At 35.6% G+C, this 144,179-nt stretch overlaps 1 protein-coding gene, 3 long non-coding RNA genes and 1 pseudogene across 5 annotated transcripts; 3 read left to right on the top strand and 2 right to left on the bottom strand.

The window, feature by feature from the left end:
* Nucleotides 1-38,934: 38,934 nt before the first annotated feature.
* On the top strand, nt 38,935-40,752 carry LOC128246364 (piggyBac transposable element-derived protein 4-like). The gene is made up of 2 exons (XM_052964550.1): nt 38,935-39,103; nt 39,396-40,752. The coding sequence occupies exons 1-2, from the start codon at nt 39,030-39,032 to the stop codon at nt 40,750-40,752; spliced, it is 1,431 nt and encodes a 476-aa protein (XP_052820510.1). The 5' UTR covers nt 38,935-39,029.
* An 8,732-nt stretch (nt 40,753-49,484) lies between these two features.
* LOC128246966 (uncharacterized) lies at nt 49,485-50,405 on the bottom strand. The gene is made up of 2 exons (XR_008263413.1): nt 50,320-50,405; nt 49,485-50,076 (listed from the first exon to the last, which is right to left on the bottom strand). It is a non-coding gene; the product is annotated as an uncharacterized LOC128246966 (long non-coding RNA).
* A 1,127-nt stretch (nt 50,406-51,532) lies between these two features.
* On the top strand, nt 51,533-91,304 carry LOC128246963 (uncharacterized). Its single transcript, XR_008263410.1, has 6 exons — nt 51,533-51,645; nt 59,199-59,288; nt 70,200-70,324; nt 80,759-80,869; nt 86,726-86,807; nt 91,179-91,304. It is a non-coding gene; the product is annotated as an uncharacterized LOC128246963 (long non-coding RNA).
* Nucleotides 91,305-98,921: 7,617 nt separating this feature from the next.
* Nucleotides 98,922-104,767, bottom strand: LOC128246958 (uncharacterized). Of its 2 annotated transcripts, XR_008263401.1 has the most exons (4): nt 104,601-104,767; nt 101,043-101,245; nt 99,675-99,881; nt 98,922-99,197 (listed from the first exon to the last, which is right to left on the bottom strand). It is a non-coding gene; the product is annotated as an uncharacterized LOC128246958 (long non-coding RNA). The 2 variants fall into 2 exon arrangements; XR_008263400.1 differs by lacking the exon at nt 104,601-104,767 and having other exon boundaries at nt 101,043-101,738.
* A 9,117-nt stretch (nt 104,768-113,884) lies between these two features.
* LOC128246955 (zinc finger MYM-type protein 1-like) lies at nt 113,885-138,616 on the top strand (annotated as a pseudogene).
* Nucleotides 138,617-144,179: the final 5,563 nt, after the last annotated feature.

Raw genomic sequence — 144,179 nt, 5'->3', positions numbered from 1 at the left:
TTTATAATTATTATGTACAATGTAGACTTAAAAGGTTGTAAAACCGACCACAAGCCAGTTGAACTAGTAAAGTATGTAGGAAAAGAAACAAGAAACACTGCGTTGATTGTGTGGGCATTTATTCAAAATGCCATAAAATAAAATCAAAGTCAACAAGACTAGGATGTTAAGTGTTACGTTATGATTCCCGTAACACAATATTTGCGTGGGTAAACTGCCCCCATTATGATGCACAGAAAAATACGAAGTTGTAAATAACGTAATATTATGGTATAACATGTATAAACAGGGAAATAAAACATTTTGATGAAACACAAGTTATAATGAATCAAATGATACAAAGTAAAATGTGCGGCACCCTAGACAGTCAAATTCCTTTTTTCAAGAAAAAAAGAGGTGGGGGTGGTGGTTAGTTGAAAAAATATAAACCGAATTGTTGAACGCTTCTATTATGCCGAAGTAAACAAAGGAGATGGTTGAAGAGTCTGATTGGTTTACAGAGATCCCATGAGAGGTCAAGTGACCTGATAAGCCCGTGTTCCTTAACAAATCTGATTGATAGTAAACCGTCGCCGTGGCCTTGTGGTTAAGGCATCAGCCTACGGAGCGGGAGGTCGTGGGTTCGATCCAGTGCTGCGTCATACCGAAAGACGTTAAAAGTTGGTGCAAGTAGCTCACTTGCCTGGCGCTCGGAATTTAAAGGGTAGTGCTTGGAAAAGTGGTGTACACAGTACTGGTTCAACCCAGGAAAGTTGTACCCCGTGTATCGGTCTTTACACCGAGCACGTTAAAGAACCAAGAGGTTTCTTCGCAAAGAGCTAGGGTATCACACCCGGATCTGTTGTATCTCACTCTGTTTCTTTAAGTCTTCCAATGTCTGGATTTGACTGCGAATTGCTGTCACTTCTATCTCATGTCACCTATGGCATTTAAACACAATTTAAGTCCTGATGGCGTCACGGCGGGGTCAAGCCACAATGCAGCCAATGGGCGCGGGCAGACCGTGATACACTCAAATAAACAAGAAAACAAATCTGATTGGCTGATCGCGGTCAGCTGACTGATAAAGGCACTGATAATGAAATATTCGTTGCATAACGACAAAGAATTTTATGTGTGCATAAAATACTATCTATATATTGTACACTTATTTATATAAGGTTGTAGAGGCGACCGCAAGCCGGTTCAACTAGTAATGTATGTAGGAAAAAATACAAGAAACACTGCGTTGCTTGATAATGGGCTTTATTTTATAAATTAAAATCAAAGTCAATAATAATAGGTTGACGTAGTACAATGTCAGTGTGGGTAAACCGCCAAAAGGCAAAGCCGCCGCCACCCTACATCTAACTGGATTCCGGGTCAATTTATGTTCACAAAGGGCTGAATACAACGTACACACGAATAACTCGTTAAATTGTTTTGGTATTTGATAACTATTATTCTTTACATTTATATTGAAATCATGAAGAATTAAAAACTTGTTTACAAAGGCGTGAAACAAACATCACCAACGGGCACTACCAAAGACGGAATAAAATCCTGGATGAGGCTGCTAACTAGAAATGTATGGTCAAAGGGAAACAATTCAATTACCCATCACTCAGGAGTGCTTACGCTGTAACTGCCCTTTTCACTTGCTAACATTTCCCAATAACACGTAACATATTACATTGACCATTTACCAAAAGTTTGGGATATTACGGATTCAAAATGGGTATTTTCAGTGATTAACTTGCCGTTCCAACACGAACTGCAGGACAAGCTACATACAGATAAAATGGAGATACATAATACTGTGTTCTGTTAGGGCCATTATGTTCGACAAGAAAGTCGAATAAGCGGAGGGACGAAGGCAAAGACATGAATACATAGACACGAAAATACAAAGTAGGAAGGCAAATGAACGATTGTAGCTTCGCTTAGCTATTCACCTTTGCCCATTCGCATTCCGTTTGCAAAAGCGCTTTACAATTATTCCGCATAGCTGATCATCACTGAGTCATTTTCCTCTGCTTTGCTATGTATGTCTGTTTGTGTCTGTTTGAGCAAAGTACAAAATTATGAACCCTTGCGTATGTATTATTTTTAAAAAATCTCCATGGAAATAATCAGTGGGTGTCTTTGAAAACTCTTATTTCCTAATAAGAAACGTAACTTGTTTTCTAACATGTTTTAAACAATAGTAGTTGCTTCAACCTTTCTGGCTTCTGGTGTTTGGGTCGTGAAACACAAATTCAAATGGGAAGATTTGTTACGCGAACTTAAAAATGTTAGAAAAAAATAAGTGTAAGGGGATAAATTTAGTAGTCTGTATCTGCGTCCGTATGGCGGAGACGGCTGAGGTATTCCGATTGTTGCTAAAGCAGCGCGCACTTAAAATCACAGGGGCAGGCTGGAGGGTGCTTTGTTATACCACATCCCTATGATCACGCCCCCTTCTCTCAAAAATAAATTAATAAAGATAAATACATATTCCCAGACTCTATTAATAATGATTAATTGTCTTTGTTACGTCAGTATATGATGACTTTAAAAGTCATTGTTTGCTTGTTCGAAGTAGGCAAACTAAAACGGGAGCGAGACAAATCGGCCCCTTACCAAATCGGCCTACAACCAAATCGGCCCCTAAGACGTTTCGGCCCTGCTTTTTCGTCCACTTAATTAAATTGACTCGAGACGTTTCGGCCCCTTACTGATTTTCAACAGAGACATTTCGGCCCCTTAATTTTATTGTATTTTTTATTTTGAATAAAAAGAAAAAACATAATTTATTAAATTTTATTTCAAAAAAGTTGTAAATGAGATCTGAAAACTCACAAATAGACAAATATTCAAGAAATACATTGCTAACATTGATAAAAAACCCATTCAAATCTAAATTTAAATTTCAACCCTTATTTTTAATATTAAATGTTAAAAAATGTAAGAACGTATTTAATTATATCACTGTTAAATATCGGCGGACGATAGGTGCTTGAAACAGTTTTAGATAGTCGACTTGATATAAAACACATATCATTATACCTCTTGTAAATATTAGCAACATGCTTATGTAAATTATTTCAAGATTTGTTTCAAGATTTTTTGAAGTCTAAAAATTTATGTTCTAATTCAATTTATTTTTATAAAAAAGCAATCTCATAAAAAATGTCTATGTTCACATGTATATTTGTGTTCAAGTATAAATATATTTTCGTTGATTTTTTTTTCAATATATTAATTTTGTATGCATATATAGCTTTATGTGAATAAACATATCTCATTTAATATAACCTCTTTTCAAATAAAAATTGAAATTTTATGTTTTAACTTATATTTAGAAATAAATAACAAAATAAAAATAAGGGCCGAAACGTCTCCGTAATCAGGGGCCGAAACGTCTACAGGATGGGGCCGATTTGGTAAGGGCCGAAAAGGTAACCGTTTCAACTAGGGGCCGATTTGGTAAGGGGCCGATTTGTCTGGTAGCCACTAAAACGTGCCATTAACTCACCTCCTCCATTTAACATTTTAACATGTTCACTCAAATAAAAATGCATATTTTTAAGGAAATTGCGAAATCCACATTACTGCAAAATTAAGTATTAGATAGGGAAAAAACTTTAAGTTGTCGAACACTACATCTCTTGCACAGTAATCTGTCAGACTACCAGCTTACAAGTTGACATTATCAGGCAGTCCGCCCATTGGTTAAAAATACAAAAAGGAAAAAAATGCAAGCATTGAAGATATAACTTAGGATTGTAACCGGGTAGGGTTTGACCGTTTCTGTCATGTACGTTTTGACTGTTTGATCACATGATGACACATCCGGGAATCTTAAAAATGTGCGCCATTTCTATTGATCATTTTCTTACATTTCGCCTTTAAATTACTATGCATGTAAGTGGTACGAATTGGTTTGTTTTCTCTCGTTGTACGTTCTTCAATATGCTTCTATTGCGCCGCGGTGGACTTGCAGTAATTAAACCTGTTGATGGTTGCAACACCCCGGTTATCACGTGCCGGTTCCACACTAGTCTAGCTAAAGAACTTCAGCGAACACGTTATATATTACCTTTTTGGGTGTGTTCGCTGAAGAGAACGCCGTATCCAAACCCTACCAGAATTCGTGACATTTTTATGTCACGCTGTTATTTCACTTGTATGCATTGTACATACAAAATAGCCCCTCTGCTTTCTGATCTGCCCCTCTGCTTTCTGATCTATATAAATACACTTCCCCTTACAGTACAATCCCAAATACGACTTTTTGCCGATGATACGGCAGTTTATCTTACAATAAATTCACTGTCTGACTCTCAAATGCTTCAGGAAGATCTGGCATGTATGGAACAATGGGAGAGATTGGGACATGGAGTTCAACCCCTCTAAATGTCAAGTACTCCACATCACCAAAAACAAAAAAGTCATTAACACAATTACATACTCCATGGTCAAACACTCCAATCTGTCCCTGTGCAAAATATCTCGGCGTAGACCTTTCATCAGATATTTCATACCACTCCCACATTACAAGAATAACAGCAACAGCCATAAGACCTTGGCTTTCTTAAGCGTAACATCACCACAAGAAATGAATCTGTGAAAGCTATGGCTTACAAAACCCTAGTTCGCCCGCAAGTTGAATATGCATCAACAGTCTGGAGCCCCTACACACAGTCAAATAAAAATAAAATCGAAATGGTCCAGCGAAGAGCCATCCGCTGGGTTAAATACAACTATTCCCAAGTGGTCCTTTTACCCCCATAGCATAGTTCTTTGGAATAGCCTGCCCGTCAATGTAGCAACTCTGCCAGCAACACGAACTTGATAGGTTCAAACAGGCAGTGTCAAGCTTACAATATTAGTTTTACGTACTATCATATTTTACTTTTTAAAATGTTCTCACGACTAACATGTTTAACCATGACTGGATTTTGTTTTTCTATTCCATGTCTCACAATGTTATCTTTTATTTCTTTCTTTCACTTTACTAACAGTCCGACGCGCACCTGCCAGTAATACTCGAAAGAGGGGTTCGGCAGTATTCAAAGATAGATAGATAGATAGATAGATAGATAGATAAATAACTGTATCCTCAGGTAAATGAAGTAAAATGTAGTTCACAAACACATTTCAACACCAAAAAACTCTTTAAGGATAGTTGAATTAGCATTTTAATTAATCCTTTTACAAGCATTCCTTAACTAGGTCATAGTTGTGTTCAAATGTAATCACGTGACACCAAGATTTTCAGAAAATACCCATTTGACCTACATTTGAACTCACAAATGTAGTGTTTATTTGCTGTTATTTTTTCTATTTCGAATAATTAGTAAATAACTAATAACAAATTTGGAATAAATCAATTGTTTTTACTTATCAAAGGTATTTTCAGCCTTACTTCAATTGGATTCAACTAAATGAACAATGTGAATCCGATACTATAAATAGAATCCATCGACGTCATCATGGTCATGTGATTGCATTGCATCATCACACTCATTGATTCTGGTTGACTTTACTATGGGGTTACGCCATAACTTTAATGTGTTGTAAACATCAAAAAATAAATATCAACATTAAAGTTATGGAAGCCAGAACTAACACTAGTCTAGTCAACCTAAATGGCCGTCAACGAGTCATTTGACGATTTTTAGACTGGCAGACTCGAGACGTCCACCATCTCGGCAAAAAGTAGCAATCGGTGCTTGCGCAGAGAATCCTGGCGGCCACAATTTTTTAAATTATTATCTTCGTTATAAATTCAATCTTTAACGAAATATCATTGCTACTATAAAACATATTTACTTGTGTCATTATGCCAAAAAAACATGTTCAGATACCATTATGCACTTAATTACATGCATCGATTGTATAATCCATTAATATGTAAATCTAGGACAAATCTGACATGGAGTAAAGGATTTCGAATATTTTGGTCGTTGATAGGTTCGGTTAAATAACACTATTTTAAATTCAACCATTTCAATGCGCTGAACGATTTGGGACCATAGCTTATTCCCTTATGCATTACTTTTTTGATGAAATATATATTTGAATGTGTAATAATAAAGGTGTTTAAAGGGAGAAGTAGTAGGAATGTAGGACTAAGTGAACCACTTCCCAAGTGAACCAGGACTAAGTGAACCACTTGGTGAGACGAAGTGAACCATCTATATGTTATATAGGGAATATTGTCTTAATGTTATATTATGCTTTAGAGTTTATTTTCCCGGTTATAAATGATTTAATAGGTAATGAGAATAAATTGTTTATCATATCAAAGTGTTTAATTATTAGAAGTTTGTATTTTGATATAATAATGTTTTGAAAAAAGAAAAGAAAAATGAACAACAAAATTCGTTTTTATTTAATCCTTATAATGAATATATTATCAATACATCCTACTTTGTTGAATTTTATTCCATATATGTTAAAAAAATCTCTATGTTTATTATTTACACCTCAATCATCTCCCAAAAACAAAAGTCTTAAGTGTACTTAATGGATAATAGGCCTTATTAATTGGTAATTACTAATTAAACAGCTCACTTACAGAAGCTGTGAACAAACATAGTGACATATACTTTCATTATATCAATTATTTTTTTCTATTCGGAATTGCCAGTTCATGATCAACAACACGTTTATTTTTTTTTTTTTTTTTTTAAAAACAAGCAATACATACACTATAGAAATAGAAGTGGAACAATATAATTTATGAAAGGAGGTGAATAGTGAACATTTTGAAAATGCTTTAACATTATATTGTGATTTCATTAACAAAAGTGTTCATAAAACGTTTAGAAATGATGCAATGGGCAATTTGACTTAAAACAATGTTTACAATATTATACTCTTTTTGGTCAATTTTGTCACCTATTACTATATCTTAAATTCTTTCTGTGTTCCACATCTTTCAAAAAATCTCATGTATAGCATTCCAGAAAGTTGTCAAAAATGGACATTCAATAAAAAAACTGTTCGTAATCTTCATTGCAATAAATACATGAAGGGCAGTCCTTCAACTTCCGTGTAAATAAATTTAAATTCGTTGCTACATGATTATGCAATAACTTTTTTATTTTAACTATTGTTTGACTTTATTATCCACAATGAACAATATAGTGCCAAGAGTTCCAGCGAATATGCTATATAATTTATGTTACTATCATACAGTGAAAATAGCTTCTATTTTAATTGTCATGAAGCTTAAAAGCCTAAGGTTTCATGCCTTTTCAATTTCTAACAGCTAAATAAACATCTTTAACTGTGTAACAAATGTGTGAAGTATTGCATTCAAATGGCGATAATTACTAGTTATTATCACCTTTCAGGCAGTGTGCCATCACACAATAGCCACTATATAATGCATATGTGGTTCACTTGGTCCTGAAATGGTACACTTAGGAACTGGTTCACTTGTGAAATGGTTCACTTCGTCCTGCACCCAGTAGTAGCAACCCCAGATAAGCCAATAATCCCACTATCTAGATGTTGCGTACGTTGTTGGCGTACATCGGAAATTTGTTAATTTTTTGCAACTCAATGCTTCATGAAATTTGTTATAGAAATACGATTGTTGATATTCTTATATAACAAGAAAGGCAAAACTGTCGCCCAAATAGTAAATGGGATTGCATGTAGGTTTATTAATTAGTATAAATTTAATTCGACATATAACAATAGAAAACATCACAAAAACGTCAAGTAAGATGTAACATAATTTACCAATGCGCATTGTTTAGCGGCTTGGTAAATTAATAAAAATTTTTTTTTCGGCCAAAAAAGAAGACTCGGTGACGTGATGTCAACTATATATGGCGTAGTTTTAATCATATGCAGTTCAAGATTTCCGGTAAAAAACGGCAAGCGAAAGACATATCAAGTTGAAAAAGTAAGATTTTATGTTTTCCCGCGACCAGATTTGTTAAAACTTCTGTATTTTGTTTATCTATTGTATGTTTTCTATAATATTTATGTCGACAAAAAGTACATTAATTCTACCTTTTAATTAGTAAGTGTTTGTCCTATTTTGACTCTGATTTTAGCGTTTATTATATGTATACTTTAATCTAGCCGCGAAGTCACACGTGTCAAAAAATGCCAAAAAATAAATTAACGAAGTTGTAACTTGCCGAAATATTTAAAGAAATATGCATTTGTTTATAAAGCTGCAACTGCAGTCTAAAAGTACATAAAATTGACTACAAATTGGTGTGCATTTGTCTTAAGTTGAATATAAACTGAATTTAACACTTGAAAATTGCAAAATCTAGCCACGATGTCACAGCCTTTGATATTAATGTGATGTCGACGTTACGTTTGAAAACTCAATAATGTTTACGTATACGATTTATATATATGAACATTGCAATATAATTCACTCATAACTTATTTGTTTCGAATTAAATTAAAATGAATAATGTATAAATACTTTCATCTCCACTATTAAGATGAAGTTCGAAACTGGAGCAGAAAAAATAGCATACTATCGAAAAACACCTCAAGTAATCTATGCAACGTTAAAACGGTTAAAAATGACGATTACGTCGGTTACGCTAATGTACGCCAACATCGTACGCAACGTCACTAGAATTAGTGCATTTTATTAGGGTACTGGTATTTGTTTTTATCTTTCGAAAGTGTAAATGTCTTTGTACTTTAATGAAACTAACATCTATCGAAAGATTATAAAATTCTGCTTTAATTGATAATTATGAATCATTAATATGCATTCATAAATTATTTGTAAATCGTAATTAGAAAATCGATTGACAGGGATTATCTCACCTCGCTGTAAATTGTAACAATTTGGGATGCGGTATTCAAAATATGGGTCATTTTAAAAATAGATGCGATCATGTGATCTATATGCAAATGAATATGATTACATGAACCAATCAGGGCAGAAAAAAACTTCCGGTTGGTTTTTGAAACATTTTTGTGTCGCCATTTTTTACGAACTTTATTTTCCATCCAATCAGGGAGCAATTTTGTAACTAATTAAGAGTTCTTCACATTGTGTTAAAATCATGTGTTATTGTAAACAAAAGGATTAATAATTTTAAGTTGACAGTAGATTATTTGGGGCAGTAGGGGATTAAAATTACTAATATACAATGCTGTTCTTTGTCATGCCTCACATACATGACCTTGACCTTCATTGCCAATATATCGGAAAATAACAGAACTCAGAGAAGTGAAACTGAAAGTAGACAACTCGGTGAACTGAACAAGTCTTTATTTATTTATAATGATGGTGTATTTAATTTTTCATGAATGACAAAAGGAAACAAGTTGATGAAATTTTACAAAAAATATTCATTTGCTTTTTATCAATTGCATAAAAAGTCTGACTATTTTTAATAGATAGCAGATTTTGTATCCAATTTAAGCCCATCAAATTGTCTTCTATTAAAAATAATTTTCTATGAAGTACTTTTATTATATGACAGTGTCTCATAGAAATATTAATAAAGGAGGTAAACAGTTTGACTAATTTCAAAGAGTTAAAACAAGTGCTTAAACAATGTAAGGTGATAACATCTAGTAAGTGAGTATTATGTTGAAAATACCAAAGATTTTCATTTTAATATTCTATAAATTTTATCCTTTGTTAGTATTTAGAATATGTTATAGTTGGAAATCACTAAGCCTATTTGAAGTTAACTTGCTCACGGTTTGTATAATGCTCTTTCTTTTTTGATTTGGCAAATCATGAGGAGTGTTAAAACAAAAAAACCCAAAACTGGATTACTCTATATTTGCTCAAATATCGTCTTTGAAGACTACAATTTCATAAGCATTAGTAACACGATTGAAAATCAATTACGGCTGTAATGATTGGTTGGTTGACAATATGGTGATGTTATTATAAAAAAATAAGAAAATTTCTGACAGATTTTTTTACAGGTTTTGAAACTGAAACTGGCTTGGTCAAAATCGGTCCAGACCGGCAAATTACCGGTTTTTAGAAGTGCTGATGTTATCAATCTGTCTTAACAGGTGAACATATCCACCACTTTCAGTAAATGTCTGGAGGCTGTGTTGATTGTCTTGACTCTACCGGCCAGTAGGTTCATTCCCCACTAAAATCAATTATCTTTTTATGCTATAACTGTATTTCTTTCTGCAATTTTAATATTATAAGGTAGAATAAATCAATAATGATAAAATGATGCATTACCAGGAAAACTAATTTTTGGTCCAAAGCAGGAGCAAGTTACTTCAAATAAGAAATTAGTTTCAGGCTACTGAATATTGTTTGAAACATGATTACAGGTTAAAATTGGTTGTGTCTGCTAAAATTTTATTGTTTACCTGTCACAATGTTCTGTTAAAAAAAATCCTGTTGTCTGCTAAATTTACCCTCATTAATTATGCAAATGTTTATCATATATAACTGTTTTCAATTACTTTTTCATGAGCTATTCATTCTCATGTTCCAAAATTTAATTTTTTTTATATAATTTAGGTGATTTAAGGTCACAGTCAAACCCTGTTATCAATGACATACCTTTTAACAGACTAGGGAAAAACTGAAAAATGCAATTGTTTCATTTTGGATGTCTGATGATGTCATTAATAATGACATGTTTATTGTTAACAGGTCAAAGACATCAATGGCAGATGCAGTGGCGAAGACGTTGTTACAGCAAAATTTGAAGGTGAGTGTCTCATTGCAGAGAAGAATGTGTCTCTCTGAGGAGAGGTAGTCACTATTAAAAAAGAATGGTATCTCTTTTTAAAGCCAGAATTACCTGTGTAGCAAAATTGTCTGTTATAAAGGACTGTTTCTTTGCAGCGCAAAAGTCATTCTAAAAGGGTTACATCTCTTTAGGGAGCGAGCATTACCTGTGAAGCAATGGTGGTTGTAATGAGGGACTGTTTCTTCGCAGAGCAAGTCACTCTAAAAGGGTTAATCTCTTTAGGGAGCGAGCATTACCTGTAAAGCAATGCTGGTTGTAATAAGGGACTGTTTCTTTAATAAAAAGAGAGCAAATATTACTTGGGGAGGATGGTGTCTTTTATAAGGGATTGTTTCGTTCTGGTTAAAGGGTGTCTTTGAAAAGTATAGCTCATTTTGGAAGGGTTTCCTTTAACAATATGGTGACTTGTATTAGGAAATGTGCCTTTCTTGTGTGAGGGTTTCTCTTTAGTAGGTATCTCTTTTGAGAGTGTGATTTGGAGAGGTTGTCTCCTTACATAGAGTCAGTCTCTTTGCAGAGAGATTCTCATTGAGGAGATAGGGTCTCCTCATTGCTTCATGTTTTTCAGGTGTGCCTAGAACTATTGCTGGGTATGTGTCAAGAGAGATAGCTGGATGTCTTCTTGGCAGCAAATGGTAGATACTGCTCGGAACAGGTCAGTTGAAAAGCTAAACAACTACCATCATATGTTGATAAAGAAGTCATTGATTGCTATGGAATTGTCATTGGTTTGGTAAGAATGTCATTGGTTGCTAAGGAAACCCTCAAATGCTAAAGAAGTCGTTGGTTGCTATGGCTGAAGGCAGTTTGCAAGGAAGTCATTGTTTGCTTAAGAAGTCTTTGGTTGTCGAAAGGGTTGCTGAATAAGACATTAGTTGCTAAGTAAACCAATGTTGATAAGGAAGTCATTAATTGCTATGGATAAATGTTATTGGTTAATAGAAAGTCATTTGATTGCATTTGGTAGTCATTGGTTATTGAGGAAGTAAGTGTTTGTAAGGGAATTTTCTGGTTGATAAGGTCTAAAAATAATTGTTTGGTTAGTGTTACATCCTTTTCAAAAATAGGTAGGGTAGGTAAGCTTTTTTTTTAGCTCACCTGTCACATAGTGACAAGGTGAGCTTTTGTGATCACATTTTGTCCGGCGTCCGTCCGTCGTCCGTCTGTAAACTTTTACTTTAAACGACACCTCCTCATAAACTGCTTAGCCAATTTCATTCAAACTTCACAGGAATGTTCCTTGGGTGAAAATTGTTCAAAGAATTGAATTCCATGCAGAACTCTGGTTGCCATGGCAATGGAAAGGCAATGGAAAGGAAAAACTTTAAAAATCTTCTTCTCCCAAACCACAAGGCTTAGGCCGTTGATATATGGTAGGTAGGATCACCAAATGGTCCTCTACAAAGATTGTTCAAATTATGGCCCTTGGGTCAAAATTGGCCCCGCCCCGGGGGGTCATGGGTTTTCTCTATGTGTTTATAGTGAAAACTTAGAGCTTAGATACTGGCTTGATTCATCGTCTAGTGGACCTCTACAAAGATTGTTCAAATTATGGCCTTGGGGTCAAAATTGGCCCCGCCCAGGGGGTTAGGGTATTCTCTATATGTTTATAGTTAAAACTTCAAAAATCTTCTCCTCTGAACTTACTTGGCCTAGAGCTTAGATATTTGTCATGATTCATCGTCTAGTGGACCTCTACTAAGTTTGTTCAAATTATGGCCCTGGGGTCAAAATTGGCCCCGCCCAGGGGGGTCATGGGTATGCTCTATATGTTTATAGTTAAAACTTCAAAAATCTTCTCCTCTGAACTTACTTGGACTAGAGCTTAGATATTTGGCATGATTCATCGTCTAGTGGACCACTACAAAGATTGTTCAAATTATGGCCTTGGGGTCAAAATTGGCTCCGCCCGGGGGGTCATGGGTTTTCTCAATATGTTTGTAGTGAAAACTTCAAAAATCTTCTCCTTTGAACTTACTTGGACTAGAGCTTAGATATTTGACATGATTCATCGTCTAGTGGACCTCTACAAAGATTGTTCAAATTATGGCCTTGGGGTCAAACTTGGCCCCGCCCCGGGGGGTCATGGGTATACTTGATATGTTTATAGTTAAAACTTCAAAAATCTTCTCCTCTTAACTTACTTGGACTAGAGCTTAGATATTTGGCATGATTCATCGTCTAGTGGACCTCTACAAAGATTGTTCAAATAATGGCCTTGGGGTCAAAATTGGCCCCGCCCCGGGGGGTTAGGGTATTCTCTATATGTTTATAGTGAAAGCTTCAAAAATCTTCTCCTTTGAACTTACTTGGACTAGAGCTTAGATATTTGGCATGATTCATCGTCAAGTGGACCTCTACAAAGATTGTTCAAATTATGGCCTTGGGGTCAAAATTGGCCCTGCCCCAGGGGGTCATGGGTATACTTGATATGTTTATAGTTAAAACTTCAAATATCTTCTTCTCTTAACTTACTTGGACTAGAGCTTAGATATTTGGCATGATTCATCGTCTAGTGGACCTCTACAAAGATTGTTCAAATTATGGCCCTGTGGTCAAAATTGGCCCCGCCCTGGGTGGTCATGGGTTTTCTCTACATGTTTATATTAAAAAAAATCAAAAATCTCCACTGAACTTACGTTGCTTAGAGCTTAGATATTTGGCTTGATTCATCGTCTAGTGGACCTCTACAAAGATTGTTCAAATTATGGCCTTGGGGTCAAAATTGGCCCCGCCCAGGGGGGTTAGGGTATTCTCTATATGTTTATAGTTAAAACTTCAAAAATCTTCTCCTCTGAATTTACTTGGACTAGAGCTTAGATATTTGGCATGATTCATCGTCTAGTGGACCTCTACAAAGATTGTTCAAATTATGGCCTTGGGGTCAAAATTGGCCCCACCCCCTTGGGGGTCATGGGTTTTCTCTATATGTTTATAGTGAAAACTTCAAAAATCATCTCCTCTGAACTTACGTGGCTTAGAGCTTAGATATTTAGCATGATTCATCATCTAGTGGACCTCTACAAAGTTTGTTCAAATTATGGCCCTGGGGTCAAAATTGGCCACACCCCGGGGCTGATGGGTTTTCTCTATATGTGTTATAGTGAAAACTTAAAAAATCTTCTCCGAACTCACAAAGACAAGTAACGTCTTAATTTAAACTGGATAACATATTTAGTACACATACCAATTTTCAATATGGGCCACATACAACAATTAATAACAAATATACATATATAGATACACACGTAAAATCAAGTAGTGACAAGAGCTTAGATATTTGGCATGATATATCATCTAGTTGACTTGTACCAATATTGTTCAATCTTTGGCCCTGGGGTCAAAAAATGGCCCCACCCGGGCGGTCATGGGTTTCCTTATATATGTATATGATGAAAACTTATAAAATCTTCTTCTCCGAAACCAAAAGGCGAAGGCCTTAGATATTTGGTATGAAGCATTGTTTATCGGACCACTATTAATATTGTTCAAACTTTAGCCCTGGGGTCAAAATTGGCCACGCCCCGTGTTCATAGTCTTAGGGTTTCAATATTTTTATATAGTCTTATATAATAAAACTTTAAAAATCCTCTTCTCCAAAATATAAGACAGGTAGAGCTTTCATAATTGGTATATAGTGTTACCTAGTGGACCTACACCAAAGGTATTCAAATTATTGTCCCGGGGTCAAATTGGCCTTGCTCAGGGGTCATTTGTTTTTACATTGTCTTGTCACTTAAACATCTTTTTCTCTGAAAGTAAAGGTCAGAATGACTCCATACTTGATATGTAGCATCCTTACATGGTCCTCTCTCAACTTTGTTCAAATGGTTTTGTTTGGCCCCTTTTAGGGGTCACCAGAGCAAAAAATAGAAAAACCTTTAAACAACTTGATCTTATTAACTGCTTGATGGATCTTCAAGTCTGAAGCATCCTAGCATGGGCCTCTGTCAGGTCTTTTCAAATAATTTTGTTTGGCCCCTTTTAAGGGCCACCAGAGCTAAATTAGTAAAAAAAAACTTAACATTTTCTTCGCATGAACCCCTTGATAGATCTTCAGCAAATTTGGTTTGAAGTGTCCTTGCATGGACCTCTCTTAAATTTATTCACATAATTTTGTTTGGCCTGGTTGCCATGGCAACCTAAAGGAAAATGTCAACAATTGGTTATACATCTTCTTCTCCTAAACCGCTTTGACAATTTTGATGAAACTTCATAGGAATGATCCTTGGTTGGTGCTTTTTCAAAATTGTTCAAAGAAATTAATTCCATGTAGAACTCTGGTTGACATGGCAACCTAAAGGAAAAGTGTCAACAATTGGTTACAATCATCTTCTTCTCCTAAACCGCTTGGACAAGTTTGATGAAACTTCATAGGCATGATCCTTGGTTGGTGCTTTTTCAAAATTGTTCAAAAAAATTAATTCGATGCAGAACTCTGGTTGCCATGGCAACCTGAAGGAAAATATAGGCTGTCGTGTCCGTGCTGTGACTTACTCTTATATGGACAGATTTTAAAATGACTTGCCATATATTTTCGACATACCAAGACAATGTGTCGTGTGCAAGACCCATGTCCCTACCTCTAAGGTGAAAGATACACTAAGTGTTTATTCACAATGGAATGCTGAATATGAGGACATAAAGAGTGTTGGCTGTCATTTAGTATGATTGTTTTTTTTCTATGCTCAGAGGCAATTTAATATAACTTGCAATATGTATTTGACACATAAAGGCAAGATCAACTTTTTACGTACTTGTTCATAGATCAATGTCACATTGGGGGGCATTTGTCACATACTTTGACAGCTCTTGTTCAATATTCTTTGAGAAACAAGCTATATTAATAACAAAGGTTAAACTCTTTTACTCAGGTGAGCGATTTAGGGCCATCATGGCCCTCTTGTTTATTTATTAGGCTTTATATAAGAATGTCATTTCCATCAATGGATAATGGTGTTAAAGTTACCTCTGTATAAGAATTTAAGGTTTTCAACTATAAAGTGAAAAGCAATTTAAGTTTTTCATTTTTTTCAAACTGACTATAAAAATGGTAGGGAACCAAATGTATTTTTTTTTAGGCCTAAGGTAGTCATTGGTTGTTAAAATAGTAAGGCATTGGATGCTAAGAAAGTCAAAGGTTGCTAGGAAGTCATTGGTAGTTAAAGAAGTAAGAGAAAAGTTGTTAAATAGTCGATGGTAGCTAAGGAGGTCATTGGTTGAAAGGAGGTCATTGGATGCAATTACCATGAAGTTGTATAAGATGATATCCTGTAAGAATAACAACGAAACTACTACATTTTTAACAAAATTTGCTTTTTTTGAATTGTGAAAATATGACGTCATATGTTTATAGTAAAACATATATTTATTCATTAATTTTTTAGTTCTAAACAAGTTTGAAAATGTGTTTATAAAAATCAAAATGGAATACATGATGGTTTTCTCTTGGATGTAAGATGTACTTCTGTATTCAATAAATCTATTTCATAGATACAAAATTAGAAATAAACAAATGACTTGCAAGATTCTTGCTAATTTAGCAGGTATTTTTGCCAATTAAAATGTTTACAAACATGCGGATTGACATATCTTTTCTGACTTATAGAAACAGAGCAATGTTTTATGACATGTATATCAATAGTAATAAAAGAGCATTATAATGGAAATGCTATTTTAAACTAATAAAACAAGATATAACATGTGGACCACACTGTGCACTTTTGGACTTTCCGACAAAATTTTAACAGTGTAAAAAAGTACAGGAAAGCACTCACACTTGTTAAGATATTCCATCAACTTGAATTGGTTTTTATGCCCCCAAAGGTGGGCATATTAAAATCACACCGTCCGTCCGTGCATCCAGCTAAATAACTCGTTTCCCTTGTATGGACAGATTTCAAAATAACTTGCCACATGTATTCTACATACCAAGACAATGTGTAGGTGCAAAAGCTGTATCCCTGAGGTCAAGGTCACACTTAGTGTTTATTCACAATGGAGTGCTGCATATAAGCACATAGAGTATAGGTTGTTGTGTCTGGGCTGTATCTTTCCCTTGGACAGATTTTGAAATAACTTGCCTCAATGTGATCCACATACCAAGAAGACGTGTTGCGTGCAAGACCCGTGTCCCTACTTTAAAGTCAAGGTCAAACTAGGTGTTTATTTAAATTGTGTCCTGTTCATTGACTAGGAGTTGACCCCTTATGATTTTTGGGGTCATCGGGTCAAACGACAAGGTCACAGTGACCTTGAACAATTAAAGCTTGTCTATGTGATAACTTGACAATGCCTGCACCCATGGCCCTCAAACTTGATATTTAGGTTTTTGGTGACCAGCTGATGACTCCTATGGATTTTGAGGTCATAGAGGCAAAGGTCATGGTTATAACACACTCTATCCTCACACTTTGAATGGTCATAATCTTAAAACTACCTCAACAGTATCCAATGTCTGTGACAAATCAGCTGTCATTTCGGTCGATGCATATTTCATTCTATTGTCCATATAATGCTAACAACATGGCGCTCAGGGGGGCATTATGTTTGACAAACATCTCTTGTTTTGTAAACCTTTTGACTGTTCATGAGCTTTTACTATCATTAATCATGACACATTCATTATGAACAGGTCAAGGGCATCAAACTCAATGGCGAACAGATGCAAAGACGTTGTTGGGGCAAAAAAGGTTTCCCAAGTGCAGAACGATACAAAGGCAGCAAGAAAAAGATGATTTAATACTGGCATATAGGTGATGAAGATGGAGACAACCTAGACATGAAAGATAAGTGTTTGAGAGGAGTCCTGTAGAGAGGGTAACTTGTACAGTGGTTACATTTTGACCTAACCAGGATTGCCCAAGCCATCCCCAATTGGTTATGGCTGTTTGAATTTGCTATAAATGAGGTTGTGAATAGAATAGAGCCTTCCATTAGGCCTCAGTTCCCTTAGCAATAACCACCAATGAATAAATAGATTATGGCCCTTGAAATTGTCAACAGTTTAGTATGCATTAGAGCCTTCATAATTACATTGCATGTTATATGTAACAAGACTGTAATGGCAGTGCCAATTAACTAATAGAAAGTGTTTCAAGTGAACTATCAGTAGAAAATAACCTAAAAAGACAAGTCAGTGGAGCATCTTGTTTGAGAGAGTTGTTCTTTGAGGAGAATGTCATTTTACAAAAGGATTTTGAAAATATTATGTTTCTTGTGGAATACACAGCAAAGCTCATAAGTATGGCTTCTATAAATGTGATGTATGCCCCTTATTTGATTGGCAAAACAACCACAGACAAGTGTTTGCATCTGCCTGGTCTTTGGCATAAAATACCACAGAAAATGTGTTGACTATCAATGAACCAATACTAAGCTTAATTTGTTCACATAAAAATCTATTTTCACCTTTTACATGCTTCAGAATGTTCTTAAAGTGAGCTTTTGAACCAATTTAGTGTAGTCGAAATGCTATTAGGACCTGTTGACTATCTTACTTATTTTTGAAGCTACTGACCTGAAACTTGGACCATGTGTAAAGGTTTGCAAACAATTATCAATAGGTACTCTGACAGGTGACATTTAGACCTACTTTCTTATTTTTAAAGCTACAGCAATGAAATTTGGACCATGTGTACAGTTTTGTAAACAAATTTCAATATTACTTTTATATGTAACAAGACTGTAATGGCAGTGCCAATTGACTAACAGAAAGTGTTTCAAGTGAACTATAAGTAGAAAATAAGCTAAAAAGACAGGTCAGTAGAGCATCTTGTTTGAGAGAGTTGTTCTTTGAGGAGAATGTGATTTTAGCTCACCTGAGCACTATTGTGATTGTTTAATGTCTGGCGTCCGTTGTCAATATGTCTCGAAACCACATGGCCAAGAAACACTTTTGGTATGCAGTTTGGTATGCAGCCTCATGTACAAGTCCTTAACCAAGATTGTTCAAATAATAACCCAATGGTTCAAAATTGGCCAGCCATTGAGGTCTGAAGTTATCGATATACTTATTTTTAAAAGCTTTTAAAATCTTCTCTGACACCACAAATTGTGTGGGCTCAATATCTCATGTTTTGGTCTGTTTTCAAAGAGTGTTTTCTCTTTGAGGAGAGTTTCTCAATTTGAACCAAGTAGTCCTATGAGGAGAGATTCTTTTTTCGGTTAGCAAACGTCTAATTGGAGAGTATTGCTTGTGAAAAAGAAATCTCTTTTTAGAGAACAGGTTGTTTCGGGGAGAGAGTCTCTCTTTGGAGAGAATGTCTCTTTGTTCTCAGGCCAATACTATTAACATAATTAGTATTTTCTGTTTACACCAAAATTCATCCAGGTATTGTCATATTGTCATGGACTTTCAGCAAATGTGTACTAAAAAATAATTTTCACCATTGGTACAAAGCTATAAAAGATATCCAAACCAAAACATAGGTGCACATGCTGCCAGCGACAATTTGCACTTGCACAGCAAAGCTCATAACTATGGCTTCTATAAATGTGATGTATGCCCCTTTTTTGATTGGAAAAACAACCACAGACGAGTGTTTGCATCTGCCTGGTCTTTGGCATAAAATACCACAGAAAATGTGTTGACTATCAATTAACCAATACTAAGCTTAATGTGTTCACATAAAAATCTATTTTCACCTTTTACATGCTTCAGAATGTTCTTAAAGTGAGCTTTTGAACCAATTTAGTGTAGTCGAAATGCTATTAGGACCTGTTGACTATCTTACTTATTTTTGAAGCTACTGATCTGAAACTTGGACCATGTGTAAAGGTTTGCAAACAATTATCAATAGGTACTCTGACAGGTGACATTTAGACCTACTTTCTTATTTTTAAAGCTACAGCAATGAAATTTGGACCATGTGTACAGTTTTGTAAACAAATATTCAATATTACTTTTTGACCTACTTTCTTATTTTTGAAGCTACTGACCTGAAACTTGGACCATGTGTAAAGTTTTGCAAACAATTATCAAATAGGTACTCTGACAGGTGACATTAGACCTACTTTCTTATTTTCAAAGCTACAGCAATGAAATTTGGACCATGTGTACAGTTTTGTAAACAAATATTCAATATTACTTTTTGACCTACTTCCTTATTTTTGAAGCTACTGACCTGAAACTTGGACCATGTGTAAAGGTTTGCAAACAATTATCAAAAGGTAATCTGACAGGTGACATTTAGACCTTACTTTCTTATTTTTAAAGCTACAGCAATGAAATTTGGACCATGTGCACAGTTTTGTAAACAAATTTCAATATTACTTTCAAATGTAACAAGACTGTAATGGCAGTGCCAATTAACTAACAGAAAGTGTTTTAAGTGAACTATAAGTAGAAAATAAGCTAAAAAGACAAGCCAGTAGAGCATCTTGTTTGAGAGAATTGTTCTTTGAGGAGAATGTGATTTTAGCTCACCTGAGCACTATTGTGATTGTTTAATGTCTGGCGTCCGTTGTCAATATGTCTCGAAACCACATGGCCAAGAAACATTTTTGGTATGCAGTTTGGTATGCAGCCTCATGTACAAGTCCTTAACCAAGATTGTTCAAATAATAAACCAATGGTTCAAAATTGGCCAGCCCTTGAGGTCTGAAGTTTTCGATATACTTATTTTTAAAAGCTTTTAAAATCTTCTCTGACACCACAAATTGTGTGGGCTCAATATCTCATTAACCTCTGGAAGGATTTTGAAATAATGTTTCTTGTGGAATGATTGTGTTGTTTTGGTCTGTTTTCAAAGAGTGTTTCTCTTTGAGGAGAGTTTCTCAATTTGAACCAAGTAGTCCTATGAGGAGAGGATTCTTTTTTGGTTAGCAAACGTCTAATTGGAGAGTATTGCTTGTGAAAAAGAAATCTCTTTTTAGAGAACAGGTTGTTTCGGGGAGAGAGTCTCTCTTTGGAGAGAATGTCTCTTTGTTCTCAGGCCAATACTATTAACATAATTAGCATTTTCTGTTTACGCCAAAATTCATCCAGGTATTGTCATATTGTCATGGACTTTCAGCAAATGTGTACTAAAAAATAATTTTCACCATTGGTACAAAGCTATAAAAGATATCCAAACCAAAACATGGTGCACATGCTGCCAGCGACAATTTGCACTTGCACAGCAAAGCTCATAACTATGGCTTCTATAAATGTGATGTATGCCCCTTTTTTGATTGGAAAAACAACCACAGACGAGTGTTTGCATCTGCCTGGTCTTTGGCATAAAATACCACAGAAAATGTGTTGACTATCAATGAACCAATACTAAGCTTAATGTGTTCACATAAAAATCTATTTTCACCTTTTACATGCTTCAGAATGTTCTTAAAGTGAGCTTTTGAACCAATTTAGTGTAGTCGAAATGCTATTAGGACCTGTTGACTATCTTACTTATTTTTGAAGCTACTGACCTGAAACTTGGACCATGTGTAAAGGTTTGCAAACAATTATCAATAGGTACTCTGACAGGTGACATTTAGACCTACTTTCTTATTTTTAAAGCTACAGCAATGAAATTTGGACCATGTGTACAGTTTTGTAAACAATTTTCAATATTACTTTTCGACCTAATTTCTTATTTTTGAAGCTACTGACCTGAAACTTGGACCATGTGTAAAGTTTTGCAAACAATTATCAAAAGGTACTCTGACAGGTGACATTAAGACCTACTTTCTTATTTTCAAAGCTACAGCAATGAAATTTGGACCATGTGTACAGTTTTGTAAACAAATTTTAATATTACTTTTTGACCTACTTCCTTATTTTTGAAGCTACTGACCTGAAACTTGGACCATGTGTAAAGGTTTGCAAACAATTATCAAAAGGTACTCTGACAGGTGACATTTAGACCTTCTTTCTTATTTTTAAAGCTACAGCAATGAAATTTGGACCATGTGCACAGTTTTGTAAACAAATTTCAATATTACTTTCAAATGTAACAAGACTGTAATGGCAGTGCCAATTAACTAACAGAAAGTGTTTTAAGTGAACTATAAGTAGAAAATAAGCTAAAAAGACAAGCAGTAGAGCATCTTGTTTGAGAGAAGTTGTTCTTTGAGGAGAATGTGATTTTAGCTCACCTGAGCACTATTGTGATTGTTTAATGTCTGGCGTCCGTTGTCAATATGTCTCGAAACCACATGGCCAAGAAACATTTTTGGTATGCAGTTTGGTATGCAGCCTCATGTACAAGTCCTTAACCAAGATTGTTCAAATAATAAACCAATGGTTCAAAATTGGCCAGCCCTTGAGGTCTGAAGTTTTCGATATACTTATTTTTAAAAGCTTTTAAAATCTTCTCTGACACCACAAATTGTGTGGGCTCAATATCTCATTAACCTCTGGAAGGATTTTGAAATAATGTTTCTTGTGGAATGATTGTGTTGTTTTGGTCTGTTTTCAAAGAGTGTTTCTCTTTGAGGAGAGTTTCTCAATTTGAACCAAGTAGTCCTATGAGGAGAGATTCTTTTTATGGTTAGCAAACGTCTAATTGGAGAGTATTGCTTGTGAAAAAGAAATCTCTTTTTAGAGAACAGGTTGTTTCGGGGAGAGAGTCTCTCTTTGGAGAGAATGTCTCTTTGTTCTCAGGCCAATACTATTAACATAATTAGCATTTTCTGTTTACGCCAAAATTCATCCAGGTATTGTCATATTGTCATGGACTTTCAGCAAATGTGTACTAAAAAATAATGTTCACCATTGGTACAAAGCTATAAAAGATATCCAAACCAAAACATGGTGCACATGCTGCCAGCGACAATTTGCACTTACACAGCAAAGCTCATAACTATGGCTTCTATAAATGTGATGTATGCCCCTTTTTTGATTGGAAAAACAACCACAGACGAGTGTTTGCATCTGCCTGGTCTTTGGCATAAAATACCACAGAAAATGTGTTGACTATCAATTAACCAATACTAAGCTTAATGTGTTCACATAAAAATCTATTTTCACCTTTTACATGCTTCAGAATGTTCTTAAAGTGAGCTTTTGAACCAATTTAGTGTAGTCGAAATGCTATTAGGACCTGTTGACTATCTTACTTATTTTTGAAGCTACTGACCTGAAACTTGGACCATGTGTAAAGGTTTGCAAACAATTATCAAAAGGTACTCTGACAGGTGACATTTAGACCTTTCTTATTTTTAAAGCTACAGCAATGAAATTTGGACCATGTGTACAGTTTTGTAAACAAATATCAATATTACTTTTTGACCTACTTCCTGATTTTTGAAGCTACTGACCTGAAACTTGGACCATGTGTAAAGGTTTACAATAATTATCAACAGGTACTCTGACAGGTGACATTTAGACCTTCTTTCTTATTTTTAAAGCTACAGCAATGAAATTTGGACCATGTGTACAGTTTTGTAAACAAATTTCAATATTACTTTTATATGTAACAAGACTGTAATGGCAGTGCCAATTAACTAACAGAAAGTGTTTTCAAGTGAACTATAAGTAGAAAATAAGCTAAAAAGACAGGTCAGTAGAGCATCTTGTTTGAGAGAGTTGTTCTTTGAGGAGAATGTGAATTTAGCTCACCTGAGCACTATTGTGATTGTTTAATGTCTGGCGTCCGTTGTCAATATGTCTCGAAACCACATGGCCAAGAAACATTTTTGGTATGCAGTTTGGTATGCAGCCTCATGTAGGAGTCCTTAAACCAAGATTGTTTCAAATGATATCCCAATGGTTCAAAATTGGCCAGCCCTAGAGGTCTGAAGTTTTTCGATATACTTATTTGTAAAAGCTTTTAAAATCTTCTCTGACACCACAAATTGTGATGGGCTCAATATCTCATTAACCTCTGGAAGGATTTTGAAATAATGTTTCTTGTGGAATGATTGTGTTGTTTTGGTCTGTTTTCAAAGAGTGTTTCTCTTTGAGGAGAGTTTCTCAATTTGAACCAAGTAGTCCTATGAGGAGAGATTCTTTTTTTGGTTAGCAAACGTCTAATTGGAGAGTATTGCTTGTGAAAAAGAGATCTCTTTTTAGAGAACAGGTTGTTTCGGGGAGAGAGTCTCTCTTTGGAGAGAATGTCTCTTTGTTCTCAGGCCAATACTATTAGCATAATTAGTATTTTCTGTTTACACCAAAATTCATCCAGGTATTGTCATATTGTCATGGACTTTCAGCAAATGTGTACTAAAAAATATTTTTCACCGTTGGAACAAAGCTATAAAAGATATCCAAACCAAAACATAGTGCACATGCTGCCAGCGACAATTTGCACTTGCACAGCAAAGCTCATAACTATGGCTTCTATAAATGTGATGTATGCCCCTTTTTTGATTGGAAAAACAACCACAGACGAGTGTTTGCATCTGCCTGGTCTTTGGCATAAAATACCACAGAAAATGTGTTGACTATCAATTAACCAATACTAAGCTTAATGTGTTCACATAAAAATCTATTTTCACCTTTTACATGCTTCAGAATGTTCTTAAAGTGAGCTTTTGAACCAATTTAGTGTAGTCGAAATGCTATTAGGACCTGTTGACTATCTTACTTATTTTTGAAGCTACTGATCTGAAACTTGGACCATGTGTAAAGGTTTGCAAACAATTATCAATAGGTACTCTGACAGGTGACATTTAGACCTACTTTCTTATTTTTAAAGCTACAGCAATGAAATTTGGACCATGTGTACAGTTTTGTAAACAAATATCAATATTACTTTTTGACCTACTTTCTTATTTTTGAAGCTACTGACCTGAAACTTGGACCATGTGTAAAGTTTTGTAAACAATTATCAATAGGTACTCTGACAGGTGACATTTAGACCTACTTTCTTATTTTTAAAGCTACAGCAATGAAATTTGGACCATGTGTACAGTTTTGTAAACAAATTTTAATATTACTTTTTGACCTACTTCCTTATTTTTGAAGCTACTGACCTGAAACTTGGACCATGTGTAAAGGTTTGCAAACAATTATCAATAGGTACTCTGACAGGTGACATTTAGACCTTCTTTCTTATTTTTAAAGCTACAGCAATGAAATTTGGACCATGTGTACAGTTTTGTAAACAAATTTCAATATTACTTTTTGACCTACTTCCTGATTTTTGAAGCTACTGACCTGAAACTTGGACCATGTGTAAAGGTTTGCAAACAATTATCAAAAGGTACTCTGACAGGTGACATTTAGACCTTTCTTATTTTTAAAGCTACAGCAATGAAATTTGGACCATGTGTACAGTTTTGTAAACAAATTTCAATATTACTTTTTGACCTACTTCCTGATTTTTGAAGCTACTGACCTGAAACTTGGACCATGTGTCAAGGTTTGCAAACAATTATCAACAGGTACTCTGACAGGTGACATTTAGACCTTCTTTCTTATTTTTAAAGCTACAGCAATGAAATTTGGACCATGTGTACAGTTTTGTAAACAAATTTCAATATTACTTTTATATGTAACAAGACTGTAATGGCAGTGCCAATTAACTAACAGAAAGTGTTTCAAGTGAACTATAAGTAGAAAATAAGCTAAAAAGACAAGCCAGTAGAGCATCTTGTTTGAGAGAGTTGTTCTTTGAGGAGAATGTGATTTTAGCTCACCTGAGCACTATTGTGATTGTTTAATGTCTGGCGTCCGTTGTCAATATGTCTCGAAACCACATGGCCAAGAAACATTTTTGGTATGCAGTTTGGTATGCAGCCTAATGTAGGAGTCCTTAACCAAGATTGTTCAAATAATAAACCAATGGTTCAAAATTGGCCAGCCCTTGAGGTCTGAAGTTTTCGATATACTTATTTTTAAAAGCTTTTAAAATCTTCTCTGACACCACAAATTGTGTGGGCTCAATATCTCATTAACCTCTGGAAGGATTTTGAAATCATGTTTCTTGTGGAATGATTGTGTTGTTTTGGTCTGTTTTCAAAGAGTGTTTCTCTTTAAGAAGAGTTTCTCAATTTGAACCAAGTAGTCCTATAAGGAGAGGTTCTTTTTTTGGTTAGCAAACGTCTAATTGGAGAGTATTGCTTGTGAAAAAGAAATCTCTTTTTAGAGAACAAGTTGTTTCGGGGAGAGAGTCTCTCTTTGGAGAGAATGTCTCTTTGTTCTCAGGCCAATACTATTAACATAATTAGCATTTTCTGTTTACGCCAAAATTCATCCAGGTATTGTCATGGACTTTCAGCAAATGTGTACTAAAAAATAATGTTCACCATTGGTACAAAGCTATAAAAGATATCCAAACCAAAACATGGTGCACATGCTGCCAGCGACAATTTGCACTTGCACAGCAAAGCTCATAACTATGGCTTCTATAAATGTGATGTATGCCCCTTTTTGATTGCAAAAACAACCACAGACGAGTGTTTGCATCTGCCTGGTCTTTGGCATAAAATACCACAGAAAATGTGTTGACTATCAATGAACCAATACTAAGCTTAATGTGTTCACATAAAAATCTATTTTCACCTTTTACATGCTTCAGAATGTTCTTAAAGTGAGCTTTTGAACCAATTTAGTGTAGTCGAAATGCTATTAGGACCTGTTGACTATCTTACTTATTTTTGAAGCTACTGACCTGAAACTTGGACCATGTGTAAAGGTTTGCAAACAATTATCAATAGGTACTCTGACAGGTGACATTTAGACCTACTTTCTTATTTTCAAAGCTACAGCAATGAAATTTGGACCATGTGTACAGTTTTGTAAACTATTTTCAATATTACTTTTTGACCTACTTTCTTATTTTTGAAGCTACTGACCTGAAACTTGGACCATGTGTAAAGTTTTGCAAACAATTATCAAAAGGTACTCTGACAGGGGAAATTAAGACCTACTTTCTTATTTTCAAAGCTACAGCAATGAAATTTTGACCATGTGTACAGTTTTGTAAACAAATTTCAATATTACTTTTATATGTAACAAGACTGTAATGGCAGTGCCAATTAACTAACAGAAAGTGTTTCAAGTGAACTATAAGTAGAAAATAAGCTAAAAAGACAAGCCAGTAGAGCATCTTGTTTGAGAGAGTTGTTCTTTGAGGAGAATGTGATATTAGCTCACCTGAGCACTATTGTGATTGTTTAATGTCTGGCGTCCGTTGTCAATATGTCTCGAAACCACATGGCCAAGAAACATTTTTGGTATGCAGTTTGGTATGCAGCCTCATGTACAAGTCCTTAACCAAGATTGTTCAAATAATAAACCAATGGTTCAAAATTGGCCAGCCCTTTAGGTCTGAAGTTTTCGATATACTTATTTTTAAAAGCTTTTAAAATCTTCTCTGACACCACAAATTGTGTGGGCTCAATATCTCATTAACCTCTGGAAGGATTTTGAAATCATGTTTCTTGTGGAATGATTGTGTTGTTTTGGTCTGTTTTCAAAGAGTGTTTCTCTTTGAGAAGAGTTTCTCAATTTGAACCAAGTAGTCCTATGAGGAGAGGTTCTTTTTTTGGTTAGCAAACGTCTAATTGGAGAGTATTGCTTGTGAAAAAGAAATCTCTTTTTAGAGAACAAGTTGTTTCGGGGAGAGAGTCTCTCTTTGGAGAGAATGTCTCTTTGTTCTCAGGCCAATACTATTAACATAATTAGCATTTTCTGTTTACGCCAAAATTCATCCAGGTATTGTCATGGACTTTCAGCAAATGTGTACTAAAAAATAATGTTCACCATTGGTACAAAGCTATAAAAGATATCCAAACCAAAACATGGTGCACATGCTGCCAGCGACAATTTGCACTTGCACAGCAAAGCTCATAACTATGGCTTCTATAAATGTGATGTATGCCCCTTTTTTGATTGGAAAAACAACCACAGACGAGTGTTTGCATCTGCCTGGTCTTTGGCATAAAATACCACAGAAAATGTGTTGACTATCAATGAACCAATACTAAGCTTAATGTGTTCACATAAAAATCTATTTTCACCTTTTACATGCTTCAGAATGTTCTTAAAGTGAGCTTTTGAACCAATTTAGTGTAGTCGAAATGCTATTAGGACCTGTTGACTATCTTACTTATTTTTGAAGCTACTGACCTGAAACTTGGACCATGTGTAAAGGTTTGCAAACAATTATCAATAGGTACTCTGACAGGTGACATTTAGACCTACTTTCTTATTTTCAAAGCTACAGCAATGAAATTTGGACCATGTGTACAGTTTTGTAAACTATTTTCAATATTACTTTTTGACCTACTTCCTGATTTTTGAAGCTACTGACCTGAAACTTGGACCATGTGTAAAGGTTTGCAAACAATTATCAATAGGTACTCTGACAGGTGACATTTAGACCTTCTTTCTTATTTTTAAAGCTACAGCAATGAAATTTGGACCATGTGTACAGTTTTGTAAACAAATTTCAATATTACTTTTATATGTAACAAGACTGTAATGGCAGTGCCAATTAATTAACAGAAAGTGTTTCAAGTGAACTATAAGTAGAAAATAAGCTAAAAAGACAAGCCAGTAGAGCATCTTGTTTGAGAGAGTTGTTCTTTGAGGAGAATGTGATATTAGCTCACCTGAGCACTATTGTGATTGTTTAATGTCTGGCGTCCGTTGTCAATATGTCTCGAAACCACATGGCCAAGAAACATTTTTGGTATGCAGTTTGGTATGCAGCCTCATGTAGGAGTCCTTAACCAAGATTGTTCAAATAATAAACCAATGGTTCAAAATTGGCCAGCCCTTGAGGTCTGAAGTTTTCGATATACTTATTTTTAAAAGCTTTTAAAATCTTCTCTGACACCACAAATTGTGTGGGCTCAAGATCTCATTAACCTCTGGAAGGATTTTGAAATCATGTTTCTTGTGGAATGATTGTGTTGTTTTGGTCTGTTTTCAAAGAGTGTTTCTCTTTGAGGAGAGTTTCTCAATTTGAACCAAGTAGTCCTATGAGGAGAGGTTCTTTTTTTGGTTAGCAAACGTCTAATTGGAGAGTATTGCTTGTGAAAAAGAAATCTCTTTTTAGAGAACAAGTTGTTTCGGGGAGAGAGTCTCTCTTTGGAGAGAATGTCTCTTTGTTCTCAGGCCAATACTATTAACATAATTAGCATTTTCTGTTTACGCCAAAATTCATCCAGGTATTGTCATATTGTCATGGACTTTCAGCAAATGTGTACTAAAAAATAATGTTCACCATTGGTACAAAGCTATAAAAGATATCCAAACCAAAACATGGTGCACATGCTGCCAGCGACAATTTGCACTTGCACAGCAAAGCTCATAACTATGGCTTCTATAAATGTGATGTATGCCCCTTTTTTGATTGGAAAAACAACCACAGACGAGTGTTTGCATCTGCCTGGTCTTTGGCATTAAATACCACAGAAAATGTGTTGACTATCAATTAACCAATACTAAGCTTAATGTGTTCACATAAAAATCTATTTTCACCTTTTACATGCTTCAGAATGTTCTTAAAGTGAGCTTTTGAACCAATTTAGTGTAGTCGAAATGCTATTAGGACCTGTTGACTATCTTACTTATTTTTGAAGCTACTGACCTGAAACTTGGACCATGTGTAAAGGTTTGCAAACAATTATCAATAGGTACTCTGACAGGTGACATTTAGACCTACTTTCTTATTTTTAAAGCTACAGCAATGAAATTTGGACCATGTGTACAGTTTTGTAAACAATTTTCAATATTACTTTTTGACCTACTTTCTTATTTTTGAAGCTACTGACCTGAAACTTGGACCATGTGTAAAGTTTTGCAAACAATTATCAAAAGGTACTCTGACAGGTGCCATTAAGACCTACTTTCTTATTTTCAAAGCTACAGCAATGAAATTTGGACCATGTGTACAGTTTTGTAAACAAATTTTAATATTACTTTTTGACCTACTTCCTTATTTTTGAAGCTACTGACCTGAAACTTGGACCATGTGTAAAGGTTTGCAAACAATTATCAAAAGGTACTCTGACAGGTGACATTTAGACCTTCTTTCTTATTTTTAAAGCTACAGCAATGAAATTTGGACCATGTGTCTTGGACCATGTGTAAAGGTTTGCAAACAATTATCAACAGGTACTCTGACAGGTGACATTTAGACCTTCTTTCTTATTTTTAAAGCTACAGCAATGAAATTTGGACCATGTGTACAGTTTTGTAAACAAATTTCAATATTACTTTTATATGTAACAAGACTGTAATGGCAGTGCCAATTAACTAACAGAAAGTGTTTCAAGTGAACTATAAGTAGAAAATAAGCTAAAAAGACAAGCCAGTAGAGCATCTTGTTTGAGAGAGTTGTTCTTTGAGGAGAATGTGATTTTAGCTCACCTGAGCACTATTGTGATTGTTCTAATGTCTGGCGTCCGTTGTCAATATGTCTCGAAACCACATGGCCAAGAAACATTTTTGGTATGCAGTTTGGTATGCAGCCTCATGTACAAGTCCTTAACCAAGATTGTTCAAATAATAAACCAATGGTTCAAAATTGGCCAGCCCTTGAGGTCTAAAGTTTTCGATATACTTATTTTTAAAAGCTTTTAAAATCTTCTCTGACACCACAAATTGTGTGGGCTCAATATCTCATTAACCTCTGGAAGGATTTTGAAATAATGTTTCTTGTGGAATGATTGTGTTGTTTTGGTCTGTTTTCAAAGAGTGTTTCTCTTTGAGGAGAGTTTCTCAATTTGAACCAAGTAGTCCTATGAGGAGAGATTCTTTTTTTGGTTAGCAAACGTCTAATTGGAGAGTATTGCTTGTGAAAAAGAAATCTCTTTTTAGAGAACAGGTTGTTTCGGGGAGAGAGTCTCTCTTTGGAGAGAATGTCTCTTTGTTCTCAGGCCAACACTATTAACATAATTAGCATTTTCTGTTTACGCCAAAATTCATCCAGGTATTGTCATATTGTCATGGACTTTCAGCAAATGTGTACTAAAAAATAATGTTCACCATTGGTACAAAGCTATAAAAGATATCCAAACCAAAACATAGTGCACATGCTGCCAGCGACAATTTGCACTTGCACAGCAAAGCTCATAACTATGGCTTCTATAAATGTGATGTATGCCCCTTTTTTGATTGGAAAAACAACCACAGACGAGTGTTTGCATCTGCCTGGTCTTTGGCATAAAATACCACAGAAAATGTGTTGACTATCAATGAACCAATACTAAGCTTAATGTGTTCACATAAAAATCTATTTTCACCTTTTACATGCTTCAGAATGTTCTTAAAGTGAGCTTTTGAACCAATTTAGTGTAGTCGAAATGCTATTAGGACCTGTTGACTATCTTACTTATTTTTGAAGCTACTGACCTGAAACTTGGACCATGTGTAAAGGTTTGCAAACAATTATCAATAGGTACTCTGACAGGTGACATTTAGACCTACTTTCTTATTTTTAAAGCTACAGCAATGAAATTTGGACCATGTGTACAGTTTTGTAAACAATTTTCAATATTACTTTTTGACCTACTTTCTTATTTTTGAAGCTACTGACCTGAAACTTGGACCATGTGTAAAGTTTTGCAAACAATTATCAATAGGTACTCTGACAGGTGACATTAAGACCTTCTTTCTTATTTTCAAAGCTACAGCAATGAAATTTGGACCATGTGTACAGTTTTGTAAACAAATTTCAATATTACTTTTTGACCTACTTCCTTATTTTTGAAGCTACTGACCTGAAACTTGGACCATGTGTAAAGGTTTGCAAACAATTATCAATAGGTACTCTGACAGGTGACATTTAGACCTTCTTTCTTATTTTTAAAGCTACAGCAATGAAATTTGGACCATGTGTACAGTTTTGTAAACAAATTTCAATATTACTTTTATATGTAACAAGACTGTAATGGCAGTGCCAATTGACTAACAGAAAGTGTTTCAAGTGAACTATAAGTAGAAAATAAGCTAAAAAGACAGGTCAGTAGAGCATCTTGTTTGAGAGAGTTGTTCTTTGAGGAGAATGTCATTTTAGCTCACCTGAGCACTATTGTGATTGTTTAATGTCTGGCGTCCGGTGTCAATATGTCTCGAATCCACATGGCCAAGAAACATTTTTGGTATGCAGTTTGGTATGCAGCCTCATGTACAAGTCCTTAACCAAGATTGTTCAAATAATAACCCAATGGTTCAAAATTGGCCAGCCCTTGAGGTCTGAAGTTTTCGATATACTTATTTTTAAAAGCTTTTAAAATCTTCTCTGACACCACAGATTGTGTGGGCTCAATATCTCATTAACCTCTGGAAGGATTTTGAAATCATGTTTCTTGTGGAATGATTGTGTTGTTTTGGTCTGTTTTCAAAGAGTGTTTCTCTTTGAGGAGTGTTTCTCTTTGAGGAGAGTTTCTCAATTTGAACCAAGTAGTCCTATGAGGAGAGATTATTTTTTTGGTTAGCAAACGTCTAATTGGAGAGTATTGCTTGTGAAAAAGAAATCTCTTTTTAGAGAACAGGTTGTTTCGGGGAGAGAGTCTCTCTTTGGAGAGAATGTCTCTTTGTTCTCAGGCCAATACTATTAACATAATTAGCATTTTCTGTTTACGCCAAAATTCATCCAGGTATTGTCATATTGTCATGGACTTTCAGCAAATGTGTACTAAAAAATAATGTTCACCATTGGTACAAAGCTATAAAAGATATCCAAACCAAAACATGATGCACATGCTGCCAGCAACAATTTGCACTTGCACAGCAAAGCTCATAACTTAATGGCTTCTATAAATGTGATGTATGCCCCTTTTTTGATTGGAAAAACAACCACAGACGAGTGTTTGCATCTGCCTGGTCTTTGGCATAAAATACCACAGAAAATGTGTTGACTATCAATGAACCAATACTAAGCTTAATGTGTTCACATAAAAATCTATTTTCACCTTTTCATGCTTCAGAATGTTCTTAAAGTGAGCTTTTGAACCAATTTAGTGTAGTCGAAATGCTATTAGGACCTGTTGACTATCTTACTTATTTTTGAAGCTACTGACCTGAAACTTGGACCATGTGTAAAGGTTTGCAAACAATTATCAATAGGTACTCTGACAGGTGACATTGAGACCTACTTTCTTATTTTTAAAGCTACAGCAATGAAATTTGGACCATGTGTACAGTTTTGTAAACAAATATCAATATTATTTTTTGACCTACTTTCTTATTTTTGAAGCTACTGACTTGAAACTTGGACCATGTGTAAAGTTTTGCAAACAATTATCAATAGGTACTCTGACAGGTGACATTTAGACCTACTTTCTTATTTTTAAAGCTACAGCAATGAAATTTGGACCATGTGTACAGTTTTGTAAACAAATATCAATATTAGTTTTTGACCTACTTTCTTATTTTTGAAGCTACTGACCTGAAACTTGGACCATGTGTAAAGGTTTGCAAACAATTATCAAAATGTACTCTGACAGGTGACATTTAGACCTACTTTCTTATTTTTAAAGCTACAGCAATGAAATTTGGACCATGTGCACAGTTTTGTTAACAAATTTCAATATTACTTTCAAATGTAACAAGACTGTAATGGCAGTGCCAATTAACTAACAGAAAGTGTTTTAAGTGAACTATAAGTAGAAAATAACCTAAAAAGACAGGTCAGTAGAGCATCTTGTTTGAGAGAGTTGTTCTTTGAGATGAATGTGAATTTAGCTCACCTGAGCACTGTTGTGATTGTTTAATGTCTGGCGTCCGTTGTCAATATGTCTCGAAACCACATGGCCAAGAAACATTTTTGGTATGCAGTTTGGTATGCAGCCTCATGTAGAAGTCCTTAACCAAGATTGTTCAAATAATATCCCAATGGTTCAAAATTGGTCAGCCCTACAGGTCCTAAGTTGGGAGACTTCATCATCTACTTAGAGTCTGCTTACCAGATACATACAAAACTCAATCTGAACCCAGAAATGATCATTGGGTTACCCTTTTTAGCTCACCCTCAGCAAACAGTCTGTGCCATGGAGCAATATAGGGCCATCATGGCCCCTTGTTCAAATTCCTTCACTCAAAATTGATGTGTCACCGGGCGGGGTTCTCGTCCCCAAACTATTACGTGTTGATACTTAACTCCACATACATTTTCCATATTTTATTCATATTATAATACACTCGCTTAGTTGTGAGAGGTCTCTTAACCTTCTCTATCTACTCCCTGACAAGAACTGAATAAAACTTACAAATACAACATACAATTTCTCATTAGGCCACGCCCATATAATTATAAACCAACCATACAAAAATACTTAAACTGCATTCCTACCAGCCCCTAATGTAACCTTCCACTGTCTTTACCTTCAGACCAGAACTCATAAGAATCTAATTGGCATACCTTCATGTTATATGCTTTGATTTAAGTAGGACAACTGCACACCCAGTTGCATTGAATTAATTATGGAAGATACAGTATGTCCATTAATTAAGAACAAGACTAGCAGATGTCTGTTACTAATATATCAAAGACTATGAATTACTTCTAGACCATAACAATATATATTAATTTGCAACTATGATTTCCACATGTGGACTCGCAGAGAAATCAGTCATTCAATTGATTTGAGAAAAATATAAATAATAAATTTTGATGTTTAAAATAATGAACTGTTTTATAACTCTGTGACAGATGCATAGAAAAAAGAAATTCACAAAATTTCATACTAATTTGAAAAAAAAAAATGGTTTTAGGCCTTTGATGTGGTGTCGGCTGCAAATCTGGTTCTACAGGCTGTACAGAAGCTTCGACCTCCCTACAAGAGCTATGGTAGAGGTCTTAACTCCATATCAGAGGTACTATTAGAATATTTTCTGAGAGCTGTCACAAAAGTATGGCAAATTCCCCTAGGGTTCCTTGTCAGTCATATGTTTTATTAATGTAAGTAGTAGATTGAAATTATGATTAATTATCATATTATTTTTATGCTACACATTAAAAAAAATATACTCAATGAATTTCCATTCAAGAATGAAATTTCTTCCCCCGGTCATATTTTTGATGACCTCTTTAATATAGATAATTATGATTAATGAATCCACCATTCAATATTGATCATGGCAAAAAAACCGCCTATTAACAAATCAATGTTCATAATTTGTGCATCGACTTGTCGAAAATACATAAGGCTTGCTATTTCATTGATGTTATAAATCAAAGACTCATTTTCCTTCTTATTTATTTTAGCCCAAATGTTACCTTGAAATTGATCTCACCTACACTACACATAATCCTATTCACTTTAACAAATATCGTTTAATAACATGTTCATTCAAGGGCCATTCAAAAAATAGACACTGTCAAATTTAAGTTTTCTCAATGTCCGATCTTAGCCAAATTTTGCAGAAACACTTTCTAAAATATATTGAAATTGCAGTATATTATTTTGTAAAAATATGCTCAATATTTTTAACCAGGTTTTCAACGAAAACCGGGTTATTAGAATGATGTTGTCGTTAGGCGGGTGGGCGGGCGTCAAACATTGGTTTCTGTTCAATAACTTTAGTTAGCATTGATAGATATTGATGAAACTTGGTGTGTAGGTAGCTTATGGGAAGAGCTAACTTGGGATTGCTTTTGAGGGGGGTGGGGCTAAGGTCAAGGTCACTGTTACTAAAAATAGAAAAATGGTTTCTGCCCAATAACTTAAGTTAGCATTGATAGATATTGACGAAACTTGGTGTGTAAGTTGCTTATGTGAAGAGCTAGTTTGGGATTGCTTTTGAGTGGGGAGGGGCTAAGGTCAAGGTCACTATTACTTAAAATAGAAAAATGGTCAAGGTCACTGTAACTTAAAATAGAAAAATGGTTTCTGCCCAATAACTTTAGTTAGCATTGACAGATATTGATGAAACTTGGTGTGTAGGTAGCTTATGTGAAGAACTAGCTTGGGATTGTTTTTGAGGGGGGTGGGGCTAAGGTCAAGGTCACTGTAACTTAAAATAGAAAAATGGTTTCTGCCCAATAACTTAAGTCAGCAATGACCGATATTGATGAAACTTGGTGTGTAAGTTGCTTATGTGAAGAGCTAGATTGGGATTGCTTTTGAGTGGGGAGGTGCTTAGGTCAAGGTCACTATTACTTAAAATAGAAAAATGGTCAAGGTCACTGTCACTTAAAATAGAAAAATGGTTTCTGCCCAATAATTTAGTTAGCATTGACCGATATTGATGAAACTTGGTGTGTAGGCAGCTTATGTACAGAGCTAGCTTGGGATTGCTTTTGAGGGGGGTGGGGCTAAGGTCAAGGTTGCCTGTTACTAAAAATAGAAAAATTGTTTCTGCCCAATAACATAAGTTAGCATTGATAGGTATTGATGAAACTTAGTGTGTAGGTAGCTTATGTGAAGAGCTAGCTTGGAATTGCTTTTGATTGGGGAGGGGCTAAGGTCAAGGTCACTATTACTAAAAATAGAAAAATGTTTTCCGCCAACAGTAATTTTCAGTTACGTCTCTTTTTGATAAAAGTAAAGATAAAGTCATACAACAATTTAATTGACTATAATTTCTGATTGCCCATAACAAAAACCTGGTTTCGTCGCATTGCGGCGCTTCTAGTTGTATATTAGGCCACAACAAATTGATCATTTGTTCTATGGATTTTGCCAAAAAAGTAGGAGCAAGCAGGTTCTCAGTTATAAATGAAAAGGTTTTGATTGTATGACATGAAAATCTGTCTGAATACTTATCAAAATTGGCAATAAGATCCAGTGCTTTACTACTGTATTATACTATGTGAAGGATGCTAGCATAGATAGGAAGCAGGAAAAAAATGGTGAGAAAATGGGTAAAAACCTTTAATACAAAAGATGGGACACAGTCGAAAAATGTCAAAATTGGAGCTGAAAAATTTAGGCTGGTGAGACATTTATAACATGTATTAAATCAAAATCAATTAATTTGTTTCAATATTAGGCAAATTTCGATATCTTTCTTGTGACACTGGTTATTATCTTAGTATTTCGGTGTTTTAACGTAGTTCGGTAAGTCCAGTATCCGACATATTTGTTTTGATGATTTATTTTTTGGGATCATGAAAATGGCAAAGGTCAATATAAACCATGCGATATTAAATTTAATAGCAAACTAATATGTGTTTCTTTGTTTATTTCATTTAAATTTATACATTAACAAAGTAGCACAAATGCATGTGTTAACTGGTGTGATTTACCAGTGTCAGTCAATGTTCTCTTCGGTGTACACTGTACGGTACGTGTACACTGTACGGTACTTACCATTACCGCTTTCGTCTCCGGCATTTTCAGCCTGAAATCGACTTGAGAAAAACTGATAAAATCCTAATAGCATAGAAAGGACGCAGGCAATTTTTAAGACGGGGTAAAAGGTGTGTCCTCATGCATAATATAATATGCTATTAACTTTCATTGCATCAGCAATATAAACGTGGATATATTGTAAAGACAGCATTTCTCACAGTAACACATGCAGTTATTCAAAGACCAAAAAGAAAACTATTTTATTCATTCCGTACTTATCTCAAAAACATTTTAGACTAGTAAGAGTAATTCATCATTAACTTTTGAGCATTTCAAATTTTGGGTCAGGTCTAAAATTGAACCTCTTGAAGTACCTGATAAAATTGTAGTGACTTTGACATGGCAGAAGATTGAAAATGTAAAGAAAACAGAGAACATTTCTAAAAAAAGATACTGGATTGAACTGCGGGATAATATAATTGAAGCAGCATCAAACAAATCTGCAAAATTAGGCATTGGTTATTATATTAACCCTTACCGTGCGGGGTCCGAATATAATCGGACTTAGTAGTGTGTAACCCGATCCGTGCTAAGTCCGGATATTTTCGGACCGTAATAATTACCATACGAAGCTCACCAAATCCATTTCCACTTCCAATTTTAGAGCAAGTTACCATATCAGTGCATAAAATTCACATAGCAAAGTAAAATATCTTGCATGTGACTAAGTTTTAAGTACCGATAATGGTAAAGTGAGAGAGAAATCCATAATTATGTATCAGCTTTTTTTCATTTTCTCCTTACTCCGCCATTTTGAGTATGCGTTCAACGGGCCCCTATATATTTAGCTGATTATTTATCGTAAAAACGGATATTCCCTGGTTATATTTGGAATTCTTATTTCAAGATATTTATAAGATACATAGCGAATGTGCATGGACTCTCTCAAATGTTTTTCCATATTGTATTTTCATATTTTCCTCAACTGCAACTTCCGCCATCAATGAAATTCCTTCACCCATGTGTTCGTAGTTTTAATTATTGTTTAAACACTATTATGAACGCAAATTTGTATTAATTTTCGTAATGACAATCACATGAGTCGAACTAAAAACAATGACGAGCATTTCCAAACCAGTGTATGGTTGTTAATCCAGAAATATCTCCGGTCGAAAAGAAGTCCGTCTGCAGGGTAAAAAATGTGAAACTAGGTCAGCGGTGTCAACATAAAATATTGTGGGAATATTAACTTTCGGTTTATCGCTCACACTAAGTTGACTGTAAGTTGAAATTTAGTGAAATTTTATTATAAAAAAATAAGCTTGCACTCTTTTTATATATATATTTGTCTGCGAAATCGATCGAAGCTGCTGACACTGTTATATTTCATTAATAACTAACATTGTTTTCATGACCTATATTGGCGGGGGGAAAAACAACAATCACGTGACAGTTAATGTTTATGTCGGCTGTTACATCTGTCAACGTGTATTTCTATTGATATCTTTATAACTAATTTATATTTTAAAGAAGTATTTCACACAAAGAAAGATATGACCTTCAATATTAAGCCATGGCCAAAAACTCACCTATGTTCATTCAAAAAAAATAAAAAAATGTACATTAATCGTTGCGTGTTTTACATATGCGCAAGTCATATGTCAATATTTTGGCATGATGGCAGGAGATCAACATGATTTTTTCGCCGAGTTAGAGGCTGATTCTGACTCGGGCAGCGATTTCGAAGGTTTTGAGCCAGAAGATATTGTTGCCCAGGAAATCCAGGTAAATTGAATTTAAAAATTATTACATACATGATTCAATAATACATTTATCTGGAAGAAACAGTTACAATTTTTGTTTACAAATCTCCTGTCTATATTAACTTTGTAGTGTTTTATACATGTATATATACATATAGTTCTATGCAATTTAGTTTCCATTGCTTGTCGAAATTCGTTTGTATCCCCCCCCCCCCCCCCCCCCCCCCCCCCCCCGATTTCCGCCATTAAAACAGTGCATGTGATTTTGTTTATTCACCAGGGTAATGAACCCAATGATGACCCTTTCGAGAACTGGTCCGAGGGGGATCGGGATGCCCAGCCAGAATTACCATTTGCTGGGACTCCGGGCCTGACTGATGGACTTGGGGAGGGCCAAATCCCTCTACATTACTTCCAGACACTGCTCCCGGGGGAAACAGTTGACACTATGGTGGAGGAAACCAACCGGTATGGGAATCAGCAGCTAGACCTCAGACAGGGACAACTAGGGACATTTTCCAGGTATCAATGTGGAGCAAAGTTACATATGAAAACAATTATCATGAATACTGTAGACAATGGAATGATTACTTTCTATGATAATAAACAATTATCAGGTTTCAAACAGTATAAAACACCACATAAATGTAAAGGTGAATTTACTCTGGTGTAAGGCAGAAATGGATGCAATTTCTGTAACTGAAAAATACATTGCATTGTATTTATTTCTTAAATCTAATCAGAATTTGTTATTCAGTTCATGTATATTTCTAAAAGCTACGAAACCTACTATCAAATGTATTAAATATTGCAGATTTCGAAAGTGGCATCCCACAAACAGAGGGGAGATGCTGAAGTTTCTGGCCATTGTGATAGCCATGGGCCTTGTACGACAATCGAATGTTACTGACTACTGGTCTACCAGACCTGTCACCGCAACCCCGTTCTTTTCATCTACCATGTCACGCGATCGTTTTTTGTTGTTGATGTCTTTTTTCCATCTCAACAATAATGCTAGGTATATTGCCAGAGAAAGTCCTGGCCATGATCCATTATTTAAGCTTGGCACTGTCTATTCTTCTATTCTTTATAAGTTTGCAACTACATACAAGCCCCACCAGTTTATTTCAGTAGACGAGGGTATGGTGCCATGGAGGGGTAACCTTGCTTTCAGTGTATATAGTCCAAACAAACCCATAAAGTACGGCTTAAAAGCTTACATGCTCTGTGACTCTGTGTCTGGCTATTGTTTGCGTTTCAACTTATACACTGGAAGGAGGGTTTCCCTACCATCTGAGCACGGAACAATATATGATCTTGTGATGGATCTGCTCCGTGGCAGGTTCGGGCAAGGTCATGTATTGTTCTGTGACAATTACTATTCCAGCCCTCGTCTATTTATGGACTTGTGGGAGCTTGGTGTGACTGCAGTTGGGACTTGTCGCAAAAACAGGAAAGGCCTCCCCCAGCAACTAAAACTCAAGCAGTTAGCAAACAAAGGTGACACATACATTATGAGTACTGGTCCACTATCTGGAATGAAATACAATGATTCCAATATTGTGTACATCTTAACCACTTCATACACATGTGAAAATGTCACCCACAAGCAGAAAATTAGACCAAAGTGTGTTGTTATGTATGACAAATTCATGGGAGGTGTTGATCGTTCAGATCAGATGGTTGCCAATTTTAGGCTTGACCTGAAGGTTCTGAAGTGGTGGAAGAAGGTGTTCTTCCACATTCTTGGGTTGACTGTGCTGAACTCATACATTAAATATAAAGGCAATGTCAGGAATCCAATGACGCACAAGCAGTTTAGGGAACGCCTTGTTGAGGAGCTTGTCGAGTTGGGGAATATTTGTAATACCATTCCTGCTCCGTTGCCTGGTAGACCAAAATCTCAACCGTTAGACAGGTTAACTGCTAGGAACCACTTCCCAAGGAAACTTGCAGGAATCAACCCTTCAGCAAGGAGATGCATTGTCTGCAATCCTGCTGTTAGGGAGATTCTTGCAAGTAGAGGGGAGAAAAGGAAACGTCCCAGCCATGAGACAGTGTATTTTTGCCCTCACTGTGACGTTTTTCTTTGTGTTGTTCCTTGTTTTGAAATATATCACACAAACCAAGATTATATTCTTGCATACAAACGCCAGTATTCTGAGGAATGACATGTTATACTATCCAATAATTACTGTGTCATCATTGTTATTATTGATGGTCTGTTTTATTCTGAAATTGATTTTTACCATACTTTGCATTGTAGTTCATAAATTTGTATTAACAGTCAGTATGGTTTTGACACATGGGTATACATACATCCATGTCATGATGCTCTGAAGTTTTTCAATAAATGGCTATTGTCCATACTATAATTTCTGATAAATAATTAATCCTTCAATAGAATTCAGCACAGTCACCCAAGAAATCATTGCTTTTTTGGGCAGAACTGTTATTGAATTGCAGTTTTGGGTATTGGCTTCATCCTGACAAACCAAGGCAACTGCTTGTCATTGATAACATAGGTCATGTACATAACTCTCTGTATTCAATTTTTTATATGACTATTTTCAAAGTTCATTCTGTTATAATATATATATTATAAACAATGTAGATGTTTTACTGATATATATATATATATATATATATATATATATATATATATATATATATATATATATATATATATATATATATATATATTCCTGAGTATTGCTGGGGGAGTCACCTGTTGCATCATATAAATACATACATTTCTTCTTCATTAAGAGACATGATTGCACTTAAAATATTTAATTAATGCTATATGAAAGCATAGTTTGGAACTTTGGATCCATAGGCACATGTTGTGTTTATGAAGTCTCAAATAATTTTTACAGACATAAGTTACTGTTAACTTTGCTGATGTGTACATGTTTAAAAAAAGTTGCTATGTTTTCATAGCAACCATTTTTTGTTGAAAGGAAATGAATGAAACTTTATAAAGAAAATGCTGTTTTTCATAATTCATGGTTTAATTCAGTAGTACTATTTACTATTAAATTCATACTAAGACTACTGCTTGTAATTTGTTTACAGTCTAGTAGTAGTACTGTCTATGCCATCAGTTCATTTGTAACTATACTTCTTTCTTAGGCCATAATAACACTTAAATAAGAACATGTGAGGAATTTGTTTGCTAAAAATGTTTCATTATAACATTGATTTCCATAACACTGATAGAAATTCATAATTGTTGTTAATCAAAACCATAACACTGGAAAAATTTGTTGGATGTTGTATGGATGTCAAATAAAGAAGATTGGTTGCCGTGGTAACATGTAGAATCACATTATCACCAATGTTTTGAAGTTGCTTAATGGTAACATTATGTTTATCAGACATTAAACCAGAAAAATAAAGAAATGAACCATGAAATGCTTGATTGTTTTTCCTCCAATAAACAAATTTTTCATTGATATTGTACAACTTCCCACATTAAGAACAAAAGTATTGCAAACAAAAAATAAGATTTGTTTTTTCTCATTTCTTTGCTTAAATTTAAAATTTGATAATCATTCTTTCCAAAAATACTGATATAAAGGTATATTTCATAGATCAACATAAATTTATGATAAAAATGACAGTATTTGTAAAAGAAAAGTCAATTTTTGAGAATAGAAGGTGTTGCCATGGTAACTATGGACTCAAATTCTAAAACAAACATCTTAAAAAAAACCTTAATGTTTCATAATCACTTTCTGAAAGTTTGAATGCTGTAGAACAAGGATCATATGAATGGTAACCTTTTAAAGTCAATGGGTGATATATTTAACATTCACTCAAAACAACTCAGCAGTGAGCACTGAATTACACTTACAACATTGCAGCATGGTAAGGGTTAAGTGCAGGTGGTGTATTAAATATGTTTCCGTTTCAAGACCTCGTCTGACCACAAACCTATGGTTTATAGGTCCATAGCTCCACTTTACAGGCCACTTTATTAAAGAAATCAAAGTGGATAAGAACAATGAATTGATAAAATTTGAACAGTCATTTTACTTATAAAAGGTTTTATAAACTGTATGACTTTATTGTGTAAAAACAGACTGTTTCTTTTACTTTTTATCTGTTTATGACAATTATGAGTATATGAATACTGAGAAATGTATTTTAGAATTTAAAGAAATAACTCACGAAAACATGTTCAATGTTTGTAAGTTGTGTGTCTGTGTACTTTAATATAAGTTTAGCACTTAAAATCTGATTTAGTTATTATTTAGCCCTATTATTATTTAGTTTTGAGTACAAACTAATGAATTACTTAAAACACACATAAATATTTATTGCCTTTGACGCTGTGAATCTGTTGCTGTTTACTGAAGACTATAATCCATTGACTATGACACTGATATTCAGTTAAACGAGTATTTTACATTATGAAAACTGAAAGTAAACTGAAAATTAAAACCCGAAATGAATAACAACGGTGCATCCTGTCAACAAACAACAGCTGTTTTGCGGTTACCCTAACCTGATTTTCTCCTGACGAGGAGAATTTGCATGCGAAGAATGTAAAGTATGGAAATACCTTCAAAGAAAAGGCGAAGTCGATCCCGTACAAAAAAATTCGCCTGGAATTGACACGTAATTAACTATAAGTTCCGGAGATATTTTCCAGGCGTAGTTTGATATTATATTGTTTAGTGTTAGAGGCGGAACCCGTCCAGATCCCAGCCGGGTTCCGGCTGGGTTTTGGGGGCGAAATATGTAAATGAGGTGGGACGGAAATTAAATTCTGGGCGGAATTTCAGGTTACGGGCGGATTTTCAGATTTAGTTTGAATTTTTGTTACGGTTGGAATTTCAGATTATGGGCGGAAATTCAGAATGAGACGGAATTTCGGTTCTGGGCGGAATTTTAGATTACGCGTGGAATTTCAGATTCAGACGGAATTTCAGTTACTGGCAGAATTTTAGTTTACGGGCGGATATTCATACATATGTCACATGGAGTTTAATTAATTTTATGTGCGCAATAATTTACATGCGAAAACAAAGATTAATTAACGGACTGAAAAACAATGTGAATAACCATACTAAAGCCTACTGAATTTATTCTGCATTTCAAATATAAATACGCAGATTAATAAAAGTTAAATTATCATATTGGCTATAAAATATCATTCATGTCACTAGTACACTTCACAGTAGAATGAGTACTTCCTTATTGTTCAGTCATCTAGTATTTGTCAACGTGTTCCTCTTGTGGTGGCCAGATTTAAATCTTCTTCAAGGAACCTCATGGTAGCATTTTCCGTCGTATCTCATACTCTGAAAATAAGACATTATATTTTTTTAATAAAACCGAAAGTATAAGCTTTCTTATCATAAGAGAAACGAACGCTTTTTTTTCTCAAAACAACAACAACACACTTATAAAAGTGATATAAGACGAGTACTATATTGTTTAACTCTGTGTATGGATACCTAAGTCTTCGGTATATAATTTTGCACAATGATTTGTAAAAGGGTAATTATGAGCCTTAACTTCTGCATTACGTTTATATTTTAGGCAGTCTACTTAATCTAATCTAATACATCCGTTTTAAAAGCATCCTATTTAGATCTGCAACTCAAAGTAAAGGAAGATATATTGAGTATCAATCTTTATGATAAACGTGATGATTTTGATTTTAAAATAATTAATTAGGCCACTCCTTTTTAGCTCACCTAAGCAAGGTGAGCTATTGTGATCACCCTGTCGTCGTCGTCAACAATTTGACTGTTAACACTCTTGAGGTCACAATTTTGGCACAATCTTAATGAAACTTGGTCAGAATGTTACCCTCAATAAAATCTGGGACGAGTTCGATATTGGGTAATCTGGGGTTAAAAACTAGGTCACCAGGTCAAATCATAGGAAAAGCTTGTCTAGAGGTCACATTTATGACTGTATGTTCATGAAACTTAGTCAGAATGTATATATTGATAAGCTCTAGGCCAATTTCGAATCTTAGTCATGTGCGGTCAAAAACTAGGTCACCAGGTCAAATTGAAGGAAAAGCTTGTTTACAATCTAGAGGTCACATTTATAAATGTTTCTTCATGAAAGTTGATCAGAATGTTTTTATTAATAATCTCTAAGTCAAGTTTAAATCTGGGTCATGTGCGGTCAAAAACTTGGTCAACAGGTCATGTCGTAGGAAAAGCTTGTTAGCAGTCTAGAGGTCACATTTATGACTGTATGTTCATGAAACTTAGTCAGAATGTATATATTGATTAGCTCTAGGCCATGTTCGAAGTCATGTGCGGTGAAAAACTAGGTCACCAGGTCAAATTGAAGGAAAAGTTTGTTAACTCTCTAGAGGTCACATTTATTATCATGTTATGAATGTTATTCATGATGATCTTTAGGTAGAGTTTGAAACTGGGTAATCAGAGGTCTAAAACCAGGCGACTAGGTCAAATCATAGAAAATCTTTTGAACTGTCTGTAGAGGTTACATTCTCTCTTTGATCACCGGAAAACTATGTCTGAATGTTTGTGTTTATGAAGTCTATGTCATGTTTGAAACTGGATAACCTGAGTTCAAAAACTAGGTTAAAAAGTCAAATCATAGAACACCCTTAGAGACTAGATACCTTTTGGATGCTTTAAGATCTGTCTGCAACTTCAAACATTGCTTTAAGAAAGTGAGACAAAGGATTGTTCAACCTATGTTTTCTTGTTATAAGTCCTCTACTGGTTTTCACCATTTTCACTATCACACGGGCTGGTGTGACTTATTCAACTTTGATTTATTTGTAGCATTTGTTAAAGTTTTCATGAAAATTCTCTTAAGACACGCTCATCCTTTTCACAAGGCTTTATAAACTGATAGGGGACACTTTGCGCCTAAGTTGTTAAGTTTTGTGTCTTGGATTGTTCTACAGCAGCATGTTAATTGGTTTTCAATTAGGACTGTTTTAAAGTGAATAGTCAGGTTAGTGTCTATATGAAACATACATTAAAAATAACTGTGGTCTCATGCCTGATTTAGAGGAACCTATTTAGAATTGTTATTAATTCTTAATTTAAATGATACAAATATCTGGTTGCAATTTGGCAAGTTGACAGTGCTTAAGCATAGAATCTTTGTGTTTGAGTATGAAATTTAAATATTACATAAAATTAATGTATAATAAATTATGTAATTTTCTTATATATTTCTGACATTTAAAAAACCTTCTTTCACTTTCAAATGTTTGGAAAAGGTCCAAAGACTGGTAACTAATGAAAGAAAGCCACACTTTATATTCCAAAATATAAATGGAGGAAATTTTAAAAATGTCAACAACATTATTTTGCTCAATAAAAAGGACCAACAAATGCCAACAGGCAAATGGCCGCCGCATATGGTTAGGTACTCTCACACGCAGTTCAATGAAGTATGGCCGGTTGTCAATTCCAGGCTTCTTGCTGGCAAAGTAACATGTTGCGATACATACTGGCTTCATCTCACCTGTCTTGAGCCACTTTTGGTCATGTTGGAACACTTAAATGTTGAACCCATCAATTCAAACTTGTATGCCAGAGATGTGTTTATTGAGTCTGTTGTATAGGCTCTTGTGTGTTTGGGTAGGTCTTGTGCATTCATTTATTTTACTTTCTTATCATTTTAAATAGGCCCAGGAGGAAAAGGTGAAGAACCGGTCAACCAGCCCGCCCACCAAGCTGCTCACCCAGCCGAGCTGTTCTTGGTGTACACCAACATGACAACATGTGGTAATTTGTTAGTACTTTAAAAGTGACATAAACTTATTACTTATGTGTGCAATGCATTGAAATTTACTACCCTAAATGACTGGGTATAATACGATAGGGGGTATTAGAAGCAGGCAAAAAATCTGTGAAAAATCTGAATTTTGGGTTGAAGGACGCATAGAAAAAATTGTCGGCCAATCTTCAGTGACCTTGACCCTTGAACGGATGACCCTAAACTCAAAAGGGGTCATCTACTATTCAGGCCCATTTAGCCACCATGTTTGTTGACAGTAACGAAAAAAAAATGTTTGTGAAAATGGCAAGGTTATCTTTAAAGCCATCCAAATATGTTTCATTTTTATTCGTTTCATGTTAGGATGGGCACTGAAATGTACTTAGTGTGACTGTGAGTTTGTTTCTGGATTGCACTGAAAAGTACCTTTTATGACTATTTGTATGATTTCTTTCTGACAGTATATCGTAAACAATAAACTGTGGAGAATGAAGTGAAGTTATGCAAAAACCTAATATTGTACAGGTTTGTTCTCAAATCGTCAACACCTACAGAAAAGAATAAAGAACGTGGAAAAGTGCGAAAAAACAAGACCATTATCGCATCAGTTTGTAGGATTGGTATGTTAATGAGGCAGTGCAAATTTTTCACACCTTATCGTACATCTGACGAAAAATATTTTGAAAGTACCCAACTTTGCTTTTTTATATGCATGTTTTATTATTGTTTTATTCAAAATAATATTGAATAATTGTAATAATATTAATTGTACAATATATATTTTTTTTAATTTTAAATGTCTTACGATATACCGTATCCCGATCTTCAACTGCCGTTTTAACCCGTATATACTCGATCAATATGATGCAAGTAACATCCCTTTCTACATAAATCTAAACAAACTCTCTGCTTAAAATCAACCTCAGAAAAAAAGTTCAAAAGCTTGTTACTGGTTATAAGATGCAGGCATTTTTTTACATTGAAATCTGAGGAAAAAAGTGTGTCTAATACCCAGTCATTTACGGTAATTGAAGTACAACTTAGTTTACAATTAATTCAAGTTAGGCAGTTATTTATTATTTTTCCATTAAAAAAGTTTACTGGGTAATGTCTTCCTAGTAGAATTCATTCCTTATGCATGATTGGCTAGTTGATGTTATCATGTGATATTACCAAGTTAGGTATAATATTTAGTGTAATCCTAAGTAGCTCAGCCTGGATACAGAGATCGACTGCAATTTTGGCGACACGGGTTCGAACCTGGTCTCCGACACAATTTTTTTTACATTTTGGTACTTTTTTTTCAATTATGATATCAAAGCGTAACACATTCTATTAAAGAATTGTCCTGAGATTCACTACAGAAAAAAACTTTTTTAGGTGCTAATCTGGTGTAGAGTCCCTTAGATCATATAATGAATTTTTTATCCAAAATGTAGCATAATGTGGGTAAGTTTGGTCATATAACCTCATTGATACTGTTTGTTCCATTCCTAAATGAATTTCGTTCATCCTGTTTGTCAATCGTTTCTGGCGCAGCTTTGAGCTAATGTCGTGTTCTAATGAAACTGTTGACTGTATTGATGGTCTGTATTGTGCATCTATTCACACTTTCTGTTTGCTCTTTTAAACAAACATTACATTAATTGCAGATTCTATAAGCAATAAAACAAAACTTACTTCACATAAAAATGATGCAGAATGAAGTTTTATTTAGTGTGCATATGATTTTTTAGCTGATGGACAAGAAAAAAATCTTCAATAATCACAGCAACACAATGAGATCCCTATTTTAAAGAAATATTGGTACCTTCTATTAATTCATTAATTCATACTATCAGTCATTCATTTGTATTCATTCATGCATAAAAACACACACCTAAATTCACTCAAAAGGCCTTGAAAACACTAATTTATTGTTTATTTTTAAAGCCAGCTAATGGTTCCAGAATCCAGGGAGGTATTTTCAAGGGCAAGAACCAGTGCTAGTGAAATTCCTTACAGTCTCTCAGCAAGGATTTCCGAGAAAAGAATACCATCTCCAAGTAAGAAGAAATTCAAAGCATGTCTGGTTTCAATGCTTTCTTAAAATGCATCAGGGTACTCAATTGACCTTACGACAGGATTTGATTGACAGGTCCTATCAGCCAATCAGAATGTAAGGCTGATAAGCCGTGTTGCTATCCGCCATTTTGTCCGTCAAACTGACCAGAGTCCGTCATATACATGCGCTGGCAATTCCTCGCCTTTTTAAGTATTATGGTAAAAAGGTGTTGTCATGGCACTTCTGATTCGGATACAAGGTAGCCAGGCCGACTAAAGATGGCTTCCAATTTGTTCCGTATTCGAAACCAGCGAGTTATTTAGAAAAATGCAAGTGCTGTATCAGACTCTGTGGAAGACCTCATCAACAGCTGAACTTGGAAATTTTGAAAGATCGTTCAAAGGCGAAACATCTATACGTCTGTACAAAAGTATTTTTTTGAACAAAACTACTTATTTCAATCCGCTCAAAATTTATTTAATACTGAAATTGTCCATGCATGACCTAAATAAGTGTTACTATTTTTAAACTATAAACATCGTACATTTATGCTTTGGCGTGTGTTGTCAATTCGGCATTAATGGCCATTTAATATCAGGTTCAACATGGACACGATTGATTTCATTCAAGAAAGAGGTATTTTTGTTGATACCGTGATGTAGTTTTTATTAACTGCTTTGCTTTCAAAGTAAATCAGGAAATATCGTACAACTAAATTTTTGTCCGAACCATCGCATGCTTCCGAATCTCATCTACTCGTATGGTTCCTATGTAAACAATGGCTTTTGTAGCTGTCATTCCGACACATTTCATAGATTTCTTATTTTCATATCAGCACTTTGTCGACGGGAAATCCAATCAAGAAAACACTGACCCTCAAGCAGCTACTGAATTTGACCAGCTCACACCAGCTAGGCCTCCTCCAAAACTCAGATAAATATTTGAGCCACCAAAAAAAAACGAGAACAGATCGGTCTGAATCGTTAAGGTATTATTTCCTGTATAAAACAATTTATTTCACTGTATATTTAAATCAATTATTATGTTCATTAGAACTTGATTCTGCCAAACATGTGCTGTAAAGACTTAGACTTATTATGAATACAGAACAAGTCAAACATGTACATATTTTCATTGTTATTCTTATATTTTGGGCCATTTACGTAAATCTACAATATTTAATGATAGTTCATCCAATGTTCAGAGTCCGGATCACATGCACACTCGATTAACAGTATTCTTAAAGTTGCACTCTCACAGAATTCTAGTTTGACACTTTTTGTCTCAGAATCGGCTTATTTTGGCATTCTTTAAATTAAGACCTCATATATAAATCACAAAGCAAACTTCTCCGAGCCAAAATATGATAAATGCAATCGAATCCTGTGTAAGTTGTCAAAGTGATCAATCTGTGAAAGTGCAGCTTTAACAGTGAAAAATAACTTCTGCTAATGCTATATATTTTAAAATATATTTGCCATTGCAATAAAGAGATATTCACCTACAATATCATACATAAACACCAAAGAAATATCAAAGTTTAAGTAATGTTTGCAAAACAACAATGTATTTAATAAATCTGATATTAAATATGCAACAACTGGTGTTATACTCCAGAACTGAAGCTATCATCATAGAGGTACATCCTTCCAAGAATCCATCAAAACAACATGCTGAACAACCTCAAGAACTCTCTTCAAAAGACCACACTTTCCTGAAATAAATAAAAGATGCCAATATTAAAATAAATCAGTTACATGTATTGTTAAATATCTTAATACTAGCTGTAAATGCTACTGCCTTTGATGTTTGCTTTCTACATGTATATCATAATGAAATATTGACAAGATAATAGCTAATGTTTTGTGGTTGTTGTTTTTCTCTGGACAAATAGTCCATTACTTTTGTACAGCAAAGTAAAACTAAATATTATAAAAAGCTTTAAAATAGGTCCTACCGATTATTCGTAAAACTTGTCATCACTGGTTTTCTCTTGCGGTTGACATTGCCTGGACTGGCAAATATCATGTGTGTGTGTGGGGGGGGGGGGGGAGCGGTTTTTGGTCTTATGCTAGGTCCCCTGTGGCGGTAGGCTTGTTGAAGACAATAATAAGGGGACTTCCTTATCTCCATCAATCAGAATACTTTAATGGTGTCAACGGTAAATAGCAGGAGACCCTCCACCAGCCTTAACCGGTAAATGGGGGGAGGGTAGTGTGTGTGGGTTAGAACCAGCTGCCCGATCAGCTTAGTTGGTTAGAGCGCCGGGCTAGTGTTCTGGTGGTTGTTCGAGCCCCACACCGGGGGCACTTTTCCTCCCAGGTCTACTTTTACAGCCAGAGTGTGTGAACATGTTCCACAATTTCTGTAAGAACAAAAATCAAAGCATGTGAATGTTTGAGCAATGCAAAAGTTACAGATTAGTATCACCCACGATTGTCACTTGTCAACTATTACATTATTATTCATATGGGGGAGTGTTCAATCGCTTAGAACTGAAACTTTTTATGCATAACCCCAATAAACCATTTCTGCTCATACTATAGAATACAAGGTTATACTGTATAGCTGGCATGTAACTGTTATTTAATGTCATTTCCGGATCTTTGTTTCAACAATACTGTAAGAAGGACCGGTGTTAGTTAAACTTACCCTTGTTTGCATTTACAGTATGCGTCACACACACCCTTTTCCTTTGTATCGATGTCAATGTTGACAACATTGCGGCTATCCGATTTTCTCTGACTTGGATAGATTTCACCCCGTAAATGTTAGATATCGTCATTTTCTAAAGATATATCGAGCCTTCCGATGTAGCAGCCAGTTACAAATTCCTTTGACTTCTATTTTTTTCGCATTGTAATGTCACATTTATGATAATTTGTCAGGAATATCGGAAAGCGAAACGACGCGAGACGCCATTACTTCCTCTGTTTGACGGACATAGACAGAGTTCGCTCCCTTGATATCAGGGGGCGTGGCTTAGAAGCCGCTGTCGTAAGGTCAATTAGTTGAGATTTACCTTTGAGTTGTTGAAAACTGATTGCAAAATGTCTAAAAGACTATATATTTCATAAAATTTGTCCTGAAATTGTTGAATTCATGAACTTTTCTGCATAATTATTAGTTTATGACTTTCTATATGGTTGCTTGCAGATTATGATGTGCCAGTAAGCTGCAGTTTGCTGCGGCTTTTCCCCCTGGCAGTTAGTCCTGCAATCTGAATCCAGGAGATGCAGCTCTGAACCCAGTATGTCAGAAGAATGAAGATGTTGTCAACTAGGTAGTACTTGTTTGTGTGTAAATGATTAAAAGGGGTGAGATTTATAACAAATCAATTTAAATAAGCAACTTGTAGACAATGGTAAAGTGCTGTACTCTTAAATTTATGCCAAATCTAGTCTTCAAAACAGATACTTAAAGTAAAAAAAATTATAAAAAATGGGCATAATTTTTCATGCTATCCCTGCATTTTCTATATCATATAGCCACCGCAGATATGAAAGCACTACCAGTTGTCATGAATCTTTCAGTTTTGGTGTTTTGTTTTGCCATTTCCTTTGTTGAGCCATTTGTCCCTGCATCATCACCAGCAGCCAATTGTATAAACAGATTTACCCAGGGTAATATTTTACCGGCGGTAATTTTTCTGGTAAATTGGCGGTAAGCAATTGTATAAAACTAAACTAAGATTTTACCAAGCTATTTACCGCGGTAATATTTACCCTCCTCCAAGAGGTGGGTAAATTGATTTACCGTCTCAGTTACCAGAATCAAGATGGCCGACCAGACATAAACAAGCGCTCGATTCACAACTCATTTTGTCGATTTTAAAGACAAATTGAAACTTCGTGAATAGAAAACTGTTCCATTTCATCCATATCAATAGAAGACAGGAATACAGAGGTAAGAAATCGCCAATAACCACTGTGTAAACAAATAAATGCTTTGGAAATATTTCAACGAACAAGTTTCATGTGCAAAAACGGTGACACAAGAAATCTTCAGTTTAAGAATGTATTTACCTTGTTTCGCGTTTAAATAATTCCAAAATCTTTCAAAATTAAATGCAAATGGTTCGAGACCAACACTTGATTGTAGGTCTTGACCTTCCTTTGTTGAAATGTGTCCCACTTTGCACATATTTTGAGTATTTTGCACATAAATATTTACAATCAAATTGAACCGCCTGTAAACATTCAACAATAAATGACAGCTATGACGTCATTTTCTATGAAAAATACCTCAGTCTATAGTGTATTTCTACAGTTTTCTTTTATATAGAGAGGCACACAATTGGGTGGTTGCTAACCAAATACTGTAAAGTGCATTGATAATATAAAGGTTTACTGTATATTTGACAAACACAACAGCTGTGGTATGACAACATACCCAAGTATGTTACTTTGAGTTTGTTAAAATGTATATAAATTATACCAGTACTGTGACATATACAGTTCTATGATAAACATGTTTATGTTCAATTGTACACAACCATTTCATAATTGTGATAATGAATAAAAATAATCATTTTAGGCTTTTCATCAGCGAAAGCCAGCAGAGCCAGTGTGATGTTAGAACATTTAACAGGCACATGATTAAAGACACCAAGAGCAGTGAGGTAATAATAAGATGATATTTTCTTTTGTAAATTATCAGTATACTGTCATTTTAGTGAAAGCAAAATATTAATAACTTGTTTGTTTATTGTGAAAGCCATCATCTCTTACCGACGCTCTTGTTAATTTACCTTTCAAATTTATAGAAACATTGGCCTCTAGGGAACGCCATCACCCCCCCCCCCCCCCCCCCCCCGCCCAAAAAAAAGAGTGCATAATTTCATATCTGCGCCAAATATTCATTAATCAGCCATTTAAGATATGAAGCTGATTTTCACAGACAACATATAATTTTAATGATTACAAAATATTTTTTCTTTTTTTTTTTAGATTGCTACCAGTGGAGGACCAAGGTTATATGACAAATGTGCCGTCAAAAAAACATCACAAAATGAACTACATGGAGCCGCTAGTGTATTATATGCTGTTTAACATTCATTTGCTGATTCTGGTTATTGGTATCTACATAAGAATTGACTTTGATTTTGAATTTAAGACCATTTATAGTTTAATGAAAATAGAAAATAAATGTTACACTCCTTGTATATTGACTTTATGCTCCTGTAAAATGGAAATATGGTGACTATATGAGTAAGTACTTTTAACACTAAATTTGACATCCACAATGGGACTGCTTAGTTTTTAAATAGTTAAAAAATACTATTAAATAGTGCTGACAATAACTGAAGAGATCATGTTTTATTCTATTTTAAACAGAAACAATGATGACATAAATAAGCAGACACTAAAAATAATTTCATTAAGTTAATTATACATGATTGCACTTTTAGTGCCAAGTTGAGACTACTGCAAGCCTATTGGTAGGAACATAATCATACAAATATATATATACTACAAACAAGATCAAAGAAAAAGATTCAAGATCATTTGGTCATTAATAATAAGCATAACTGATAAATTATACAAATGTCGCATGTAGTTTAATAATCTTATGAATTTTCAAAGTGGTTGGATGCAGCATTTAATAAATGGAATTCTTCAAGAAATGACATTTCACATAGGAGATATAGAAAAGATCAAGACTTAATACACTTATAATATGTGATTGTATTGACATTAAAAGAATCAGAGGTGTTTGCTAACATATATTCTTAATTTAAGCAATAATTCAGTTTAAAATATAATAATGGACTCACAGCTTTAATTAAGAAATACATGGAATACTGAAAAAAAGGTACATATTAGATTAAATTATGAATTATTGAACACTTTAATGAGAATCAATTCTATGAAAGTCAGTGCATCATTTCTATGACAAGTTGAAACTGACTATAAATTCCTTCGGTGTCAGCGTGAGAAAAACGGAAGATGCCATTAAATTTTATTCAAAGATATTTTTTTTTGGTAATTTGTGTAAGCAAGTATAATTTCTTGTCAGTTAATATCTGTTTTTTTTAAATTATTCAGATACATTGTGTCATTATGACTTGCATATCATTGCAATAATGTTCACATTTTTCTGGGTATTCGTTGACCGTTTTATATGAAGTAAAGAGAAACACCCCTGAATTCAGAATAAACCTACCCCTTAAAGTGTTGCATGTGTTTTATTGATCAGCCACAGGAGTAGCTTATAAGTTACTTTGTTCTGTTTTGTTGAATATTTACCATGTAACTTGTAGGACCGATTTAATGAATTTTGTCATTAAACCTGCCTTTTAGATTTTTTTTATAAAAATGGAATGTGGACGTTCATATTTATGTAAAAAAAGATACCTCCTATCTGACAGCTGTGCGGGAAAATGACGTCACTGTTGCATTGTGGGACATTTTGGTAAAATTTACCCTGGTAAATTTACCGCCTTGGTAATTTCTTTTATACAACATACTTACCGCCATGGTAATATTACCACGGAATTTACCGGTGGTTTTACTTACCGAGGTAATTATTTACCAGTGTTTCTACAATTGGCTGCTGGAGACAATCAGTTTGGCATAATATAATGGCCTTAAAGATTGATTGCTGAAACACATGTTCACAAAAAAAAAATGGTTAAACTGAACATATCTCTACTTACCTACTAATATGTATATAAGTGGACCAGAAAAGCATAAATTTGACCATTTAAAGAAATTGAACTTCATGAGTTATGCAAAAATATTACTTAAGCTCTAGACCACAGTTATCTGCCCCCCCCCCCCCCCATTGACCGGATGTGAATACAAAAAAAAGAGTGCCTGTGTTCAAGTATCAATATTTTATTAAAGTTGAATGAAATAGAAATGGATGGCCTTTTTGCATAGAGCTTAACATAATTTGCCACTCACAGTATTGCAAAAACACCCTTTAAATCTGAACACCCTATGGTTTCTTGTGATTTAATTTTTTGTTTTTGATTGTTCTACAGCAGTAGCGCCTGCTGACAAAAATTCAGATGGAAGATTTTCACATTTCCATTCTAAAATTTATGTTTTACAGCTAAGACATTACCAACAGTTTAAGAAAAATACATAAAACATCAATTTTAAACCTAGTATGGTAAATATGAAAATCAGCAAACTGATTATGAGTGCAGCTTTAATGCATGTTCAATAAAACAGGATTTATGCATGTACTATGCTTTAATTCATGGATAGGTTAATTGTTGAGTGTCATGGAAAGCTGAAATGTGCAAATTGAGAATGTATTGAGTGGTAAGGCTGTGTGAACAAACACACAGAGCAGCAATGATTAATTGCATCCTTTGCTACCCCCTCACCGGGACATGCGCTGCAATTCTTGTTTCGCTGATGGTCACTTTGGTAATGTGTTACCAACAGTCAACAGACAAAATGTTTAATTTTATGGTACATTTGCTAGGCTTTCTTGTAATGCAAACATTATTATACCCCCACAAACGAAGTTTGAGGGGGTATGTATGAGTGAGCTTGTCGGTCGGTCTGTCAGTCGGTCTGTCTGTCGGTCGGTCTGTCCGTTTTCATGGTTTCCGGACGATAATTCATGAAAGGCTAGACAGATTTGAACAATTTTTAGTACACAGGTGTAACATCAGAAGATACAGGTCAAGTTCGATATTGGGGCTGGTGGGCCCAAGGTCAAGGTCACTGTTACTAAAAATAGAAAAACGGTTTCTGGACGATAACTCATGAAAGGCTTGACAGATTTGAACAATTTTTGGTACACAGGTGTAACATCAGAAGATACAGGTCAAGTTCGATATTGGGGCTGGTGGGGCTAAGGTCAAGGTCATTGTTACTAAAAATAAAAAAACGGTTTCCGGACGATAACTCATGAAAGGCTTGACAGATTTGAACAATTTTTGGTACACAGGTGTAACATCAGAAGATATAGGTCAAGTTCGATATTGGGGCTGGTGGGGCTAAGGTCAAGGTCATTGTTACTAAAAATAAAAAAAACAGTTTCCGGACGATAACTCCTGAAAGGCTTGACAGATTTGAACAATTTTTGGTACACAGGTGTAACATCAGAAGATACAGTTTGGTACACAGGTGTAACATCAGAAGATATAGGTCAAGTTCGATATTGTGGCTGGTGGGGCCAAGGTCAAGGTCACTGTTACTAAAAATAGAAAAACGGTTTCTGGACGATAACTCATGAAAGGCTTGACAGATTTGAACAATTTTTGGTACACAGGTGTAACATCAGAAGATACAGGTCAAGTTCGATATTGGGGCTGGTGGGGCCAAAGTCAAGGTCATTGTTACTAAAAATAGAAAAACGGTTTCCGGACGATAAATCATGAAAGGCTTGACAGATTTGAACAATTTTTGGTACACAGGTGTAACATCAGAAGATACAGGTCAAGTATGATTTTGGGGCTGGTGGGGCCAAGGTCAAGGTCACTGTTACTAAAAATAGAAAAACCGTTTCCGGACGATAACTCATGAAAGGCTAGACAGATTTGAACAATTTTTGGTACACAGGTGTAACATCAGAAGATACAGGTCAAGTTCGATATTGGGGCTGGTGGGGCCAAGGTCAAGGTCACTGTTACTAAAAATAGAAAAACGTTTTCCGGACGATAACTCATGAAAGGCTAGACAGATTTGAACAATTTTTGGTACATAGGTGTAACATCAGAAGATACAGTTTGGTACACAGATGTAACATCAGAAGATATAGGTCAAGTTCGATATTGGGGCTGGTGGGGCCAAGGTCAAGGTAACTGTTACTAAAAATAGAAAAACGGTTTCCGGACGATAACTCATGAAAGGCTTGACAGATTTGAACAATTTTTGGTACACAGGTGTAACATCAGAAGATACAGTTTGGTACACAGGTGTAACATCAGAAGATATAGGTCAAGTTCGATATTGTGGCTGGTGGGGCCAAGGTCAAGGTCACTGTTACTAAAAATAGAAAAACGGTTTCTGGACGATAACTCATGAAAGGCTTGACAGATTTGAACAATTTTTGGTACATAGGTGTAACATCAGAAGATACAGTTTGGTACACAGGTGTAACATCAGAAGATATAAGTCAAGTTCGATATTGTGGCTGGTGGGGCCAAGGTCAAGGTCACTGTTACTAAAAATAGAAAAACGTTTTCCGGACGATAACTCATGAAAGGCTAGACAGATTTGAACAATTTTTGGTACATAGGTGTAACATCAGAAGATACAGTTTGGTACACAGATGTAACATCAGAAGATATAGGTCAAGTTCGATATTGGGGCTGGTGGGGCCAAAGTCAAGGTCACTGTCACTAAAAATAGAAAAACGGTTTCCAGACGATAAATCATGAAAGGCTTGACAGATTTGAACAATTTTTGGTACACAGGTGTAACATCAGAAGATACAGTTTGGTACACAGGTGTAACATCAGAAGATATAGGTCAAGTTCGATATTGTGGCTGGTGGGGCCAAGGTCAAGGTCACTGTTACTAAAAATAGAAAAACGGTTTCTGGACGATAACTCATGAAAGGCTTGACAGATTTGAACAATTTTTGGTACATAGGTGTAACATCAGAAGATACAGTTTGGTACACAGGTGTAACATCAGAAGATATAAGTCAAGTTCGATATTGTGGCTGGTGGGGCCAAGGTCAAGGTCACTGTTACTAAAAATAGAAAAACTGTTTCTGGACGATAACTCATGAAAGGCTTGACAGATTTGAACAATTTTTGGTACACAGGTGTAACATCAGAAGATACAGGTCAAGTTCGATATTGGGGCTGGTGGGGCCAAGGTCAAGGTCACTGTTACTAAAAATAGAAAAACGGTTTCCGGACGATAAATCATGAAAGGCTTGACAGATTTGAACAATTTTTGGTACACAGGTGTAACATCAGAAGATACAGGTCAAGTTCGATATTGGGGCTGGTGGAGGCAAGGTCAAGGTCACTGTTACTAAAAATAGAAAAACGGTTTTTGGACGATAACTCATGAAAGGCTTGACAGATTTGAACAATTTTTGGTACATAGGTGTAACATCAGAAGATACAGTTTGGTACACAGGTGTAATATCAGAAGATATAGGTCAAGTTCGATATTGGGGCTGGTGGGGCCAAGGTCAAGGTCACTGTTACTAAAAATAGAAAAACGGTTTCTGGACGATAACTCATGAAAGGCTTGACAGATTTGAACAATTTTTGTAACACAGGTGTAACATCAGAAGATACAGGTCAAGTTCGATATTGTGGCTGGTGGGGCCAAAGTCAAGGTCACTGTTACTAAAAATAGAAAAACAGTTTCCGGACGATAAATCATGAAAGGTTTGACAGATTTGAACAATGTTTGGTACACAGGTGTAACATCAGAAGATACAGGTCAAGTTCGATATTGGGGCTGGTGGGGCAAAGGTAAGGTCACTGTTACTAAAAATAGAAAAACGGTTTTTGGATGATAACTCATGAAAGGCTAGACAGATTTGAACAATATTTGGTACACAGGTGTAACATCAGAAGATACAGGTCAAGTTCGATATTGGGGCTGGTGGGGCCAAGGTCAAGGTCACTGTTACTAAAAGTAGAAAAACGGTTTCTGGACGATAACTCATGAAAGGCTAGTTTTTCTTGTCAGCAGTGTAACTTTTAAATTACTCAACAGATTTAAATAAAACAATACATGCATGATAAAAGAAGATGCAGTGTGCAGTAACCTTGGAGTTATGGCCTTTTTTCAAAGGAATGGTTTGCCATTCCTGTGTCCAGGCGGCATTTGGGGGTATTCGTCACTCATGTGACAGCTCTAGTTTTGGACTGTTATAAACAACATGTTCTTCTAATTGCAGTTGCTGTTTGGGACATTTAAGTAAAGTCAACCGCCATCTACCTTGGACTGCAAGATTCATTTCTTCCGAAGGATTCTCATAGCTTTCCAGGTTTGTGTGCATTGATTGATTGATTGACTGATTGACTGATTGATTGGTTGGTTGATTGATTGATTGATTGATTGATTGATTGATTGATTGCTTATGTGTGTGTGATTTAGTGTGAGGTAATGTACTTAATGACTGTTGGGGTATGAATTTGTGTGAATGTTTGCAAGCAGCTTCACATATTCTCTGTTTTAGAAGGTGTAAATGACCACCATCAGACATTCTTCCATGAATGTGATGGAGTTTAAGGCCATTTCTCATTTTCCTTTGTTACTTTGATGATGTTTGATTAAATTAACTCTGCCGTGTTACTGAATAACACTCTGAATTTGGGCCTTAATCATCAAGCTGGAGCTTTGCATATTCTTTTACATACTTCTACCAAATGTCTTACCTTTTAAAATATTTACCCGCCTCAAGTTTACCCTGGTTGCGGTATTTTACAGCTTTCTGGTACTTTTTGTGACTGAGATATTTATGAGACTACTGTCAAGTAACGAAATGCTCTGGGTGTAATAGTTGTAACTTTTTAGCTCTACTGGCCAAAGGCCAGAAGAGCTTATGCGATGGTAATGTGTACTTAGTATGTTCGTCCGTGCCTCTGTAAACAATTCATGTTAACATGATACAGCCTTCAGCTTTGATTGTTTCTTGAAGAAACCTGTACAGTATCTACATATCCATTAGAGCTCGGTTCCTTTCGAAAACCAGCCAGATCTGCCCATGCATGCCTAGATTATGGCCCTTGATAGTATAAAAATCATGTAAACAATTGCTCGTTAACACGATACAACCTTCAGTTTTGATTGTATCTCGATGAAACTTGTACAGTATCTACATATCCATAAATGCCTATATTATTGGCCTTGATAGTATTAAAAAATCAGTGTGTCAGTAAACAATTGCTCATGCATGCCTAGATTATGGGCCTTGAAATTATTAGATTAATGGCCTTGATAGTATAAAAAAATGCTATTGTGTAATAAATGCTTGCCAACATGATACAGTCTTCAGTTTTGAGTATTTAGATACCTATAAGGGGTTGGTAATCTTTTCCAAAACAGTGATATTGTCCACACAATCCCAGCCAGTAGAGCATAGGCCCTTTTGGGCCTCTTGTTACTGAACACAGTCCAGGGAATTTGCCCTAATTTTGAGAAAATGGCTTATCAGTCTATGAAATCAGCTGCTGGCCATCCTGCTTGGGTATTTTTGGACTAGGGCACATGTACATTACAAGTTCTTTTTCTGAAGATGCTTTGTGCTCACTTTTTGTTTTCTAGCCAAGTATGAAAATCAATAATCAGTCAGAGATACAGTATGGTGATGCATTGTTGTTGATAGATCAATATAAATTTGTGAAATATTTGAGGGAAAGGTATTTGGTTAAATAATTTACAAGTGTAACTTTTGAGTTTTATTATCCCCCGCCTATGAAATAGGGAGGGGGATATTGAAATGTCGTTGTCTGTCCGTCCGTCCTTCCGTCTTTCCTTCCGTCTGTCCTTCCTTCCGTCCGTCACCTGCGTTTTCTCAGTAACTAGCCGGTATAATTTCATGAAACTTAAAATAAATATGAACCACTATACTGGAATGATGCCCGTCCAAAAAAAAATTTGATTGGGCAATTGTCCTTGGAGTTATTGCCCTTGATTTTTTGAAAAATGCACATTCACAGCCATTTCTCAGTCACTAGCTGAATTTCATGAAACTTAAAATAAATATGAATTACTATACTGGGATGATGCCTGTTCATTTTTTTTTTTGGATTGGTCAATTGTACTTGGAGTTGCTGCCCTTGATTTTTTGAAAAACTCTCATTTACAGCCATTTCTCAGTAACTAGTTGGTAGAAATTCTTGAAACTTGAAATAAATATGAACCAACATACTGCGATGATGCCTGTTTATTTATATTTTGGATTGTGCAATTTCTATATGAGTTATTTGCCCTTGATTTATTGAAAGATCCATGTTTGCAGCCTTTTCTAGGCAACTAGCTGGTAGAATTTCTTGAAACTTGAAATAAATAAGAACCAACATACTGTGATGATGCCTGTCTATTTTTCTTTTGGATTGGTCAATTTTCCTTAAGAGTTATTGCCCTTGATTTATTAAAAAATCTTTGTTTGCGATATTTTATAATTTGGCTCGGAAAGGGATAAACAAATGTGCTTATCTTATTCTTTCTGAGATTTTTTTTAACCTTCAAGCACAAACAAGCCATCAAGCACAAACAAGCCATCGTTGGCGGGGGATATCTTTTCACTGAAAAGCTTGTTTAATAATGTAGTGCCGAATATTGTTGAGATAGAATTGAATTTGTATTAATCAGTTGACTTGTGGCGTTTAGGGAACAAAATGAAAGTCAAAATATTCAATAAAGTTCTTTTATCACCCAATGTTGTGGAATAGTGAAGTAATGAAGATTTAACCTCACAACAGTCTTTCTCAAATGCTGTTCAGGCTTTTTTATGCTTAAGAATAACTAACCTGGCGATGTCAGACCAGTTATCGTCTTGGCATGAGATTGGATCACTATGGATCATTATGCACAAGTCAATTGTAACCACGGCTCCCACATCCGGGGGTATACTTGGGATAGCCGGCGAAATGGGCCATGTTTTTACCTTTCAGGTGGCCCCGCAGTGCCAGGTCTTCCCAGAAAATACAGTGTGGATGGGGCTTAACCTAATGTCCCTTGGATGCGGGGGCATTTGGTGGGGACTTTACCATCCAATTATCTCCGCAGGGCAGGGGGGATTTTAGCTGGGGTTAGTTGGACCGAAAGAAAAAGTCCCCGCTATTCTGGGACCGGGGGGGGGGGGCATGGTTACAATTGACTGATGCATTAGCTTGTGTATTCAGATTCAGGGTTTTGGTGCTATTTCGGGGCCTGGGGGGGGGGCATGGTTACAATTGACTGATGCATTAGCTTGTGTATTCAGATTCAGGGTTTTGGTGCTATTTCGGGGCCTGGGGGGGGGGGGGGGGGCATGGTTACAATTGACTGATGCATTAGCTTGTGTATTCAGATTCAGGGTTTTGGTGCTAATTCGGGGCGTGGGGGGGGGGGGGCATGGTTACAATTGACTGATGCATTAGCTTGTGTATTCAGATTCAGGGTTTTGGTGTGCTGTTGACAAATCAAATTAACTAATTACTTATTAAAAGAGAAGAATATATATTTATTCATATAAGTTATACTTTGCAATCTAAATCAAAGGTTTGAAAAAGGTAACCTGTATCAATAAATGCAAGTATTGACATAAATAACTGGGCAAATCTTTATGTATCATCCAAATATGAGTGTACCTTGCAGGGTTAATGTTATTTGTAAAAATTATACTAAGTAAGCTTTCAAGTAAGCTTTCAAGATTAGCTTTCCAATCGCATACACAATGCAGTTTGAAACCTGGATAATTAAAACAAATCTTGGTTGCAGACCATTACTATTAAATATTTGATAAGTCACAGACATTATAAGGTACAGTTTAAAGGGGCTGTACTCAGTTAATGATGATTGTAGAAAATTGACATAAACTTGGTATCGATGTGTACAATTAATGCATTGAAACATACTAACTGATGATCTTCATAGTTTACAAATGATTTATTAATAGCAGTTATTTCGTGTTTTTCCATTAAAAAAAGATTACTAGGTATGTCTACCTAGTAGAATTCATTCCTTTTGCGTGATTTGCCATTGATGTTATTACATGATATTAGCGAGTTAGGTATGCATCTGGAAAATTCCACCCAGTAAAAGTAAGTCTTCATAGCATAGTGGATACGACACTTCACTGCATTTTTTTTACATTTTGGTACTTTATTTACAATAACGATATCAAAGAGTAAAATATTTTATTAAAAAAGTGTCCTGAGATTCGTCACACGAAAAAAAAAAAATTTTTGGTGCCAATCTGGTGTACAGTCCCTTTTATACACAACAAGTGAAGCCAATGCTGTATTAATTTGAGACAAACAAAAAGAGACAGTACAAAGTTCAAAAAGTTTGACCAATGTGAGAATACCTTACATAATTTATAAATTTTCATGTGATTCAGACAATTTTAATGCTAAAAATCACCAAAAAATCATTCCCTTGAATTATTCCTGTCATAGTTTAAAGCTGCAATCTCACAGATTTACCAATTTTACAACTTTTTTCTTTTCTTGGAAAGAGCAAATTTTTGCATATATATACATCTTCAAACCAATGATATCAGTTTGCTGACAAACAATCAGCTCGTAGTTTGTCATATTTCCGTTCGAAAATTAATGTTTTATGGCTTAAACCGTTACTAACAGTTTAAGAATAATACTTAAAACATCAATTTTTTGCCTTAAATACAAAAATCTGCCATCTAAATTTTGGTCAGCAGTCTTATATAACTGGTTTCCATGGATTTTCGCAAAAATTGGCTCTTTCCAAGACAAAAAATAAAAAAGTTGTCAAATGTTCAATCTGTGAGAGTGCAGCTTTAAACTCATAATCAAATTTCAATGCACTACATTTGACATAATTTTAAACAGATGAAAAAATGTTCTTTTTAAAAAGCACAATATATTCTTTATGTGACCTTACATTATAATGAATTTATTCAGATCATAATTAGGTGACTTTTCTTGCACTTAAATGTGAACAAGAAAGCTTGGGATTGAACACTAAATAAAACAAATTTCAAAGAATGAAATTAAATGAATCACAAAATATCATTAAAATTATACACACAAATGTTCTTCGATATACAAAAAATGAAACTTTTTAGACTTTCAAAAATTTAACATTTACTAAACGGTCATATATTTGATATCCTACTAGATGTAACTTGGCTTCATTCATTTTTTAGCTCACCTGTCACGTAGTGACAAGGTGAGCTTTTGTGATCACTCTTCGTCCGTCGTCCGTCCGTCCGTCCGTCCGTCCGTTCACAATTGCTTGTGAACACAATAGAGGTCACAATTTTGACCTAATCTTTATGAAACTTGGTCAGATTGATCATCTCTATAAAATCTAGGTCAAGTTCGATATTGGGTCATCTGGGGTCAAAAACTAGGTCACTAGGTCAATTAGTAGAAAAACCTTGTGAACACAATAGAGGTCACAATTTTAGCCTAATCTCAATGCAACTTGGTCAGAATGGTCATCTCTATAAAATCTAGGTCAAGTTCGATATTGGGTCATCCGCGGTCAATAATTAAGTCACTAGGTCAATTAGTAGAAAAACCTTGTGAACACAATAGAGGTCACAATTTTAGCCTAATCTCAATGCAACTTGGTCAGAATGATCATCTCTATAAAATGTAGGTCAAGTTCGATATTGGGTCATCCGCGGTCAACAACTAGGTCACTAGGTCAATTAGTACAAAAACCTTGTGAACACAATAGAGGTTACAATTTTAGGATAATCTTAATGCAACTTGGTCAGAATGATCATCTTAACATAAGCTAGGTCAAGTTCCATATTGGGTCAACCCAGGTCAAAAACTAGGTCACTAGGTCAATTAGTAGAAAAACCTTGTGAACACAATAGAGGTCACAATTTTAGCCTAATCTCAATGCAACTTGGTCAGAATGATCATCTCTATAAAATGTAGGTCAAGTTCGATATTGGGTCATCCGCGGTCAACAACTAGGTCACTAGGTCAATTAGTACAAAATCCTTGTGAACACAATAGAGGTCACAATTTTAGCCTAATCTCAATGCAAGTTGGTCAGAATAATCATCTCTATAAAATCTAGGTCAAGTTCGATATTGGGTCATCCGCAGTCAATAACTAGGTCACTAGGTCAATTATTAGAAAAACCTTGTGAACACAACAGAGGTCACAATTTTGACCTAATCTTTATGAAACTTGGTCAGACTGATCATCTCTATGAAATCTAGGTCAAGTTCGATATTGGGTCATCTGGGGTAAAAAACTAGGTCAGTAGGTCAATTAGTAGAAATACCTTGTGAACACATTAGAGGTCACAATTTTAGCCTAATCTCAATGCAACTTGGTCAGAATGATCATCTCTATAAAATTTAGGTCAAGTTCGATATTGGGTCATCCGCGGTCAATAACTAGGTCACTAGGTCAAATAGTAGAAAAACCTTGTGAACACAATAGAGGTCACAATTTTAGCCTAATCTCAATGCAACTTGGTCAGAATGATCATCGCTATAAAATGTAGGTCAAGTTTGATATTGGGTCATTCACTGTCAATAACTAGGTCACTAGGTCAATTAGTACAAAAACCTTGTGAACACAATAGAGGTCACAATTTTAGCCTAATCTCAATGCAACTTGGTCAGAATGATCATCTCTATAAAATCTAGGTCAAGTTCGATATTGGGTCATCTGCGGTCAATAACTAGGTCACTAGGTCAATTAGTACAAAAACCTTGTGAACACAATAGAGGTCACAATTTTAGCCTAATCTTAATGCAACTTGGTCAGAATGATCATCTCTATAAAATCTAGGTCAAGTTCGATATTGGGTCATACGCAGTCAATAACTAGGTCACTAGGTCAATTATGCGAAACTCTGGTTGCCATGGTAACCGATAAGAAAAACTTAAAAAAAATTCTCCTCCAAAACCACAAGGCCTAGAGCTTTGATATTTGATATGTAGCATCACCTAATGGACCTCTACCAAGATTGTTCAAATTATGCCCCTGGGGTCAAAAATGACCCCGCCCCGGGTCACGTGGTTTACATAGACTTAGATATGGAAAACTTAACAAATCTTCTCCAAAACTAGAAGTCCTAGGGCTTTGATATTTGGCATGTATAATTACTTTATGGACATCTACCAAGATTGTTCTAATTATGCCTCTGGAGTGATAAGAGGCCCTGCCCGGGGGTCGCAAGTTTTACATAGGCTTATTTAGTGAAAACTTAAAATCTTGTCTAAAACCACAAGGCCTAGGCATTTGATATATGGTATGTAGCTTTACCTTGTGGTTCTCTACCGAGATTATTCAAATTATGCCCCTGAAGTGATAAGAGGCCCCACCTAGGGGGTCACAAGTTTTACATAGGCTTATATAAGGAAAGTGTTTAAAAATCTTCTTGTCTGAAAATGCAAGGCCTACGCATTCAATATTTGGTATGTATCATAACCAAGTGGTCCTCTACCAAGATTGTTCAATTTATGCCCCTGGGGAGAAGAGGCCCTATCCTGGGGGGAGTCACAAGTTTTGCATAGGCTTATATAGAACAAAAAACTTCTTGTCTAAACCAACAAGACATTGGCATTTTATATGTGGCATAACCTAGTGGCCCGCTACCAAGATTGCTCAATTTGTGCACCTGTGGTGAAAAGAGGCCTCACCCTGGGTGTCACAAGTTTTACATAGGCTTATATAGGAAAAAACTTTAAAATTTTCTTGTCTGAAGCCACAAGGACTAGGTCTTAAATATTTGGTTTGAAGCATTGCCTACTGATAGGGTCATGTGGGGTAAAAAAACTAGGTCAGTGGGACAAATAAAAGAGTGGCCTCTAGGGGCCATACTTTTCATTGGATCTTTATGATAATAGGTCAGAATGTTCACTTTATTTAGCAAAGCTACAGGTGAGCGATACAGGGCCATCATGGCCCTCTTGTCTAAACTTTCTCTCAGTGATAAGGAATAAATTTTATTCGCTGCAGTTGTTTTCTAAGTTTATGAAAATAAGAACAATTCAAACAATTAATTAACTACTGTTGATCAGTGCAGGTTGTGGGAGGTCATGGTTGCATGATTTCAATGAACCACCAATAACCCCTGCCAAAATTGGATACTGATTGGTCTGTCAGGTGCTTTTGGTAGGCATGATTAGCATTTCAATCTTAATTTTAACCATCATTTATGAATGTTTACAAAATCTTTGAATATTGAAATAACAAGCGAAATGTTAGTTTGAATGATGAAAGCCATGAAATATGTTAAGTATTCAAAAAGAGACCATTTTTTCAGCTTGTGTAAATAATGAGAAAATTGTTAAGTAAAATTATTTATTGTTTATCAGGAAAATGTTGAAATCTTATGTTTAGGCCAATAGTGATCATACTTGATTGCTATGTTATTGCAATATGTTTTATTCATTGCAATATTTATGTAAAACATTATTATGTTGACTTAAGTTTGTAGATAAGAACTAATGGTATAGGTGATGTGAGAATGATCTCGTAAGTCTTTAAAACCCCTTTTGGTATTGTTGGAGTTTTTTGCTCCAGTCTTGTTCAGTTTCTAAGCTTTTGAAGATTTTCAAAGTAACTGCAAAACAAGTCCAGCTGTCTAGAAAGACTATGTCAAACCCTGACCAGATGTAATTTCTTGTCTTAGCACTGGTTTTATCATAACATAGGATATTAATGCTATTGGTTTTAAAGAACATGTAAAGAAAATGTAAGTGTTTTTGTATGTGGAAATCATAAGTAGCACTAAATTGAACATACTTTATAGTTCTCATTGATATTACACAAAGCCCCACAAGTACATGTTGATCTAAGATTTAAGGCTTGGATGGAGTCAGGGCAAGAAAATTGCATGTTAATTAATACATTGTACTTTCCAACGCAAGAACTGTTTGTTTATTCAAGTAAATAAAGCAATCCCCACACCAAGGAACTGCAGTATGGCTTAACCAGCTTAATTGACAATATGAGTTTTCAGAATTATTCAAACTCTGATTTAGCAACCTTAATATAGATATATGAACTACTTTTGTGAAATGAAAGCTTTTTTAGATTCACAAGGACGGGTGAAAAGTATTTGCCTAATGTAGTGCAACACCTGATACATGTTGCCTAGGAATCCAACAAATTCTAGGCACTCCAAATGTTACAGTACTATTCAATTCGGAGTGCCTGAAAAGAAAGCTTCTTGATTCTACATTCAACATCTTCTTTCTGTATGACATAGTGAACCAGGAGAATCATGAACCTACAACCTTTTGCAACTATTGATATAGGGAGCTATCAGGACAGTGACAGAGGACAATACAAGAATGGCCAACTGCTGCATTTATTGAGTTATCTGATGCATACAAATTAAGACGGAGAAAATAATTCTTCATTTTTCCCAACTACTTCTTTAGCATCTTGTATGTAGTCTGACATGTAGTTGTCTTTTACAATGATTGTTCAAAGTTACAATGGCCCTGTGGGTTAAAGTTGCTCTGTCCATGGGGTAATAGGTTTTGTATATAATAGGGTTATAAGTACTGCATTTTGATCCAGGAGATTGTATTCAACTCAAGTAGATTTTTGCAGATTCAGATTTCACAAGGCACAAGCCGAGTAAAATCAAAATCTACAAAAAACTACCAAAATCAAATATGACATTCCGCCATATCCGGATCAAAACGCAGTACTAATAACCCTTTTATTATATACATTACTGATAAGATCACTTAGAAGCCACATCTTTGCATAATAAATTTCGTTTTAAGAATGCACTCATTGGTTTAATGACGTCAATTTAATATTGCGCAACAATATGACGTGACGTCACAAGAGTGGTATATGGCCGTATTGCACTGGAGTGGAATATGGGTTAAAGTATTTTGTGATATGTATTGCATGTGGATTGATGATGGGTATATAATTATGTTTGGTATTTTATTCTCGCTAGCAGTGTGATGAACTGCTGACACCATGTTATGAAATTTGATCGTCAATGTATTTAAAAGACATTTCAATATTTCATACTTTAAAACGATATTCATCTCCTCTTAGTCTACTCAACTTGCTTTGCTATGTATAAAAGTCTGCAGCAGTAATAAGAATAAAGCATTAGACAGAAGGCAGTGCCTAATATTTATCAACAGCACGAGTTGTCATGGTAACATTTTATATGAATTGAATACCAAGCACAAATTAAAAGGGAGAAAATAATTCTTCACTTTTCAAATAAAAACTTCTTCCTAAAAGCATTGTGTATGCAGTCTGACATATGTGTACAATGTAGATCTATGTCTTTTACAAAGATTGTTTAAAGTATGGCCCTGTGGTTTTCTATATAGTATATAATTACATCATTAAAAATCTCCTCTGAAACTGCAAATAACAGACCTTTGATATAAAATGATTTGATTAAATTAAAGAAGTATGTGTACTTGGGTTAACATATGCCAACCACGTAAATTAATTTGTACACGTCTGATTTAACGACTTTGAGAAATTCAAAAGAACTATGACTTTATCTGATTTAACACTTTAGCCCCCCCACCCCCCTCACTCTACACACACTTAACGAGATTTTTCAAATTTCCTTTGCAGCTTGCAAGCAGTTTCAGTCTAAAGTTTAAGCTAGCCCATTAAGCAGTGATGTGAGCTGATTTTTTCAATGCTTAGAACATGGTTGTCCACATTCCCCTACATGAAGCCCTAGTCCATCAGTGCTTTCAGCACTTTGATTTACTGTGTGTTCCAAGATCTTAGATGTTCCTTGTCCTGACAATGTCAGATTTTAAATTAATTGGCAGAAGTCACGTACCGTAGTATGTTTATGAGGAGGTGTGGGACACAAGACCTGTGATCCTTAACCTTCAAGGTCACGATCACAATTCCTTCTGAACTTAATATGTTGTGCTTTAGCAGACTGACTGATGATAGCATGTGTCATTAAGTCTATATTTCTGTCATACAAGGTCAGATTTAAACTGACCCTCAGGGTTAATCTTTATCAAAATGACAAGTTTAGAGAGCAAAATCTCTGCACTGAACAGACATTTCTTAAGTAAATTTCTCATTTGCTGTGATTTTGACGTCATAGCTCCATGACAGATCATAAGATATATATTACATTAAATATGCATTATTGACAGAACTGCTGTATTGGACATCTCACAAGTAATTCACTCTAAATTGCCTGTGTACAGAGGCCTCAAATCTGGTATAGCTTATATAAGTGCATAGCTATTCTCTGTCATTTTCAGATTCTCCATGTTTTGTGTGGGCAGAGTGGTACCAGTCACCTTAGCTACCTCACAGACAAAAGACTGATGCAGACTGTCCCTGCAGTTTACAGCAAAGCTTTCAATTGTAGCCCTTTGAACTTCAGGTAAGTAATAAAACCTGGGTTTCAAGCCATATATGTACTCCCTATAAGTCCCAACTTGTTTTGAGTGGAATTCACAATTTCTGCATAAAAATGTAAGTTAAGATCCCAGGGGCCGTATTCAATGAGCATCTAAGTGAATACTTTCAGAATCAGATTTCTAATATTGTTATTTTTAACATTGATGATTTTTAAATACCCACTACGTTATCAGATTTAGTCATATGCATATATTGATTAAACCATTTTCCTTGCTAATTTTCAATTCAAGTGTAACGATATGCTGTAGGCTATTTGCTTTCATTGTATAACGTTCTAATAGTAGCAATAACAACGTAACGTCGTTTTTTACACTTCCCTATTCTGCACAATGCTAATACCACTCCTCACTCCAATGGATATTACTCCTTCAAACATTTATACTTACTGCCGAAAATGGTACCAAAATAATCATGAATAAATTATCTATCAACTGTAGTACGGGTTTTATCTAATTATGTGAAACAAAATAAAACAAGCAAAAAGTTTCTCAAGCATTTTTTATACGCCTGAAGGGTCGTATTATGTTATGGCCTCCATCGTCTGTCCGTCCGTCTGTCCGTCCGTTAGCAATTCCGTGTCCGGGCCATAACTTGGTAACTAATAAAGCGATTTTCAAATAACTTTATACAAATCATCACTACATTAAAAGGATGTGTCGCGCACAATTTCCAGGTCCATACCTCAAAGACTAGAATCACCATGGGGGTGCGTTAGCAATTCCGTGTCCGGGCCACAACTTTGTCACTAATAAAGTCATTTTCAAATAACTTTATACAAAGCATCATTACATTAAAAGGATGTGTCGCGCGCAATTTCCAGGTCCATACCTCAGACTATAATCACCATGGGGGAGCGTTACAACTTTGTCACTAATAAAGTCATTTTCAAATAACTTTATACAAAGCATCATTACATTAAAAGGATGTGTCGCGCGCAATTTCCAGGTCCATACCTCAAAGACTAGAATCACCATGGGGGGGACGTTAGCAATTCTGTTTCCGGGCCATAACTTGGTAACTAATAAAGCGATTTTCAAATAACTTTATACAAATCATCACTACATTAAAAGGATGTGTCGCGCGCAATTTCCAGGTCCATACCTCAAAGACTAGAATCACCATGGGGGTGCGTTAGCAAATCCGTGTCCGTGCCACAACTTGGTCACTAATAGTCATTTTCAAATAACTTTATACAAAGCATCATTACATTAAAAGGATATGTCGCGCGCAATTTCCAGGTCCATACCTCAAAGACTAGAATCACCATGGGGGGCGTTAGCGAATCCGTGTCCGTGCCACAACTTGGTCACTTATAAAGTCATTTTCAAATAACTTTATACAAAGCATCATTACATTAAAAGGATGCGTCGCGCGCAATTTCCAGGTCCATACCTCAAAGACTAGAATCACAATGGGGGGGCGTTAGCAATTCTGTGTCCGGGCCACATCTTTGTTACTAATAAAGCGATTTTCAAATAACTATACAAATCATCACTACATTAAAAGGATGTGTCACATGGAATTTCCAGGTCCATACCTCAAAGTCTAGAATCACCATGGGGGGGACGTTAGCAATTCCATGTCCAGGCCATAACTCAAAGACTAGAATCACCATGGGGGGGCGTTAGCAATTCTGTGTCCGGGCCACATCTTTGTAACTCGTCCGTTAGCAATTCCGTGTCCGGGCCATAACTTGGTAACTAATAAAGCGATTTTCAAATAACTTTATACAAATCATCACTACATTAAAAGGATGTGTTGCGCGCAATTTCCAGGTCCATACCTCAAAGACTAGAATCACCATGGGGGGCTTTAGCAATTCTGTGTCCGGGGCACATCTTTGTTACTCATCCGTTAGCAATTCCGTGTCCGGGCCATAACTTGGTAACTAATAAAGCGATTTTCAAATAACTTTATACAAATCATCACTACATTAAAAGGACCTCAAGCCGAATCTTCTTCGGGCGTATACTGCTCCATTTCGCGATGCTCTTGTTGTAATATGTCGTTTTTCTGTCGGTCTTGGGACGTTTTGACTGTCATTTTATACTTCCGATTTCGGATATTTTAAGAATTGTTTTGATTGTCAATGACTTTTCAAGGATACATTGACATCTCCTGCATCGGTGAGTATAACTTTAATGAATTATTATGTATATTTTCTGCTTTTATTTTGACAAAAACTGAAACAGGGGATAAAACATGCTGAATTACAGGTCCAAATCGAAAGAGAACAACAATGCATCATCAAATTTCTGAAAATTCATTCATTTATCTACACAATGATACTATCCATTTGATTTAGTAATCTGTCGAGTGGCCAAAAACTAGAACAATTTGATGACTCATAAGGCATGCAACCTTAAAAGCCGAGAGTATCCGAACTAACCAGGAAGTAATTTTTGTTGTGTTGCCTAAAAAGACGACATATAGGGGTTACTTTTGTCGGCGGCGGCGGCGGTGTCGGCGTCGGCGGCGTCCGCGTCCCATTTTCGCTTGTCCGCGGTATATCTCCTAAACTATTAGTGGTATCAACTTGAAACTTCATATGTAGATAGATCTAATTGAGGGCAAGTGCAGTGCACAAGAACTGTTACTCTTGCTTTCTTAGTTTTAAAGTTATTGCCCTTTGTTATTTTTCATGCTTAAAGTTTTGTCCGGGGCATATCTTGTAGAATATAAGAGGTATCAACTTGAAACTTCATATGTAGATAGAGCTCATGGAGGGCAAGTGCAGTGCACAATAACAGTAACTCTTGCTTTCTTAGTTTTAAAATTATTGCCCTTTGTTAATTTTCATGCTTAAAGTTTTGTCCGGGGCATATCTTGAAGAATATAAGAGGTATCAACTTGAAACTTCATAGCTAGATAGATCTCATTGAGGGCAAGTGTAGTGCACAATAACAGTAACTCTTGCTTTCTTAGTTTCAAAGTTATTGCCCTTTGTTAATTTTCATGCTTAAAGTTTTGTCCGGGGCATATCTTGAAGAATATAAGAGGTATCAACTTGAAACTTTATAGCTAGATATATCTCATTGAGGGCAAGTGCAGTGCACAATAACAGTAACTCTTGCTTTCTTAGTTTTAAAGTTATTGCCCTTTGTTAATTTTCATGCTTAAAGTTTTGTCAGGAGCATAATCTTGAAGAATATAAGAGGTATCAACTTGAAACTTCATAGCTAGATAGATCTCATTGAGGGCAAGTGCAGTGCACAAGAACCGTTACTCTTGCTGCCATATTTTTAGAGTTATTGCCCTTTGTTAATTTTCTTGCTTAGGTTTTGTCCGTGGCATATCTCTTAAACTATAAGAGGTTTTAACCTGAAACTTATTCCGTAGGTATATCTGATTGAGGGTTCAAATGCCACCTACACTTGAAAGTTAAATGGCAACATCATTGTCTATAAATGAATAAAATGCCAATCTAACAGCTATAATGTCGACAGTGAATAATTCGTCAGGCGACACATCCGACTCGCGGAGTTCTAGTTTACTTTTAAAATGCCAACCTCTGTAAATAGTAATTTATTTTGAGTAAACATTGAGGAAGGTTTATGCATATCATTGTTTTATTATATTTAGAATGCTATTTATTAGGAGTTGCCAATTCTTTTGCATGAACATTGGTCAAATGTTTTATAATTTGAATAAATAGTGTTTTATTGGTTAATAAGAAAAATGAAGGCTGGCTTATATATAGGCATTTCACAATTGAAACTAAGAAAGTAGGCATTTTTTTAATCTTCTAAACAGTTAATTGGATGCCTACCAATTTTAATTGTTTATAGATCATACATTATCACCAAGTAACTAATACTTAAATAATAATTGGAAAGTTTCAAATTTCAACATATCAATGTTTTAATGTGTAAATTTCAGGAAACATTTTTATGTTCTGTATAGTTACTTGGATTATAAAATCACTCTCTGTAAAAATTATTCAACTTTTCAAACATTATTAGTCTGTAGATTTATTGGAATTCCTGTTATGATAGGATTTCAATTGCTGTCATAAATTTTCAACTCAATGTTTTGATTATTCATTTGAAAATATTTTAAACTTCACATTCCATAAATGGCTGTTCTTCCTTTTTGACTAAATATTGTGAGTATTTTTACACATTAGTAAGTCCGCCAATTCATGGGTGGTCAGTTTTGTCATTTATTAGTCTTTTTTCCCTTTTTAGCTCACCTGTCACATAGTGACAAGGTGAGCTATTGTGATCACAATTTGTCCGGCGTCCGTCGTCCGTCCGTAAACTTTTACTTTAAACGACACCTCCTCATAAACCGCTTAGCCAATTTCATCCAAACTTCACAGGAATGTTCCTTGGGTGGTCCCCTTTGAAAATTGTTCAAAGAATTGAATTCCATGCAGAACTCTGGTTGCCATGGCAATGGAAAGGAAAAACTTTAAAAATCTTCTTCTCCCAAACCACAAAGCTTAGGCCGTTGATATATGGTAGGTAGGATCACCAAATGGTCCTCTACCAAGATTGTTCAAATTATGGCCCTTGGGTCAAAATTGGCCCCGCCCCGGGGGGTCATGGGTTTTCTCTATATGTTTATAGTGAAAACTTAAAAAATCTTCTCCTCTGAACCTACTTGGCCTAGAGCTTAGATATTTGTCATGATTCATCGTCTAGTGGACCTCTACAAATTTTGTTCAAATTATGGCCCTGTGGTCAAAATTGGCCCTGCCCCGGGGGGTCATGGATATGCTCTATATGTTTATAGTTAAAACTTCAAAAATCTTCTCCTCTGAACTTACTTGGACTAGAGCTTAGATATTTGGCATGATTCATCGTCTAGTGGACCTTTACAAAGATTGTTCAAATTATGGCCTTGGGGTCAAAATTGGCCCCGCCCCGGGGGGTCATGGGTTTTCTCTATATGTTTGTAGTGAAAACTTCAAAAATCTTCTCCTTTGAACTTACTTGGACTAGAGCTTAGATATTTGGCATGATTCATCGTCTAGTGGACCTCTACAAAGATTGTTCAAATTATGGCCTTGGGGTCAAAATTGGCCCCGCCCCGGGGGGTCATGGGTATACTTGATATGTTTATAGTTAAAACTTCAAAAATCTTCTCCTCTTAACTTACTTGGACTAGAGCTTAGATATTTGGCATGATTCATCGTCTAGTGGACCTCTACAAAGATTGTTCAAATTATGGCCTTGGGGTCAAAATTGACCCTGCCCCGGGGGGTTAGGGTATTCTCTATATGTTTATAGTGAAAACTTCAAAAATCTTCTCCTTTGAACTTACTTGGACTAGAGCTTAGATATTTGGCATGATTCATCGTCAAGTGGACCTCTACAAAGATTGTTCAAATTATGGCCTTGGGGTCAAAATTGGCCCCGCCCCGGGGGGTCAGGGGTATAATTGATATGTTTATAGTTAAAACTTCAAAAATCTTCTCCTCTTAACTTACTTGGACTAGAGCTGAGATATTTGGCATGATTCATCTTCTAGTGGACCTCTACAAAGATTGTTCAAATTATGGCCCTGGGGTCAAAATTGGCCCCGCCCCTGGGTGGTCATGGGTTTTCTCTATATGTTTATATTAAAAAAAATCAAAAATCTCCTCTGAACTTATGTTGCTTAGAGCTTAGATATTTGGCTTGATTCATCGTCTAGTAGACCTCTACAAAGATTGTTCAAATTATGGCCTTGTGGTCAAAATTGGCCCCGCCCAGGGGGGTTAGGATATTCTCTATATGTTTATAGTTAAAACTTCAAAAATCTTCTCCTCTGAACTTACTTGGACTAGAGCTTAGATATTTGGCATGATTCATCGTCTAGTGGACCTCTACAAAGATTGTTCAAATTATGGCCTTGGGGTCAAAATTGGCCCCACCCCCTTCGGGGGTCATGGGTTTTCTCTATATGTTTATAGTGAAAACTTCAAAAATCATCTCCTCTGAACTTACGTGGCTTAGAGCTTAGATATTTGGCATAATTCATCGTCTAGTGGACCTCTACAAAGTTTGTTCAAATTATGGCCCTGTGGTCAAAATTGGCCACACCCCGGGGCTGATGGGTTTTCTCTATATGCGTTATAGTGAAAACTTAAAAAATCTTCTCCGAACTCACAAAGACAATTAACGTCTTAATTATACCCCCCAAAACAAAGTTTGGGGGGGGTATACTGGAATCAGGTTGTCCGTCTGTCCGTTTGTCCGTCCGTTTTTTTTTTGTCCGGGATTCATCTTTGTCGTTATTGAACAAATCTTTTTCAAACTTTCAAATATTAATGACCATGGTGTAAACCTGTGCCTCCGTGGATTTGGTCAGAGTCGCATGATCCTGAGTGGAGTTGTGGCCCCTTAATGAGTTAAATTGGGCAAAATTAGCTTTGTCCAGGATTCTTCTTTGAAGCTATTGAGCAAATCTTTTTCAAACTTTCAAATATTAATGGCCATGATGTAAACCTTTGCCTCCATGAATTTGGTGGGAGTCACATGATCCTGAGTGGAGTTGTGGCCACTTAATGAGTTAAATTGGGTAAAATTAGTTTTGTTCGTCCTACTCCTTCGTCATTTTTGAATGAATCTTTTTCAAACTTTTAGCCATGGTGAGAACATTTGCCCCTGTGATTGTGGTTGGAATCACATGATCATGTCTCCAATTATGGCCCCTGAATAAGTTAAAATAGGCAAAAATTATACAGCTTTGTCTAGCCTAATCCTTGGTCATTTTTTCTCATTTTTTCTATAAATCTTTTTCAAACTTTCAGATGTCAATGACCATGATATGAAATGTTGAATATGTGATTTGGTGCACCTGTATTAATCAGAATGTTTGCATGGCCTTAAAAAGACCTTTAATTGATTTTGTCCTTAAAAAGACCATCAAAAGTCCTGAAGTTAGGTGCATACAGGCCTTAAATTTGTTACAATATTCGCTTTGGTGGCCTACTCCTTTGTCATTTTTCAATATATTTTTCTCAAACTTTCAGCTATCCATGACCATGATGTGAACCTTTGTATATGTGATTTTGTGCACCTGTATTATTTCCTTATTCACCCGTCCACCTTCAATTTGGAATATCCTGTCAGGAGTCATGACCCCTTTATGGTGAAAATGAGAGAAACAGGTTTGTTATCTCCCCTGAGGTGGGTGGGAGTGGGGTAATATTCGCTTTGGTGGCCTACTCCTTTGTCATTTTTCATCATGACCCCTTTATGGTGAAAATGAGAGAAACAGGTTTGTTATCTCCCCTGAGGTGGGTGCACAGGCTCCTGGAGGGGATAAGTGTGGACACAGTACCAACATACTATAGTGACCATTTTGTGATCTCTGCTGCAGTGCCATGGCAGTCCCTGATTCAGTAATAGGTATTCTAAATAAACTAAATAAATGTATTGCCTTGTGCTTTCTAATGATACCATAACTAAGGCCAGGGCAAACAACCTAGACAGGGAAGGGTTGGGGGGTATTCGTTAGCCTTTGGCTTACAGTTCTAGTTTAAACTGGATAACATATTTAGTACACATACCAATTTTCAATATGGGCCACATACAACAATTAATAACAAATATATATATATAGATACACACGTAAAATCAAGTAGTGACAAGAGCTTAGATATTTGGCATGATATATCATCTAGTTGACTTGTTCCAATATTGTTCAATCTTTGGCCCTGGGGTCAAAAAATGGCCCCACCCGGGCGGTCATGGGTTTCCTTATATATGTATATGATGAAAACTTATAAAATCTTCTTCTCCGAAACCAAAAGGCGAAGGCCTTAGATATTTGGTATGAAGCATTGTTTATCGGACCACTATTAAGATTGTTCAAACTTTAGCCCTAGGGTCAAAATTGGCCACGCCCCGTGTTCATAGGCTGAAGTTTTCAATATTTTTATATAGTCTTATATATTAATAAAACTTTAAAAATCCTCTTCTCCAAAATATAAGACCTAGAGCTTTCATATTTGGTATATAGTGTTACCTAGAGGACCGACACCAAAGGTATTCAAATTATTGTCCCGGGGTCAAATTGGCCTTGCTCAGGGGTCATTTGTTTTTACATTGTCTTGTCACTTAAACATCTTTTCCTCTGAAAGTAAAGGTCAGAATGACTCCATACTTGATATGTAGCATCCTTACATGGTCCTCTCTCAACTTTGTTCAAATGGTTTTGTTTGGCCCCTTTTAGGGGTCACCAGAGCAAAAAATAGAAAACCTTTAAACAACTTGATCTTATTAACTGCTTGATGGATCTTCAAGTCTGAAGCATCCTAGCATGGGCCTCTGTCAGGTCTTTTCAAATAATTTTGTTTGGCCCCTTTTAAGGGCCACCAGAGCTAAAATTAGTAAAAAAAACTTAACATTTTCTTCGCATGAACCCCTTGATAGATCTTCAGCAAATTTGGTTTGAAGTGTCCTTGCATGAACCTCTCTTAAATTTGTTCACATAATTTTGTTTGGCCCAGTTGCCATGGCAACCTAAAGGAAAATGTCAACAATTGGTTATAATCATCTTCTTCTCCTAAACCGCTTTGACAATTTTGATGAAACTTCATAGGAATGATCCTTGGTTGGTGCTTTTTCAAAATTGTTCAAAGAAATTAATTCCATGTAGAACTCTGGTTGACATGGCAACCTAAAGGAAAAGTGTCAACAATTGGTTACAATCATCTTCTTCTCCTAAACCGCTTGGACAATTTTGATGAAACTTCATAGGAATGATCCTTGGTTGGTGCTTTTTCAAAATTGTTCAAAAAAAAATAATTCCATGCAGAACTCCGGTTGCCATGGCAACCTGAAGGAAAATATAGGCTGTCGTGTCCGCGCTGTGACTTACTGTTATATGGACAGATTTTAAAATGACTTGCCATATGTTTTCGACATACCAAGACAACGTGTTGTGTGCAAGACCCATGTCCCTACCTCTAAGGTGAAAGATACACTAAGTGTTTATTCACAATGGAATGCTGAATATGAGGACATAAAGAGTGTTGGCTGTCATTTAGTATGATTGGTTTTTTTTCTATGCTCAGAGGCAATTTAATATAACTTGCAATATGTATTTGACACATAAAGGCAAGATCAACTTTTTATGTACTTGTTCATAGATCAATGTCACATTGGGGGGCATTTGTCACATACTTTGACAGCTCTTGTTCAATATTCTTTGAGAAACAAGCTATAGTAATAACAAAGGTTAAACTCTTTTACTCAGGTGAGCGATTTATGGCCATCTTGGCCCTCTTGTTTCATTATTTATATAATTATCGATGTTTATATTACACAAAAATGCATTTGTTGCGAAAAAATAAGCAACAGATATGTTAATAAATGACCGTAAATAAGCATGGCACATTTTGGAACAATCATACGGGAATCGATAGAGGGACATTTTGGAACAATCATACGGTAAACGATAAAGAGACAATTTGGAACAATCATGCGGGAATAGATAAAGGGGCAATTTGGCACAATCATGCGGGAAAGGGTTAATAAGACTTTCATTATGTACTTTAACAGAAAATTAAATGAAAGATAAACAAATGCTCTTTCATGCTTTTACAAATGTCTTTTTCATTTCACTTTAATGATTTTATATAAGAATGCAGAACTATAATGAATGAAAATAAATAGCATACATAAAAATAATGAACAAAATACTTCGTACTGTATAATATTGTTGTTTACGTCATAAATATTCAAAATTCTTGATTTTAGATGTCAATTGTGATAAACAATGCAAAAATAGTTAGAATATGCCCATAAATAAGAAATCAACGCTTGTTAAAAATAAGCGTCCAAGGTTTGGTAAAAGATCTCTTATTGGTAAACAATAGAATTGTGTAGGTGAAAGTACCGCTATCAAAACTTCGCTAATTGACATCAGTGCTAATTGGAAAGAAGGGCCCTTTGTTGACAGTTTGCAACTCTCAACTAATTTATAAGGGTCAATTGTTTACACAGCGGGGATTAGAGGGAACCGTAAGTGTCATCTTGGCAACTAACCAGATCTGTTGCTTTGTCTGTAAATCGTGATTTTATAGATTTTCTTTCGAGTACTCGGACATTCGATCGAGTAAAGCCCTGACTCGGTGAAGACAGAGAATTTGCTGTATATAAAGACCAGTCGACCCCTTCAGGGTTGAGCATGCTTTTCCCTAAAGGGACCTTGTTGGCATCGCACATTGCATTTTACATTTTCTCAAAATTCAAATTAGAAAAAAGGCAGTTTTTCCCTTAGTGAAAATGCTTATTGAATATGGCTCCAGACCCTTATCTTGTTGCCTTTATAATACTTCAGTTCAGAAGTTCTATTAGCTACTTACATGAATATGTACACTACTTACATTATGATGAATAAGAACTTTCTCAAATTGATTATGAATGCAGTTTACCAGATTCAGACCTTCCTGTTGCAGATTCTGCCGATTGCGTAGTTCCAGAGCACGAGGCCAATTTTCCAGCCGTGTGGATTTGACATCTCCAGCCAAACTAAAGCCAGGATTAATATTAGACTCCTTAACAGCACGGTGAGCTTCTGCTGAATTTATTAGGCAGGCTAGTTAACACCGCCAGAAGTCCAGTGTTACAGCTTTCTTTTCATCAATTTTACAAAAAGTACCCAGAATTCCTCAAAGAAAATGCAACATTGAAAACTTTGGGGACCACTGATTCTAAATGTTGTTCCATGTATAGAAAGTCTTTTAAATGCTTTAAAATCAGACAATTAAAAAGGATTTTTATTGATTTTAAGAGGCCTTGTTGACTTTTCACTTCTTATTGGGGTGGGGTCAGGGCAGATTAGATGCAGGCCTTTTTCTATAGTACCCACGAGTCGAACTATACGACCAATTCCCAAAGCCGTATATATAATATTTTTCCCAGTCTTGTAAAAAACATTAATCAAAAGAAATGATTTTTTTTTTTTAGGAAAGCCATCTTTACCTCACTGTACTACTCATTCAATATTCCTATAAATTATGTGATGTTAAGTTTTTAGGATATTTAGATTAAATGATCGTTGATTTCCATCAAGTTCAGAGATAAGTATGAAATGTAATTTCGGCAGATTTCTCAATGCATATTTTTCCAAAATGTCTGGGGTCTGTTCCAAAAAGGGCAGAAAGCAATGGGGTGTTAGTGATAAGGAAGTTAAACTGTTGTATAAGGATTTTTTGCACATTTTTAGTCACCATTTTCTAGTAAATAATTGTATATCTGCATTACCCCTGACAAACGAAGTTTGAAGGCGGTATAATGGAGTCACCTTGTGGTCGTTCGGTCGGTCTGTTGCAATTTACCTTGCCTGGAGCATAACTTAAAAACTACTGGATGGAATTGGATTAAACTTCATACAATGGTAGAGCATAATGAGAGGAAGTGCAGTGTATAATTACCATAACTCTATTCTTGCTTATTACTGAGTTATTGCCCGGTTACTTTTTGTCCGGATTTACCTACAGTGATAGCTCTAGTTTTGATCTATGATATTCAAGTATGGAAATTCATGATTTCATTGACAATTCAATGTTTTGCTATCATTAAGCTCTGTCTCTAGTAACACTGTCTTTTAATTGCTGGCGCGGTACAATTTTTCTTAGCAAAAGGAAAAAAAGTGTATTTCTCTCTAAGATTCACATTTAAGAGTTAAGAATGTATTACAGTCAAAACTCGTTATGTCAAGTTTACTTGGATCTTGGGAAAAAGTCATTTTAACAAACATTCTACACAATGTCATCTGATTAATTTTACAAAAGTATATCCCCAATCCCAACACATTTTGAGCCTGATTTATGTTTTATGTTAATGCATCTGCAATTGAACTCTTTGACACAACCGGAAAATCAAGATATCAGAATTGTCCACATTTTGAGTTTGGACTGAAGTTTTTAAAGTTTAAAGAAGTTTAGGATTGCATTAAAGGTACTAGACACCAGAGTGGCACCAAAACAATTTTTTTTTGTAACGAATCTCGGGACAATTATTTAATAAAATGTTTTACTCTTTGATATAATAATTGTAAAAAAATACCAAAATTAAACAAAAATAATCCAGTCGTAGACCAGGATCGAATCGGTGTCGCAAAAAAATCAGTCCAATGTTGTATCCACTGTGTTAGGAAAGGTTTACATATGGAATATTTAGGCTATATACCAAACTTAGTACCATATTTCCCTGACTATAAGGCGATCTGCTTTTAAGACGATCCGCTAACTTTGCCCATGAAATCCAGCACTTTAAATTCTCCAAGTCTGTGATAATGTTCAAGGTTAACAGTCAATTATCAACTGAATTTGTTCATTTGCTTAGGAGTATTGATTTTTATTTTCCGATCGCATGGTATGTTTGAACCAGCCTAAATGCAATTTTGGGAGTTAAGTGGGCGGGCGCCCGGCGTTAACAATTCTGCATTAAAGTTTTCATTTTATGTAATAAAATCCAGAGTTTTTATCCAGTGGTAATCAAACTTGGTCAGACTATTTGTCGGCATGTTATTTTGAATATATATATGAAAATGGGTCATCCTGGGTCAAATTCTAGGTCACTAGGTCATATCTTAGGAAAATCATTCCTCGTCATAAATTCATTAATTTTTGTCAAATCTTTATGAAACTTGGTTAGAATATTTGTCTGCTCAATATCTTGAAAGATTTTAATATGGGTCATCCCTGGTCAAAATCTAGGTCACAAGGTCAAATCTTAGGACGAAGAATTCCATAGCCATAAAAATTTATTAATTTTTGTCAAATCTTGTCAGCACCACAGTGAAACTACAGGCGACCACTCTGGCAGATGATGGACCATAATTATTTATGTCTCAGATATGCCTCACAAAACAGATGTCATGGAAACCTTTTGGACTGACCACAAACCTGTCTGGATTACCTACTAAGTGTTTACCATTATCAGTTGTTTTCAAGTTTACTGCAAGTAAATCACATAGTAATTTTATTTACTATTAAACTATATTGCAGTAAAAATAAATGACTTAACAGGACACATTCAGGGGTTGACACTAACCATTTTTCTAAGGGATCCCAAAGGGACACGAACATTTGAAATCAGGTGTCCCTTCCATTTTTTACATTTGTGTAAACAGCATGTTATACATAGTTAGTAGCACAATGTCAGACATATGAAGCTCTGCATGGCAATGGCAAGAGGAAGACTTGGGTCTCCGAGTCGGTAGATTGGGTTCAAAAGCAGTAGAAATTGTCTAACTAAGTCCCTTTTGTTTTCAGTCAAAATCAAAGATGGATACAATGTAAACAAAAAAATGGTTGGTTCTATTTTTAGATTTTTTGGAAAATACGCATAAAATATGTCATGGTTCAGGGTCTTGTCATATGTTTCAGTGCTTTTGATTGAGAAGCAGTTGGAATATTACATCTGGCTTGTGAAAACTCAAGATTATATTAAGTAGAGCTGCTAATCAATCAATCAGACTGCCCAACAGGTGTAGTGCATACCCTGGTACTGGAAGAGCAGACAAATGAAAAATTGCTTATGTTAATTTTCGCGCCAAAATGTCGTAAAATTTTATACATAGATTGCATTAAACCCACTTTGGGAATTTTATTTCTATGATGTTTTGATCAAAGCACAAAACAAATAATGTTGAATAGTAGGATTCTGGTATTTATGCAGTAAATGTTACTGTAACAACTCAAAGGTCGCATCATTACGGCATCAAAGTCAGTAGTATTGGCATCTTTTTTTGGCGGTTCTGACACAGAAGCAAAATAAATCAACATAATTATTGTACCAATAATAAAAGTCTGTCACCTCTGATCTTGATAATGTAAACAAGAAAACGGAAGCGTTAACCCGCATGCGCACTGTGACATGACCTGTTTATTTATAGATTTATAACGTAACTAGAGTAAAAAAAAGTCAGCCATACTTTTGCTTTAGTGTGTGCAACGTATTAATAAGAATATCATTTTTACATGAACATTTAAGAAATTGATGGACTCAAATTTAGGTAATAAATAAATGAAACGCTATTTATTTATTGATATTTACAGGTTATAGAATGGCGATAACTGGGCGGGTGGGTGTTAACAATTCTGTGTTTGGTGTTTTGTCTTCACGCCAAATTTAGCTGGAAATTGGCATTATCTATGTTCCGTTGGGTGCTGGGGCATTTGGCGCGGGTTTTACCAGCAGATTGTCCCCGCAGGGCTGAGACTTTGCCCGGGCTTGGCTGGACCGAAGGTCAAAGTCCCTGCTATTCCCCGGGCCTTGGGGGGCCATGGTTACAAATGACTGGTGCATAATAAAGTCGAGTTCTTATCCAATGGTAATCAAACTTGTTGAGACTATAATTTTGTCGGCATGTTGTCTTGAATATATATGAATATGGGTGATCTTGGGTCAAAAACTAGGTCATTAGGTCAAGTATTAGAAGAAATATTTCAAGGTACAGTAGAAACACTAAACCGGAACTCTACAAAACCATAATCCTCGGGATACCAGACTTTTTTCAGAGTCCTGGTTTCCCCATCCATTTTCAATGTAAAAAAAATCCCAACAAAACCGGAATTCAGGATATGATAAAAAAAAATCAAGAAAATTTGTTATTTGTCAATGTAATTTTACCTTACAAAACCAGACATATATTTGTTTCAACATGTCAAAATGATTTTGTGTATTAGGAATTCGCAAAACATGTGTCACTTTGTTTTGTCAGCCAGTGCGTCGTTAAATATTGCACCTGTGATGTTGTGTTAACTTGATTATCGATAAGATGATTGCGCTGTGGATTGATGCGGCACGATCATCAAACTTGTGAAAAGAAAATTGATTGGAACATTAATTTGTTTGTTGCAGAAAATAAAGGACTAGAAACGGTTATAAAGTGATCATTTTGGAGGGTTGGTTTATCTCAAGACTTCTATGATTGAATCAAATTAGACGGTGCTTTAATTAAACTATCAAACATACTTAACAAGCATTAAATTACAGATAATAGGATAATTTGTTTGTTTCTTTTTTACTCAAATCAAGAACTTTGATTGGTGATGAAGTGGTCATTTTCGCAAGTTGTTTTATTTTAAGAAAAAAAAGATAAATGCACAATGTTTAATTATGTTTATCACTTTTGCATGTGCTTTAGTCATGTCTCAACCTTTGTCCTAAGGGTTCACTCAGTTAATATTTTGAGTAAACTTTCTCCCTACATCAAATCCTCACTATACCGGAATCCTCACTAAACCGGAAATTTTGCCCAGTCCGACCTTGTCCGGTTAAGTGACTTTCTACTGTAATTAATTCAAATTTTTATCAAATCTTGATGAAACATGTTCAAAATGCTTGTCTGCATTATATCTTGCATATTTTTTATTATGGGTCAACGCGGTCAAAATCTAGATCACTAGGTCAAATCTTAGGAAAATTATTTCCACATCATAAATTCAACATTTTTTTTCCATATCTTGATGAAACTTGGCCAGAATATTTGTCTGCATAATATCTTGCTTTTTTATATCATTCATTCATCCTGGGTCAAATTCTAGGTCAAAGGAAAAAGAATTCCATGGTCATGAAAATTCTTTATGAAACTTGGTCAGAATATTTATCTACATGTTGTCTTAAACACTTGTGAATATGGGTCACCTCAGATCAAAAACGAGCTCACTAGGTGAAATCTTAGGCAACATTTTCCCGACTCATAAAAGAAATGAAATCTTAGATGAATAAATGTGTCATCTTTAGGGTCAAAAACTATGTCTGTGGGAGAGATCTTATTGGAAAAGCTGATGACTATTTATAAAATGTTCATTTTTCCGACAGCCTTTGAACATATGAGCGATTTCCACAATGCAACACATATTCAGTGTCTTAGTAAACAGACTTCTTCATACTTGTAATACACATAAATATATTTCATAACAGACTGGAGAAAATTGAAAATCGGGTCGTTCAAAAAACATAGGTTCCCTCGAGGTTTAGGCTCAGTCCCCGGCGACCTCTATCGATTGCAGTTTTTCAGTAGTCTGTTTTGGGTCTTGACAGTGTTGGTTATTTGAGATATTTCAATAATTGTTGCATTTAAATGAGACAGATCCTCAGGTTATTCATGGCCATAACCACAGCCACAAAGGGACATTTTCTGTTTTTTAGAAAGACAGCTTCAAAGTTTTTAATTTGAACGCTCAATATAGGAAATTGGGCATTTCTCATTTTTTTGAAAAAGCTACTTATGGCAAGTTGGAATTTGGCTGACAAGCCATCCTCACACTTTGAATGAATGTTTTGCCTCAAACAAATACTCTTTGACATGCAGATTCATGTATTCAAAAGAAGAAAAAAAATGAATGTTTAAATGATTTTAGTCTATAGGATACACCTGTTAAGATATTTAATTTTATATTTTTTTACAGTTTGGGATGGCAAAAGATACAAATATGTGAGCAGAGATGAAAGGGAAAACCTTAAACCAAGGGGACCAATGGCAGGCAAAAGGTGGGTGTTATCTAGTAATATGGAAAAACCCTTCCTTATAAAGGTTACTTTGATGAGATGTTATTGTAAAAATTTGTAAGAGATTACAGAGTGTGTAGCTGCAGTGTCAAAGGATTATACTGAATAAACTTCAACAATACACAGCTACAGGTGGATTTCGGTTAATGTTTTTAGGTCACCTGAGCACAAAGTGTAGCTCTAGGCCAAGTTTGAATCATGTGCAGTCAAAAACTAGTTCACCAGGTCAATTTTAAGGAAAAGCTTGTTAACAATCTAAAGGTCACATTTATAAATGTTTCTTCATGAAAGTTGGTCAGAATGTTTATATTATTAATATCGAAGTTAAGTCTAAATCTGGGTCACATGGGGATAAAAACTAGGCCATTAGGTCAAATCATAAGAAGAGCTTGTTAACACTCTAGAGGTCACATTTATGACTGATTGTTCGTGAAACTTTGTCAGAACATTTATATTGATTAACTCTAGGCCAAGTTCAAATCTGGGCCATTTGCAGTCAAAAACTAGGTCACCAGGTCAAATTTAAGGAAAAGCTTGTTAACACTCTAGAGTTCACATTTATAACTGTATCTTCATGAAAGTTGGTTAGAATGTTTATATTAATAACCTAAGTCAGTTTTAATCTGGGTCATGTGTGATCAAAAACTAGGTCATAAGTTCAAATCATAGGAAAAGCATGTTAACACTCTAGAGGCCACATTTATGACCATACGATCATGGAACTTGATCAGAATGTTATACTTTATGATTTTTAGGTAGAGTTTGAAACTGGGTAATCAGAGGTCAAAAACCAGGCCACTAGGTCAAATCATAGAAAAACTTGAATTGGATCAGGTGAAGGCCCTCTTGTCTAAATGAATTTAATAAAATATTTGTAAATATCAAAATTAAAGCTGGGTCTGCTACTGGCACAGCCCTCAACAAGCCATACAACTCAAATTTTTAATAGTAAGAATCGCTTTCTAAATTAAATTCAGTAATTCCGTAATACTATAATCAAAATCTGTCAACACAAGGCAATAAATCAAGGTCTAAAATGCATGTACAATTACGACAGCATTCTTGTTTATTTATCGAGATCAACAGAACACGTGTTTCAACAGCTGTCAAACTGGGTCATATCACATTTGATATTATTATCTGTGTATTCAGAAGGAAATTCATTTTTGGAAACAGAAGTGACAAATGACATGTGTTTATTCAAGCCAGACTCTAGTTAACTACATGGTAAATCAGCCATTTTGACACATTTCTGAACCATGAAATGTGACGTCATTCGTGCCTGATCTATAGGATATATTTATATGATATTTATTCATACATGCCATATTTTCTTGGGTCGATTCCGGGACACTCGTCGTAATGTTAACGCACACTAGGGGGGTCCGGGGGCATGCCCCCCCCCCCCCCCTGATTTTTTTAAATGGGGACGTCTGTGGTGCATTCTAGAGCATATCTGAGGCTATTTTAGTCGTTTTTAACGTCGGGGAAAATGTACCTATTTTGACTGCCAAGACCTATTTTTTACTTGACATGGTTTGTTTTTTTCTGCATTTTCTTGAAAAAATAAAACCAGATATATTCCCAGGCTTTAAATGAAGTGCTAACCAGGAGGATATGCAGTCTACTTTCGGTTTCATAAAACAGGAAATAAACAACTTACAGGCACCTGTTTTCCTGCGCTTTTGAGAACATGCGTTACAAAATGTTTATTTTTTCATCACATTTAAAACGTTTGCAATTTATGACACACAATATTTTTTAGACGATCAAGAAGATTTTCCAGTCGATGAGCTTTTTTCTGTTTGGAGATGCATATAATTTTGATAGAGACGGGTCAACAACCGGCTGTAGAAAGCGATCACGTGACCTGCCATGGTCACGTGATTAAAGCACTCTATATAACCACCTGTACACCATATCTTCAGTTTTATTTGGGCGTAAAAATACACAACGACAGTTCAAAAAAAAGTTCAAAACACTACAATTCCTTATGAACGTGTAAGTTGTTTAAAGTATAATGACATATCAACTTTGAAATTTGAATGGAATATGGGATGTTTTCCGTGTTTTAATTTTGTTTTTTTACCCATTTTGTCACTTTCTTTGAACTTACCTTCATGCTCGTTTGTCGGTAAAATGTGTGAAAAATATCAATTCATCAATTAAAAGCTATCATTCATAAGACCAAACAAATTCATACGAAAACAATAAATTTGTATACAAGAACCCTCCCCGACTCGTAAAGCACAACAATAGGCCAATAGATCAATTATCGGGTGATTGACGATGACCTCGACGACGCACATACCAATTAACGGATTAGTGTCAAAAAGTCCTGTGTTTTACGACCAGTGTCCCAGACAGGCAAAATAGCTGACTTACATTGGTAAAATTAAGATAATCGATTCCGAGATTTTTTTTCATTTTTTTTATGACTTTCCGGGACAAATATGCACTCTCTGTGACAGAGATACGATTTCCGGGACAATCCCGGACGTCCGGGACGTTATCACATGTATGATTTATTATTGGTAGTTTTAAATAGCCAGTGACATATTTGGGGATTTTCCATAAAAAAAACGAGGCAAGCACGTGTCAAACATGCGCTGTCATCTTTGAAGGCGTGTTTTACCCCTGTCTATTTCAGTCGCGATTTTCTGAAAAGTTTGAATAGTAACATCATCTTTTTTCATGAGTAATATAATTATCGATGTTTATACTAAACAAAATGCATTTGTTGCGAAAAAATAAGTAACCGATATGTTAATAAATGACCGTATATAAGCATGGCGCATTTTGGCGCAATCATGCGGGAATCGATAGAGGAGCATTTTGGAGCAATCATGCGGTAATTGATAAAGGCGCAATTTGGAGCAATCATGCGGGAATAGATAAAGGGGCAATTTGGCGCAATCATGCGGGAATCGATAGAGGGGCATTTTGGAGCAATCATGCGGTAATTGATAAAGGCGCAATTTTGAGCAATCATGGGGGAATAGATAAAGGGGCAATTTGGAGCAATCATGCGGGAATTAAGATAAAGGGCCAATTTGGCGCAATCACGCGGGAATCGATTGAGGAGCATTTTTGGAGCAATGATGTGATAACTGATAAAGGAGCAATTTGGAGCAATCATGCGGGAATAGATAAAGGGGCAATTTGGCGCAATCACGCGGAAAAGGGTTAAAATAAAAGTGTTTTAGTTATTTTATGGAACAATGATGCACTTTTAAAAACTTCATTGAAAACTGTTCATAAAATCTTTACACTAAAAAACGAGCGAATAATAAACTAACAAAAAAGAATAGCAGAGAACTTTCTCAACAAACCGGATCTAGAAAATTGACAGTTATAATTTTGCATGAGGGGCGCCCCACGTGTAGCGGCGTAAAAAACACCCTTTTCAAAAAAAGTGGAAATTTAGAAAATATATTAAAATTCTATAAAACTCGGAAAATAAGCATAAAAGAAACAGAAAATTTGTTTATTGCAGTGAAAGATTGTATTTTATTCCTCTCGTGATCATAATAGAATAATAACTGAAATAAACAAATATCCTCTCTATCTTGCACAAAATTTAACCATATATTGATAAAAAATCAAAAGAAAGCAATTCAACCGCACAATATTAAAACTTGCAACATTTAATAAATTAAATATGACTAAAGTTATATACGTACATTGATTATGCCCCCTTTCATAGAAGAGGAGTACTTTGCACTGGTTGGTCAGTGGGTTGGTCAGTTGGTAGACCAAACCTTGTCCAAGTGATAACTTAAGAAATGCTGGACTTATGGTCATCAAACTTAACATGAAGGTTGGACCTGATTAGTAGATGACTCTTATTTATTTTAGGGGTCACCAGGTCAAAGGTCAAGGTCATGGTGACCTTTAATGGTATAATGTCAAAGCTTGTCTCAGTGATAACTAAACAATGCCTAGACCTATGGTCCTCTAACTTAATATGGAGGCTTGGACTGACCAGTAAATGACCCCTTATGATTTATGGGTAATGCCCAATGGCCCTAAAATTTGCCTTGGAGGTTGGGCCTGACTAGTAAATTACACCTATTGATATAAGGGGGCGTTAGGTCAAAGGTCAAGGTTGTAGTAACCTTGAATGATAAAAAGTAGTCCGAGTGATATCTTCTTATCCCCTGGCGTATCGAAGGTTTCAGGAGGGGGATATAGTTTTTGGCGTTGCCCGTCATTCCGTCTGCTTGCAAAAGTGGGTAAACAATGGTCATTAAGTTTTGTGAATGGATAGAAATTATGATCTCAGATTTTTACTAGTACTCTATGCTTGTTTTAGACAAACCTAAACTTAAATATGACTATAAATACCTACAGGTGGCCCTTAACATGAGTGTCAACCTGAAGATACCAGTCCATGTAACCAAGCTGACCAAGGCTTCAGTGACATGGAGTAAGAATGAGAAACCAGTCCTCTCCCACTGCAACCTGACTGTTAATGTAAGTGACCAGACAATAACCTTTACCCTGAGGAAGGTCACATGGTAAGACAATGCGGTGTACACAATACTTGCACAGAATGAAGCATGACCGGTCTCAGCTGAATATGATGTGAAAGTCATTGGTAGGATGTCTTGTCAAGTGTGAACATTTTAAAAATCAAACTTCACACAAAAACAAAGCACAAAGAGAGGAAGTGCAGTGTGCAAGAATCATAACTCTTTTTTAGTTTATTACAGAGTTATTGCCCTTTATTACTTTTTCTTATCCAGAGCAAGACTTAAAAACTAATAGATTGAATCTAATAGAACTTCATGCAATGGTTACAGGTAAACACAATGAGAGAAAATGCAGTGAACAAGAACCAGAACTCTATTTCATCTAATCATACCATGTCAATATTTTTGTTTATTGTGGGAGATCATGTAACATTTAAAACATAAGCTATGTAATAATGTTACATGACATCCCACACCCTTCCCTAAATTTGCCACGAATTGGACGTGGAAAATGGGTGGCAGTTGGTGGAGTATTGGAACGGGTGGCACTTGGTGTAAAACGATGAAAAACAGAATAAAATGGGACTTTGATCTAATTTTTCACCATTTTCCACCAAATGCCACCCCAACGTGGCACTTGGTGGAGTATTGGAACATTTTCCACCAAATGCCACGTGACAAATTTTTTCACCAAATGCCACCCCAACGTGGCACTTGGTGGAGTATTGGAACGTTTTCCACCAAAGGCCACGTGGCAAATCTTTTCACCAAATGCCACCCCAACGTGGCAGTTGGTGGAGTATTGGAACGTTTTCCACCAAATGCCACGTGGCAGTTGGTGGCAAATTTTTCACCAAATGCCACCCCAAGGTGGCAGTTGGTGGAGTATTGGAACAATTTTCCATCAAATGCCACGTTCAGTTTCTTTGATCTTTTTTCACCAAATGCCATGCCAATGTGGCAGTTGGTGGAAATTACGTGGCACTTGGGGGAAATAAAATCATGGGATTTATGAAGTATGCATACAACAACCTAAGAACAACAAAAAACATTTCTTTGCAGTCATTTAGTTTCATATGTACACAAAATTACAAAGGATCACAGTTGATGGTGAAGAGCTGTCTGCATTTCTACATTTGGAGAAATCCTGAAAACAGTTTTAGTATTATTTATTTTGGAGGTTTCATTTTAGCTATCATTATTCAAAATATATTTTAAATTTGATGCATAAATAAAATGACAACATTAAAAACATACTCTTAAATAAGTTTCTTCAGCTTTGGGCCTATAGCCAGATTAATACCAAGTATAACAACAAAATGATATACCATAACTAATTATAGATTTCAGCCTCATACATTGAATCATTGCAAATATGTTTTACATGAGCACTTGTCTGTTGTATTAGCAATGACAATACAGGTAAAAAGTTAATTTAACTACCAGTTTTGGTATTTTGAATATTGAAATGTCAATAACCTGTTTCTTTTCTTTAGTGATGCAGTCATTCGGTTGTTGTTTTCTGCAAGTTTGGCTATACTTCTTCTGCTATAGAAGTCCCCTATTCATATTTCTTTCTGAAAAAAGCGATCATTTTAATAAATCTGTTCTATATAACAGGGTTTGCCTCACAGAAGAATGTTATTTGTTCTACAATTTGTTCTACAAATGTCTTTGGAAACATGTGTACACCAAGATTCACTTTAATATCTTTATTTTTTCAAAATCATGCAGCCAACAACATGAATTACACCAAGGCTTTGTCAATACCATTAACGATTTTTCTTAAAAACACACACACCCTTTAGATCATATACATCTTCTTCATCTTTTCTTGACTGGCATTTAATATTGTTTATCTCACCCTTCATAGCACTTAGCACTTTTAAATAAGTATAAGCTAATAAAATATGATAAAACTATGAGGTCAGTCTTCATTTAAGTTATTGTAATATTCAAATATTTACCAAAAAGGTCTTAGAATCTTTTCCAAGTACATTGTCATCCTTATGGGGGGGGGGGGGTTGTCTGGAAAAAATGTGTATAACATTTCTTTATACATGTTCAACTTCATTGTACAAATTGAATGATAATTTTTAAACTTAGTACATTGCTTGACTGAGTATTTGTCAATTATTTTGGAATAAAGTGAAACATACTTGACAGTATATGCATAAAGCTTATCTCTTAGTCAAACTTTAAACAAAGACAAAGAGCCTAATATGTGTAAAAATAAAATAAAATGACAAGTCATGATCTTTTTTGGATGTTAAAATGATAAAAAAAAACAGTTACCTTATAATCAATCCATTTTATTAAACAAAACTGCACAATTTTTTTTCTCACTATTCAAAGTTCCACAAAATTAATACTAGTAACTGTCAGAAGATTCAAATATTTTGAGGAGATTTTCCAGCAGAGAGGTCATTCCGAGTTTAAATCAAACATTAATGGGATCCCTGTACCTTTGGGGAAATAGCAACAGAGCACATGTACACAGAAAACTTAGTTTAACTCATCATTATCATGATCATGATAATCATCATCACATTGTTGTTGTCGTCGTCATCATCATCATCATCATCATCATCACCACCACCACCACCACCACCACCACCACAACCACCATCATCATCATCATCAATAACAACATGTTGTTGTTGTTGTCACCACCACCACAATCATCATGATCACTATCACCACCACCACAATCATCATAATCACCAATACCACCACAATCATATTCACCAACACCACAATGAACTACCAACAACAACACAATTGTCAAAATCAACCACCACCACCACAATCATCATAATCACCACCACCACAATCATCATAATTACCACCACCACCACCACCACCATCATAATCATCATCAATAGAACCACCAACATCATAATCATCATCAATAGAACCACCAACATCATAATCATCATCAATAGAACCACCAACATCATAATCATCATCAGTATAACCTGAGCAACATTACCAGTTAGTTTTAAATAGTAGCATATGTAATGATGCTAAAACAGCAGCATGAACAGCAACTGTCGTAAATTCTACTATTATTCCATCATGATAAGTAATGGTTCCATTTTACAGAACTCTTGAGATTTTCTAAGTCTTTTTTCACCAAATGCCACCCAAAAAATTAACTAAGTTCATTTTTTCACCAACTGCCATATGAAAAATTAACTAAGTCCAACTTTTTCACCAAGTGCCACATGAAAAAAAAACTGAGTTCAATTTTACACCAACTGCCACCTCCAGTTGGGTGGAAATTTCATGGCAGTTGGTGGAATTCTTGATATTCCACCAAGTGCCACCCATTTTCCACCAAGTGCCACCCATTTGCCATGGATTTGGGTGGCATTTGGTGGAAGTTGGTGGCAAATTTAGGGAAGGGCGAATGCCCTTTGTTTATCTTTCTTGTCGGGAGTATAACTTAAAAACTACTTGATGGAATTTAATTTTAACTTCATACAATGGTAAAGCAAGATGATATGAAGTGCAGTGTGCAAGAACCATAACTCTTTTTCAGCTAATCTCAAAGTTACTGCCTTTTCTTACTTTTTCCTTGTCCGGAGAAAAACTTGAAAACTTGGATGGACTTTCATTTAACTTCATACAGTGGTAAAGCACAATGAGAGGAATTCCACTGTACAAGAAGAGCCATCACTCAATTTCAGCTAATGACAGAGTTATTGCCCTTTGTTACTTTTTTTGTCAACAGCATAGCTTCTAACTGCAGTGTAACTTCTGAATTACTGAATGGATTTTATTTATACAACACAATTTGGTCAAACTTGATGAGTGCAAATGCAGTGCACAATAACTGAGTTATAGCATCTTTTCCAAATCAAAGCGCTGAAAGCGCTGCAAGACTGTCGGTGACGTAACTGAAGCAAGCAAACACTACCGCAAAGTTCTTTCAAATGAAACGTGATCAAATGATTTCATACGAATGATGAACACTCTTTAAGGTAGATGAAGAAGGATAAATGTGATTATAATAAGCACAAATATATTGGCCCTACTTAATCATGTATCCAATGGCCTACAAGATTCTTAATTCAAATTTCCTAATTTTGAACCGCTTTAAATTAGTTAAATGCATATTCATTATGTTAAAATTCCTTAAATTTATGACGTCGCTTATAACAGTTTCAGCAAGCAATTACATTCCTTCATTACATTAGGGTCTGTTGAAGCCAATGTCTTTAAAATGCAAATACAATACAAACTATACCCAAGATTCAAGGGACATAATAAAAATATAACTTTAAAATGATGCTCTTTCAAGCCTAAAAATGCCTCCCAGAACTTCTATCAACAGAGTCCACATATCTACAAAATTTGTGCTCGAGTTACTTTCTTTGATATAAAAGTGAAAACAAATCTGCATGGTGCTGTGGCATCATACCATGAAAAAAACTAATATCTTTAAAATTTGTTTTCTAGTTTGTTTTTATTATAAAAGTGTTAATAAATCTGCATGGTGCTGAAGAAAAAAACTAATGTCTTAAATTTCAAACCTGCAGCATTATTTAGCGCCATGTTGTCAAGAATATCTGGACAATTGAATGAAATATGCATGGACCAAAATGACAGCTGGTTTTTCATTGACAAAAGATGCCTTTGAGGCAGTTTTAAGATTATACTATTCAAAGTATGAGGGTAGTTGGTACAGTTTTCACTCATATTCAGATGATGGCTGATATTTGCTGATAAACATGTATCCTCTTAGCAGCAGGGAATAAGTAAATGACATAGTTTTAATGACCAATATTGGAGATGTGACCTTGACCTCCAAATCCAAAGGGGTCATCTGCTGGTCACCCCAAACCTAAATTTCAAGTTTGAAGGCCATGGGTGCAGACTTTGTCGAGTTGTCACACAGGCAATTGTCACACAGGCAAGCTTTTTGCGTTCAATGGTCTGTGACAAATCAATAGGGCTCACCTACTGGTCAGGCCCGACCCCAAAGTCAAGTTGTTCAAGGGCCATGGGTGCAGGCTTTGTCCAGTCATTATTAGTACAATCTTTTAGCATTCAAGGTCACTGTGACCTTGACTTTTGACCCAATGACCCCTTAAATCAATCTTCTAATAGTCAGACTTAGCCTCCATGTTGAGTTTGAGGGCCATAGGTGCAGGCATTGTCAACTTATCAGTCAGATGTATGGTTTGACACCTTCCTGTTCAAGGTCACTGTGACCTTTGACCATATTACCCCTAAAATCAAAAGGGGTCATCTACTGGTTAAACCAAACTTTCACGTCAAGTTTGACGATAGGTCTAGGAATTGTAGAGTTATCACCCGGAAAAAGCTTTGGTCTACTGTCAGACAGACGGATGTAGCGGCCAACATGTGCAAAGCAATATACTCCTCTTCTTTGAAAGGGGCATAATAAATTGAAATTTATTAAATATTTTTGTTTATTATGTTAATTGACTTGCACTACATACAACAAGTACCATTTTGATATTTTCGAATGCTCATTTGGGCATGTACATGGGTTTTGATCTGACTATGAACATGAATTACAGGGATGATAATAGAGCCAAGTTGCTAATCCTGAAAATTTCTGCATGGGGTTCAGGGGGCTGCTTAAGGCCCCCGATGGGTCCAGGGCAAAGCCCTGGTGGGGGGACAAGGGGGGCGAAGCCCCCCGAAGCTTTCCGTATTTCAGAGATTCTAATACCCTTTTTTGCCTTAGAATAGTGTTCATGGAGTACACCTTTCGGTTTGGTAGATATAATTATGTTCAACAAGAGACATCCACAATCAGAACAATTATCAGGAATCTTAGCAGTGAAGTTTAACACCTTTGTCTTTAAACAAAGTTAAATCTACTTTTTTTACCTGAAGTCACAGGCATAAGACATGTACCTGACATTTTGGTTCAGTTGTCCACTTCCCATAAAACTCAACTCACAGGCTATGAAAATGCCTGTGTATGAACAGTCTACACTGTGGGATGTTTGATTTATAATAGTGAACAACATATCGATTATCATGCTTGCAAATGTTTATTGTAAAAGTGTTAATTATTCAATTTTAAGTATCATATAAAGAGTATTTATTCCATTTTCTGCACATTTGATGAGAATATATTGTTATTAATTATTATATATATAATATTATTCCAAGTAATATCCAAACAGGACTTAAATGCTTTGGCAGCGTAGCCGTTGTGGACATGGTGGACTTTGACGTATTCTGGTCCCTAAGCCAGATTTTTTCCCCTCATGGTGTTACATGAGTCCAGTAGCACAAAAACTTGATTGTCCCATGGCAGTTCAAGTCTCTCAAACAGGCTTTCAAATTCTATGAAAATTGATTCAGAATCAGCCCTAGTGATTTTTAAGGAGGCCAAATGTCTCAACACTATTTCTTTCTCTATAGCAGAAAAATAGCTGCAACAGTTTTCTCATTGTGTTTGTTGACTTGTCTTAGTTGAAACAAAACCGAGATCTATTAACCCCCACATGTTCATCATTGAAATGGCTAGCCACTCTGTTAGTCATCTTGTATGATGCTGTACACCTTTGAAGTTTTTATTCGCTTTTGTATCTTTGGCAAGTGTCTTAAGTAAGGCACACTACTGTGGTGCCAGGGAGCATGTTCAGCCATAAATCCAAGTATCATGGCCTCTGGATTGAATTGTCAGTCATTGACAGGAACAACTGGATGCACTGGCTGAGGTGTCTGTTCATCCCTGACTTTTGTAACCATCAACATACCTGGAAATACAAATTACAACTATAGAATTTAAATCTCACTCAAACTGGGTCCTCAAGACGTTTTGTTGAACTGTCTCAATAGAAAATAAAATGACTTCCTCTATGTGATATGTATTACTACTACAAAATATGTATTCATTTTTTTTTAAATTTGAACCAAACCAATTTTCATTTGAACCTCCCATTATGGTCAACAGCCACTTCTTATTGAGAACAATGCTTCAAACATTATGAGAATAATAAAGAAACGGTTTACAGCGTAAACTTCAATCGGCCAAATAAAATTTGTAAAATAAAAATTGATTATTATGACACAATCCGAATCGGGATGTCCGAAATAATGCTACATGCGCAAAATTCTTTATCAGTTTGATCACTTTCTATTAACTTAAAAAGAAACGTTTCGTGAATTTTTCTTGAAAATAAATGGCAAATATACCCTTAAAATCGACGAATCGATGTTTTTAGAAGTTGGTGGTGGTCGGTTTTTTCCCCAATTTTCCAATACCCGTTTATTCGTCTTCGTCGTCTGTCATATCCGGATACGACCATCCGGATACTGTCTTCTAGTCCCATCGGTAATTTCCGTAATCACCGGATGCTATCTTAACCAATCATATAGCTCGATTGCCAAGACGTAAATAGGTTCGTTAATTTCCGGCTTTACACTTCCGGAAAACTCACCTTTCGTACCCATATTGTTCGAACTGAGCTCGATTCGCTCCTGCACCCCTCCCCCCTAGAAAAAACTCAACGGATTAACATTAATCTCAAAATCGATCCGTGAGGCCTTAAATCCGGAATTCCGGATTAATCCGGAATTTTATCATCCCTGAAACTACATTGAAAACTACATAGTGATGTTCCCTCCTATCAATTCTAAATTTAAATAACCATGAGAAAAAAGAATGTTTTCACTGCACCATGAATAAATATGTCAAACAAAATAAATGTCAAGTTATTCAAGATTAATTTAACACTGTTCTTTTGATGATTTCGTGCATTCCTGACTGCAGGTTTTTCCCATTTTCCCACACAGTTATTTCATATTGGCCTTACAAGGTCAGATCTTGAGTTGGGTCTTCATTGCTGGACACTATCTCTTTATCTCCACAGAAAACACACTGGTGCAAGTTTCACTGCAACAACTGCAAACAAAGTTATATTATATTCTAACTGAACTCTGCATCAATATTCAATTATTTTTTATTGGATTTAGGAAATGTCTTTGTTTTAAAGGGTTCATATAAATTAATGCATTTTTTCAATTTAATGCATTATCATGCTGGACTCTTTGACATTGATGGTTAAAACAAAGAAGGCATATGATTTGTGTACAGATTAAACATTATTAATTATAAATGTGTTCTTTAATTAATAGACAAGTGGCAACAATTTCCCCAGTTAAAAAAGCTTACATTTGTATATCTGCAGATTAATCAATTGCCTTTGTTTTGCTTTGATCATTTAAGTCAAATGAGTTAGACATGATAATGCATTAAAATAAGAAATATATTTTTTGGCATCAATCTATAGTGTGTACCTTCAATCTAGAAATAAATTTCTTCTCAACAGATGCTAAATTATAAAAAAATATATAAACCAAGATTTTGATTATGACATACCTGCATAGTTAGTGGTCTCCATAACTGCTCAGAAATGCTCCCTATGACAAACTAAGTGCTGGTGTATGGCTGGGTAATAGTGCTGCTCCAACCAATAGCGCAATTCTTCCTACAGGTGGACCAGCTCCTCAATATGGTTTCTGTCATGGCAGTGATAACAGTATGTAACATGCCCTTTTCTACTTTCCAGAGAATGAATCTTCCAATCTAAATTACAAATTTAAGAACAAATATATACATATGCACATGTAATGTTGTTAAAAACAAACCATTTAGATGCCACAAAACTATAAGATTTTAGGTGAAAATTGAGCCAAATCAAAACATTAAGTCATTTAAAGCTGCACTCTCACAGATTTACTGTTTTTACAACTTTTGTATTTTTTGTCTTGGAATGACCTATTTTTTTGCTAAAATATCTGCAAACCAGTGATATAAGACTACTGACAAAATATTAGATTGCAGACTTCCATATTTCAGGTCGAAAACAAAGGTTTTATGGCTTAAAGCGTTACTAACGGTTTAAGAAAAATGCATAAAACATTTTGAACTTAAATATAAACATTTTCTGACAAATTTATTGTCAGCAATCTCTGAATGATTAACATGCATTTTCACATAAATTGGCCCGTTCCAAGACAAAAAATAAATAAAGTAGTCAAAACATTCAATCTGTAAGAGTGCTGCACTCTCAGTCACAGATTGAAGTGACAACTTCTTTTACTTTTTGGCTTGGAATAAACTAATGAAAAGCAGTATGAAAACTGATGAAATAAGACTGCTGACAAAAGATAAGATCATGTTTTTTATATTTACATTTGTAACTATTGGTTTTATGGTTAAAAGCATTACTAACGCTTTACTAATAATGAGATTTTTGGCACAGAATATCATCTTTTGACCGTATTAAAATAAGAAAACAGCTTTCCAATATTTTCAGTTGTCTTTTTGACTGAATTAATATAAGAAAGCAGCGATCCCCTTTTTCCAGTTGTCTGTTATGTCCAGTGTTCAAAAACTCGCATAAAATAATTCATTACAAGACCAAGAAATAAAAAAATAGTTGGTAAAACAGATAATCTGTGAGAGTGCAGCTTAAACATATGATATGCATTATCAGCCAAGTGCAGACCTACTCACATCCTGGCTACACAACCAGTACATTCATCAGCTTTACTGATTCGAACCAGGCACATTTATATTGGTAGACTAGCATTTTACCATTCTGTGCTGGCCAGTAAAGTTCTCATTTGAACTAGAATTCAAAATGTATATACCTTTGTTCATTTTTTTGCCAACTCTGTTTCAACTGAACTTCCTAAATGAATGAGAAGTTTCAAAAAATAATTACAATATCTCAGTAAATACCTGCATTTATGTGTTTCTTGTGCAATCTGTCAGCTTTGGTAGGCTCAGGTTTCATTTTGTCCACCTCAATACTTGTAATCTTCTAGTCTGATGTACTGCCATCCAATTTTTAAGTCAGGTCAGGCAGCCATTTCAGCTTTGTTCCAGTTGATTGTATCAGATGATGTTAACAATACTAGCCTTGTATCCAGGCACTTCTCAATCTGAAAGTTTACAAAAGAACATGGCCTGTAATATTTAATAAAAAAATCATAATTGTTTACTCATGGATGATGGGTTCTAAAGTAAACCTTTGAGAAAAGATGCTACTGGTATGGTGCTTGAACCCACGACCATGTGAACACTTGCATGGAGATCTGTCAAACTGAGCTAACTGGGTAACTGATTTTTAGGCAGCTCCCAGCTTGGCTCTACAATTGACAGGTGCATTATACATTATAGAGACAATAAATCAAACACTTGAAGCACTAGTCCAAATAATAGTAACGTAACTGATCTTTTTACAAATTTTGAAATGGCATATCCTTCACATACAATTTTTTTGTACCAAAAGTGGGTAGCTATTCCGATTGGGATTCCGGGTCAGATAATTATATATATCTAAAATATGAGTTATGTACACAAAAAATAAAAGCTGACGAATTATTATGAGTTTGATGAGTGTTTTTCTTCATTTCATACTGTCAAAACATAATGATATAAACTGTTATACATGAAGATCACCTGCAAGGCTGTGGTGCATAATTATATAAAGATGTACATAGATGTAAAATGGTTGTGTTTAAATGCATTAAATGCTTGTTTTGTGAAAAAAATCTTTGCACTTACATGGTAATAACTAAAATACGAATATAAACCTTTAATATCTATTTCAAACATATAATACTTATCTAACTACGATTTCAATATCTTTCAACCCCCACCCTGTTTTGCACAAACCCGATTAGACGTAAGGGATTGGAAGAATCCCATATAACACGTCTATTTTTTTTGACTATTGAAGCATATATGTTCTTTTTTGATGGTTGAGACGTTTCAGGTTAAACAACAATAAAAATGCGAAATAATTTTAGTGAATAATCAACTCTGAATTGAAAGTAACATGAAGATGTTGTAGTGAAGGATTTGCCATATATATATATATATATATATATATATATATATACACACATTTTTTTTAATCGTAAAAAGAGTCCGTCAATGTACAAATATTTAGACTAAGAGATGTAGATCAGCTAGATGTACCTTCTATTCCAAATAATTGTACGTTGACAGATTTTTTTACGATTTTTGATACAGCAAATTCTTCACGTACAAATTGTTTTGTACGAAAAGTGGGTAGTTATTCCGATCGGGATTCAGGGTTAAAGCATATTGCATCTATAACATATCATAAAAACAAGAAATATTACCAGATAATGTTATTTTATATAAATTCCATAACCAAAAAGTAATATCAAGCAATTAATTATGAGTTTGATGTTTTTTTCTTCATTTCATTCTGTCAAAACATAACAATATATACATGAAGGGCACCTGCAAGGCTGCAGTTCACAATTTTACAACAATCGGATGATTTCGGCCATCAATTTTTACAACTCGCCATCTTCGGTAAGCTTCGAGATAGTCAATCCCTGTTGGATACTGGCTGAGGTGTTCAGATTGTTCGGCTAGTCCAAATAATTGTACGTTGAAGGATTTTTTTTAGATTTTTGATATGGCAAATCCTTTATGTACAAATTGTTTAGTATCAAAAGTGGGTAGTTGTTCCGATCAGGATTCCGGGTTAAAGCATATAGCGTCTATAAAATATCATAAAAACAAGAAATATTACCAGATAATGTTATTTTATATTAGTTCCGTACACAAAAAAATAAATATCCAACTTATAATTATGAGTTTGACGGCTTTTTTTCATTTCATTCTGTCAAAACATAACGATATATACATGAAGGGCACCTGCAAGGCTTTTAGGGCACAGTTTTTAATCGCTCGGAACATTTCGGCCATGGCCGAGTTATTACGATTGTATAACGAGGTCTATCTAGAAGCTTTGTCGGAGGAGGTCGAGTTATTACGATTGTATCGAGTTGTTCCCCTTCGCATAATTGTTTTCTGTGTCAGTCAACTTTCGTTTTATTGGAAAGGTAAACAACTTGTTTTAATGCACTAAATGGTTGTTTAGTGCAAAATAACATTTCACTTACATTGTAAAATATGAATATAACTCTTTATGATCAATTTCAACCATAAAATACTTCACTTAAAACAATTTCAATATTTTTAAAACACCCCCGTTTTTTGCACATTCCCCTTTAGACGTTAGGGATTGGAAGAATCCCGTATAACACGTCTATTATTTTAGACTAATTGTTCGGCCAAGGCCGAGTTGTTACGATTGTATTATCTCGAAGCTTGTTGGAGGTGGCCGAATTATTACGATTGTTGTTCCACTTGGCATAATTATACCCCCCAAAACAAAGTTTGGGGGGGTATACTGGAATCGGGTTGTCCGTCTGTCCGTCCGTCCGTCTGTCTGTCTGTCTGTCTGTCCGTCCGTCTGTCCGTCTGTCCGTCCGTCTTTTTTTTGTCCGGGATTCATCTTTGTCGTTATTGAACGAATCTTTTTCAAACTTTCAAATATTAATGACCATGATGTAAACCTGTGCCTCCGTGGATTTGGTCAGAATCGCATGATCCTGAGTGGAGTTGTGGCCCCTTAATGAGTTAAATTGGGCAAAATAAGCTTTGTCCGGGATTCATCTTTGTCGTTATTGAACGAATCTTTTTCAAACTTTCAAATATTAATGACCATGATGTAAACCTGTGCATCCGTGGATTTGGTCAGAATCGCATGATCATGAGTGGAGTTGTGGCCCCTTAATGAGTTAAATTGGGCAAAATTAGCTTTGTCCGGGATTCATCTTTGTCGTTATTGAACGAATCTTTTTCAAACTTTCAAATATTATTGACCATGATGTAAACCTGTGCCTCCGTGGATTTGGTCAGAATCGCATGATCCTGAGTGGAGTTGTGGCCCCTTAATGAGTTAAATTGGGCAAAATTAGCTTTGTCCAGGATTCTTCTTTGAAGCTATTGAACAAATCTTTTTCAAACTTTCAAATATTAATAGCCATGATGTAAACCTTTGCCTACATGAATTTGGTGGGAAATAAATGTATTGCCTTGTGCGTTCTAGTGATACCATAACTAAGGCCAGGGCAAACAACCTAGACAGGGAAGGGGTGGGGGGTATTCGTTAGCCTTTGGCTTACAGTTCTAGTTGTTGTCTGTGTCAGTCAACTTTCCTTTTAATGAAAAGGTGAATAATGTGTTTTAATGCATTAAATGCTTGTTTTTTTTGCAAAATAGCTTTGCACTTCAATGGTAAAATATGAATATAAATCTTTATTATCCATTTCAACCATAAAATACTTCACTTAATACAATTTCAATATTTTTCAAACACCCCCGCTTTTTGCACAAAACCGTTTAGACGTTAGGGATTGGAAGAATCCCGTATAACACGTCTATTATTTCAGACTAATGTACATGTACCTTCGTGTCCGAAATTGATCACTTCCTGGCAGCTCATTTCTGGATTGTCTCCATCTAAATTTAACATTTTTAGACGCATACATTGATGCCATTTTTGCTTCGATTGATGTTAAAGCAATAGCACTAAATACAGGTCGGTTATTTTGTAGAAGAACGTGTTAGAAGTAACATTCAATTTCATTTCCGCATAATCGCCGCCATATTGTGTATGACTTAAAAACTACACCCTATAGTCCAAAATAACAATAGGCATAACGTTGACACACTGTGATAGGTATAATCCAAATAATTTACTCAAACAAATACAATAGTTTGATTGCTGCTGAAAAAAATCATTTGAAACATAAAAGCTTTTTCACAAAATATTACATGACATGAAGTCTTTAACCGCGTATGATTTATTTCTTAATAATAGCTTTCATTCATAAAATAAGTTCTTTGCCGGGTCAGTCTTGAATGCCGGGATATGTGTGATGTCACACGGGGTGCAAACATGTGGTGTAGCTTACTATTGGATGTAGGGTAAAATGACTTTGTATGTAAATGCTATACTTTCATTATTTTTCATTATTTTGTTTAATAAAACTAACCAAATTGCAACGGTACAACTATACTAAGAGTTACACACAATGTTTGTCATAAAAAAGGCAATAACGCCTTAAATACACATAAGCAGGTACTTGACGCCCCACATTCACGTAAGTAGTTCTGTTGCTACGCAGGTGGTGTGTATTAATATATTCATGTTCAATATGTCGTGTCAGGCGACTAGTCGCGTTTCTGAAATACCGCTCTCTTAAAAGACTGTCGGCTTGCAGCCGACAGTCTAAAAATAGTTTGCCATTCCTGTGCCCAGGCGGCATTGGTGGTTATTCTCCACTCCTGTGATAGCTCTAATATGTTTTATCTAAAATTATTGTCACTTAGAGAAGAAGCAATACCTTATTTATATTATTAGCATTCATTTTCTATTTGTGTAATATAAGAATTAAGTGCCAAAATGTGAATGAGCCCATTTAACATTGATTTTTTTAACAAACATTTTATGTGAAGGAAAACTTTGCCTCCATTTATTTCGGTTCAAAGTAATGGCAAGAGACAATTGCATCTTTACATGTTCAGCAGTGATCCAATTTATAAAACATGTCACTAAAAAGGGACCCTCAGCTTCAGAGACTATGTCTACCATTCCAGAGTCAATGCAGATACTAATCTGCAGAATAGCAAGTCCTAAAGTAGTCAGATTAAATGATAAATATCGTAACTTTGACATTTAGTATTTCTGTAGAACAATGCTGGCATATAAGATGATTATATGAGCCACTTTCACGTCCATTCACTTGATAAAAACCAGTAGTTGTGTCCTTTTTGAAAGGCAAAGAAAACATATTTCTGTTGGGAATAATTTACCCATAACCTCTTGTTGGAAAGGTGGGCACTTGGACCACTAACACTATAAATAATTGCTGTGGAGTAATATTACACTTTCAATACTTGTTTGTGTTTGTAGGTATGCCTGGTGTAGAGATAACAAATGTGGATGGTACTCTATCAACTCTGCCACTATGGACAATTACCTCTCGCTCATTCTCAAGAGGGTAAGAAAGTGTATGCATCCTGGTAAGCTGATTTTAAAATGAAGAAGATAATTGTTGATTTCATGTTAGGACCAGCATGTCACATAGAAATACAATGTCAGAAGGTCAACTTTCAAGGTCACAGTTATGGATCACTGGTCAACTTGGCCATGTGCTTGGTGATTTAAAGTAACTTGGCACAAATGTTCGCCAGATTTAGGCGTGTCAAAAAAATGAGTTGCGTATTCATAAAATCGCTTCGATACTATATTCAATAATCTTAACTTAGGGACTGTTGACAATGTCCAAACATATGCCTTTCATTCAATATGAGGCATATAGTAATCAGACCATCCCGTCCATCCATCCATCCCAATAGTTTCTGATCAATTTATTGTGAATGCTTAGGCCCAGGGACCTTAAAGTAGGCAGGCAGGTTGTTCCTGACCAGAAGATGAACCCTATTGATTTTGATGACAGTGGGTCATAGGTTAAGGTTGTTCCTGACCAGTAGATGAACCCTAGTGATTTCGATGAGAGTGGGTCAAGGTGAAGGTTGTTCCTGACCAGTAGATAATTTCCATTTAATTTCGATGACAGTGGGTCAAAGATTAAGGTTGTCCCTGACCAGTAGATGAACCCTATTGATCTTGATGAGAGTTGGTCAAGGTGAAGGTTGTTCCTGACCAGTAGATAATTTCCATTTAATTTTGATGACAGTGGGTCAAAGGTTAAGGTTGTCCCTGACCAGTAGATGAACCCTATTGATCTTGATGAGAGTTGGTCAAGGTGAAGGTTGTTCCTGGCCAGTAGATAAATTCCATTGATTTTGATGATAGTAGGTCAAAGGTTAAGGTTGTTCCTGACCAGTAGATGAACCCTATTGATCTTGATGAGAGTTGGTCAAGGTGAAGGTTGTTCCTGGCCAGTAGATAAATTCCATTGATTTTGATGATAGTAGGTCAAAGATTAAGGTTGTTCCTGACCAGTAGATGAACCCTATTGATTTTGATGAGAGTTGGTCAAGGTGAAGGTTGTTCCTGACCAGTAGATAATTTCCATTTAATTTTGATGACAGTGGGTCAAAGGTTAAGGTTGTCCCTGACCTGTAGATGAACCCTATTGATCTTGATGAGAGTTGGTCAAGGTGAAGGTTGTTCCTGGCCAGTAGATAAATTCCATTGATTTTGATGACAGTGGGTCAAAAGTTAAGGTTGTCCCTGACCAGTAGATGAACCCTATTGATCTTGATGAGAGTTGGTCAAGGTGAAGGTTGTTCCTGGCCAGTAGATAAATTCCATTGATTTTGATGACAGTGGGTAAAAGGTTAAGGTTGTTCCTGACCAGTAGATGAAACCTATTGATTTTCATGATAGTGGGTCAAGGTGAAGGTTGTTCCTGGCCAGTAGATAATTTCCATTTAATTTTGATGACAGTGGGTCAAAGGTTAAGGTTGTTCCTGACCAGTAGATGAAACCTATTGATTTTCATGAAAGTGGTTCAAGGTGAAGGTTGTTCCTGGCCAGTAGATAATTTACATTTAATTTTGATGACAGTGGGTCAAAGGTTAAGGTTGTTCCTGACCAGTAGATGAAACCTACTGATTTTCATGAGAGTTGGTCAAGGTGAAGGTTGTTCCTGGCCAGTAGATAAATTCCATTGATTTTGATGACAGTGGGTCAAAAGTTAAGGTTGTCCCTGACCAGTAGATGAACCCTATTGATCTTGATGAGAGTTGGTCAAGGTGAAGGTTGTTCCTGGCCAGTAGATAAATTCCATTGATTTTGATGACAGTGGGTCAAAAGTTAAGGTTGTCCCTGACCAGTAGATGAACCCTATTGATCTTGATGAGAGTTGGTCAAGGTGAAGGTTGTTCCTGGCCAGTAGATAAATTCCATTGATTTTGATGACAGTGGGTCAAAGGTTAAGGTTGTTCCTGACCAGTAGATGAAACCTATTGATTTTCATGATAGTGGGTCAAGGTGAAGGTTGTTCCTGGCCAGTAGATAATTTCCATTTAATTTTGATGACAGTGGGTCAAAGGTTAAGGTTGTTCCTGACCAGTAGATGAAACCTATTGATTTTCATGATAGTGGGTAAAGGTGAAGGTTGTTCCTGGCCAGTAGATAATTTCCATTTAATTTTGATGACAGTGGGTCAAAGGTTAAGGTTGTTCCTGACCAGTAGATGAAACCTATTGATTTTCATGAGAGTTGGTCAAGGTGAAGGTTGTTCCTGGCCAGTAGATAAATTCCATTGATTTTGATGACAGTGGGTCATAGGTTAAGGTTGTTCCTGACCAGTAGATGAAACCTATTGATTTTCATGATAGTGGGTCAAGGTGAAGGTTGTTCCTGACCAGTAGATAATTTCCATTTAATTTTGATGACAGTGGGTCAAAGGTTAAGGTTGTTCCTGACCAGTAGATAATTTCCATTTAATTTTGATGATAGTAGGTCAAAGGTTAAGGTTGTTCCTGACTAGTAGATGAACCCTATTGATTTTGATGACAGTGGGTCATAGATTAAGGTTATACTGACCAGTAGATGAACCCTATTGATTTTGATGACAGTGGGTCATAGATTAAGGTTATACTGACCAGTAGATGAATCCTATTGATTTTGATGACAGGTGGTCAAAGGTGAAGGTCATGGTGAACAGGAGCTGAAATTTTTTACCGTTCCTAAAATTCCTGCTTGTTATTAAGTAAAAAAGTTTCAATGAGATGCCTTAGACACATTGCCCTCTGAAAGAAGTTTATGTCGTTGCCGGTAAAGATTTGCATGCGATAAGACCCCAGCTTCTCCATAAATCTATAGCGTAACCAACTTAAATAGCTTGAACCTGTTATAAATAAAATATTTCAATAAATTGGGGTAATTTAGAAACATGACATACAAAATAAAAAATGTCATGTACATAAAGTGTACTAATGCTCAAAAGCAATATGTTTGGTCATTAAGAACTTGTGTTTCTATAGTATAGGACAAATAGATTTCAGTGTAAATCACTTGTAAATGGGATATGTCAGATAAGCACAAATTTCAAACTTTTTTTCTGTATTTCAGAATGCATCCATGCCACCTGGTTTCTGACATTACGGCTGTTGACTGATTTTCAGCAATGCAGGTATTCCGATGTTATTGTTTAACTGGAGGCAATAAGTTTGGAAATAAACTGGACAATATTGTGCTCAGATTGGATGAGCATGACATAATTTAACCACTGATATCAAGGTTAAAAATATCAGCTATTCTTAATCATATATAAGCTCATCGATATACTGTTTGTTTCTTTCCTAATTGAATTTCTTTCATGCCGTTTTTGTTGCGGCTTTGAGATAATATCATTTTCTAATGAAACAGCTGACTTGTATTGGTCTTTGGTCTATATTGTGCATCTATTTGCACATTTTGTTTGCTCTTTTTAGCAAACATTACATTAATTGCAAACAAGTATCAAAACTTGCTACACATGGGATGCAGAATGATGTTTCATTTACAGGCGCCTAGCCAGGCATACTCCCATACTCCCGGGAGTACTTCGATTTTGAAAAATGAAAATTCTGAATGGCCTAAATCAGGTGTAAAACTTGAACCAGTAAGGGGGTACAGGCGAATTTGAAACCAATCCAGCTCGGCATTATAAAAGTTAAATGTAAAATGTCATCGGTAGAACTGTACATAGAATCATTTACTACGATGTTCCAAGCACACTTTAAATATGAAATCTTAAACACGGTAAACAACTTAGCTTTACTTATACGTATTATAACTATGATCAATTATAGTTATAGTTACCTCCCGTCTTTATTACGTCAAGTCAAGTTTTAAACAGCGCGAATTTTAAACAAACAAAAATGGCGTCTCCGACAACCTTTTACCCACCTTGTCCCGATATTTTTCGAGGAAATGGAACTTGTGCAACATCAGTCCTGTATGATAGTGAGTTCAAATTCAACCTGCTGACCAAACACTGGGATGAGGCTCCAAGTTTCAAGTTTCCAACAAGGTATTCTATACTATTATTTATAAAAATACACACGCTACTGTAGACTTTCAAGAAAAGTAGCACTTCCCTTCTCAAAAAAGTGCGGAAAACGCGCGTTTAACGCGCGTTAAACGTGCAGAAAACGCGCGTTAAACGCAGCGGTATTGGCACTGCGTTTTAAGCGTATTTTTCTTACCGAGTGCGTAAAAAGTGAATAAAATTGAACAGAAAAGCGCACTTAAGCGTATTTTTTCTGCGCTTTTTACAAAAAACGCACTAAAACGCACTTGAGCGTATTTTAAGTGCGTTTTTTAACAAAAAAAATACACTTAAAACAAACTTACACAAAAAAAACACACTAAGTGTGTTTAAACCGCGTTTTTTTTGGATAAAATGCGCACTTAAAACGCAGTTGAGTGCGTCTTTTCTGAAAGTGCGTTTTTTACCTCCAAAAAGCGCAGTTAAAACGCACTTAAGTGCGTTTTTTTAGAAAGAATGCGCACTTCTTGAAAGTGCGTTTTTAGTTCGCTTTTTGGAGGTAAAAACGCGCTTCTAGAAAAGACGCACTCAACTGCGTTTTAAGTGCGCATTTTTGGGTTAAAAACGCAGTTAAACGCACTTCAGTAAAGAAGTGCGTTTTGATCCCTAAAAAACGCGCTTAAAACGCACATCCATTTTTACTGATTAAAAGTGAATCTTTTGCACCCAAATTTTATGAAAAAAAAAATGCGTTAAAAGTGCATTTTTTTCTGCATTAAAAGAGCATTTTTCTGTGTTAAAAAAGAGCACAAATTCACTCAGGTACATTTTACCTGCATTAAAAGTGTCCATTTTTGCAAAAATAAAAAATGGACACTTTTAATATATTATATATATATATATAAATATATTGAACCATCAAAAATAGAACACATTTGAATAAATAAATACTGATTTTGTTTCATTTAAATTTCCTAAACATGAGTTTGTGTTACATATATAAAAAAAAATCTCATAATTAATTTAACATGACACCTTGTAACTGGACATAATGTATTTACAGTCAGACAAACAAGTACATATTTGTAAAATTTAGCAATAATAAAATAACCTTTTACTCAGTGGCAAAAATAATTGATAGAAAATCATGAAACTGTAAGCTACAAATTGGAAAATGACAGTCTCAGGAATCTTTTGTTATATTTTTGTCAAATCTAGAGATTCCTGACAGCTCTGGAATAAAACAGGGTATCATATTTTAAATAAGTAATGACTTTATTAGTACTTAAATTGTTGACCCAATTTGGCCAGTTTCCAATAACTGGTAAGCCATGTGGAAGATGACAGTTTTATGACCCCTCCAAAAACCAACACTGTAATCATTTGTATAACTTTAAAGGTGCTAGTGTGCATATTTATGGAAACATGGCAATTTCTGCTTAATATGTTAATATTATATTAACATATATAAGGATAAAAACAAGTGCATCTTCATAGAGTTTTAAAACTGCATCTACTATCTGGGACCAATAATCCTACTTCCAGCTACTATCTACACCAGCATTGTTATTTATTAAAATATGTGCACTAGATTGAAAGTTGACAAACAAAAGTCCCACAAGTAGTCAAGTGTCATAACAGTGAAATTAACAACTGAAATAAAGAATACATACCATGACCTGAGTGCTTTCACATGTCAGTTTATCACAAATCATCCAATAGTGGTATTGTCATGTTTCTAATCATAGTTCATATTTACCTGATCTAATGATCATTATTTTATTTCACTAATCCCTTTAATATTAATTTGTTTTAATTGGTGTAAATCCATTTATTAATTAAAACATCATCAATATTCTTTTAATGAAATCCCAACAAAATGGCTACCAGTAGCTTTGATTTGAAATTGGCTCCCTAAATGCTGAGATTTAATTGGTCCTTGGTACAATCAGATAAGATCAGGCTTATCATGCATGTTGTAAAATTGGAAAAGAAATGACAAAGAATTTGGTACTGGCATTACAAGAAACTTAAGGAATAATAATTCTATAAATGTTATAATTACATGCAATTGATTCTTGCCTATAAGTAAAATGTGTTCTTTTGATTACACAATAAATAAGAAATTATAATATATTTTTGATTTTTAAAATAATCTTTCTTTTTATTTCATTATTTTATTTTTTTTATTTTAAAGGTATATTGATCAATAATAAAATGCTTATTTACTGGTTGATTTATTCATTCATTCATATTCTTGTATTTATGTGTGTATTTCATAAATGTTATTTTGAGAAGGGCATGATTCACATTAATATTAAAAAAAGTAAAAGATTCACTTCTTAACAAAAAGACACACTTAAAACGCACTTACTGGTAGTCAGAAAAATATCAACGCACTTTTCCCTTAAAAGATCCACTTAAAACGCACTCTGCTGAAAACAAAAACCTAAAAGATTCACTTTTAACGCACTTCTGTTAGAAAAGACGCACTTATTCAGACAAAAAACGCACTTCTGTTAACAAAAGACGCAGAAAAAATACACTTATTTAGAAAAGATACACTTATTACGCAGTTATTCATAAAAATACGCATAATAAATACACTTTTTCAGAAAAACGCAGGAAAAATACACTTTTTAGTGCGTTTTAAGCGCGTTTTGGTAAAAAGTGTATTTTTTTTTGAGAAGGGTTAACTGAAATACTAATTAATATTGTAAAAGGGAATTCAAATAAATAAATAATGTAATAGCATGTGTTTTTGTTAATTTGGTGACTTTTTCAGAGCAAGAATTTATAAAAATATAATACAATTTGATAGTCAAATTCGGTTAAATCCCTTGAGATAATTAAAAGTTATGAACGTCATATCACAAGTCCCTGTAGCGTAACGGTTAGCGTCGAGGACTCGTAAATCATCAACTCGAGTTCGAATCTGGAGAGAGTACATATATTTTTAAAAATTATTTTTACATATTTATTGTTATCTAATGTTGTTATTATTTTATTCTTGTTGTTGTTGTTGTTGTTGTTGTTGTTGTAGAAAACGATTTGTATTGCCCATTTTGAAGCAAACCTGATTAGGAACATTATCTTTAATTTAAGGTATGCTCAAGGACGGTTTCGCACCCTTCAACCAAAGTATTTCGTGTCATACCCATGGCTACGCTATTCTGTGGTCACTGATGGTGTCTACTGCGCCCAATGCCATATGTTCGCTGGCCCTGATGCTCGCGTGAAAACACTAGTCACAACAGTATTGAAAGATTGGAGCAATATATCCAAGGTAGTTTTGAGCCACATGAAATCAGAGGCCCACCTGTCTAACTGTGATTCAGCAGATCATTTCTTAGCAATAATGAAGGGCGAAAAAAAAGACATACTATGTAGCATGTCATCCCAATACAATGTGGTTGTTGAAGAGAACAGAAAGATCCTTGTTAGTATAACAGATGTGATAGTGTTCTGTGGAAAACAGAACATTGCCTTGAGGGGGCTTGAAGGTGATAAGGGAAATTTTCAGGCCCTATTGAGCTTTCAGGCAAAGCAGGATCCCATATTAAAAGAGCATCTAGAACACGAGATCCAAGATCTATGTACCTTAGCCCCGATATACAAAATGAGCTTATTTCCATTTGTGGAAAACAAATCACAGACAGTATCGTGTCAAAGTGCAACAGTGCACCCTGCTTCGGGTTTATGGCTGACGAGGCAACTGATGCCAGCACTATGGAACAGATGGCCATGTGCCTTAGATACTTCGACGGAGCTGATTTACGCGAAGATTTTTTTGGGTGCGCATAGTGCGAATCAACTACAGGCGAGACATTGGCCAATGCCTTCTTAGCAAATCTTGAACTTGCGGGTGTTGACGTAAACAAAATGCGTGGCCAGGGATATGATGGCGCTGCCAATATGTCCGGTATCCAAAGAGGCGTACAGGCAAGGATCCAACAGCGTATTCCTGGGGCTGTGTACACACACTGCAAAGCCCACTGCCTCAACCTGGCTATTATCCACGCATCAAAAGAAATGTATGCAAGGAACATGATGGCTACCGTACAACAAATAGCGTTTGCTTTTAACTACTCCGCTTAACGCCTCCTTCGCTTTCAGGAAAACCTTGACAACGATGAAGTTGCCCGTGTCAAGATGGATAGGCGCACTAAACTGCAATCTCTGTGCGAGACCCGCTGGGCAGCTAGGGCGGATGCTTTGCACACTTTCCTATGCTCATTTAGGTAATCTTGAGTAAACATACTTAAATTATATAATGCCTTAATGCTCTAAATCAATATTCTTCAAAGTGTTTATTGTATTTTTTCCTAATTATGTGATATTTCTTAGTCTGTCACCTTATCACTTTTTTATTGAAAATAATGTACGTCTGAATAGAAAGGCTTTCGATGTTCATATTGTTCACTCACAAGCCATTCTCGAAACATTGATTTAATTGTGTCATGAATTTTCATATGTAAGTCAATATGTACCAGTGTACTTGATCTTACTTTGGGTCGGACTATAGTTATACTTTTCATCGGCGTAAATGGCCATGTATATTTTTTTCCTAGACCCGTCACTCATAAACAGTGCACTAATTTCATAGCTTGTATATATGTTTACAGAAACAATTCAATTCTTGTGTGTGTACATATGAATTGAACTTTGTAGTCATATGTTATTAAATGTTTTCCCATCTTCTGATTTACAAAAAGAAAGATGGACGTTGCCGTGCGCTTTACTAATGCGTTGTTTAATGTTACGTCACTATCGAATATCATTTCAGTCTGAACGCAACGATCCAACAGTATGGGACAACCTGTACGAAAAGGCTATGTCACCAGCACGAGACATTGGGGTGGAGCCGTCCATTCCTCGAGGCCCGGGGCGACAAGCAAACAGGCCTAACGCACCAGCGGCAACACCCACAGAATACTGAAAGGTCAACATGTTATACATGTATAGTTAAATAAAACATCAATTATATTATTATAACAAAGTGTGTGTACGATAACCACCAAGAGGCTTTCATGGCTTGGGCTTTTTAACATTTATCAAGAGCGAGATATCAACGCTAAGCACGTAGTGGATGTTTTTGCACGTAGGAAAGACTGTCGGCTGGCGTTAGTTCTCAAAGTTTAAACGTGTGTTGTTGTGTAAAAATGTTTCAGAATGGGAAAAAATCCATAAGATAAACTATGTATACATTTGTGTATTATTTGCTTGTGATGTTAAAAAGGAACCATGTTTAAATCAAACTATATGTGATATTTGTCCTCAATGCAACTTGTTCATCTGTATATCCTATATATTCGGAGGGAGGCATCTCCACCAAGTATAAATATGTTTTGAATATTTATTGCTCGATCTTGCAGTTTTCCTTTTTGCTTCAGTTATTATTAACTTAAAACTTGCATTTCAAGTTACCAGATATGCGTCAAATGCCACCAAATCGCACGAGTAAACAAAAAAAATTCAGGGGGAGGACCCCCGGACCCCCACTAAAAATGGGAGTACTTCAAATTGGGTTCCAGCTATGCCCCTGATTTAGTGTGCATATGATTTTTAGCTAATGAACTAGAAAAACATCTACTTTAACAATCACAGCAACACAATTTAAACAAATATTGCTACTTTTCATTAATTCATACTGTCAATCATTCATGAATATATATATTCATTTATTTGAAGTTACTTTACATTTCTGACGGCAAAAGAAATAAAAAGTGAGCAGGAAACTTTCATTGAGATTAGAACCTTTTCCCTTTATAAATTAAAGAAAACACGTGAATCAACTGAAAATGCCTTAAAGGGACTGAACACCAGATTGGCACCAAAAAGTTTTTTTCTTCATCGAATCTCAGGACAATTATTTAATAAAATGTTGTCAAAACATTCAATCTGTGAGACTGCACTTTAAAAACACTAATTATTGTTTATTTTGGTAGCCAGCCTGGTTCCGACAGCTGAAGCCACAGAGGTCAATGCTGATCAAAACGTGGTCTTGTGATGGAATTCCATACCGGCTCTCGGCAAGGATTTCCGAGAAAGGAATATCGTCTGCAATCTGAGTACAGGAGATGCAGCTCTGAATCCAATATTTCAGAAGAATGAAGATGTAAGTCAACTCTGTAGTACTTGTTTGTGTGTAAATGATTCCAAAGAGTGAGATTAATATAGCAAATCAGGTGTAAAAAGCAGTAAAGTGTAGACAATGATAAAGTGCTATACTCTTACTTTTAAGTCAAATCAAGCCTTTTAAAACAGATACTTAAAGCAAAAAAAACACTAAAACTGGGCATAATAATGCTATTGCTGCATTTTCGACATCATGTAGCAACCTTATACATGAAAACACAAGCAGTTTTCATGAATCTTTCAGTTTTGGTGTTTTTTTGCCATTTCCTTTGCTGCTCCATTTGTCCCCAGCGCAAATAATTTGGCATATAGTGGTGTTTAGACTGTCTATAAACACATGATCACTAAAAAAACATTGTGAAACTGAACAGTTCTGTTAACTTTGTATATCAGTGGACCAGAAAAAGCATAAATTTGACTAGTTGAAGCATTATTAAAATAAGTTTGGCTCTGTGTCATTTTTAGCTCGACTATTCGAAGAATAGGTGGGCTATACTACTCGCCCTGGCGTCGGCGTCCGGTTAAATTTTTAGGGCAAGTTGGGATTTTCTCTTAAAACTCCAATACCATTCATTCAATTGACTTAATACTTCACACAGATGTTCAGAGCCATCACATAATGAGGTTAGATAACTCCATATTATCTTTTATACAAATTATGGCCCCTGATTGACTATGGAACTTGGGTTAAAGTTTTAGGGCAGGTTGGGATATTGTTTAATGACTTCTATACCCTTCATTCAATTGACCTAATACTTCACACAATTGTTCAGGACCATCACCCAATGAGGTTACATAACTCCATATTCTTAATATAAATTATGTCCCCTGATTGACTTAGGTTTAAGTTTTAGGGAAGTAAAAGTTAAGGGCAAGTTGGGATTTTATTAAAAAAACCTTCTATACCGTTCATTAAACGCACTAAATAAAATTCAAAATTATTTAAGACCATCTTACAACAAGAAATATAACTCTGCTTTAAGCCTAAATACAAATTATGGCCCTTGAATTATTATTATTTTTTAATTCTTTTTTTAATTTCCTTTGAAGGCAACCACATTTTCATAATGGAAAATCAAGTTATTTGAATGGCTTGTGTCATTGTTCGGGCTGGCTGGTGGGAAGGGCAGCATCAAAGTCACCTTTTGTATCGAATAATTTTAGTTGGGTTTGACATTAAGAGACCTAACTTGGTAATATTACATCGTTATTGTATTCACTTCTAAGTCAAAGCGGTGTAGTCGAGCGCGCTGTCTTACGACGGCTCTTGTTTATATAAAATGTTAAGCCGTTAAAGTGGAAAAATCTTATTTTGTTTTAAAAAATCTTAAAAGAGTAGGCAGGCCATTTTTGTGGTGCTGTTTCATAAAAACCATTGAAAGCTGAAAAGCGGCGGAATAGTCGAGCACGCTGTCTAAGTTACAGCTCTTGTTTGTATATATACTGGTGTTCTATATTGTTTGTTACTATGCATACATGTTGACATTGATAATTATAAATATATGTGTTGTTGACGATGTACATTGTACAAGTCGAAAAAACTGTCTGTCTGTCTGTCATGAAAATTGCCTTGTATTTACAGCCCCAGGACAATTCAGTGCTGTACCAGTCCAAGAACATCACACTGGAGCCAGTATCTCTCGAACTTCAGCAAATGGATCTGTATTTCAACACCATTAGGACCAGAGTAATCAGTTATCTTGCATGTGTTTAATAATTATTATCAGTTCACAAATTTGATGAAGTCTTAGATTATCCATGGTGATGGACAAGTGGTTAGTGTATCAGATTCAGAATGAAATGGTCCTGGTTTCAAACCCCAGTTGGAGGGTAGACAATGATTAGAAATTGTTATCACCCAGGAGTTGTAAATGGTTTTTAATCATATAAACCAATAAGATTTTAGAACTATGGTCATTGCTATGAAAAGTAAAATCAATTATTTCTTTATATATGAAAAAAGCCTTTTGGCTTTACAACTTTGTGCCTTTAGATAGGAACACAGTTGTTGTTTGTCTGCTTGACTTGTCCCTGCAGCTTCTGTTGGATCAGTTAATGAAATATATAATATGTGTTTGTCTGCTTGACTTATCCCTGCAGCTTCTGTTTGATCAGTTAATGAAATATATAATATGTGTTTGTCTGCTTGGCTTGTCCCTGCAGCTTCTGTTTGATCAGTTAATGAAATATATAATATGTGCTTGTCTGCTTGGCTTATCTCTGCAGCTTCGGTTTGATCAGTTAATGAAATATATAATATGTGCTTGTCTGCTTGGCTTGTCCCTGCAGCTTCTGTTTGATCAGTTAATGAAAATATAATATGTGCTTGTCTGCTTGGCTTATCTCTGCAGCTTCTGTTTGATCAGTTAATGAAATATATAATATGTGTTTGTCTGCTTGGCTTATCTCTGCAGCTTCTGTTTGATCAGTTAATGGAATATATAATATGTGTTTGTCTGCTTGGCTTGTCCCTGCAGCTTCTGTTTGATCAGTTAATGAAATATATAATATGTGTTTGTCTGCTTGGCTTGTCCCTGCAGCTTCTGTTTGATCAGTTAATGAATATATAATATGTGTTTGTCTGCTTGGCTTGTCCCTGCAGCTTCTGTTTGATCAGTTAATGAAATATATAATATGTGTTTGTCTGCTTGGCTTGTCCCTGCAGCTTTTGTTTGATCAGTTAATGAAATATATAATACGTGTTTGTCTGCTTGGCTTGTCCCTGCAGCTTCTGTTTGATCAGTTAATGAAATATATAATATGTGTTTGTCTGCTTGACTTGTCCCTGCAGCTTCTGTTTGATCAGTTAATGAAATATATAATATGTGTTTGTTTGCTTGATTTGTCCCTGCAGCTTCTGTTTGATCAGTTAATGAAATATATATATGTTTTGTCTGCTTGACTTGTCCCTGCAGCTTCTGTTTGATCAGTTAATGAAATATATAATATGTGTTTGTTTGCTTGATTTGTCCCTGCAGCTTCTGTTTGATCAGTTAATGAAATATATAATATGTGTTTGTCTGCTTGGCTTGTCCCTGTAGCTTCTGTTTGATCAGTTAATGAAATATATAATATGTGTTTGTCTGCTTGACTTGTCCCTGCAGCTTCTGTTTGATCAGTTAATGAAATATATAATATGTGTTTGTTTGCTTGATTTGTCCCTGCAGCTTCTGTTTGATCAGTTAATGAAATATATAATATGTGTTTGTTTGCTTGACTTGTCCCTGTAGCTTCTGTTTGATAAGTTAATGAAATATAATATGTGTTTGTCTGCTTTGCTTGTCCCTGTAGCTTCTGTTTGATCAGTTAATGAAATATATAATATGTGTTTGTCTGCTTGGCTTGTCCCTGCAGCTTCTGTTTGATCAGTTAATGAAATATATAATATGTGTTTGTCTGCTTGGCTCATTTTTTAGCTCCACTGGCCGAAGGCCATGGAGCTTATGTCGTCACAGATTGTCCGTCGTGAGTGCGTGCGTGCGTGCGTGTGTGCGTAAACTTTTACTTTAAACGACATCTCCTCTGAAACTGATGAGCGGATTTTGACAAAACTTCACAGGAATGTTCCTTTGGTGGTCCTTTACCAAAATTGCTCAAATGGTTCCGGTCCATTGCACAATATGGCCGCCAGAGCTAAAAATAGCAAAATCTTTAAACGACATCTCCTCTGAAACAGTTCGGCAGATTTTGATGAAACTTGACAGTAATGTTCCTTGGGTGGTCCTTTATTAAAATTGCTCAAATGGTTCTGGTCCATTGCACAATATGGCCGCCACAGCTAAAAAATAGCAAAATCTTTAAACGACATCTCCTCTGAAACGGATAGGCAGATTTTGATGAAACTTGACAGAATTGTTCCTTGGGTGGTCCTTAACCAAAATTGCTCAAATGGTTCCGGTCCGCTGCACAACATGGCTGCCAGGGCAAAAAAATAGAAAAACCTTTAAAGAACATCTTCTCAGAAACCGATGATCAGATTTTGATGAAACTTAACAGAAATATTCCTTGGATGGTCCTTTATCAAATTTGCTTCAATGGTTTTCGGTCCACTGCACAAGATGGCCCCCAGAGGTAAAATAGAAAAACCTTTAAATGACTTCTCCTCAGAAACCGATGATCGTATTGCAATGAAACTTGACAGAAATGTTACTTGGGTAGTCCTTAACCAAAATAGCCCAAACAGTTCTGGTCTGCTGCACAACATGGGCACCAGAGCTAAGAATAGAAAAAAACGTTAAACTACATCTTCTCAGAAACCGATTATCAGATTTTGATGAAACTTTACATAAATGTTCATCGGGATGCCCTTTAACCAAAATTGCCCAAATGGTTCCGGTCCGCTGCACAACATGGCTGCGAGAGTTAAAAATAGAAAAACCTTTAAGGACTTCTCGTCGGCAGTCTTCACGAAAAACATTTTAACCTACTAGCCAGTTGGACTAGCATAATGGCATATTTTACTAGTCCGAATGACAATCTAGTAGTCCGACTATTTTGCCACATTATAAAACTGTATGCTTGAGGTAAATACCTATTTCAATTGAGCAGCTTGCAGTTTGAGTAAACATTTCTTTATTATGATGCTCATGCAGTGATAGGGAGTGACATCCTTCTGTTGGGAATAGTGCTCCTTGTTTTTCAGAACCTATGGGTACTATGTAAAAACAAAAGGCATCTTGCTTGAATAGACTGTAATAATATCAACATGGTTAGAAAAGAAATGCCATACTTTAATAGCTTTGATAACATTTTACTACTGAATTACCTCCCTTTAATAGAAAAAAAAATAATGTCTTAATTTTTCACGTATAGCATCTTTAAATAATTTTTAAACAATAATAATTTATGAGTAAACATATAAGCATAAAGTTCTCACAAAAAGATCAATTTAAAAACCTTACATTTATACATAGGAAAGTATATATAGACTGAACATTAATTTTCGTTTAAGTGACATTCTGAAAGTTTATGAAACAGCTATTTTTAGTAACTTAAATGGCCGAAAAGTGTAAGTGAAACACCAAGTCGATTCTATCTCGTCAGTTCTTGTTCAGGTTAGATATTTGCTTCATAATCTATTCAGATTAAATGTTTATTAATTGTTTAACTTTTAAGCATTATTTTGGGTCGATATTTATAGTTTAAAGGAAAAACTTATATCTTAAACAGCGACAACGTGTCGCGAGTGGCAAAAGACCCGACATCACATCAGAAGTGAAAAAAGATGGTCTTATGCAGGACTAAGTGGATGCGTGTTGAATGCTGCTTGTATAAATATATTTTGATAATCAGTAACTAGTGATTAAAATCGATATCACTTAAGTTAAAAACTAAAAAGACAGTAAATGCTTATATTACTTCAGGTTGAGGGTTCTTTTCTGTTGTTGTTGGTTCTTGTCGGTTTTTAGTGACAGCGATTATTCGGAACGTCTCGTCGATTTCCAGATAATTTCCCGCGGAAAAACAAGCATGGCTGCGAAAAGAAAACGTGAAAATGACATCGGTAACGGGTTATTTAAAAGACGTGTCGCCATTAAAAGTCGCAAAAAACAATAATAAACGTCTCCATTTCCATTTGGAAAACAATGGTTTGTAATTTTTAGCTCGCCTGTCATATGACAAGACAAGATTACATGTTAGTCAATCGTCAGTCCACAAATTGCCTGCGTCACAATTTTGACATAATCTTTATGAGACTTAATAACAAGGGTCATCTCAACAAAATCTTTGACAAAATGGCCCAAATGGTTCCGTTCCGCTGCACAACATGGCAGCCAGAGCTAAAAATAGGAAAAACCTTTACACCACTTCTCCTCAGAAACCGATGATCAGATTTTGATGAAACTTGACAGAAATGTTCCTTGGGTGGTCATTAACCAAAATTTGTTAAATGGTTCCAGTCCACTGCACACCATGGCTGCCAGAGCTAAAAAATAAAAAAACTTTATACGACTTGTCGTCGAAACCGATGACCTTTTTTCGATAAAACTTGACAGAAATGTTTGTTTGGTGCTCCTTTACTCAAATTGCCCAAATCATTTCGGTCCACTGCACAACATGGCAGCCAGAGCTATTAAAGTAAAAAATATTTTTAAATAACTTCTCCTCAAAAATTGATGATTGTATTTCTATGAAACTTGACGAAAATGTTCGTTAGGTGGTCTTTGCTTGAACCTTTTGGCCAGTGGAGCACAGGCACTGATATGCCTCTTGTTTAAATTTTCAACTACTGGGCTTGTCCCTGTATTTATCATTGTGTTATTGTCCCTGCATCACTTAATGAAATATTACTGTTTACATTTGCTTTTGGTATTATCAGCCATTTACATGTTTTGCATTCTTTCATTTTTCCGAATAATTAGGAAAAAGTGAAAAAACTTGTGAAGTGGTTTTTAGTAGGTGGATGAGGGCTTTTATGCAAAAAAGCAACAGACAAACATTCTGTACTCTGTCATTTCAACATAATATTGTCGTCCTAAAAAAAACCTCAGCATTTTCTGCCATATTTTCAAATATTTACAAACACATTTTGTATTGAAGCTTGATTGTTAAAAATATTTCTTTTAAAATCTATGTGAAGTCTGAAATTATTAAAGAGATTGAGCTTATCGGATTTTTTTCCTTGCAGCTGTTATCAGCTACCTCAATGGAATCTTGCAGCAGATAAACAAGGGGATCAAAGTGACAAACACCGAGACATACATCAGCCTTTCAGAAAGGATTATTGCCAAACTTGAAGCCTGAAACTTCACTGGAAAGAACAACACTCTTGCTAATGCATTGAAGAAGCTGAGATGTGTATGTGGCTTGTTTATTGCATACTAATAAGTATTTTATGAAATCACTTGGAACCTGAGAGAAATTCAAAATTATTTTGGGAAATAATGAATTTTAATAAATTACAATCCCCATGTTAAGCCGTTAAGTTCATGTTTTAGTTTCAAAATTAATGTATATATAAAACATATACTGTTGGAAGTAGAAATGCAAAACAGAAGATTTCAAATAATTAAAGTAAGAATAAATGTTTGAAATCAAATTTATTATTTAGGCCACAACAAATTGATCATTTGTTCTACGGATTTTGCCCAAAAAAAGTAGGAGCGAGCGAGCGAAAAAAAAAAAAAAAACTTTTTTTTTAATTTAAGGCAAATCAGAGGCGAGCGCAAGGCGAAAAATTAAAAAAAATAAAAAGTATATTTGTTACCAAATCTATCATACAATTATGTCAAGAAATGCTTTTTAATTGCAAACATATGTTCAGTTATTAATGAAAAGGTTTTGATTGTATCACAGTGACATGAAAATCTCTCTCAGTATTTAACAAATGGCAATAAGGTCCAGTGCTTTACTATTAACTTCAATTTAAACGTGGATTATTGTAAAGACAACATTCCTCATAGTAACATACAATTATTCGAAGACCAAAAAGAAAACTATTGTATTAATTCCGTAACTTACTATTACAAAAAAAAACATTTTAGACTTGTAAGAGTTATTCATGATTTAGCATTTCTAAATATTGGGTCAGGTCTAAATTTGAACCTCTTGAAGCACATGATTAAATTGGTGTCAACTACTAGTGACTTTGACATTTCAGAAGATTGAAAATGTAAATAACACAGAGAACATATCTAAAAAAGACACTGTGGATTAAATTGCGGGACAACATAAATGAAGCAGTATCAAACAAATCTGCAAATGTGGCACCAGTCATTATATTAGAGCAGGTGGTGGAATAAAGATATTTCCCTTTAAAGAACCCGCCTTTACCCCGAACCTATGGTTTATAGGTCCGTGCCTTGAAAAAGAATATCATGTCGGCCTCCATAGCTTCAATGCCCATAAGAGGGTGAGAGTGGTCTAGTGGTATAGGTGTCCGCCTCTCACCTAAGAGGTTGTGGGTTCGATCCCCACCAGGGTACTTTCTCATAGCTTCTCAAAAAAGGACACAGTACTGGTTTCTGCCCAGGAAACGGACTCGAGAGTGATTCTATAAGCTATCAGCTTTCGTCACAATCGAGCTAAAAAAAATAGTATAAACCAATGCCCATAAGAAACAGGCCACTTTAATTACAGGCCATTTTATACAAATGGATCAAAGAAAACAAGTGGATAAAAACGAAGAATTGAGAAAATTAAAACAGTCATTTTACTTATAAAAGGTTTTATTTTCTGATTTTACTGATGTTTTTTTATACTGTCCATGTGTATGTAATGCACTAGTCAATTGTAACCACGCCCCAAGGTCCGGGGAATAGCGGGGACTTTGATTTTCAGTCCAGCCAACCCCGGGTATATCCACTGCATTCACCCGGCACTGTGGGGCCACCTGGAAGGTAAAAACTTATTTAATATTCCCCCATTTCCCCGACTATCCCTGGTATACCCCAGGACCTGGGGGGGGGAGGGGGCGTGGATTAAATGGTTCATAAATTCAATGTACAGGCTGTTTCTAAAACATTTACAAGTCCTACTATTTTTATCTGTTTTATCTGTTTATAACGATTATGATTATATGAAAACTGAGAAATGCATTTTAGAAAATTTAAAAAATAACTCACCAAAACATGTTCAATTGTGTTAATTCGTGTGTCCGTGTATTTTAATATAAGTTTTGCACTCAAAATCCGATTTAGTTATTATTTAACACAAAATTTTGAGTACAAAACAATGAATTACTTAAAACACACATAGATAATTATTGACTTCGACGCTGTGAAACTGTTGTTGTTTACTGAAGACTGTAATCCATTGACTTTGACACTGATTTTCATTTAAAACGTGTATTTTACATTACGAAAACTGAAAGTAACCCGAAAATTAATACCGGAAATAAATAACGACGGTGCGTCCTGCAAAATATTCCCGACAAAAAAGACTGTCAACAAATATCGGCTGTTTTGCGGTTACCCGGACCTGATTTTGTCCTGACACGAGGAAATTTTGCTCGCGAAGAATGTAAAGCATGGAAATACCTTCAAAAAAGGCGAAGTTGACGTTGAAGGATTAAATTCTTAGTAAAATAACTTCAGAAAATAGAGGAAATTCAGAAGTAAACAAAAAAAATAATATGGGCGGCCAAATAGTAAGTGCGGGCGCAAAAACAAAGTTTTTTATTTTTTTTTGTTTTTCGAATTTTAGGTGCGGCAAATCCGACGAACAAATGATCAATTTGTTGTGGCCTTAAACAAATAATTTTAAAGATATAAAACGATAAAAAAACAAAAACGATAAAAAAAACTAACTTTGTTTGAAGAAAAAAAGTAAAAAAAGTTGACTAAACCTTTGCTTCTTATGCAAACTGTCCTTAAGAGTTCCCCCTGATAAGATTTCTGTATTACAGTACTAGAAGGTGTAAAGGCTCTACAACTGACACCTCAGAAGCAGGCGACTTTCCGACTTTCCGTGACACAGTCTCTGGTGATACTGAAGAGGTCAACCAATGGCTCTTAGTTCTACTGGTAACATGGAATAAATGAGGTGTTTGGTTTAAAAGTAAAGAATTGAAGGAAGGCCTTACCACTTACGCCTATGAATCTGGCATTGTGTGTTGCAGTGTCAAGTGATAATTTATATTGATGAGGTCAATGGACACAACTCCTAAATCTTTGGATAAAGTTAAATGTATATTTCCTGTAGTTCCAAAATTAACACCTTATTATAATGAAGGTAGTTCACCAAAGCAGGCATGTCATTGAAATTACTGCTGATGCCTTAGATAAATATGACCTTCTTGGACAAGGTTTATGTTGTTATGTTTGTGGTTGATTAAATAAAATATGAATATGAGAACCTACTATACTACCAAAGTCTCAATAAGAACAGAACACAAATGCACTCTTCAGTATTTGTTTAACAGGTAAACAGTGAGAATTCAGCAGCTACGACCACCAAGGCAAAGAGCATTCTTGCAGAACTAATCCTCAACACAAAACCAAAGATTGAAATGAGCGTCGACGAGATCTTACTCGGGGAAGATTTGACTAAGGAATCCCTTAAAGAGTCCACACAACAGCTCAATGATTCACATAACAACCTAGATATGGCTGCAGGGGAGCTGCAGGTAAATACAGAATAATCAAATAAAAATAAACTACTTTATTTCTTGTCCGAGTCATTCCTGGGTTTTGTACTGCTGCTATCGCAAGAAATGATTATTTTAAACTGTAGGCTGAGGGTGAGCTATTAGGATCGATGAATGTCTGTCATTCATTGTCCGTCCACACTTAGTTTGTAAACACTCTAGTGATCATATTTTTGCCTAAAAAGTCATGAAACTTAGTCAGGATGTTTGTCCCAGTAGTGAATACTTTGACGAGTTTGAATATGGGTCATCTGGTATGATAAACTCGGTCACAATACCCCAAAATCAAAAAATCTTGTTAACACTCTAGAGGCTACTTCAGTCCAAATATCCTGGAAATTTGTCTTCTAGCTCAAGTTTGAATATGGGTCATCTGGGGTCAAAAATTAGGTCGGACACTGCCGAAATATGAAAAACCTAGTTAGCACTCACGTTTTCAGCCCAAATATCCTGGAAATTTGTCATAAAGGTTGTTTGGATGACTTTTTAACTCAAGTTTGAATATGGGTCATCTGGGGTAAAAAAAACTAGGTCACCGATCTCAGTTCTCACTACTCGGTATAAATCTCTTGCCTTTTTTTTTTAACTTTTAGTAACTTAATTTTTGTAGTAATCAATATAATTCTTTGAGAAAATTAAAAAAACAAAAAAACATTTAGCATTATTTATACATTTTCAGATAACAACCAAAGTATAGGAATAGCTTGGTTGATTTGAATCTTATTTCAATAAGATGGCCGGTCTTAGTATAATAGCCAAATAACCTTAGAAACATTTAGTAACTATATCTTGGATTTTTTTTTAAATAGAATGGTATATAACTAGGTACATAGATAGATGGCAATGAGAGAATGTGAAGTGGACAAATAATCATTTTACGAATATAATTAAGTTATCTCCCCTCAAGTATTTTTTTTCATAATTTGTGATTGTTTTGGCCGTGTCTTGGAAAATTCTAAAGAGATTGAATTGAAACTCTATAGTGACACTAATATTTAAAGTCAGTACATACACATGTATAACAAACATTTTTTAGTGATTAACCTTTAATTACTTTCTAAATAATGCATTAATGGAAATTATTAATTATTGATAACAAGATTGTAACTGTGTATTCAATAGCTGAGAATGCACAAATATTAAATGACTGGTGGGTCCTAAAAGATTTACAGTGATAAACTATCCTCTCATAATTATTAGGTTGAAATACCTTTCTTCTGCAATTTTCTTTTAAATTAAATATGGTATGCATAATAGAACCATTGATTTCGATTTTTAGCGCGACTATTCGAAGAATAAGTAGAGCTATCCTAATCACCAGTGTCGGCGTCGGCGTATCCACTTATGTTAAAGTTTGTGTACCACCTCAAATATTTTCAAAGTCCATTGACATATGGGTTTGAAACTTTGCATCATACCCCCAACCTGCAACCAGGAAAAGGTAACTCAATCAAGCATTTTGACAAAATTATGCCCATTTTTTTACTTTGAAAATAATATTTTCAAAGTCCATTGACATATGTCTTTGAAACTTTGCACACTTGTTCACCACCATGGCCCCAACTTGTACACAGGAGGAGGTAACTCTATCAAGCATTTTAACAAAATAATGCCCCCTTTTTTACTTAGAATTTATATTAAAGTTTGCTACCACCTCAAATATTTTCAAATTCCAATGACATCTGTCTTTGAAACTTTGCATGCTTGTTAACCAACATGCCCCCACCCTGTACACAGGGGGAGGTAACTCTGTCAAGCATTCTGACCAAATTATGCTCCTTTTTCGACTTAGAATTTATATTAAAGTTTGCTACCACCTCAAATATTTTCAAAGTCCATTGACATATGTCTTTGAAACTTTGCACACTTGTTCACCACCATGGCCCCAACTTGTACACAGGAGGAGGTAACTCTATCAAGCATTTTAACAAAATAATGCCCCTTTTTGGACTTAGAATTTATATTAAAGTTTGCTACCACCTCAAATATTTTCAAATTCCAATGACATCTGTCTTTGAAACTTTGCATGCTTGTTAACCAACATGCCCCCACCCTGTACACAGGGGGAGGTAACTCTATCAAGCATTCTGCTCCTTTTTCGACTTATGTAAATATCTCGGCACATCATGTATTGCATTGAAATCTAATCAAACAGTGATCCATGCATATTTTGCCAAAACTTTTCAATCCATACACCGAAAAGCAGCTGAATAGTTGAGCATTAGAGTTTTTATTCATTCTTTACGGTAAATTTTGACTGCCTCATTTTATGCTTTGTGCGGTATATAACAGTTGTTGAATACCTTTTAGCTGGATTTTTCACCGGCGAAAACCGGGCAAGCGGGCGGGTGTTAACAATTCTACTTTTTATTCTATGTTATAATATCAAGTTTTTTTTTCCCAATTGTTATCATACTTGTTCAGACTATTTGTCAGCATGTCATCTTCAATACATATGAATATTGGTCATCTCGGGTAAAAAACTAAGTGACTAGATCAAATTTTTAGAAGAAATATTTCATGCTAATAAATTCAACAATTGTTATCAAATCTTGATGAAACATGGTCAGAATGCTTGTCTGCATTATATCTTTCATATTTTTAATATGAGACAACCAGGGTCAAAATCTAGGTCAAATCTTAGGAAAAATATAACCACTTGTTCAGAATATTTGTCTGCAAAATATCTTGATTATTTTTTATATCTTTCATCCTGGATCAAATTCTAAGTCACTAGGTTAAATCTAGGGAAAATATTTCCATGTCATAAATTTAACAATTTTTCTCGAGTCTTTATGGAACTTGGTCAGAATATTTGAAAGTTCTTTTATATGGTCATCCCCGCTCAAAATCTAGGTCACAAGGTGACGGTCATAAAAATTCATTTTTTTTTTCAAAAATGAAACTTGGTCAGAGTATATGTCTTCATGTGTCTTAAACATTTGTGAATATGGGTCACCTCAGATCAAAAACTAGATCACTAAGTCAAATATTTTACCAATGTCATAAAAAGATGAAAAAGTGTGTCATCTAGGGTAAAAAACTAGGTCTCTGGGACAGATCTTATTGGAAAAGCTGATATATTTATAAAACATTATTTATGCTGTGTGTGACACGTATACTTACTGTGTGTGCAGACAACCCGAAAACTTTTTCTTCTTCACAGGACATTGCGACAGGTAAACACCTTAAGTTTACCTGTCGCAACAAATTTTTACCTGTCGCAATGTTACAAACAGTATTCGGTTACATCAGCTGAAACCTTGATTTTAAGCATCTTTTTTTTTAAATAAGTTTTGCAAATCCCCATTATAACAGGTTTAGATCTATTTGGATAGATTTGTCTTACAGTTCTATAATAAATTACAAAAAAAGCTAAATATCATGTAAAAAAAAATCAATATTCGGATCTTATGTCATAATTTTTTTCTTCCCTTGCCTCCCAAAAAAACCTCATATATGGTTTGTCTACCCATGGAACAGCTAGATCTTACTCTTTTAATTCATCTTTAAATTAAAGATACAGTACGGTTATAAAATGTAACGAATTGTACTACAAGTCAGGCACAACATTTATGCAAAAATGAAAGTAGATTTCTTGTTATTGGCAAAGTTAAACAGAGCGGAAAGAAAGTCAGCTCAGTATATTAATCATCATATCTAAATTAAAACGATTGCCGGGAACCACTTCGCCGAAAATAAATACATACGGAATTTTGTAATTTCCGAACATTTCCGTAAAATAAAAGTATTAAATTACGAGCTGAAATCGGAACCTTACGCGTTTTATCGGCTTTTACGGAAACATGTCGAAACGGGGTTTACAAATAGTGATACACGGATTAACACGCTGAATAATCATGATATAATAGTTAAAAATAACTCTGAACATTTATTTAGAAACTGAAAGTAAATTTTCCGAAAATTAAATGGTGCTGACTGTAATTTTTCACCGGACATTGTGACCGACCAAAACAAAAGTTTCGTCGGTCAAAATGGAAATATACCGGACATGTCCGACTGTCCGACGGACATTCGCATTGTCTGTGTGTGATGCATATACTTTCAAAGTGTTACACATATTATTTCAGGGTGTGACACGTGTATTGACAACATGCTTGATGACCTTCTGGAGGTTCTGGAAGTTGATGTGGAGAGTATGAGGGACAGGCTGTATTGTTCATTGGTGTGTAGGCCATGAAAGACTGGAGAAATAAATGTTTTCTTTTTAAATCTTGCAGGTATTGTAAAATCATTGATGTCTGTAGCGTTCTAAGTAGAGATACAAACAAATATTTGAATATTCGATCAAACATTTGGTATTCAAATGTCTATATCAGTATTCGAATATTCGATGTTTTGTTATTGAATAAAAGGAATAAAAATATTTTGCCTTACACACTATTGCTGTGTGCAAAGTTTTTTTGTCTTGTATTAATTAAAGCAATTTGCCCATTACACCAGAGGTGATAACAATACACTATACAGGCTTCATATGTCACTTAGGGACATATCATCGGGTACTAAAGTCCCCATCATTTTACAACAACTGGCTATTATACAAGTGACATCAAATATTTCTATCATTTTCGTAAAATTTTAATGCCTTTGCCAATTATCTATTTAAGGAACCGACCTTCACACAAATGTGTTGCCTTGGCTGCAAATTAAGCTGTGCAACACTGCTGTAATCGGTGTGATGCTATAAATGACATGTGCTACAATAATGTGGTAAAATACATGTGCTTTTTAGCTCACCTGTCACATATTGACAAGGTGAGCTTTTGTGATCACAATTTGTCCGTCGTCCGTCCGTCGTCTGTCCGTAAACTTTTACTTTAAAAGACATCTCCTCAAACCGCTTAGCCAATTTCATCCAAACTTCACAGGAATGTTCCTTGGGTGGTCCCCTTTGAAAATTGTTCAAAGAATTGAATTCCATGCAGAACTCTGGTTGCCATGGCAATGGAAAGGAAAAACTTTAAAAATCTTCTTCTCCCAAACCACAAGGCTTAGGCCTGTATATATATGGTAGGTAGGATCACCAAATGGTCCTCTACCAAGATTGTTCAAATTATGGCCCTTGGGTCAAAATTGGCCCCGCCCCGGGGGGTCATGGGTTTTCTCTATATGTTTATAGTGAAAACTTAAAAAATCTTCTCCTCTGAACTTACTTGGCCTAGAGCTTAGATATTTGTCATGGTTCATCGTCTAGTGGACCTCTACTAAGATTGTTCAAATTATGGCCCTGGGGTCAAAATTGGCCCCTCCCCGGGGGGTCATGGATATGCTCTATATGTTTATAGTTAAAACTTCAAAAATCTTCTCCTCTGAACTTACTTGGACTAGAGCTTAGATATTTGGCATGATTCCTCGTCTAGTGGACCTTTACAAAGATTGTTCAAATTATGGCCTTGGGGTCAAAATTGGCTCTGCCCCGGGGGGTCATGGGTTTTCTCTATATGTTTGTAGTGAAAACTTCAAAAATCTTCTCCTTTGAACTTACTTGGACTAGAGCTTAGATATTTGGCATGATTCATCGTCTAGTGGACCTCTACAAAGATTGTTCAAATTATGGCCTTGGGGTCAAAATTGGCCCCGCCCCGGGGGGTCATGGGTATATTTGATATGTTTATAGTTAAAACTTCAAAAATCTTCTCCTCTTAACTTACTTGGACTAGAGCTTAGATATTTGGCATGATTCATCGTCTAGTGGACCTCTACAAAGATTGTTCAAATTATGGCCTTGGGGTCAAAATTGGCCCCGCCCCGGGGGGTTAGGGTATTCTCTATATGTTTATAGTGAAAACTTCAAAAATCTTCTCCTTTGAACTTACTTGGACTAGAGCTTAGATATTTGGCATGATTCATCGTCAAGTGGACCTCTACAAAGATTGTTCAAATTATGGCCTTGGGGTCAAAATTGGCCCCGCCATGGGGGGTCATGGATATACTTGATATGTTTATAGTTAAAACTTCAAAAATCTTCTCCTCTTAACTTACTTGGACTAGAGCTTAGATATTTGGCATGATTTATCGTCTAGTGGACCTCTACAAAGATTGTTCAAATTATGGCCCTGTGGTCAAAATTGGCCCCGCCCCTGGGTGGTCATGGGTTTTCTCTATATGTTTATATTAAAAAAAATAAAAAATCTCCTCTGAACTTACATGCTTAGAGCTTAGATATTTGGCATGATTCATTGTCTAGTGGACCTCTACAAAGATTGTTCAAATTATGGCCTTGGGGTCAAAATTGGCCCCACCCCCTTCGGGGGTCATGGGTTTTCTCTATATGTTTATAGTGAAAACTTCAAAAATCATCTCCTCTGAACTTACGTGGCTTAGAGCTTAGATATTTGGCATGATTCATCGTCTAGTGGACCTCTACAAAGTTTGTTCAAATTATGGCCCTGGGGTCAAAATTGGCCACACCCCGGGGCTGATGGGTTTTCTCTATATTGTGAAAACTTAAAAAATATTCTCCGAACTCACAAAGACAAGTAACGTCTTAATTTAAACTGGATAACATATTTAGTACACATACCAATTTTCAATATGGCCACATACAACAATTAATAACAAATATACATATATAGATACACACGTAAAATCAAGTAGTGACAAGAGCTTAGATATTTGGCATGATATATCATCTAGTTGACTTGTACCAATATTGTTCAGTCTTTGGCCCTGGGGTCAAAAAATGGCCCCACCCGGGCGGTCATGGGTTTCCTTATATATGTATATGATGAAAACTTCTTCTCCGAAACCAAAAGGCGAAGGCCTTAGATATTTGGTATGAAGCATTGTTTATCGGACCACTATTAAGATTGTTCAAACTTTAGCCCTGGGGTCAAAATTGGCCACGCCCCGTGTTCATAGGCTTAGGTTTTCAATATTTTTATATAGTCTTATATAATAAAACTTTAAAAATCCTCTTCTCCAAAATATAAGACCTAGAGCTTTCATATTTGGTACATAGTGTTACCTAGTGGACCTACACCAAAGGTATTCAAATTATTGTCCCGGGGTCAAATTGGCCTTGCTCAGGGGTCATTTGTTTTTACATTGTCTTGTCACTTAAACATCTTTTCCTCTGAAAGTAAAGGTCAGAATGACTCCATACTGTCTTGATATGTAGCATCCTTACATGGTCCTTTCTCAACTTTGTTCAAATGGTTTTGTTTGGCCCCTTTTAACGGTCACCAGAGCAAAAAAAAGAAAAACCTTTAAACAACTTGATCTTATTAACTGCATGATGGATCTTCAAGTCTGAAGCATCCTAGCATGGGCCTCTGTCAGGTCTTTTCAAATAATTTTGTTTGGCCCCTTTTAAGGGCCACCAGAGCTAAAATTAGTAAAAAAAACCTAACATTTTCTTCGCATGAACCCCTTGATAGATCTTCAGCAAATTTGGTTTGAAGTGTCCTTGCATGGACCTCTCTTAAATTTGTTCACATAATTTTGTTTGGCCCGGTTGCCATGGCAACCTAAAGGAAAATGTCAACAATTGGTTATAATCATCTTCTTCTCCTAAACCGCTTTGACAATTTTGATGAAACTTCATAGGAATGATCCTTGGTTGGTGCTTTTTCAAAATTGTTCAAAGAAATTAATTCCATGTAGAACTCTGGTTGACATGGCAACCTAAAGGAAAAGTGTCAACAATTGGTTACAATCATCTTCTTCTCCTAAACCACTTGGACAATTTTGATGAAACTTCATAGGAATGATCCTTGATTGGTGCTTTTTCAAAATTGTTCAAAAAAAATAATTCCATGCAGAACTCTGGTTGCCATGGCAACCTGAAGGAAATATAGGCTGTCGTGTCCGCGCTGTGACTTACTCTTATATGGACAGATTTTAAAATGACTTGCCATATGTTTTCGACATACCAAGACAATGTGTCGTGTGCAAGACCCATGTCCCTACCTCTAAGGTGAAAGATACACTAAGTGTTTATTCACAATGGAATGCTGAATATGAGGACATAAATTTAATATAACTTGCAATATGTATTTGACACATAAAGGCAAGATCACCTTTTTATGTACTTGTTCATAGATCAATGTCACATTGGGGGGCATTTGTCACATACTTTGACAGCTCTTGTTCAATATACTTTGAGAAACAAGCTATATTAATAACAAAGGTTAAACTCTTTTACTCAGGTGAGCGATTTAGGGCCATCATGGCCCTCTTGTTACTGTTTTCCATGTTTTCGATATAATGTTCGTGCTTTGAAATGAGACTGTATATTATAGCATTTAAAGGTATATTTCCTCTATTGATGTACTATGAGTCAAAATCCGCATATGATGCTAGTTTCCGAGTTGGTTTTTTCATAGTTATATTTCGTAGAGGTCAATCCCAGAACGAGGCTACTCGTCCTATGGAAAGACCCTCCATTGGCGCATTAAGCAATAGATAAGAGATCAATCTAAATTAACATTGTTTGCAAATGAAGGCAGTGGAATTGAAATTATTTGATTTTGGTTTTTGTTAGTTCAAAATGTATTGTGTTTTTATTCTGAAAATGGGAATGTTTTCAGAGGCTCATTTGAGGTAATCAGGGTCCTCAGAGCATACTGGCTTTGACAAAGTAGGTCAAAATGCCCCGACTATTACAACAGCAAATAATAATAACAGTTTACTACAACTTCTAAAAGATGTATTTTGATAATCAAATATTAATTTTGCCATTTGTTTGCATCCCTAGTTCTAAGCTTTTCATATTATGCTTTCTGTTCAAGCCCTTTTAAAAATCCATAATCAGTAAGAACACATAATCTTTTAACAGAGCTAAGCACCTTTGCAATTGCTGCACAGAGAACTAGCAAAGTTTCTTGACAGATTTACATGTAACAGTATTGTCGACAGTACTCCTGAATTGAACACCTCGCACTTCTGTTGGAAGTTTCATCTGATACCCTCATAACTGCCTGTTTACTGAGTCGTATTTCAAGCATAGTCATTCTCTGTCAATTTCAGGTACTCGATGTCATGTTTGGGCTGAAATGCTGAGTGGTACCACCATTCACTGAAGCCACCTTTTCCCTCACAGACGAGAGACTTGTCCAGACAGTGACTGCAGTTTCCAGACTAGCACTCACCTGTAGCCTTACAAACTTCAGGTAAGCAGTAAATCTTTTATGTCTTTATGTCCTTGGCTAGTGCTCAAGCAGTTTCTTGTTGAGATGCTTGGTGTGCGATTTCAAAACATATTTGGGCTCCAATTGGCACCTCTGGCTTTATTAATTTGCCTAGATTCTGATGCTGCTGTGGGTCAGCTTTCTTACAGACATTACCAGTACAGTGTTTTGCAGATTTGCTATACAGCAATGCCGGCAGGGCCACCTGGACATTCAATTTCAAAGTTTGTGTTGCACAGGTAGGCACCAGTCCAGCACAGTTTGTTTTGGCCTGCATTTAGACCCATCACATTATTAACTTGTGACTACCCGGTAGTATGATTTCCAATAGCCACACTATAGACCTGAGAAATATTTTGTCCAGGTTTGTATGAAGAAACCATGCAGTTGAAATTATAGTGGCCATTTACTGACAGACTTTGGATTTTCAGTGCCACATTTAAGTTTGTGCTCAATGATAAGTTGGCGCTAAAGCTGCCATGTCATCCTCATTGAGTTTAAGATGTAAAAAAGGGGGAGGGGGGCGACGGATAAGAAAGTTAACAGTGTTTTATAACACTATAAGGTATTTATGTTTGTTTTTAATCACCATTTTGAAGCTAGTGATTGTATATTTACAATATGTGCTAAATGAATGCAAATATTTGTATTTTATTATTATTGAAATATGGAAATCTATGATTTTTTATTGAAAATTCAAAGTAAATGTATCATAAAGCTCTAAAAACACATGTTGAATGGTGTGAGGGGACTAAAACAGGGGATATTATGGAACAACTATAACACAAAGGCTATATCATGTTTTTTAACTCATGTAAATCCATTAATTTTCTCTGGAGAAATATTAAATTTAGTCTGATCTCCATTTCTCAGACAATGTTGCTGTCCAAGAGCCTATAATCTATCAATGCTATGAGAATCACTCTCTTTAAATTACTGTTGTGGTACTGCTTTTCATAGCAGAAGGAAAGAAGAGTTTTATTTTTTTAGTTACATGTACACTCTTAGAAATAAGGAAAAGTAATAATCTAAAAAAGGCCAAGGTAAATTGCATAAAGGTGTGGCACATCATAAACCAAATGATTTCCGGGTCACTCACATTATCCCTTTAAGTTGTTCTTAAAAACATTTATGTTTCCCCAAGTAAGGTAGCTTTTAATAATGTATATATTGCATTATTGATAGTGTTTTTAAGTTTACACATGATTTATATCATATTTAGAAACATAAATGTAGTTTTAAATGATATTTTGCAGGACTTGTTTCTTGGGTGGATGGATTCAGAGATGACCCCAGAGATGCGGCCATGACTGTGTCACATGGACGTTATAGATAGGGATTGTAAGCGTACGATGATTATCCTCATATTGGTTCTGGTGTTAAATCAACAGATAAAGTGTTCTTAAATTGTCACTTTACATGGTCAATACTCATTAAATTGCATAACAATAATTATGATAAAAGATCTATCAAAATAATGAAAACAGTTTTTAGCTCTACTGGCCAAAGGCCAGAAGAGCTTATGCGATGGTAATGTGTACGTAGTATGTGCATCCGTGCGGTCGTGCGTCTGTGCGGTCGTGCGTCTGTAAACAATTGCTTGTAAACAAGATACAGTCTTCAGTTTTGATTGTATCTCCATGAAACTTGTACAGTATCTACATATCCATTAGAGTTCGGTTCCTTTCGAAAACCAGCCAGATCCGTCCATGCATGCCTAGATTATGGCACTTGATAGTATAAAAAAATGCTATTGTGTAAACAATTGGTTGTGAACACGATACAGTCTTCAGTTTTGATTATATCTCGATGAAACTTGTACAGTATCTAGATATCCATTAAAGCTTGGTTCCTTTCGAAAACCAGCAAGATCCGCCCATGAATGCCTTGATTATGGGCCATGAAAGTTTTAAAGAAATGCTTTCTATTTTTAGCCAGGTCTGCATGAGCGAATTCTATTTTTAGCCAAGTTTACATGTATATGTTAATTCAAGTCTATAGTTAAGGGAGACAATTTGCAAGTCTAGGATTTTGAGAGACAATTTGCTTTTTGCTTGGTTGTGAATGTTTAAGTTATGCACCTGGTGTCATTACTGGCCACACCCAGGGTTCACAGGTTTGGTAAACATAAATCTGGAAAGGTTTGAAAATCTTTTTGTGTGTTCGTGCATCCATCTCAGCACAATTGATTGTGAATATTTGTTCAAATTGATCAATGCTGTCCTAGGATGCCCTTGACTTTGACCTTTTGACCAAATTTTTTTAACTTTTAAAACTCTAGAAAATTTTACTATGAGTACAGTTTTGAAAGCATTTTTTTTTTGTCAGATGACTTTTACTTGGCACATATTAAAATAGTTCATGCAACTAATCTGCTTGCAATACTTTCTGGGCTCAGATGTTGAACGTGCTACGTTTTCAGGTAACCCAAACACAAAACATAAACTATATGTCTGTTGCCTTTTACCCATACATACATGCTCTGGATTGATATGACCACAAAAGCCATACCAGTAGAGCATAGGCCATTTTGGGCCTCTTGTTGTTATAACACAGACAAATTTGTTGGTGTTGAAACAATTTCTAAACTCACCAGGCAGGTAAAATGCCAACTGCTGTAGTACAGTCAAAACTTGAACAGTAAATTATTATGAAATGTAGTTGTTTCCTCCTGGTTTAAACAATGATAGCTGTTTGTCTACTAATAAACTGTAAACTGTGTTAATTGCTAAGAATTGAATATCAAGTATTAGCTTAAAGTAACAAGGGAGTCAACAACAGACATTTTTGATTAACCAGTGAATTCAAATATATCCATTAATATTTTTCAGCGTTATCAGCTTGGGCTGGTGGGACCCCTTACTGCCATGCATTCCTTATAATGTGGATGACCGCTTCAGTCAGCCCTCAGGTCCTTCATATGTGGATGACAGCTTCAGCCAACCCTGCAGTCCTTCTAATGTGGAAGACCATTTCAGTCAACAACACAGTCCTTCTAATGTGGATGACAGCTTCAGCCAACCCTGCAGTCCTTCTAATGTGGAAGACCATTTCAGTCAGCCACGCAGTCCTTCTTATGTTGATGACCGCTTCAGTCAGCCACGCAGTCCTTCTTATGCGAATATCCACTTCAGTCAGCCGCGCAGTCTTCTAATGTGGATGTCCACTTCAGTCAGCCGCGCAGTCCTTCTTATGCGAATGTCCGCTTCAGTCAGCCGCGCAGTCCTAATGTGGATGTCCACTTCAGTCAGCCGCGCAGTACTTCAAATGTGGATGGCCGCTTCAGTCAGCCATGCTGTCCTTCTAATGTGTATGACCATTCAGTCAGCTGCGCAGTCCTTCTAATGTGGATGACCACTTCCACCACAATCGACTTCTATAAGGCATTGACCTGTATTTTTGCAACTTATAATGATTTTTATCTTAGAGTTTATACTGAGATATAATAACATAAGTAATTACATTCATGAAGAAGGGAACAAATCGTTGAAACTGCAATTTTGTACAATGTACACTTAAAGAAAATGTTGAATGTTACAGGAAAACTAATGATGCTATATTCTAATGAAAAGTCAGAAAATGATTTCATTTATTTGCTTAACTATTCAGTGAAACTGTTCGTAATCGCACTTTTAAAGTGACTTGTTCATGGTTTTTAAAATGCACTTTTTAGAAAAAGAATGTTTTTATTACAAAATAGTGTGGCAAACGAGTGATAAAACTTGGATACTGATGGCTGGAACCATTCAACGAATTTCAATATATATACTACTAAAATTTGATAAGGATCACTTGATTAGTTATTTGTAAAAACCTAACCAAAAAGCATGGTTATTTAATTTCAAAGCATTAGTTTTATCCCTTCATAGGCCTCTTGAATTTCGATGATTTTGATTGTATTGCTTAGTAACCAGCGTGTTCATGGGCGGCACGGAAAACTGCATACACAAGAAATAAGGCGTTTTGGCATACATGTAACAACTTAAACATGTGGTCATTTCTTGTTTTTCGCTTCGTGTATTCGATTTTTACTCGGACTATCTACCACATTGTGTTCAAAATGCCAAACAGAAGACGTTTAACTCCTGATGAAATGCAATTGTTGGCATTGGAATGCTTGAGGCAGAGGACTGTGGCAGAACACCTGAATGTGTCACAAAGTGTAGTTTGCAGGATGTTGAATTGTTATCAAAGGAATGGAAACACTCAACATCGACATGGTGGTGGTAGTGCTATGGCTGTATCTAACGTTTAGGATTGTTACATTGCGGTTTTAGCCAGACGTAACCGTTTGCGTAACGCCATTTCGTTACGTAATGACTTTCAAAACGCCACAAATGTAAGAGTTTCAACGCAAACCATCAGAAATCATTTGCATAGTGCTGGCTTGATGGCACGACGTTCGGCAATTCGCATCCCATTGACCCGATACCACATCCTGGAGCGTTTGGACTGGGCACGTCAACACGTTGGATGGACGTTAAACGAATGGACCACAGTGCTTTTCACAGACGAGTCAAAGTTTTGTATTGCCTTTACAGATTGACGTTCCAGAGTGTGGACGGGACGTAATGAACGTTTTGCTCCAGTTTGTGTCGCCGAACATGACCGTTTGGGCAAGGGCTCAGTCATGGTATGGGCCGGAATCAGCATGCAAGGGAAAACAGTCTTACACGTAATTGAAAACGGTACGTTGATGGCTGTTTGTTATTGTAACAAGATCCTGGACGTTTATGTTCAACCGTATGCAGGTGCAATCGGTCCTGATTTCATTCTTATGGATGATGATGCGCGCCCACACAGAGCAAACATCACAAACCAATTTCTGGAAAATGCTACCATCGAGAGAATGAACTGGCCAGCTTGTTCCTCCGACATGAACCCGATCGAGCATGCACGGGACATGCTTCAGAAAGCTGTTTCTGCTCACAACATGTGGAGGCGATGTCAAGCTGTTATTGACGCTCAGGGACATCACACACGCTACTAACATTGGTTTAAGAAAAATTCAAAGATATTCTATTGACTTTCCAAATTTGTTGACAAACTGATATACCCTGCTTTTGACCCCTATTATGTTTAGGAGTCTGTTACACTTGAACGGAATTGGTTTGGTACTGATATCTTATGACATTTGAAACCTGAAACAATGCCATTTGATAACATTTAGTGTTGATATACCGTTTTCTTGAAATATGTATGTACTTTATATTGAAAAACATGATCCCTATCAAATTTTGAGTAGTATATATTGCTTATATTGTCTATGAAGACCAAATTTTCCAAAAAAAATTAGCATTTTCGAATTGCTACAGGGTTGTTCCCTGAAGTTTGTGATGTTACCAATGTCTTTGATATAGGTTTCCCATCATTTTTAGCTCTACTGGCCAAAGGCCAGAAGACCTTATGCGATGGTAATGTGTACGTAGTATGTGCGTCCGTGCGTCTGTAAACATTCCTCGTTAACACGATACAGCCTTCAGTTTTGATTGTATCTTGATGAAACCTGTACAGTATCTACATATCCATAAGAGCACGGTTCCTTTCGAAAACCAGCCAGATCCGCCCATGCATGCCTAGGTTATGGGCCTTGATAGCATAAAAAATTCAGTGTGGCAGTAAACAATTGCTTTAACACGATACAGCCTTTAGTTTTGATTGTATCTCGATGAAACTTGTACAGTATCTACATATCAATAAGAGCTTGGTTCCTTTCAAAAACCAGCAAGATCCGCCCATGCATGATTAGATTATGGGCCTTGATAGTAAAAAAAATCAGTTTGTCAGTAAACAATTGTTTGTTAACACGATACAGTCTTCAGTTTTGATTGTATCTTGATGAAACTTGTACAGTATTTGGATATCTATTAGAGCTGGGTTCCTTTCGAAACCCAGCTAGATCTGCCCATGCATGCCTAGATTATGGGCCTTGAAATGATTAGATTATGGGCCTTGATAGTATAAAAAATGCTATTGTGTAATAAATGCTTGCGAACATGATACAGTCTTCAGCTTTGAGTATTCAGACACCCATAAGGGGTTGGTTCTTTTCGAAAACAGTGATGTAGACCACACAATCCCAGCCAGTAGAGCATAGGCCCTTTTGGGCCTCTTGTTTTTAGAAGTTGAATATCATTCCTTGTCACCTAGTCTTTATACCTAGGTTTTCTATTTTTTCTTGACTATACCAGCGTGGCTTCTTTTCAAACTAAACTAAAACCAGAATTTTTAAATATGCTGAAATTGTATTTGTTTCTGCAGTTATGGTATCAAAGAGTTTCAGAAGGATTAAATATTTTAAGAGGCATTTTCTTGGTATGTCTTATCTTCGGTCCAAAAACATGAGCGAGTCCCTTTAAAGCTTATGAAACTTAAATATCTGTCATCAGATAGAGCTGTAGTTGAAAAGTACATGCTTTTTAGCTCACCTGGGCACGAAGTGCTCAAGGTGAGCTATTGTAATCGCCCTGTGTCAGTTGTCCGCCGTAGTCAACCATTTGACTGTTTACACTCTAGAGGTCACAATTTGGGCACAATCTTAATGAAACTTGGTCAGAATGTTACCCTCAATAAAATTTTGGAGTTCGATATTGAATCATCTGGGGCTAAAAACTACGTCACCAGGTCAAATTAAAGGAAAAGCTTGTTAACACTATAGAGGTCACATTTATGACTGTATCTTCAGGAAAGTTGGTCAGAATGTTTATATTGATTAGCTCTAGGCCAAGTTCGAATCTGAGTCATGTGCGGTTAAAAACTAGGTCACCAGGTCAAATAATAGGAAAAACATGTTAACACTCTTAGAGGCCACATGTATGACCATATGTTCTTGGAGTTTATCAGAATGTAATTTTAGATGACCTTTATTTGATCAGGTGAGCGATACAGGGCCTTCGGGGACCTCTTGTTTAATTTAGCAGAATTTACTCAATACTTGCATGAGGTACATTTATGCATAATAGGATTTGTGTAAATGTTTTTCAACATATTTAAATTGAAATGCGTCTTTTTTGACGGATTATTGTTTTGATTGACTGCATATCAGGGGCGAAGCCTACACATTTCCCCAGAAAGTCGAAAAAATAAAAATGTAGGGGTAAATGGAACACCAGAAACAAGATTTGCCAGGAATAGACAGTGATTGATTTGTCGGAATTTAAACGTGTGGAATGATCTGCAGTCTGTATACCCCAAGGAAGAGTTCGAACGACTGGGGCCCGCGCATTGTAATGTTTGGACCGGCCGCGTATTGTAAAGTTTGGACCGGCCGCGTCTTGTAAAGTTTGGACCCGGGCCGCGTCTTGTAAAGTTTGGACCCGGGCCGCGTCTTGTAAAGTTTGGACCGGCCGCGTCTTGTAAAGTTTGGACCCGGGCCGCGTATTGTAAAGTTTGGACCGGCCGCGTATTGTAAAGTTTCTTCTGTAAACATTTCTAACAATGCTTGGTGGCTCTTTCTTTCAAATGTATTAAAGGATCGGTAAACAAAAATCGAAACATGTTGTCCAGAATTATTGAAATAATTATGCTTTGCGCAAAGCAAAATATACCATTACGCGGACACACCAAAAGTAACAGCAATTCCATGGCTATACTGAGGACCTTTGCACAAAATGACCTGTCTTGGCAAATCATCTAGACAACGCACACTATAACAGTAAATACACTTCACCAGAAATCCAAATTGAATTAATTGGCATTTGTGCAAGTCAGGTGGAGAAACAACTTTTGGAAGACTCGTTCGTGCCCCTTTTATGCCATCATGGTTGACAAAAAAACAATTGTCTTCTTGCGTTTGTTTCGTCGATGGGAGTTGCGAAGTCCGAGAAAGATACATGTATATCGGTATAATTAAGATCAGTGCTATGACTGTGCGTCAAACGGGTCACGGACACTACGGACCATGGACATTACGGACCAGACATTACGGACCAGATTTAGGGACACTACGGACCAGATTTAGGGACATTACGGACCATCTTCAGAAACTTACGGACCATCATTTATAATGTTTTTAAACATTTGCTTTCTGAAATAAACTTAAAATCGTCATATTTGTTTGTTTTCCGTTTTCCGTCAAACATGTCTGGTAAATTCTGGGGACTTCAAGCTCTTAATCCGTGAACGTTCACCACATGCAAATCATGTGCATTGCAAATCGCATTGTTAGAATCTGTCTTTGGTCCATAGTTTGAACATTCCTTGTGTCAGAACCATGATGTCGACTGTTCAGGACATACACTTCCTGTTTGATTATTCTGATGAACGGTTGTTGCATACCAGAACGAGCTGTCACACGACGTTGCTACCCAAGAGAAAATGAACCAGCGCACTAAGCTTTATACTCTTGTGTGAAACACGTTGGTCCAGTCGGACAGACGCTCTTGAAACTTTCAAGAATGCGTTCCCTGTAGTGGTTTACGCATTAGAGACATTACAGGCAGATGGCGACGAAAATGCAGGGCAATATCAGGTTGTCAAATTGCAATTCAAATTTATAATTGCGCTCCTTGTGGCGGAACACGTTCTGAGGAGCACCGTCCAACTGACAAATCTACAAAAGCAGGACAACGACTTGTTGCATGCTGTGAGTGAAACACGCGTAGCTATTAAGCTGTGCAACAATGAAAGGGCTGATCAGTATGTTTTGGATGTTCCG

This window comes from Mya arenaria, chromosome 9 (assembly GCF_026914265.1).
Source record: "Mya arenaria isolate MELC-2E11 chromosome 9, ASM2691426v1".
Taxonomy (NCBI): Eukaryota; Metazoa; Mollusca; class Bivalvia; order Myida; family Myidae; genus Mya; species Mya arenaria.
The sequence above is the reverse complement of the archived record's forward strand: the minus strand, read 5'-3'. Positions and strand labels throughout refer to the sequence as shown.

Excerpts from the sequence above, each read along its gene's own strand:
- LOC128246364 (XM_052964550.1), top strand. The coding sequence starts at position 39,030 with ATGGTGGAGGAAACCAACCGGTATGGGAATCAGCAGCTAGACCTCAGA. Across the intron at positions 39,104-39,395 it reads CAACTAGGGACATTTTCCAG|ATTTCGAAAGTGGCATCCCA; the intron begins GTATCAATGTGG and ends TAAATATTGCAG.